This window comes from Zootoca vivipara, chromosome 8 (assembly GCF_963506605.1).
Source record: "Zootoca vivipara chromosome 8, rZooViv1.1, whole genome shotgun sequence".
Lineage (NCBI taxonomy): Eukaryota > Metazoa > Chordata > Lepidosauria > Squamata > Lacertidae > Zootoca > Zootoca vivipara.
Window position 1 is genome coordinate 18,819,403 of NC_083283.1, and position 141,848 is coordinate 18,961,250.

The 141,848-nt window shown below is 42.7% G+C and overlaps 4 protein-coding genes across 11 annotated transcripts in view; 1 reads left to right on the plus strand and 3 right to left on the minus strand.

Annotated features, from left to right (window-relative positions):
• Positions 1-2,245: 2,245 nt before the first annotated feature.
• On the minus strand, positions 2,246-20,659 carry EBAG9 (estrogen receptor binding site associated antigen 9). Of its 4 annotated transcripts, none has more exons than XM_035125303.2 (7): positions 20,431-20,659; positions 10,954-11,051; positions 8,473-8,551; positions 8,186-8,344; positions 6,999-7,106; positions 5,360-5,451; positions 2,246-2,757 (listed from the first exon to the last, which is right to left on the minus strand). In XM_035125303.2, the coding sequence occupies exons 2-7, from the start codon at positions 11,034-11,036 to the stop codon at positions 2,637-2,639; spliced, it is 642 nt and encodes a 213-aa protein (XP_034981194.1). In that variant the 5' UTR covers positions 11,037-11,051; positions 20,431-20,659; the 3' UTR covers positions 2,246-2,636. The 4 variants fall into 4 exon arrangements, with proteins under 4 accessions (XP_034981194.1, XP_034981196.1, XP_060133644.1 ...); XM_035125305.2 differs by lacking the exon at positions 20,431-20,659 and adding an exon at positions 20,139-20,160; XM_060277661.1 differs by lacking the exon at positions 20,431-20,659 and adding an exon at positions 16,275-16,304.
• Positions 20,660-22,227: 1,568 nt separating this feature from the next.
• ENY2 (ENY2 transcription and export complex 2 subunit) lies at positions 22,228-28,855 on the minus strand. Of its 5 annotated transcripts, none has more exons than XM_035125302.2 (6): positions 28,750-28,855; positions 27,395-27,465; positions 26,002-26,100; positions 25,041-25,111; positions 24,199-24,273; positions 22,228-23,072 (listed from the first exon to the last, which is right to left on the minus strand). In XM_035125302.2, exons 3-6 carry the CDS (start codon positions 26,067-26,069, stop codon positions 22,996-22,998), a joined length of 291 nt encoding a protein of 96 aa, XP_034981193.1. In that variant the 5' UTR covers positions 26,070-26,100; positions 27,395-27,465; positions 28,750-28,855; the 3' UTR covers positions 22,228-22,995. The 5 variants fall into 5 exon arrangements, with proteins under 5 accessions (XP_034981193.1, XP_060133647.1, XP_034981192.1 ...); XM_060277664.1 differs by having other exon boundaries at positions 28,727-28,853; XM_035125301.2 differs by having other exon boundaries at positions 22,233-23,072; positions 26,002-26,103.
• Positions 28,856-30,164: 1,309 nt separating this feature from the next.
• On the plus strand, positions 30,165-81,802 carry NUDCD1 (NudC domain containing 1). Its single transcript, XM_035125255.2, has 10 exons — positions 30,165-30,349; positions 37,864-38,018; positions 43,439-43,624; positions 47,502-47,685; positions 51,026-51,211; positions 51,970-52,180; positions 58,511-58,655; positions 68,191-68,316; positions 77,951-78,107; positions 80,753-81,802. Exons 1-10 carry the CDS (start codon positions 30,232-30,234, stop codon positions 81,043-81,045), a joined length of 1,761 nt encoding a protein of 586 aa, XP_034981146.2. The 5' UTR covers positions 30,165-30,231; the 3' UTR covers positions 81,046-81,802.
• Positions 81,803-130,865: 49,063 nt separating this feature from the next.
• Positions 130,866-141,848, minus strand: part of TRHR (thyrotropin releasing hormone receptor) — a 25,179-nt gene continuing 14,196 nt past the window's right edge. Inside the window, exon 2 of the mRNA XM_035125628.1 lies at positions 130,866-131,333. Coding sequence (XP_034981519.1) covers positions 130,866-131,333 — 468 coding nt within the window. The remainder of the gene's footprint in view (positions 131,334-141,848) is intronic.

A 141,848-nucleotide genomic window follows, 5' to 3' on the forward strand; every position in this document is an offset into this window, starting at 1 on the left:
CAATGACTGGGGCAGATAAAGCGGGTTTGTGTGGTTCTAGTCACTTTATAAAGCTGTCCTCATAAGAGGAAGTTTCTGGACAATTCTCAAAGCAAAAAACAAAACAAAAAACCCCACCCCACTGTAAAACAGTAATAGGTATGACTAACTAGGTGGGACTGTGAAAGGGAATAAATATCTCTTTCAGACCAATGCGCTGAAGATGTACTTTCTTATTAAAGGACAATGTCTGTCTCTCCACATCATCCCATAAAAGCCACTTTTATAACAGTTCAATTTTTTTTCCTAAGAGACTGTCTACTGAGTGGGTCAAGCAGAGAGTGTAGCCAAACAGCATTCTCTTAAAGCACATAAGAAACAAATTCCACTGGTTTCAATTATTTTATATTCAGCAAATATTCATACACATCCTTCATGTACAAAACCCAGAGTTTGATTACCCAAGTAATATAACCACTTGGACAACAAAAACCAATAATCATTATATTGGCCAAGATATTATTCAGGGACCCTAGTCTAGACTATTTACAACTGAAATCAATTCACTCCTTCGGGTAAAACTATGTATTGGGACTGTAAGATTTAATCTATTTAGTTGGTAGATAACTAAAGATTTGGGAACCAATTTCACTCTGAGGGCAAATTAATTGGGGGATAGACTGATTAAGGGCACATTTCTTAGGTGTTGCTGTAATAGAAATGAAAAAAAGGATTCTTTCTAAAAATTGCTGTGATCCAAATAAAATTAATTGCTACTAAATCACATTAAAGTAATTACTGACAAATGCTTACATATTTCCTGTAATGGGTGACTATCCTGCTTATAAAGGGAAAGGGAAAGAAACACTGGACGGTTAAGCCCAGTCAAAGGTAACTATGGGGTGCAGCACTCATCTCGCTTTTCAGGCTGAGCGAGCCGATGTTTGTCCAAAGACAGCTTTCCTGGTCATGTGGCCAGCATGACTAAACTGCTTCTGGAACAACGGAACACCGTGATGGCAGCCAGAGCACATGGAAATGCTGTTTACCTTTCCACTGCAGCAGTACCTATTTATCTACTTGCACTGGTATGCTTTCAAACTGCTAGATTGGCAGAAGCTGGGATAAAGCAACGGGAGCTCACCCAGTCATGCATTCGAACCACCAACCTTCTGATCAGCAAGCCCAAGAGGCTCAGTGGTTTAGGCCACAGAACCACCCATGTCTCTGCTTATACACTCCCAACATATTTGATATGGAAGCCAACCTGAAAAATAGGGCCAGTGATACACATTAAAATCTAATGTAGGAATCTTACCTCCGTTTATCTACACAACAAAGGTAAAATGTAGGCTGGCCCTCGGCACAAGCACCAATGCTCCTGTTTCAGAAGTGGCAAGTTAAACATGGAATGAGTTCCTAAGCAAGCAACCTGGGAAAACAGGAGTCCATATAAGTTTTTCCAGCTGCCTTCAGTTTTGACAAACAGCCCAAGGATTGGCTCAGCATGCTAAATTAAGCGATACATACTAGAGCAATTCATTCCTGTGCAATCAACTGCCCATTTTTTCCTTAGTGAGGCCAGCTTCAAGTTGATCTGACAACTCAATATTTCCATGTGACACACTCTTCAAAGTTTTGGATGTTTGGCATAGATGCAATAACCCTTCATTACCAGGAAAGGAAAGGCTTCTTTGCACTTGAGCTGGAAGAAACCTGATCGCATGCATTGGAGTACAGTCCATCTGGCTGCCGGGACTTATGCAATTGCCTCACTCCTGAGACTTCAGCATATCAATGGAGTTTTGTGCCCTTAAAACTTGGATTTCAAAGTTCAGAAGCAGCCAATGATATATTAATCTGCATAAGCAATGCCTAGATCATCACCCAAGCAGTTCTGGAATTTTTCATGAAAGCAGGCAGACACCTGTTGCCTATGTTTGGGAAGTAGAAGTTGCTATCTCAGCTTAACCTTCCAGCAGGGCTTTTGTCTTGGGAGTTTAAAGATGCAAGAAAGCAAACATCATCACAAGTACATCGAACAAAGCAAGATGATAGCAACATCTTCTTGGAACGCTTTTGCCTGAAGCCATTATGATGCATCACAGAGAAACAAAAAAGTTATCTACACCATGGCTGGCCTTAAGCAAATTATCCTTCTACGTATGACACCGTCAGCTTAACTGGCTTCCCTAAAATTTATAATGAGGCACTTAGTACTGCAGTAAAGGCAGGGTTTTGTGAAAACAAGCAGTGAAGCAACACGTTCTTTAAAATTATTTAATTACACACCTTTCTCGTAATAAGCATAATAGACAATAGAGTAGATTGCCATCATTCAATTATTTACACCCTTTTTCCCTTTAGCTTCAAAACAGGCAGTTGAAGAGTTTATGAAGTAGCAGCTCTTCTCGCAGTGGGAGTGCACGGGGATAGGGCTTCTGCAGGAAACACTGTCCCATCTTGATGGGATTAAATGGGATGATGCTGTCGTTGTTTGAACTGTCCAGTTGCTTTATGGAAGAACCAACCGTCTCTTCCAAGATGGCTTTGAAATAAGTAGTGAGCTGGAGTTCAAAAAATACTGAAATCAATACAAAATGATGAAGCTGAATTCTCTCCCCACTGCTGGCTCCGTGAGACCAAGGCAAATGATGTTAGGACAGCTTCACACCAATTTTATTTTGTTCTTTCTTCATTAACCGCTGTGCTTCTTTCTCCATTTTCTTCCTTTGTTGCTCAGCTGCCCTTTTTTCCCTTTCTGCTATTTTCTGCTGCCTGCAATTTGACAAAAAAAATAAATAGAATTGCATCAATGGATGCAAAAGATGGAAATGACTTTCCATCTAATGGATGCAAATGATTTCCGTATACAGAAGGTGCACAAATACAGTGACACAGAATTAATGGCTGCCTGGGATGGGACCAATAGAGGCCTACCCACAAAATATAATCTACTTTCCAATACAATTTAGAGCTAAGCAATGTAACATGTTAACCAACGTAAGCTTGGTAAAACAGAAGTGAGCATTGTCTGAAGTAAAATTCACCCCTTTGTGGCAGTTGGGTAAGATTTCGGACCATGTATTTTGACTATGGCATGAGAAACCACCCATGGCATTAACACTAATCCTCAAGAAACCAAAATATAAGGAACTACGATTGTTCTTTAATCAAGAATGGGAGAGGCTTAGATGTATACTGAGCCCTCTGGTGGCTAGGGAAGGTATTATTTTAAGGATTCAGTATTTCTGACAATTTAAACTACCGGTATTCTCTTTTGCCAAGATCTCATACGTATACAGTTGTACCTTGGTTCTCGAACGCCTTGTGACTCGAATGTTTTGGCTCCCGAACACCACAAACCCTGAAGTAAGAGTTCTGTGAACTTTTTTTGGAAGCTGAACATCTGACACCCTTCTGCGGCTTCCGACTGAGTACAGGAAGCTCTTGCAGCTAATCGGAAGCCACGCCTTGGTTTCTGAACGTTTTCGGAAGTCGAACAGACTTCCGGAACGGCTTCTGTTTGAGAACCAAGGTATCTTATAACGACCTTTCCTGCTCATCTTTACAGCCATACGTAAACAGCACTCATCAATGCTTCTCCACCAACCAGAATGGGATTTTGAATGAAACGCTGTAGCATTCTGTCCAGTACGCTTCAACATTATTATTTTTTTAAAAAATTATGCTTCAACATTTTTATCAGCAACTTAGATGAAGTGGAATCCTTAGCAAACGCTGCTGATTCCGCCTTTCTTCCATCATGAAAGATGGTGTACATGTGGCTCCTAGGCAGTTGGCCTCTTGTGCCTACAAACCACACTATTTGGGTTCTTGTGCTGACTAAGTATGCAATAGGAAGGTATGCAGAAGCTGTCATTCATAAACTCTTAGCTGAGTTGGACCCTGAATATGGGCTTTTCTCCACTTTATATTAATAGTATTTTTTAAAAAATCAAGTGAGCAAATAAAAGGGTCTCCATTCAATATATTTCCACTGGTATAATGAGACTTCTTCTCCGCCCTCTGCACACCCCAAAATATGCTCTAGAAGGGCTCTCAAACATCTGGGGATGGGCGGAGAGAAGAGGAAGCCCCACTGCATGCATGAAAGTTCATCATGCCAGCAGAACTGAAGCACTGCATAGGGTCCATAATGTTTATCCTGATTTTAAACCAAATCTGCAAAAGCGGATTGTAGAAGAAAATAGAACCAAACTATAAAATGTTCAAATTAAGTGCAGAAAACAGCCTTAAACAGAAGCAATCAAATGCCTGGGTGAATAGAAAATTCTTGGCCTGGTGCATAATGCTCTGGATATGTTACAAGTGAGCAGCACTGGGAACAGCATTCCAGTATTAAATTCACAAAAGTGTTGGGGCTTTTCAAATTGCAATGATTTTACTATTATGGATCTTCACAGTAATTGTATTGCCTCGTTATACTTGGGGTTTTTGTTTACAGTGGTACCTCTAGCTATGAACTTAATTCATTCCGGAGGTCCGTTCTTAACCTGAAACTGTTCTTAACTAGAGGCGTACTTTCGCTAATGGGGCCTCTTGCTGCTGCTGCTGCACCGCCAGCACACAATTTCCGTTCTCATCCTGGGGCAAAGTTCTCAAATCGAGGCAACTTTTCCAGGTTAGCGGAGTTTGTAAACTGAAGCGTTTGTAACCTGAGGCGTTTGTAACTCGAGGTACCACTGTATTTTTTAATTCTCTTATATGAATGCTGTGCTCAGTACAGTTAAGAGCTTAGGTGACCTTAAACTTGCACACTCCCCACTCCCTCTGGTGAGCGGCTTTCCTTTTCTACTCACCACAAGCCAATTTCAAACCCTGGCTTATGAAGCTTGCTGGTTTCTATAAGCCACAATTAAAATTTAACTACAGTTCAGGATTCATGTGTAATGAAACACCCGCTTGAACATGCTTCTGTTCAAAAACAAGCAACAGGTTGCATCCAGTGTTCTGTGCTAATCAGTCTACTGACGTAATTGTTGCATGCACTGAAGTTCACTGTGCCAGTGTAAATGGCCCAATAGCTTCCAATAGCTCATAACTGTATCAGAAAAGGAAAAGGGGTGGGGGAGGAGCATACAAGCATTCATATAACAATGAACTATAGCAGGCACCCCCAAACTTCGGCCCTCCATTTGGACTACATTTCCCATCTTCCCCAACAACTGGTCCTGTTAGCTAGGGGTCATGGGAGTTGTAGGACAAAACATCTGGAGAGCCGCAGTTTGGGGATGCCTGAACTATAGCTTAGTGTTACATGCAAACACGATTAAAAGTGCATCCTCCCTGAATCGATGCCTGCTAGTTAACAGCAAATACTTGCAGTACAGCCAATTATAAGATTGTGCAAATTTACCTAAGAACCTCTTCTGCTTGCCAGGAGGCATCTTCCTCTTCTTCCCAAGCATTTCTGTTTTCCTGCCATGTCTCCAAGTCTCCCAGTTCTGGCTGGAAAAGGACAAGAATTCAACACACATCTATAGAGAGAGAATCAACTTGCTAAATCTCAGAAAACTATTATTCCACATTTGTCATCCTATTTATAGGAATGGAATCCTAGTTAGGCAACAGCAACTCTACCACTCTCCACAGTGCTTAATGAAGACAGCCATGTGTTGAATGAACTTCCTAAAACACAGACGCATTTTCTGCTTTCTAGTGCTGGCCAAGACATTATTAATTCCTTAATTGTACATACATCACTCTTCCATGTTCCTGCCACACTAGATTGTAACATTCCCTTTGGAAACATCTGTCTAAAACTCCTGAAGTTTTTACTAGCAGACAAAACAAACTATCACAGATGTCTCTGTCACATCCTAGTTTTTACATACATGAAATCCTAAATTTATGTCAACCAAAGGCATGATATATAGGATTGGATCCAGAAATGTTCCCAAGAAAGGGGGTTAGCACAAGGTGAGTTTTCTTGCTCCTCCTCCCTCAGCATCTTCCAAGGATTAGGAGCACCCTGCTGAATGGGGTGGGCTTCAGAACAGGGGGAAAGGGAGAACTGCAGAAGTCCTCAGAGAAGGTGCTTCCACCTGATTTCCCCTCAGCTCCCCCACTGAGCACAACACACCCTATTCAGCAGAGCCCCCTTGACACCTATGGGAGCCTTTTGGCAGGCTTGGGGGGGTTGACAACCACTTCCTTTTATGGGCAATTGTCTATTGCATCGCATCCTTTTCATGAGGGGTAGTGGAGAATTACCACATTTATTGATAGAGGGAACAAATGGATGCACTGGTTTAGTTCTTAATATTGATAGAAATACTTGTTGCATGTAATAGGGCAGGCTTGTCCAAAGTCTGTTTCAGGGGCCTAATCCAGCCCACCGGTCAGTTTAATCTGGCCCCTGTGGCAGTTTATTTCCTTGGGTAAAATCCAATAACAACTTCAATCCTAAAAAAAAGGTAAACACCTTTGGTCGGTCCTTTGGTTGGCCCTCACACATGTTCCCTTAATCAAATCTGGCCCTCTTTGAAAAAAGTTTGGACATCCCTGTAATAGGGGCTAAGGGGGAAGTGAATGAATTGAATCAATCCTACAATTTGAAAGCTGGGGAAGCAGACTGGATCAGCCAATACAGCAGCTGGGCTAACATAATTATACCCAGTGCCATGGAGAACAATAAGCAGGAAAGAAAGTGTAGTGAGCAATGCCTGAAGCTACTCTACAACAAGCCACCAAAATAGCTGGTCAATGCTTGGAAGGATGAGGCTTTGGCAGTTCAACCATTTTTATTTTGCAGTTTAGCAGGTCTTTTGTATTATGGGAGGTAGGAGTACAGGTAGGAGTGATATAATCAACAGGTTTCAAGATACACTCTTTAAAACAAAGTGCTGCCTTTGGAAATCTGGCACTGGAAAGTACCCTTAAGAGACATTCCAACAATACAACCTGCCTCTGAAAAAGCAAAAATAGTTACAGATTCTTCTGAGAGAAAACATTATCTAAACACAGAAAGTGATGAGTACAGAGAAGATACTTACAGATTGATGAAGAAAAGGAGTGTCTTGAGTAGCTGCTAATCTGCTAGAAAATCCTGCATTGACATCCTGGTTCCCAAAACTTAAGGGTTCGCGTTTTTTAACTATAATCTGAAATATAACATTGGAGAAGAAAGAGAAAACACATAATAAATACCTCCATTATTAACAAAATGAATTGCAAGATTTTCAGCTAATTAAACTACTGTGGCCGCAATGAATCATGCCTCATGATAATATGATATCTGACTACTTGACAATAAGGTAGACTCACACCTGCACATCTGTGAATTGGAATGAAACTCGGGCACACAGGCATTCCCACACTTCCCAAACAATGAACTACTCTGCATGACCTTTAGACGTATGCTGCTCACTCTCCTTTCCCAACCTCTTGCAGCCAAATGATCAGAAGCATCTGCATCCATTTTTAAAATATGATTTACCATTATGTCCAAACTTTGGTAACGCTGGTTTAGAGTTTAGTAACTAGAGTTTAAACAAACTAGTGTTTAGCATGTTTGGGCAAAACAGAGCCCCATGGCCTGTTTTAAAACAGAAAAGGTGCTTATGATTTCCTCTTTGTGCATACCAAGGAGGAGAAAAGAGACAGAACCAAAGCTTATGAAGGCTCGTGAACCGAGTCAACGCTGCTCTGGAAAGCTTAATTGCACCAACTCCCTTGGTATCATACTGTTGCCAGTAAACATACAAGCCAGTCACCTGTTCTAAGCTACAGAAAGGAGTAAGCTTCCTCCGGAGACTCCAAAATTTGAAACAAGCAGCAATAATGTAACTATTCATGCTGCTGTACTTGTAGCAACCCAGACTAACCAGTTAAGAGATCAAGATGGAGTATTGTAACACTTTTAATTTTGCATGTTATCCCTCTGCCACATGCAACCATGTTGTTGCATTACAATACTAAAATGCACCAGAACAGCTGATTCACACAAAGAATTTTCCTCTGCACCAAATACTAATAAGGACTACTTTATAAGATGTTACATAATGTTTGGTTACAGGTAGGTAGCTGTGTTGGTCTGCCGTAGTAGAAACAAAATAAAAATAAAATAGAAAAATTCCTTCCAGTAGCACCTTAGAGACCAACTAAGTTTGTCATTGGTATGAGCTTTCATGTGCATGCACACTTCTTCAGATGTTTGGTGTTATGCATGCTTGAAACCTACTTTCTGTGTTTTCCTTATTGTTGGCGTCATGTCCTTAAAATAGTCAGGCTCCATTTCTTCCAAACCATTTTGCTGATTGGCCACATCGCCATTGCCACCTTCAATCTTCACGCTTGTAGGTGCATCTTCATCCCACGAAGTCCAGTCTTCTACTTCTGACTAAAGATGAAAACAGTGAGACTTCAGCTTTCTATTTGCAGCTTGACACTCATAAACAACAATCTACCGGTATATTTGACTGAGCCACTTGGAGTTATTGTTCAATCACGGACATTTAAAGGGATTACCTGCTTTGGAACCAACGAGTAATCCACAGTAGTTGGTAAAGTTATTTGATCTCCACTAAGTTTTCGCCCTCTTCCAGTCCTGAAAAAGAAAGGCAGGGATCTTCTTAGCTCTGAAAACACGAACACTAAGAGCTATTGGTAAGGCTAAATATGTTAAAGAAAATGATTGAACGTAGCTAAGTGAACATGGAGTGGATTGAAAAGGTTAGTAACTTTTGTGTGAACAAGCAAAGATTAATAGCTGCTTTTGAAGAAGTTCTGGTCTATATCTTTATCTTAATTTAAACCTCCCACTACTATCCTAGTTGTTGTAGATGTCTCTCAGCTGATCATGTGATTTCCTTCATAAGAATCAACATACCTGACTACTTCTCACCAAGGTACAGACTCCTGCTTACGTATCTGTGATTTGGAAGGGAACACATACAGTGTGATGCCATCTAGATAGTATGGACTACAATTCTCTTAGACTATTGCACATGCTGGCTGGGGCTGATGGAGTTAGTGTCCATACCATTAGGAAAGCATCTTATTGCCTTCCCCCGCTTTACAATATATAAAAAGAAGAGGGCACTTCCTTTTCCGATTGCTCTTCCTCCTGTGGAATCTGGCCATTAAAATCCTTGTGTTTGTACATTAACTGAAGCAGTAGCCTGTATAGCTTCTCTGTACCAAAACACAGGTACTGAAGTGTGTAAAGAACTTTGAACTTTGAAGAGAGAACCGTGCCTGGAAGACACAGCTTCGAGTCTTTAGTTTGATAAAGTCTTGCTAAATTTCTTGAATTATGCAGCCCAAATAGATGGAACAGTGTTTAACATTCTTTATTGCATGCATGCTTCTCACTATTTATATTCTGAGGGTGTGTGTGTGTGTGTGAGTGAGTATAAAGCCAGAGGCAGCAATAAGGGAGGCTTGCCAGGAATGGGAACTATTCTTTAACTACCAAAATCTTGACATGGACTGCACTTTTGTTTTCTAATTTTTAAGTGAAGTGTTAAATACAGGTGAAACTCAAAAAATTAGAATATCGTCGAAAAGTGCATTTATTTCAGTAATGCAACTTATAAGGTGAAACCAATATATGAGGTAGATGCATGACATGCAAAGCAAGATATGTCAAGCCTTTATTTGTTGCAATTGTAATTATTTGTCATTAGGAGGGTCAATTATAAATGGAATGTAATTAATGAAATGTAATAGCGATGTTTATTTTTGTTTATTTTTCTATTATTGTAACAATTTGTTTTATTACTGTGCAATTTCCAAAAGAAAGCATTTGTAAAAATTAAAAGAAAAATAAAAAAATAATAAGTTGCATTACTGGAATAAATGCACTTTTCAACGATATTCTAATTTTCCGAGTTTCACCTGTATTTTCAAGGTTCAATCTTGAACCAAATTAAAGTTCATAGAACCACTACTGAATGAACACTACAGAAGCAACAAACATACCTCTACATTTTATATGAGTAGTAGAGGGATAGCTCAGTCGGTAGCATGAGACTCCTAATCTCAGCGTCATGGGTTCAAACCCCACTTTGGGCGAAAGATTCCTGAATTCCAGAAAGTTGGACTAGATGATCCTTGTGGTCCCTTCCAATGCTATGATTCTATCTGCATGCCTCAATTTGTCCATTTTTTTTGGGGGGGGGGTAACAGATAAAGATGCACTGGCACCTTAGACCAGTGTAATTACTGCTGCACAGACTTTCTGAAATTGTTTCTATTTGATGTTTATTTATAGTGTTATCTAGCTATGCTTATGCAAATAACAAACAAACAAATATTGACGACAGAAAATCCAATCACATGAATACAAGATCTTGTTAGCTCTGGTAAGACCCACTCCTGAAAGGTATTGTGACACCTACTGCTCCCTGGAACTGCTTAACTTTGTCTCTAACAAAGAATGGAAGACTTTTTACCCTTCTCTCTGTACTTAGGAATTTATCTATTTAATTAATTCCTCCATAGGAGCCCAGGACGGTAATGCAGATATGTCAGCTAATTAAAATGACCTTATCATGCATTCAAAGGTGTGGACTCTGGCCCACAAACACTAATGCCACAATAAGTGGCTTTAAGGTGTCGCAGCATTCTCTGTGGCTTTTGCAGCATAGCATTTCGTTTTTTCCAAATAAATGTTTACATTGTTAGCTTCTATGTTGCTAAAAGTGTCATTTCAAACCAGAAGAAAAATTGTTCAACATTTCTACACCAGAAGTTTCAGAAAAAAGTTATATAGATGACATGAAAAAGAAGAAGTGAAAGTAGGTTCTTTAAAACAACTGTCATGGCTATTTCTTAGTAGACTAAAGAAACTCTTTTCGGTAAAATTCATTTAAACCTGTAACCATGCAAATCAAGGCAAAGCTTTACGCAGCCTGAAATTAAATAAGAAAACAAAGTTCTTCACAAATGAAAAGGGGAGAAAACCTTACAATTAAACCAAAATCACATGCAAGAGAAGCTATTTACCTGCATATTAAGCGCTTAAAAAAAGACAGTACTGCCGCCAGGCAGGTACAAATTTTAAAAAGACGGAACTGTGTAATGGCCATGGTGAAAGTCTTCACCTGCAAAAGAATTAATACAATTATGCTGACATGTATTACACAACTTTTTACTACCATATGGATGCAGGAACAAAGCCAGCACATTCCCACTGCCTAAAACACTCTTTGGCTGTAACATCCAAACTAGGCCTAGGCAGCCCTTCTATGTTTATGCTCACTGAATTCATGAGTTTACTCCCCCCCCCCCAGGTCACCTTCAAGTCTTGCTTTTTTACCAAGGAAAGCAGATATTAAGAAGCCAAACTATAAACAGCCTCTTGAATTGAATAGGTCCAGGGGAGAGGTGGGTTCTCTAAACTGCCTGATTCCACATCTTGCCTCAGAATCTGCTGCACCCAGTGGCAGAACTTAGGGTGGAAAGAGTGTTCTTTGAGGACTCAGGCATGGTGGAAGAGATAAGTTACTCTCCTAATTACCATCTAACCATTGCAATATATCACGATGTCTGAAATAGGGGAGGGTGGCTGGGCTGTGGAGGAAAAGAGGACTGAGGCAGCCCACTTGTTTGAGCAAAGGCACAGGCAGGCAGGCTTGCAGCTTCGGCACAACAGGAACCGCTCTTTTTTTAAAGCACTTCGGTCCTTCCCAGCAACATGCATGGCTTGATAGCAGGACTTTTCGCTGCACACGCCGTGAATCTGCTGTTTTCTAGAAAGTGTGGCATGTGCTGCAGCCAGATCACACTCGTCCCTCTCAGTGGCTGAGCTGCAGAGGGAGGGAGGGTGTGGGCAAGCATTGGGCAGCCTTGCGGGGCACAAGCATCGCCCGGGAATGAAATGCGCTGCGGTGGTGGCAGCTGGGGAGTGAACAGGGATTGGCCAGCTCAAAAATTTGGAAACCGTTACTGCAATCTGAACTTCAAACCGCTTTTCAACTGATGTTTTGATATACATTATCACCCACCCCTAGCTGGAGCTAGCCTCTCCCCCCCCCCCCCCGGTAAATCTGCCTGCCAAATGGCTGTTTCAGCAATGCCCAGAGCCCTGGAGGATGACAGCCAGGAGATGGACAGCCACCTGATGAAATGGGTTTTGGTTCCTGGACCCATTCACTAATGAGTCTGGCGGCATCCAGACTGGCCCTGACTAGATCATTCCTTCGACAAATTCAGGGAAAGAGCAAGACTCATCTCCCTGAGGGATACTGCCTCCATGATAACTGTTGCCTCGCTGCCCTATTCTAGGGGGGTGGGGGAAGTGATGAGCATAGCCCTCTCCCCAAATGAAGAGACACCCAGGTGGTTGGGGTTCCCAGGAACCAAGACGGTGCAAGGAGTTAGTGAAGCAACAGGGAGACAGAAGAATCAGCAGAATCAACAAACCGAATGGCTGATAGGAATTAATGAAAAAAGGACATGGAATTATATGGCCATACCTGCCCCTAAAGTAGGCAAGACAGGAGGAGATTGCTCTCATCTAGTGTGGGCACAGTGATTTGAAAAGTCAAGTCCTACACCTGGACTAAGTAGGAAGAGCAATCCTTATCTTCTTCTGTCATTGGGGGGGGGGGGCGCGCGAGGAGGAAGATTCAGAGTAAATAAAGCCAACAACAGTGCAACAACTTAAGGGGGGAGAATCATTATTAGGCTGTTAGGAGCTTTGAAATTTGTTTTCAGTTCTAGTAGCTAAGAGTAGATATACGTTCCTTTATTTTTTTAAATTTTTGAATGAATGTTGTGGCAGTTCATAGAACTCTTTTTTAAGCTTGATTCTTCAGGCCTACAATTGTGCTGAATAGAAGGAAATGTGAATAAAATAGGAAGCCTCTGAATTGTCATTATTATGTTAGCTATATAGAACAGATGTTACCTTTCATAGTGTTTTAAATTTAGACCATTTCAACTGAATGGTTCAATCTACTTTTTGTGTATTATTGAGTGCATACCAATAGCTATCATTTCAATGATTTGCACAATTCAGGAAGCTTTTGAATTTGAGCTGGCTTCTAGCAGTCACAATGAGGGACAAAGCAGGGAAACTATATCACTATTTGTTTTAACAGGTTATATAGTTAATTGGCACATAATCAGTGGCCTAGATATTTGATAAAACTTTTTGTACACCCCCACAACAAGGCTTACATATTATTTCTATTTTTTTTTACATGTGATAATTGACATTTCTAACATACATCTTTATTTGATTAAGCCTTTGCACTTCGCTCCCTAAGCCCCACAAAGATAATTTGGAATAGGACACTTAAATAAAAATGGAAAAACTATAATCCAAGTGTGTGGTTCTCTTCTTTATCAAGTTCCACAAATAGTTCAGTAACTGCAGCATCAGGGCATTCAACTTACTATTAATTTTAAAAGTCACAAAAAATTACTAACCTGCCTGCTTGCCCACACAAACCTATGCTAGTAACTTGTGACGCATTAACAGCCTGAAGTGAACAAAAGAACCACCTCTCTGCCCCGACAAAATATTCCCTGCATGGAAGCAATCCTTACTTGCCATAGTTTATCAACTGAGTGACTATTTCAACATAGTTTATCAACTGAGTGAGTTTCCACTGCACTTCAACAGGGATTCACAAGAAGCTAATCTGAATTTTTAAAAGAAGTTTATACTAATTAATGAAAAGTCAATCATACACTCTGTTTTACATTTGATTCCTTAATGCAATGAATAGTATTTTTGTTCTTTCTATGTCTGATTCACAGACAGACTTAAACTGGAAAATACAAATATGAACTTTCTCCTGTACTCCCACTCTGTAAACATACAGCTCATAACGCTTACCATTCTGGCTCTCATCAAGAGTTTATTACAGTTCAAAACAGCCACTGTTACTTCCACCATGAAGTCTGTTAACCCTACATTTTCTCACGATATGCAACACTAAGCCTGCAATCCTGTACATATTCACCTGGGAATAAAAGTAAGTAAACATGAGCAGGGATTGAGCTGCCAGCAACCATCAAGGAATTCTTTCAGACCTAGAAAAATAATTCTCAGATAATAACTATCACCATTTCAGCTTCAACAGTGCAATTTTGTGAAATAATCGAGAGTCCTGCAACCCAAAATCTATTCTATTATACAGAAACTACTGTATAGTCCTCCCAGGAGCTTTACAGCATATTTGGAATTTTGTTATCTAACAAGGTCTTGTCTGTATGTCACAATGCCTATATTTTTTTTTATTCTTGCAAACTTTATATAGGAATTGCATTTTATGACCACAAATAACTTTATTAAGACAGCATGAGGTTGAAGCATATCCTCATATCCCATAATATACCATAAGTGTGCATAATATATCATAAGTGTGCTGTAAATGGCAAGAAGAACAGAAGAGTAAATAACATGATGGAAGGCAATAGTGGCAGGCAGGCAATCCTGTCCTGTTACTCTCTTGCCATGAAGAAGAAGGGGTTACACATGGAACTCCAACTTCATCCACCAACCTTATCTACCTGTAGAAAGTTCTGTCAAAGGCACAGCAATGAAGTTTCTAAAGACATTTCAAAGTATTGTGAGATTGCCAACATTCCCCCTCCCTCCGGAAGGTCACCCCTCTTTTTTCAGCCAAGCACATAAAGCTGAATTCACACAAGTTAAATAGTTGTAACTCAACTGTACAAGGGTTTATAAAGGTCAGTAAGGAAAATGTATAAAGAAGCTGACCATGCACATATAAGGTGTAGCAGGACAAATAACCCCTCTAAAAAGATATCTGTAGATTCGAAGATCTAGGCTCTCCTGGACTGGAGTTACCGGTAATGTATAAAATAAATGGAAACCAACCCATGTCAAAAGCATTATTTCATTCACTTCAACTAAGTATGCTTGTATTATATTATATTTACTACAACGAAGCATGCCTAGGTTTGGAGGCCAAGAGAGAGGAGTTCTCCCTGAGAAAGAAAAAAAGTTTATCTTCACACTTTGGGTTGAATCCAGTGGCTTTTTTTTTCTTTAAAAAATGTTTAGGGGTACTCTCATTTTGACTCAAGAAAAACACCATTTTATAGTTAAAATCGGGGAAAATAAATACAGTAAATGGACAAAAGTACAAAGATTCACAAAATGTTTAGGGGTATGCGTACCCTTGCGTACCCCCAGGGAAAAAAAGCACTGGTTGAATCTAACAAAGTTATACTTAGTGTAGAGCTACTAAATTCAATGAACATGGCTAACCTAAAACTGTTTATTTCTACAGACCTACTTCAATAATGATTTAAGCTCAGGCATCCCCAAACTTCGGCCCTCCAGATGTTTTGGACTATAATTCCCATCTTCCCTGACCACTGGTCCTGTTAGCTAGGGATCATGGGATTTGTAGGCCAAAACATCTGGAGGGCCGCAGTTTGGGGATGCCCGATTTAGCTGGATACAACCCACAATTCTTCCCCCACCCAAAAAAGAAAGACAAAACAATTTGACACCAACTGAGAACCGGGGGGGGGGGGGGGGATATAACCCTATAGTAACACAGTTACCTCAATAAGCAAAGGGTTCACATACACCTAAGAGGATGGAAACAGAAGTGGTAATTTAGGTGATCCGTATCTTCTCAGGGATAAATTCAGTATCTATTAGTAACGGACGTTGAAGCAATACCCTGAAAATCACAAGGCTTCAAATGCATTCTGCAGAGTTAACAAGCATGCAACTGTTAAATGCCATGAAAATAATCTCTCTCAACCAAGAGCTCCAACCAGTTACAGCAACCAGATAAGAGTGGCATTATAAAATAAGAACATAAATTTAGAACAATCAGACATTCATGATGCTCCTCCCCCTTACCTGGCTACTAATGTACACTGCAATGAACTAGTAAATACTAGAAACAAACAAACAAAAATCCTTCCAGTAGCACCTTAGAGACCAACTAAGTTTGTCATTGGTATGAGCTTTTGTGTGCATGCATACTTCTTCAGATACCATAAATACTAGTACTAATTTAAGTTCTGGAGCTAGCATTTCTCAGAGTATGTAAAAAAAGGGCTGAAAATACAGCATCTGTCTCTGAATAAGTCCTTCTACCTTCTTCCACAATTTAAAGACTCACCACTGCAAGGAGGTTGTCCTACCATGTACCTTAAGCATACTGTATCTCAGATTAAGTGAGCCCCTGTCATTGAATCCTAGCTCCCAAGAGAACATCTGGCTGCTACTCAGAAAGTTAATGGTTTGAGCTCACCCAGAGACAGCTGTGGGCAGGACTCCTGCATTGCAGGGGGTTGAATTGTAAGCTGGGTCTCTTCCAACTTACAATTCTATGATTTTATGTCCACCAGTCTCATTATTATCTCCTCCTCCTCCTCCTCCTCCTCCTCCTCCTCCTCCTCCTCCTCCTCTTCTTCTTCTTCTTCTTCTTCTTCTTCTTCATTCTTACGCTACTTTCCTAGATTGTTCTGAAGTGAAATGGCCCCTAACTCTCTGCACAAGTCCTCACAAGTCATACCTCAGGTATGTAAGAAAAGTTCATCTTGGTTGCCAAAGCAACACACAATTAGTGCATTCTCTCCAGCCTACTCACTTTTGTCCCTTCAGTTAAAACTGAAGTCTTTGGCCTATAGTGTTTGCCACCCTTTTGGACTTCCCTTTGTCATCTCAGAAACCAGACAACCTCTTTAAGATTGTCTGTTGTAGGTTGTTTAGAGAGCTAGACTATATGGTGGCCACGTTTGTTGATGACACCAAATTACATGGGGTGATTAAATGAAAAGGGATAATAAAGAGCTCCAAATAAAGAGTTGAATGGGCACTAAAAGGGAAAATGGGGTTTAGTTAAGCATGAAGTGATGCACACTGGGGAAGGAAATCCTAGTTTCATATATACAATGACGGGGTCTGATCTGGTGGCTATTACTCAGGCAAGCAATCTTGAAGTCATGTCGAATTATGAAAAAGGCAAAATCCATGCTGGGGATGAATAGGAAAAGTATTAAAATAAAAAGACCAATATCATAATGGCCTTATACAAATCTATGATCAAACTTCATATGGAATACTGTGCACAGTTCCAGTCACTGCATCTTGCTGAGGTGGAAAAGGTGCACAGAAAGACAACCAAAATTAGCAGGGGCCTGAAGCAACTCCTCTAACAAGTGAAGGACGCAATGGTTGGAGCTTTTTCATGTAGAGCAAAGATAAATAAAGGAAATATATGATAAGAGGTTTGCAAGTTATGCCTTTGTCCCAGTAAAAAGAAAGGAGACTTTCAAAGTATAGGCATTGCCCCTACTTTCTGCCTGTCCTTGTTATCTGGTTTACCGCATTTAGCTATATAGAAATCCTTCTTTAGCACTATAGTACCATACTTAATTTGTTAAGAGCAAGGGACAACCCTTGTCAATTAAGAGAAAATATGGTTCATAACCCCTCATTCTCATAAGAGAGTAAAGGTAAAGGACCCCTGCATGGTTAAGTCCAGTCAAAATTGACTATGAGGTGCTATATGTGGACAACTGTATTATCCCCATTAGCCACTCTGCCAGATAGCTTGGAAATTAATCTAGGGGCCAAAAGGTGTTTTGCTTTTTCAAAGTGATAAAACATATAGATTGAATATAGCAAACACTTAATTTTTTCAATACAAGTAGTAATCATGACTACATACCCTAACGTATGCTAGGCATATGAACGTCTCTTGTGGATTTTCATGGGTGCAAAAAAAAAAAAAAAATGTCACAAATGTCAACTCATACTGCTCAAAAAATGGCTATTCCTCAAACAGCAACTCCCACCCATGTCCAGCATTCCTAATGTGTCACAACCAGAGTGAATCAAATGCATAAAGTAGAAGCTTTGCCTTTTAAATGTCAACGGTGTAATGTTCAAGTTGTTCAATTTAAACGGAATCTAAAATATATGACCCTGCATTTAAAACAAAAAATCTGGTAGCCACAATTACCAAGACCCATGAGTGATAGCTAGTTTCCCTTCCAAGCAACATCAAATTCCATTGAGCTCACTGGGACTTGCTTCCCAGTAAACATACACATGTTTGGGTTGCAAATATTTCTAGAAACAAAGAGTTAAGACTTGCAACAAAGTAACTGTTATGCTTATCCTAAAATTTTAACTGCCTATATGACATGCCCATGACTTAAGAGTCAATCTCATAACTCAAACTTATTTAGAATAGAATAATAAACTATACAGCTCGAGGTGCTATTATGAATCAAATCTAGGGGAACAGGCATGCAGTAAAGACATCTGGGCAGTTGAACATGGAGTTTTCCTCCTCAAATACTAGGTGAATACAACAGTTTACAGTGAGTGACCCCTTCTTTGACCAGCTTAACCATGCTGGACTTGACTGAAGTCTCATCCAGTATAACATGCATTAAATACAGCAAAGGAGCTTCTCTCTGCATCTCACATGATCAAGGTCATTTCTCCCTATCACTAGATCAGTGTTTTTCAACCACTGTTCCGCGGCACACCAGTGTGCCGCGAGATGTTGCCTGGTGTGCCGTGGGAGAATTACTTTATATATAGTGAATATAGGCACAGAGTTAATTTTTTTAACATTTTCTAATGGTGGTGTGCCTCGTGATTTGTTTCATGAAAGAAGTGTGCCTTTGCCCAAAAAAGGTTGAAAAACACTGCTCTAGATATAGTTCTCATAATTTGTGATACCAGAAACTCTATTTCTTTGAGGAAAAGGGCAATCTCACAAGTAATGCGTGTATGTAGACCTAGCAAAAGTTCAAAAGAACAAGAGGAACTATAACTTATCTAGTGATGAACATCCCTTAATGCTTGAAGTTTTATCTATGGTAGTTGCATATGTCAGAGGGCACCCCAAACTTTTTAAAAAGGTGGGTTTTGGTTCCAAGTGGCAAGCAATGTTTTACAAAGAACTACAAATATCACTGGTTTACAGCCGCTTCCAACTTTTACTCAACTCATTCCCACAAAAGGAAAACCAAGCTTATCAATTGAACTTCAAAACGAGATTATGGCCTTTGACTCAACTACAGATGCTAATTAACTAACCAGTGCCAGGATGTTTACCATAAACACCGCTAGATTGCTGCAACCCTGTTCTCCATATGTTTACACTTTACTGCCATTATCCCTGCCTCTATTCCTTCCAGTTTCATTTGCCCACTGACCTCAGGAACTAACATATTGAGAGTGTGTGTGTGTGCGCGCGCGTGCGCGCTCCCTGTTTACTTGCACTATCTATCAAGAGGCTTTTAACCAGAGGTTGGATGGACATGTGTTGGGGATTCTTCAGTCGCAATTCCTGCATGGCTTTGCCTAAATTTAAACCCCACTGGCCTTCTACCCTTAGCATCGCAAGATTGTCATGAGAGTGCTTGGACTAAAATTGTCCACCGAAAGCTTTACTTTTCTGGTTTATCACCACAACAGTTACTAACACTGGGCTTCAGCAAAGCAAATAATTTAATTAGACAGCGTCTATATGATATCGAGAGACAGAATAATTTGGCCACAATAAGGAAATTTTGTCCATGGTATGATTATTTTTTGCCTAATCATTTTGATACTTTGGCATCCTATTTGCAAAATTTAACAATTCCAAAATACAGACGCGCTTTCACTTTCGCAAGATTGAATATACTGCCTTTGGCTGGACTTGAGGGTCGATTTCAAAAAATTCCACCGGAAAAAAGGTTATGTCCATGTGGAGATGGCAGCATTGCATCAGTTACTCATGTGCTTCTGGCTTGCACTCTTTATAAAGATTTGAGGGCCGGGGTTATTACCCCTCTATTATTGTCCACGCTGGGTCACTCAACCACTGCTACTATGTCTTTCCTTTTAGCAGATCGAGATGATCAGGTGACAGCAAAAACTGCAAGGTTTTTAGCAGGCGCAATTATAATAAGATTTATTATTTGATTACTGATGTAAAACCCCAAAATGTATTTTCTATAGCTAAGTTTCTACCTCTATATTCAGTACATTTTATTTTATTGCTATGGCTAGCGGCTGATGCAAATAAAGATTATTCTTCTTCTCTTCTTTCTCCCCACCCCCCTCATAAAGCAAAAAGCACATGCCCGAATGAAGCTCCTTTTTTTTGAAAAAGGGGTGCCGCAGAACACCTCCCGCTGGCTTTCCACAACAACCCCGCGAGGCAGGCTGCGACTCTTACTTTACAAGGTGGGAAGGGGGAAAGAACACCTTTTGGGGCTTCCAAGTTGGAACTCCTCGCTCCGGCGGAAGAGCCGCCACTGGGAAGCGGGGGGGGGGGGGGGGAGAGAGAGAGAACCGCGGCTGGCCAACCAGCGGCCGCCCCATCAGGGCTCGCAGGCGGGCCGAGGGAGGGACGGGGCCCGCCTGCTTCCTCTCCGAGCCGGGGAAATAGCTGCCCAGTTCACACACACACACACCCCGGGACAAGCGGCTCCAGGGCGGGCAGTGGCGCCTCCCCGGCGCCCGCTCACCTTGTCCAGCGGGAGAAGAGGCAACACGACGGCTGCGGCGCGAGCCGAGGGGAAGCCGCTTCCCTCGGCGACCGCGGGCTCCCTTCATTCAAGGGCGGACGCGGCCTCCCGCTCAGACGTGGCCGTTGCCGCCGCTGCTGCTGCCGCCGTTGCCATTGCTTGCTTCCCTCATATGCCGTCGCCGCCAGCCCGGCCTTGCTGTCACCTGGGAGACCCGCTCGCGAGCTCGGCCCCGCCTCTTCCGGCCGCGCCCCACCGTTCTCGGCCAACCAGGCGCAGAATAGCGAGGAGGAAGACGGGAAGCGGAAAAGGCGTTTTGCGCAAGCGCCTCATTGTGCTGTCGCCGCCTTCCGAGGCGGCACCTCGCGCTCTGGCCTGAGGAAGGCGCGCGCGGGGGGGGGAGATGGGCGGGGCTTTAAAATTGACTGGCATACATAGCCGGAAGAAAATTAGCTGTCAGGGTGACAGAAAAATGCAGCATTAACATGTTTATTTTTAATACACTCCAGCAATTTAAAAACATCGGGCGGGGGGGGGGAGTCGGATGGCTTTAAAACTGACACAGATCATTACTTATTCTTCTTCTTTGGCGATCACTCGTAGCCGAGTAAGATAAGATTATCTTCCATAAACACGGTTTTTTTAACAATGAGTCCGTGGAGGCCAATTCTGGATCCACACATCCTTCCACACTGGGGACATTGGTTTCTGGACGGGAGTTGATTTGCCAAGCGTGCCTTCCTCTTAGCACATTTTGCAGCGCTTGCAGGCCAGTGTTTCCCAGTTGTCACTGTTTATACTACATTTTTTAAAGATTTGCCTTGAGACAGTCTTACACATAGGCACGTGCAAGTGTATAAACTGGCAATCGGTTTGGGAAGTGGCACATTATTCTTTTGATGTATTCTGTGTTCTCGTATTTTTATGTTGCAAACCGTTCTGTGATCTTGAAATGAAGGGCTGTATACAAACCAAGAAGTGAGAAGTTACATGTCATTTAAATGTTGTCCCAGCAACTGCTGTTGCAAATGGCCCATTCTGCTCTTAACTACTGGTGGTGTTTGAATTCCATGTACTGTATAGAAAAATAGTTTTGGCCACTCCTGCCAGGAAATACACCATAGAATTGGAAGGGACCACGATGATCCTCATCCGAAGAAGTGTGCATGCACACGAAAGCTCATACCTATGACAAACTTAGTTGGTTTCTAAGGTGCTACTGGAAGGATTTATTATTATTTTTTGATCCTCAGTGTAGTCAAACCCCCTGCCTCTTGGGTAATAAGGCTGTATCCAATACAGTCATACCTTGCTTTACGAATGCTGTGGGTTGCGTGTTTTTGGGTTGTGGACCACGCCAAACCCGGAAGTACCAGAACGGGTTACTTCCAGGTTTTGGCGCTCCCGCATGCGCAGATGCACAAAATGACATCACGCGCATGCACAGACACGGCGCTTCAGGCTGCAAACGCTGCGGGTTGCGAACGTGCCTCCCGCACGGATCACGTTCACAACCCGAGGTATGACTCTACTAATCCTCCTCAGAGTAAAACCACTGAGATTAATGAACACAATTTAGAGCCATTGATTTTAATGGGTCTAACACTAAGTAAAGCTTAGTTGGATATATCCCATAGTCTGGAATGATACATACCGACCTAAAGTATATTTGCTCCGGATTAATTCCACTGAATTAAATAGGAGTTTCTAGATAACATAAGATTGCAATTAAAGAATGCCATTGGGTAAAATGGATTAGGATTTCAAGGTTCTCTATCAGCAAGGGGAGGAGGGCAAGAAGCACATCTAGCGTCTAGATTTTTTCTCCTTAGCCTGTGCCATCAGGACCTTAAAAATATGAACATCAAGGGAAGATTTGATTTCTGAGATCACTTTCAAATCTCACGGTCTTACAGGCAGGCACACTACCTTATTTTGTTGTCAAAATTGCCTTAAAAATCTAGCTTCCATTGCCATGACAACATCATATTCCCCCCAAATCTTAATTTCTTCTTTTAAAAAGAGCATCTCTTTCAACTCAGCATCACAATTAAGTGCTATAGATAGTGTCTGCAATAGGCTAGGGCACCAAAATATATTGGTGCTCCCAGGTTGGGAAAGGGTAGGCTAAGAGAATACCCATCTACTCAAAATCCTACCCATCACTGCTCTATCCCATCCTGTATCATATGGGCATCCTTCTTTTTCTCTGCTGTTAACCAAATACTTTATCTAGCATGTGTTCTACTGTTATCATTTCTGCTACTGCAATTTTAAGAGACATTTGGAATAATTAATAGTGATGAAAAAGATGTCAATCATGTTAAGCAACACAATAACCTTTTAATGGCAAGAAATGTCATCTCTTTCCAACATACGCCCACAAGCAGTTCATTTCATTTTTTATTAAAATAGCAAGAATTAAGAAGTCGATGTAGCAAAGTACACTTCCAGTAACTAAACATTTTTTAAAAAGTGAACCTTCAACCCTAAAGCATGGAAAAATGTCTTCCAGTTTCTGGCATAATTCACTTAATACAACATGGTAAGACTCAATGGAAGAAATCAAAGGCTGGCGTGTTGAGCGAGGAATGTTCTTATTCTTTGTAGAAGCTCTTTCTTTACACTGTCGGGTACCAAGGCTGAAAAGTAAAAATAGGTAGCAAGAGATGAGAGTGGGGGAAAGATGTGAGAAATCAAGCTGAAGCCACATTACATGTGACAACAGTAGTTTACAAGTGCTGCAGTGCAAACACCACTACTTGATTTTTAGAGAATACATATGAAGTGAAGAGCCCAATTTTAAATCCCTCGAGATTCATCCTGTTTAGCTCAGATTAATAACAAACCCCATGAGATCAGAACTTCGGCTCTATCAAAGCCATGCATAGTTCCGGTCTACTGGGAAGTTGGTATCCCTGGGTTTGTCTGAGTTGTTGAGCATCTGGCAGGTCGCAATCTATAGCCCATGGGCTGTCTTTGGACTGATGGATCATATGAACTTTTGCACAGTGGCACGTGTCAATCTCTTCCAAGAGAAATCCCCCAGCCTTAGTCTTTGTAAAAAGTTTGTAAAAAATGCCTGGCAATCAGGCTAGGCTGAATTCAACTTTGATGTTACCTGAAATTATTGTCTGTTTTTGTGTTATAACTCTATTCTATGTCCTTTAATTATTGCCAGTGATTTAATTTGCTGTGATCCACTTGGACGAAACAGAAGAGGCCCTTCCAATCACCAAGAACTAATTAGGATCCAAGCCATTAATAAGCATCAGGAAATACTGAACTAGCTTGATGCATTTCCCAATAATATTGAGGATGCATGTCCAGATGTTACATAAGACAAGTTGCCCATGGCTAGAGCTATGCTGGTGCCAGTGTTTTTACTCAGTACAATTCTTTATTTCATTCTTAATTGCCTATGGCTGATCAAATTAAACACATTCAATTCATCTCTTAGCAAGTAAATGAGCACCATTAGGTACATGCCTCAAGATGACAGAGAATCTTGTTTATAGTAAACCAATTGCGGCATTCTCCTCGATCAAGGATGGAGAACCTGCATCTCTCCAGGTGTTGTTGCACTCTGACTCCCATCAGCACCAGCCAATATGACCAATGATTAGGAATGATGGAAGTTGCAGTCCATGAATGACTGCACAACCACAGTTTCACTATCCTTGTCCTAGATGCTGCAGTACATAAACCTCAGCCAGATACACACCAGTGTTCTATGCGCATGTATCAAAGCAATGTTACTTCTCTTACCTCTGCCTTTGGGAGTAATTTCTGCCACCAAATCATCAACCGTGACATGCTCTAGGCCTTTGTCTTTGATGACATCTAAGCAAGGTTACACACAATACATCAAATTAGAAAATGATAGGCCTAGCCAGTATGACAAAACTCAACACATGTATTGTGGCTCATTCCAAAGCACATTTATGCATTTAACTTTAAGCGATCACATGTGTCATGTCTGCATCCTATACAGAAATAGAATAGAATAGAATAATTTATTGGCCAAGTATCAACCATATTTGGAATTTTGCTTTGACTACATTGCAATGTAAAAAAAACGTACCTATACTTGAGCTAGTGACCATATAAAAGGAGGAACCTCAGTCAACCTAATTCTGAAATCATTATCAGATTTAGCTTGCTAGAAGCATAGCCTGGGTATAAATATAATATAGAAAAATTAAACTTTCTTTAAATAGAAATTTTAAGCAGCTCATGGTTATGCACCAGAAGATTGAATAAATCTTCTGAGAAATGAACATCAGATTTAGCTTGCTAGAAGCATAGCCTGGGTATAAATATAATAGAGAAAAATTAAACTTTTTAAAAATAGAAATTTTAAGCAGCTCATGGTTATGCACCAGAAGATGGAATAAATCTTCTGAAAAATGGACATTCTGGTTCTGGAAAGAACTGGGTCTAAAATGCAGTGCTTAAAACTGCTGGAATGGAGGTGGAAATAGACATGTTTTTAAAAAATCTGTCAGCATTTAAAATGCAGGTATATAGGCACTCACTTCCATATGCTTTGTACTTACGGCTTAGCTCTGTCAATACATTCACAATTACCAAGATCAACCAACAATTACCTTTGCAGTGTGCCTTCAGCTGGTCCTTCCAGCCACATTCAATTAATTTGGCTCTCAGTAACTCTTTAAGGCTGTAAAACAACATGCCGTTAGAGGACAGTAAAGTAAACCGCATTATCGAGCCACAAATATAAACTACCACACATAAGAGAGATTAGCACAAACAAATGCTTGGAATGTGGAATCTGCACTGATCCAAGGGTGACACACCTTTGGCTCTCCAGATGTTTCTGGACTGCAGCCACGCTAGCTGGGGCAGAGGAGTCCAACAACCTGAATTAGGAAGCTAAAATGGACCCCAAAAGCAAAATCCCAAACCAGCTAAATTTGTAGCTTTTTTTCTACTCCAAGTGATTAAGGGCAGCATACATGGTCCCTACCACCCACCAATTTATTGTCTGTACAACCGTACTTAGTTAGGCTGAGTGATACCGACTAGCTACAGGGGATGCTACAAATTGCTCCACTATTGACAAAAGGAAGCTTATTTCCAACAGTTCTCCTCTCCATCTGCAGTTCCTCCTGCATACCCCTCCCAAGACCCCCAGAACCAGATTTACAAGGTCTTCAGGGAACGGCTTTAAAAGAGCTTTAGACAAATTCTTGGAGGATAAGGCAATAGGTTGCTCCAACCCTTGATGGCTATGTTCTGCCTCTATGGTTGGAGGCAGTAATGCTACTGAATGTCAGCTGCTAGAAATCACAGAATGGGAGAGTGCTCTTGTGCTTGGGTCCTGCTTGTAAATTTCCCATAGGCATCTGGCTGGCCACTGTGAGAACAGGATGCTGGCCTAGATGGGTTACTGGCCTGATCCAGTAGGACTCTTCGTATATTAACACACTTTTTCTCTCTCTAGTAATGAACACAGAAGGCTCCAATCCTAACCATGTGGGGTGATGACTGCAGTCAGAGAGATGCAATATATTTCTACATGTGGAACAGGAAACAAAGCCCACCTACCGTTCTCGTTCTCCTGTTTCGATTAGCTTTTGGTTTATGCTTGCTCTCATTTGGGCATCTTTATTCATTTTTTGGGGAGTCTATATGTGAACAACCGATCTACTAAATAAATAAATAAATGCAGAGATTAACCTTACTGAGACACAACATCTACCATCCATCTAAAGTGGGTGTACACAAAGAAAGGTGAATAAAGCCCATGAGTTACATGTGGTTGCTTGCCAGAGACTTGATAACAGGAAAGTTGTCAAGTCTCAGAAGGTGACAATGGATGGCTGGATGGGCAGGGTTCGATCAGGGGCGAATCACAAAGTACACGGACCTGTTCTGAGATTTTCCAATGCTTTGTTCGTTCATTCCATTTTTATAGTCTGATACTAAATAAATCCATTCTTTCCATCTGACACAAGGACCTCAGTGGCAAGACAACAACTTCTGTTGTTGATTCAAGAACCAAGCACAATGATTTTCTTAGACCAGAACAGTGAGATCATATGCAACTGCAATGTTTTATTAATAGATTTTACCAATTCCAAACCACTCCCAATAAAAGTGGCTCTTTGTTCCCAGCATTTTGACCTGGTGCCAATCATTTACCGGAACAAAGTCCTATTAAATTCAATGCAACTAATCCCAAGTATTAATTGTATACAGCCACCTTTGCCCTCCAAATGTTCTGGAATACAACTCCTATCATCCCTGGCCATCACTAATGGGAGATGTAGTCCAAAACAACTTAGTTCAGTGCACTGCAGCATTAAAAAGGACCAGGGAGGAGCAAAACAGCTTAAAAGCTCCTCTCCGGGACCATGTACATTTTTGTGGGCTCCGTAAGTCATCGTTTGGCTTACCTTATTGTGCAAATGAGGTCATTGTTTTATGTAATATGACAGTCAATTTTTTTCTGGCAAAACTAAACATGGTTTTTTTTTTCTTCTTCAGTTAGGAACAGCTGGGGGCAGGGAAAATGTGTGTGGGCTTTTGGCAAGGTATCTTCCTGTCTGTGCCATCCCCCCCCCACTCATTTAAAATCAACCCTAAAGCAACCATTAGCCCCAAAGAGGAGAAAAGGAAGGTACACTACAGGAACCAGTCTTGTTTCCTCTTTGAGACCACTAACAGCTGGGGGCAATTTAAATTCAGGAAATACTGTAAAAGAGAAAGGGTTAAGACTCCCCCCCCCTTCAACATCAAACTAAATCTCTCCCACCGCCCTCCAATATTTGTTCTTAATTTTAAAAAATCATTTTAGAGTCCCAGTAACGGATACACCACATGTTCTGACCCTTCACTTCACAAAGCAAATGTAAATTTGTGAGGGGAAAAGAAAAAGACAGGAGCCAAAAAGTGCACATTTGAAAATTTTCGTCCAGAGGCATGACGAGAAACTTACGTTTTAAGAAAGGAACACACACTATGTCGTTCCCAAATGGATTTCAATCACCACGGATTTCAGCGCTCCCTCTGCAAGGAAGATACAATTGATAGTTTTAAAACTGATCAGAAATAATGCAGCCAAAGTCATTATGACGAGTCAAATTTAAAAGGAAACAACAACAACAACAACAAAGCATTTGTCCTTCAAAACCAAGCATAGGCAAACTCGGCCCTCCAGATGTTTTCGGATTACAACTCCCATCATCCCTAGCTAACAGGACAAGTGGTCAGGGATGATGGGAATTGTAGTCCCAAAACATCTGGAGGGACGAGCTTGCCTGTACCTGTTCAAAACAGTGATGCTTTTAATGCAATTGATGGTCACTATTTGTGGTCACCAATGATGTCTCTCCACCCCAGCCTTTCTGCATTTGCAGAGAACATAGGAAGGCATGTGGACAGAGCTCAGCACAAAGAAGAAATCAGAAGCTGGAAGCAGCAACGGGGCCTCGAATTGCACTTGGCTGCCTTAAGGATGCTACACCACCCACTCTGATAGCACACGTAGAAGAAATCAGGCAAAGGAATCATCTAGTCATAATTTTGCAGTGGGTTTTGGGAGAAGGAAATAAATATTGAAACCTCCTCTTCCCACCTCCTGGGATTTGGACACAGTCAGCTTTCATTTCTCCAGGCCACACCACCCCCTCATCTGCATTTGTGCGCCATCAAACTTAGGATAAATAAATGTTGGTCTCCTGTGTCCATTACTAAAGATCCCTTGACTGAGTTCTCACAGAAAAATAAAGCACTTGGAGGACAAACCCACCCTGCACCACTGAGGATTAGAAAGCTCCCTATTTGGAGCCCTGTACAACTGCTGCCAATAAATCATACCTACTGAAAACCAGACTGATCAATTGGCTTATTACACGGCAGCAAAACCAGAAGCGCATACGCTGGTGTACCATTCAGGTGTTATGTGTTCTAAGAGTGGGGGAAACTCCGGCGTGCACACGCCACAGTCACGTTTAACGTGAGAACGCACCCTGAATCACCATCCCATTTTAAATGCGCTCACGTTTCTAGTTGCCTGGCCACCAAATTTCCAAAACACGCAAATGCGACCTACTGAAGTAAGGCGAATTTACAGCCACCCAGATTTCACACTGGGGAACTTGGATCTGAAAGAAAGAGCCTTTCCCGACCCCCACGAGCACAGTATGTATCTGGAAATTGGAGGGCGGGGAGTAGCCAGTTCCAAGTGGGGAGATAGGGAGAGGATAAGGAGCCATTCTTCAGTCTAGGCGACCAAGACGCCGCCTCCTCCGCCATACATCCCCCCCACCTGCCGCCGACAAGTCAGATTACCTGCCCCGGAGGAGACCCGATCCCTTCTCGTCCGGCTCCCGAGACCAAGACTTAACAGAAATCTCAACGCCCTGCCTAATCTTCCCCGCCGCAGGGATGCATGGGAAATGTAGTCCTTGGTTGCGAACTCTGCGGGCCCTGGTTACGGCAGAAGAACTACAACTCCCAGAAGGCCCTCCAGCGGCTCGCCTGCTTTGCTCGAGCCCCCACCCCCCGTCTCGAGATGAAACTATGCCTCCCACAATCCCTTTCGGCAGCTTCGACTGCTGCAAACCGTTGGACTGGAGGGTGCTTTTCCACGCAGTCTTGCGCGGGTTCAATTCAGAATGGTGCAAGTATAGAAAGAAGTCGGAGGAGGAAGGCTGGTTTTCGTGGGGTCGAGGTTGCGAAACTTTACCCAGGAGTTTAGGTGTCACTCAATTCAGTAGGACTACTGTAATGGATTTGCTCCCATCGAGTGTGCAGCTTTCCGTAGATGCAAATCTTTGCTGATTTCTTTCTTTTTTTTAAAAAAAAATATTTATTTGGTTTTTCAAATTAAATTTTTACAGAGGTATAGCACAAATAAATAATAAAAACAAGATCCCAAGGAATCTCTTGAAGTTCCATCCTCCCCTTTGTGGGTCCTATTATTAATCCTTTCCTCCCGCATCTTTTATGATAATCCAAAACATTTACCACTTTTCCATTATGTCCAGAATTCAACCTTCAACTACAAGTGATATTCCGATCGTACTAACGATGTAAGTTATAAATTTTCCCCATTCCTTGTTAAAATATTGGTCTTCCTGATTTTACTTCTTTGCTTTTTTTCACTCCCAGGTAAATATGCCTAGCTAAAGCTAAACACTGTTAATTAATACGTAAGAAAAGCACGCAAGTGTATTTAGCAAACTTAATGGGCTCCTCATCAACTCTTGTCACTAGGAAGCAAAAAAAAAACCATTTGAAAGTGCAGTTTACTTCTGAGCAAAGTCCACAGGATTAGATTGCAATACGTGCTTTTACCCCGGCAACCATAGAGTTGGGCACCTGAGGGTCATCCAGTCGAACCCCACCCTCCTGCAATGCAAGAATCTTCTTTGCTCAACATAGGGCTCGAACCCATAACCCTGAGATCTCATAGTTTACCGACTGAGCTATTCTGCACACCTTTTAAACTGCACCCCCAAGCCAGACTACACCGACCTATCCCGCGCGCTCTGAAGTCCGCACAGTGGCGGCAGCAGCTCTCCAGCCCTAACTGGGGATGCCAAGGCTTGGATTTGGGAAACTCCTCCTTTACCGACGAGTAAAGCTGCAGTGTGAAGAGGCTTACTCCCCTTTTGTTGCATGCGCACGGGAGCTACATCTAAAAACTACATCTCCCGGCGTGCCTCAGTACCCAGGATGCTTTGCGGCCGCGAGAGGCGCTTCGTCGGCCGATCGCGACGCCTCGCCGTTTCAACAACAACTTTATTGGTCCGCCGGTTCCCGGGCGGCATGGAGGCGGCGGCGAATTGCTCCCTTCGCGTCAAGCGTCTGCTTTTGGACCCCAAGTTCGAGGGATACAAGTTGTCCCTGGAGCCGCTGGCCTGTTACCAAGTGGGCCTGGACTCGCGTGAGTACCATGGGGGAGAAAGCTGTGAGGGGCCTGGCCGCCTCAATACTTCCTGTCACCACCGGGGGGGGGAGGAGAAAGGAAAAGGAACCCCCTTTCGAAACTATAGCAGTGTTTATTGGGGATGATTTCCTACTTTTTATTATCTTTACTATGCCTGTAAGACAGGCGGGGTAAAAAGTCCTGGAAGTTTTCTCTCTCTTTTTTTTTAATATTAAAAAAGGTATGAGGATTCCTACATTGCAGTAGGGTGGGCTAGATGAAGCTCGTGGCCCCTTCTCTACAATTTTATGATACTGTGATATCAGATCTTCCAAGTATCCCTATTTTCCATGGGCGTCCCAGTTTTAGAGAAGCCGTCCCGGTTTCTGATTTGATCCCAGATTGTCCCAGTTTTCCTTAGGATGTCCTTATTTTCACTGAAGAAATGTTGGAGGGTATGGAATTAATCCGACTCCTAAGTCGTCTGAAGGCAATCCTGTATAGGGAAGGAGAAATGTTGGAGGGTATGTGATATAAACTCTTGTCTTGAGAATTAAGAGTTCATGTTACAAACCCTTCCTCTGTCAGGCCTGGAGCCTAAAACGTCTTGTTGTGGGGATTCATTATTATAATTATCACTGTAATTTAGTAGGGATAATAATGACTCCTCTTGCTTTCAAATAAGGGACCCAGGTGGCGCTGTGGTTAAACCACTGAGCCTAGGGCTTGCTGATCAGAAGGTCGGCGGTTCGAATCCCTGTGACGGGGTGAGCTCCCATTGCTTGATCCCAGCTCCTGCCAACCTAGCAGTTTGAAAGCACGTCAAAATGCAAGTAGATAAATAGGAACCGCTACAGGTAAACGGTGTTTCCATGTGCTGCTCTGGTTTGCCAGAAGCGGCTTTGTCATGCTGGCCACATGACCTGGAAGCTATACGCCGGCTCCCTCGGCCAATAATGCGAGATAAGTGCGCAAGCCCAGAGTCGGTCACAACTGGACGTAATGGTCAGGGGTCCCTTTACCTTTACATTTCAAATGAAGTTGAAGGTGGCTGCCAAATACAAATTTATTATCATTATTATTATTAGTCTCTGCTTGCTTTCAGAAGAAGCTGAAAGTGGCTGGCAAATCCATATATATATTGGTTAGGTTGGCATCTGTCTGTCGCAGGAGACTGGCGGTGTGTGCCCGTGGGGATGAAGTTAAAAACTGTTTAGTGACTGGCAAATCCACATATTTATTTATTGAATTTGTATGCTACCCTTCTTCCGAAGCTCACAGGGAAGTTTACAGAATAAAAATTGCAAACATGCATAACATAAAAGCAAACAAAACAATACTTGCCCCGCACACAGTTTAAAGGCCATTTTTGTTGTTGTTTAGTCATTTAGTTGTGTCCAACTCTTCGTGACCCCATGGGCCAGAGCACGCCAGGCACTCCTGTCTTCCACTGCCTTCCGCAGTTTCGTCAAATTCATGTTGGTAGTTTCAAGAACACTGTCCAATCACCTCGTCCTCTGTTGTCCCCTTCTCTTGTGCCCTCCATCTTTCCCAACATCAGAGTCTTTTCCAGGGAGTCTTCTCTTCTCATGTATTGGAGCCTCAGCTTCAGAATCTGTCCTTCCAGTGAGCACTCAGGGCTGATTTCCTTAAGAATGGATAGGATTGATTTTCTTGCAGTCCATGGGACTCTCAAGAGTCTCCTCCAGCACCAAAATCCAAAAGCATCAATTTTTCGGCGATCAGCCTTCTTTATAGTCCAACTCTCACTTCCATACATCACTACTGGGAAAACCGTAGCTTTGGTTTGTTCAATTAGCCAAAGGCCACAATATTGAAGTACTGCAATTTCTGTTTCTAGCGCTAATCTTTATATCAGAATATTGATGTAGAAAACTGAAACCATTAATAATATCCAAAACAGCCATCTAAACTAAAGCAGCATCAGAAATAAACTAGTGAGGTGGGGTTTGGTGGATGGTAAAGGGGTGTTTATGAAGATATTTTAACAAGGCATGTTTTTGCCATCCATCTGGGACAGTGGTGACAGGGCATTCCTGACATTTCTCACTGGATTTTACAGGGCGATCGCTGCTAGAAAGACTTCTAGTCATACTTCTGAGAGGCTCAAGGAATAGGAGGATCTTGATTATAGGGCCAGAAAGGGCCTTTACGATTAATGATAGTTAGTGTGGGTGTCTGCAGATCATATGTCTTCAACTTTTTCAAACACAGGCCTTGCTTTTAACCTCACCATGCAACACTTAAAAAAAACAATTTAGTGATCCTGCACATGATTAATCAGAAGCTAGTCCCACTGTGCTTGGCCTTATTTCCTACTAAGTCTGCTTACTATTTACATCCTTAGGCTGCAGTTTGTTTGCTGACTTGTTGTTGTTGTTGTTGTTTAGTCGTTTAGTCGTGTCCGACTCTTCGTGACCCCACGGACCATAGCACGCCAGGCACTCCTGTCTTGCACTGCCTCCCGCAGTTTGGTCAAACTCATGTTCGTAGCTTCGAGAACACTGTCCAACCATCTTGTCCTCTGTCGTCCCCTTCTCCTAGTGCCCTCAATCTTTCCCAACATCAGGGTCTTTTCCAAGGATTCTTCTCTTCTCATGAGGTGGCCAAAGTATTGGAGCCTCAGCTTCACGTTCTGTCCTTCCAGGGAGCACTCAGGGCTGATTTCCTTAAGAATGGATAGGTTTGATCTTCTAGCAGTCCATGGGACTCTCAAGAGTCTCCTCCAGCACCATAATTCAAAAGCATCAATTCTTCGGCGATCAGCCTTCTTTATGGTCCAGCTCTCACTTCCATACATCACTACTGGGAAAACCATAGCTTTAACTATACGAACCTTTGTCGGCAAGGTGATGTCTCTGCTTTTTAAGATGCTGTCTAGGTTTGTCATTGCTTTTCTCCCAAGAAGCAGGCGTCTTTTAATTTCGTGACTGCTGTCACCATCTGCAGTGATCAAGGAGCCCAAGAAAGTAAAATCTCTCACTGCCTCCATTTCTTCCCCTTCTATTTGCCAGGAGGTGATGGGACCAGTGGCCATGATCTTGGTTTTTTTGATGTTGAGCTTCAGACCATATTTTGCGCTCTCCTCTTTCACCCTCATTAAAAGGTTCTTTAATTCCTCCTCGCTTTCTGCCATCAAGGTTGTGTCATCTGCATATCTGAGGTTGTTGATATTTCTTCCGGCAATCTTAATTCCGGCTTGGGATTCATCTAGTCCAGCCTTTCGCATGATGAATTCTGCATATAAGTTAAATAAGCAGGGAGACAATATACAACCTTGCTGACTTATATGAGAGTAAATCTGATTGAGCTCAGTGCTTCTGAGAAAATATGTTTAGGATTGCACTGTAAGTTATTAAAAATATGAGCATTTTTAAAAGTTGAAAAGCTCCCCCAAGTGGGCAAACTTTATAATAAAAAAGTAGTTGGAATACAAATGATAAAAACAGCAAGAAAATCATAAGGACACGTCATGCAATGGTAAACAAACAGCACTGAATATATATATATATATGGTTACAAATCTAGAGTTAGTGAATGTTAGAAATTAGTAAAATGGTTGCATTTAGAAAATATTTGGAGTGTTGAAGGGAAGATTCCAAGCCAGTGGAAAAACACGGGCCAGGGCCTCCCTTGGGAGAGAGGCTGTTAACAGGACAAAAGGTGTTGATGGCCTATCACAGAGAAATCCTTGGCTCTGGTTGCCAAAGTTACAATGATGTAGGTTACAGGAAAATTGTCATCTTTTAAAACTAGGCTTGGAATAGGGGGCAAGTAGATGGATGCAGAGGGGTTGCTTGGACCACGTGTTTCCTGGGAACAAGAAATGAAGTTAGTAGGACTAGAGGCAGAGGCCTTGAGGGGCAGAACCATATTGCCCTGGGACAGGGGAATGGATATGTATTGGAATCTCATGCTGCACTGCTGTGGGGAACAAGCCCCTCTTGAGATGCAAATACTGTAAACTCTGTACTCCCTCCAGCTACACCCGGGTATAAATATGTGTAAAATAAACCATATTTTTAAAAGACGCAATGGTCTCTGCTGCGTCTTGACTCCCAACAGAAACATGACCCTGGGTAAGTGCCTGTATCCCCCGGGATCTTGCTACTGCTCAGCAGAGATTGGGGGTGGCACACAACCTTCATAACAATGTTTATAGTACAATGTTAAAATTGGCTTGAAGGCATTAGGAGCATAGGAAGCTGCCTAAGACTGAACATTACATTGTCTACTGCACAGACTGGCAGTATCTCTTCAGGGTTTTAGGCTGGAGTTGTTCTCAGTTCTACCTGGAGATGCTGGGGTTGAACCCAGGATCTTGAGAATGCAAAGCATGCACTCTGCCATTAAGTCCTTGCCTCATTCTCAAATGCCTGGGCATTTTTATTTTATTTTTTGCTTGGTGCTGACAAGCTTCTCTGGAATGGGCATTCTATATATGAAGTGTCATATTGGAGAAAGCCCTCTCTCTGGTCACCACATACTTGGCTTCAGATGGCAGGGGGTCCTGGACAAGGGTTTCTGACCCAGCTTTCGCAGCCCCTTCTCCCCAGCTTTTGCTCTTGCTATGCTACCAGGAGCTATGCCATAGTTTGGCTTATGTCTGAACCTGGATTCATGGTTTCTCTCTCCAAAGGAAATCATGGGCACTAAGTGCTAAGTCAAGAACAGGACTTCATTACAGCTCATGGTTTGTTTGGCAAGACACAAACCATGAGTCTTGAGTTGGGACATAACACAAGGAAAACCACAACTTTGCTGCTCCTCTGCTATTAAGAGTTAAGTGGCCACAATTTTCTTCCTATGCACCAGCACACAGTGAATGCTCATCTTTAAACCATAGTTAACTGTGCTTTAAAGCAGGGGTTCCCAAAGTAGTTCATGAACCATTAGTGGTCCATGAGTCTCATCCAGATGGTCCGTGGTAGCAACTTTGCAGAGCAGCATGTGTGTGAAGAACAGTGGGTGCAAAGGCTACTCCAGGGACCAGCAAACTTTTTCAGCAGGGGGCCGGTCCACTGTCCCTCAGACCTTGTGGGGGACTATATTTTGTAAAAAAAAATGAACGAATTCCTATGCCCCACAAATAACCCAGAGATACATTTTAAATAAAAGCACACATTCTACTCATGTAAAAACACCAGGTAGGCCCCACAAATAACCCAGAGATGCATTTTAAATAAAAGGACACATTCTACTCATGTAAAAACGTGCTGATTCCTGGACCATCCGCAGGCCAGATTTAGAAGGTGATTGGGCCGTATCCGGCCCCTGGGGCTTAGTTTGGGGACCCCTGCGCTACTCCATCCTTCTTAGAACACAGCAGACTATCCAGAAGGTGAGCAGGATGGGCTTGAAGTGATGGGGAGAGGAGGATCTGCCTTTTTCAGAAGAATAAACCCACAGCTGGCAACAAGATGATGGAAAGTCTCCAGTGCAGAAAAGAGTCTGACAAGCCACTTGAAAAGAGCAGAGAGTCGATACATATTTTGCATCTAGCTCAGCACATTACGATTGCTAAACAACAAAAATAAAAATCATTATTTTCAAGTGGTTATGGGGAGAAGAGTAAAGGTTGGGAACCACTGGTTTAAAATGTGCTTGTAAGTTGTGGCAAGTTTGATCCACAGGATGGCAGTACAATGCAGAGAGTTGCCTTGGCTATCTTTTCTAAAGCTTTCTGCTGAAAGATGGTGGTGAGAGAAGATATATATATTGAGAGAGAAAGTTTATATATTGGTATCTTGGTGCACAATGAATAGCCCAGAGGCTATAGAAGACCACCCAGGTGCTTACACCTGTTACTGGCAGGTCACCTGATTGATACTTTCTAAGGAGAGGAGTTGTGGCAGTTTATATAGATTGCAGATATAGCCCAAAGTTAGCCCTGTTCAGGAGACAGAGAGTGGTATGAAACTATTCACACACCAAGGCCAATGGCAGGTGAGAGTATGAAGTACAGCAGTCACTGCCCTAGTCCCATAAACCTAGTGACCTTTATGGGCTCACTGTTGAATCTGACTTGAAGAGTAAGCTTGGGATAACCAGAATAACTGAGGCTACTGTACTTGGGTAGAGGAAATATGCTCCAACAGAGCTGTGTGTATGAGTGGTGTAGAATTACTTTTTTAAATATAGTGTCTTCTCTCTTTAACTTTTTTCCTTCTCTAGTGTTAAGTGTATGAACCTTGGATTTGTGTGCTTTCCCACATGCAGCTTCAAGGAAGATGTTGGAAGCATCTGCTTCTGTTTTCAACTCATGGTTTGTTTTGTGCAGTCTAGGAACTGCATTTAGTAAACTGTAGTTTATTAAAACAAGTCGGAATCATTAACCATTATTTAAGTTGTCTAGTTTCAAAAATAATAGATAACACTAACCACACTTTGTCTAATGTTGGCAACAACCTGTGGTTAGTTGGACGCTGAAACAAAGGCTTCCATCTCCTTGTGGCCATGCTGGAGGACATGAGCCCATGGCTTATGAATGTAACACAAAGCCATGATTTACCGGTAGCATTCCTGAAAAGATGGCCATTCAGTTACTGATGGTGATGATCACACAATATGCAGTTTTCTTGTATTTCAGCTAGCAGTTCACCAAAAGTTATACATAAATTTGGTATTAGGAAACAGGAACTGACAGCCTAGAACACTAGCAGTGGAAGCTTCACTGTTCCTGTGTGTGTGTGTGTTTGTCCATAATGATTGCAAACCTCATGAAAATATTATGCGAAACGACATGGTCATAGCGCTTTGAAGGTCTGTCAGGCTCGATTATGGCTCTGTTGCCACTTTCCATGTTTATGGGACACCAAACAAGTGGAAGCTTTGATGATAATAGGGAAAAGAACCTAAACCCTTTTACAAAGTTGTCTCTTCCATATGTACAACTTACAGTAAGCTAGAGGCAGCAGGTGGCACTCTGGGGTTGTTGTTGTATCATATCTGCTTCACCGTAAAAACATCTGAATTCAGTAAGTCAGAGACTTAAAGGACAATTCTATTTTTCAATGAAGTTTTGTTGTTGTTTAGTCGTTTAGTCGTGTCCGACTCTTCGTGACCCCATGGACCATAGCACGCCAGGCACTCCTGTCTTCCACTGCCTCCCGCAGTTTGGTCAAACTCATGTTCGTAGCTTCGAGAACACTGTCCAACCATCTTGTCCTCTGTCGTCCCCTTCTCCTAGTGCCCTCAATCTTTCCCAACATCAGGGTCTTTTCCAAGGATTCTTCTCTTCTCATGAGGTGGCCAAAGTATTGGAGCCTGAGCTTCACGATCTGTCCTTCCAGGGAGCACTCAGGGCTGATTTCCTTAAGAATGGATAGGTTTGATCTTCTTGCAGTCCATGGGACTCTCAAGAGTCTCCTCCAGCACCATGAAGTTATCAATGAAGTTACCATTTTGAATTACAGGTCCCAAAGATGATTATCTATTAAATGTAACTTGAGATTTTTGTCTTAAATGGATGCGGGATCTTACATTTTCTGGGTTTGTGTTTTGTTTTTCAGCGGTAGCAGAAGTCAAACTTCGGGATGATCAGTATACCCTGGATCACATGCGTGCCTTTGGCATGTACAATTATCTACACCTGGATCCCTGGTACCAAGATGATGTTTATTATGTTGATCAACTTGGAAGAGTCATGAATTTAAGCATTACTCTGGTAAGGATGCCATGGGGGGGGGGGGGAGTTAAGTTAATCGTCTCAAACAGAAGTCCATTGATTTCACTGGTTCTTCTTTGAGTATGACTTAGTCAGATGCCACCAAGTAAATACTAGTATTCATAATATGAACATACTTTTAAACATATTTTTTTCAGAAACTTATGCTTGAATATCATTAAACATCTTTGTGTTTATGATTTGTACTTAAAAGAGATCAGACACTATAGAACTGAATCTATCTATATCTATCTATAGATATAGATATAGATATTAAATGCACTTTTGACTTTAAATATAGGCATTTCTCAATTCCATTAATTGTGTGATCCAGTAAAGATTACACATTCTCCAATAATATTGGTCTTTCACTATTCATTGCTGTTAATTAAGCTACCCAACACATTTGCACGATATTAACTGCACTGTATTTCATCTTGGGCAGTCAAGTATTGCACTCACAGGGTTATGCACTGTTTAATTATGTCTATTCAGTTAAATTTGTTGCACAAACCAATACTTTGCACGTTTCTTTTTTCAAATTTGAAGTTAGAACTGAAGCTGCAGGCTTACTAATTGCTTAGATGGGGTTGTGTGACACTCTTGCCATCTCTAATGTCTGTTCAAACAGTCTCGAAAGGCAAATGTACGACATGTGCTTCCATCTAATAATCACCTTCTGCTTAGGTTTCTGCATACTGAAATGATTACGCTTCCAGAAGCTTTATTTGTGATCCCTTCCAGAGCCGACACACACACTTATTGTGAAATATCCCGATTCTTCTCAAAGGCAGTGAATGGTTTAGGTTTCACAAAGAAAGGCAGGCCTCTGTAGCTATCCCTCGCCAAGCTTGGAAGGCAGTTGTCTGGAATGCAGAACACCTTTGCAGAAAGTGCTGCCATTGTTTATAAAGATCTGAGGACAACATACTATTAGGAAAGAGGCAGGATTATTGGGCAGACATGGTGGATGGGAACAGAGAAACTAAGGAGACATGGCCAAAAACAGAATACGTAGTAGGCTGTTAGGATGGATGGAGGAGGCAGAGGTTAGTGGAAAGCTGTGCGGAACAGCAGGGAAACTCGAGCAACGGGTTTGGGATAATGCAATTGACAGAAAATGGGCAAGCAAAGGTATTCTGTAGGTCAATGGGACAATGGGGAAGCAAGGTTAAAGAGGCAGTGGAATGAAGGTTGCTGAACTTCCTGCTTGAGCGAACCAGTCAGCAGAATATTTGACTACAGTCTGTTGAATAATATTGCAACAGTACTGTATAACTTTCAAAATAGTGTGGTTAAGAAGTAAGACAAAGATGGAAATAATTGTTTCCACCCTTAAGGATTGTGAGAGATGGATAATATGCTTCTGTGACTTGTTTGCTGAGAAATGTGCCCCTGCCTCAATAAATAATTGAGGAAACAAACAAGTCACACTTCTTACTCAGAATTTGTTATAGAAATGTACAGAGAAGTATAAAACATGATGTTTCTCTGAACCTTTTGGAAGTATTTTTTTTTTAAAAAAGGATTGCTGTAAAAACAGTTTTCACACACACAAAAATCTCTCTCCACTCTGAAAGCAAAGTTATTTATTTTCCTTCCCTTCCAAATAATTAGCTGGTCATGATGGGATGAGCTTTCCCTTCCTCATTTCTGCCATATACTTGGAAATTGCAGCTCTGGGTGAGGTGCTGCCCCAGAGTTATCTGCAAACTGTTTCCAGCAAGCAGGTCATGGTGTCATTCTGAGTGGGTATGTGCCAGAAACATTGTGTTCATACTAAATGCTAACTATTGAAGAGCTGTTACCTTGGAGACCATGATGTGGAAAGACTTTTTTGGTCCCTGAAAAATGGAATCTGACTTCAAGAGAGAACTTGATATTTAGGCGAGAGTGTAGGTTGTCTGGGAACAAATCGTCTTAGTCCCATCTGTAACAGAGAGGGCATCTTAAGCATCTAGTTTTATCATTCATGTCCAAGAACATTAGGAGCTAAGCCAGGCATCCCCAAACTGTGGCCCTCCAGATGTTTTGGCCTACAACTCCCATGATCCCTAGCTAAGAGGACCGGTGGTCAGGGATGATGGGAATTGTAGTCCAAAACATCTGGAGGGCCGAAGTTTGGGGATGCCTGAGCTCTAAGCCTATGCAGCCTATTTTTCCAGTCCATTTCCAGGTGCAGTACAAGGTGCTTTCTTGTTTAGTCGTGTCCGGCCCTCTGCCTGAGTTGTTGTTGTTTAGTCGTTTAGTCATGTCTGACTCTTCGTGACCCCATGGACCATAGCACGCCAGGCACTCCTGTCTGCCACTGCCTCCTGCAGCTTGGTCAGACTCACATTCGTAGCTTCGAGAACACTGTCCAGCCATCTCGTCCTCTGTCGTCCCCTTCTCCTTGTGCCCTCCATCTTTCCCAACTTCAGGGTCTTTTCCAGGGAGACTTCTCTTCTCATGAGGTGGCCAAAGTATTGGAGCCTCGGCTTCACGATCTGTCCTTCCAGTGAGCACTCAGGGCTGATTTCCTTCAGAATGAATAGCTCTCACTTCCATACATCACTCCTGGGAAAACCATAGCTTTAACTATACGGACCTTTGTTGGCAAGGTCATGTCTCTGCTTTTTAAGATGCTGTCTAGGTTTGTCATTGCTTCTCTCGCGTGTGTCATTTCCTTCTAAGGCAGGTAGTAGTGTGCAAGAGAGCTTTCGCTGGTTGCTCCAATATGTGGAAATCCCTGCCTCACTGGGTTACATTAGTTTACCCATCATTTTGTGTTGCACTGGCAATTCAAAACATTCATTTTTGAATGCAAGCCTTCGATTCCGTTGTGCTTATAATGTGTTGAGTCTGAGTGCTGTTCTGTATATTCCTGGGGTTGCTGCAGTTTTTTGTTTGATTTGCTCCATGCTTGCATTACTGTTCTGAGCCACTTTGAGCAATCCCTTTGTGTACGTGTGGGAAAGCAGGGTATGTATTTTTAAAATAATATTAACTCACAAAACTGAATACACACACACACACACACACACACTGCATTTTGCTTTGGTAAGAACCTAAGAGCCCTCCTGGATGGATTGAACCAACATCCATCCAGTCTAGCATCCAATTTCTTGCTGTGGTCAGCCAAATACTTCTAGGAAGCAGAGCATGAAGGCAACATCCCTTTTTCTCTTGATGGCTAAAACAGAACTGAAAATGCATATATTGATATTTTTACCATGTTGACATTACAATTTTTAACACTCACTTTTATAGCAAAGCCTGTTTGCTCAAAACTGCATAAAAGCACCTGTTTAAATCTTAGTCTAAACTATGTATCTGAAAAGTGTACTAGAATTGTTTTGGCTTTCTTTGTATACCGTTTAAATGTTGCCTTAGTGCAAACACAATATCATCTTCTATATATGTATACTTTTTTTAATGACTAAGGAAAAAGAGATGCATTCAAACAGTAGAAGTTGAGAGATGAGTAGCCTTGCTTTCCTGGCTTCCAAACATTGCAGATGCTTCTGATAACCAAGAGAGGCAAGGCAGCAGGCAGGTTGGAATGTGCAGTGGCACAACATTGGATTGACTCTGCCACTGCCCCCACACCGCACTGCATCCCCGCCGCTTTGCCTCTCTCCGTCTTGGTTACTGGCAGCAGTGTCCACTGGGAAGCCACACAAGTATTGCCACTCCCACACGGTGCTAACCCATACTGCATTCAAAGATTAGTAGTGTTGCTAACTGTAACAAAAGAAGTCAACCTCCTTCCAGTAAAAATGTTTTCTCTAAGCATGCTATCTTCAGATTCATCTTGTTTTGAGATATTTATAAACTGACTCTCATTTTAACAGTAAAAGCACACAAGGTTTTAGTTACAAGGCTTGCAAAAAGAAAAAGTAGAAGATAATACTAAACTCTTCCCTAACTCCCTAAACTGAATAGCTACGCACCAGATGTTACTCAGCGTATTTGTAGCTTTCAAGCTGGCATGACCTCTTAACCCTCTGCCAAAAGATATATATTGTGCAAAGGACAAACAGTTGCATTCAGAATGTGGTTCAGTGGTAAGAGTGCATGCAAATTCAATCTTGGCATCTCTGTGTAGGATTGGGACAGATCCCTGCCTGAAACCCTGGAGAACTGCTGCCAGTCAGTGCAGTCAATCCTGAGCGAAATGGAGCAGTGGAATGGCATGGTATAAAGCAGGCATCCCCAAACTGTGGCCCTCCAGATGTTTTGGCCTACAACTCCCATGATCCCTAGCTAGCAGAATCAGTGGTCGGGGAAGATGGGAATTGTAGTCCAAAACATCTGGAGGGCCGAAGTTTGGGGATGCCTGGTATAAAGCAACTTCCTTTGTTCCCAAAGGAATTGCCCCATAGACAGTAATTTGCAGGCTGGCTTTGTTCCATGGGCTGCCAGTTGCCAACCTGCTTCTAATCAAGGGAAGCTGAAGCCTTTTCACGATTTATCAGATAACTGCAGTCTGGATCTTTTTCATTCTTTTCTTCATGTATTTATTAAGTGTATAATTTATTAAGTGTATAATTTATGTAACTTGTTAAGTCATAAAAACAGTGATTCATAATAGCAGGAATGGTTTAATAACACTAGTAAATTAATAAAATTCTATGTAATGGCAATTGGTAAGCAACTGTCAATTTTCACACCATATATATATATATATATATATATATATATATATATATATATATATATAGGATACATATTATTAGAATAAAAAGGCAATTGTACCAACCAAGCAATATCCCATTCCCCCCCCCCAGCCATTGCAAAATTGTTGGAAATTGTGAAATTAGTATTACATGGCAATACTAATGCATGTAATTGCAAGTAAGTTACTTATCTCTAGAACTGTTGCTTCTATCATAACCTTTATGTAATCCAACAAAATCATATTTGGGGCCAGAAGAATATTATACATGGACATATTTGAGTATCATTTAACACCCCTTCCAGAAATGGCACTTTCATGTGTGTGCCATGAGAAAATGTGCATGAAATATGCCTTGTGTTACCTTTCCAACATTTCTCTGTCATATTTGGATATATCTATCTCTTTAAACCAACACAGAGTCAAATAACACTGAAACTTTTTTTATGTGATTAACTGGATCTTCAAAATTATTATTGTCATGTATCAGCTGTAGGTTCTTCTTAATATTCACTCTCCTGGTATGAATTTCTCTAGGGCTCAATTTATATGTCATCCTTCTAATAAGGGGATGGTGGCAGTTTGTTATCCTGAGATAAGGATGAGGTGTCTCTTCCCCTTGTATTCCAAACTATTTGCTGATAAAATATGTGAACTTGCATTCATGTTAGTCCAAAAGCAAACATTTCCCAGCAACATTTGTTCATCAAGGTGTGATTGTCGTTCGTCTAAGTTCAACTCTGTTCTTGTTTCCTACTTACAGGACACTGCCTTAAAAAAGCCCAGAGAAGTATTCAGGCTTCCTGCAGACTTGATAGCTTGTGATAATCGCCTTTGTGCATCTATACACTTCACATCTTCTACCTGGGTTACGCTTTCAGATGGAACAGGAAGGCTGTATCTGATTCGAACAGGAAAACGTGGTGATGGCTCATGTGAAAAGTGGGAAGTAAGTATTGTAAAGCTTAGCTTTTCTATTTCCAGATGGTTGAATATGCTTAAGCAAAGCTATAAGTTACTGCATCCTGCTCTTCCTGTGTAAACCAGCTCTTTCCCCTTTTATTGCATCTTGAAGGTCTTCTGATCTCCAGAACCTTAACTTGGGTCATCCTTCATTTGTGCAAAAACACTTGCCAATCAGGGTTATATGGTATCCAAGCCATGCTACCTTACTTAACATGTACAAGAGCAGTCTAGGAAACCCTACCAGCTGGAGATGAGAATGTATGGCAGAGAAGGTGAATTTTGACTGTAGAACAGGGAATGGCACAAAAGACACTGAGACAGTACAGTGGTACCTCTGGTTGCGAATGCCTCTGGTTGTGCATGCCTCTGGTTGCGCACGCTGCAAGTTCCCGAGCGAGCTCCGGTAACCCAGAAGTAGGTGCTCCCGGTTGCAAACTTTGCCCCGGGATGTGAGCAGAAATCGCACGCCAGACTCTGGCGTGCATAGCAGAAGGCACACTTTTGCTAATAGCGCTTCATGTTACAAGTGGTTTCCAGTTATGAACGGACCTCCAGAATGGATTCAGTTCATAACCAGAGGTACCACTGTATGAGAGAGTGAGAAACGTCTTGCAGGATTGGTTGAAAAGTTCAGTATTCGGTTTTAAATAGTTGCCACCCAGGGATCTCTGTGAAGCTTACAAGCAGGCATGAAGGCAGCAGGTACCCATTGGGGTGCCATCCTAGTTTCTGATACTTGGGTATACTTTCTCCAAATGTGGTAGTGTCATTTGGTCAGGCATCTTGGAGGAAGTTTTTTTTTTTAAAGGTTTTATTCCAAGCCTCAGAGAAAAGTGATCCCCCTGATCTTGTACTGAGCCTCAGTAAAGCTCAGAAAGCAGTGAGATGTAGGCAAGCAGGGACAAAACATTTTCACTCAGCATGTCCCAAGCTTGGAAGCACAGGGGAGGGTGGGGCTCACCTCTACAGTCTTGTTGGACTTTAGGTAAGCACTTCGAATACCTCTAGTTGGGGTTGTCATATTATAATCAGGACCCCGTAGGATAGATGGCCAGCACACCTTTTGACTGGCTACCAAAGCCAGCCAAATTTTCTGTACCCGTGCATTTTGTTGCCATGTTGTATGTGTAGCCTGGGTTCCAACTGCACGTCTGGATAGCACATCCAGAAAGCAATCGAAGTTACTCAGATGAATCTCTCCTGCTGATAGTTCTTAAGTGAATTTGAAAACAAATGTAGAAATGCCAAATGTTGAAGTTATGGTCTTCTAAATGTCTGAAGCTGCTTCATTCTGAGTCATTCTGTCAGGTCTGTTTACCGTGATTACCGTACCTGTTTAAGGCCTTTCTAGGCTCTGCAGCCTGAGCTTATGGGGCAGGCATCCCCAAACGTGGCCCTCCAGCTGTTTTGGGACTACAATTCCCATCATCCCTGACCACTGGTTCTGTTAGCTAGAGATGATGAGAGTTGCAGTCCCAAAACAGCTGGAGGGCCAAGTTTGGGGATGCCTGTTATGGGGACTCGGCTAGGCCCTGCCTATGACACACTAGTCCTGTGTTGTACTCTATGGCTTCTCCCATTACATTCAGTGTTATGGAGTCAAGGTAATTATAGTAAAAGTACATTTGAAGTGAAGTCAAGCAAATATAAGCACATTAAGTGAAAAGGCGTATGAGAAGTATGCATCTTTCTAAAGTGTCTCGTGGGGATGTTGCTGCCTTTCGAAGTGTGCCTTTCATAGTCTCTCTGTGATTTTGTTGATACTTGAAATGTGAAATTTGATTTTGTTTGCAAGTCATACAAAATCATCTGCAACCACAATTCATCAGGAGAGTTAAGTATTCATATAAACAGTGGAAGAAATTTGTGAATTCCATATTAACATTAATAGTGTTTAGATGGGCACTAATCCTAGCTTTATACAATAAGTGGTTTCATTGAGCATTGAAGAATCCACTTTGCTTGCCTTATTTCCCAGCATCCTAAATTGACTATCTGAACTGTTTTTGAGAGAGAATAATGCAGCATAGAGATTGTTTCTCCCCCTTGCTTCCTGGCAAAAGACACAATAGTAGCAGAACATGTGATCTGTGCCTTGCTATGAGGGTTAAAAACACTTTGCATATGTTGGTTCATTAACAACAACACTACTGTAGTCAAGTCATTATTGAACCCGTTTTGAAAATGGAGGGGTTGAAACGTAAATTAAATGGTGATGTACATAAACCCACCTACTTACACATACGTATCAGAAACATATCTTACTGAGCAGGTGAAATGCTTTGAAAGAATACCCAGCACTAAAGCTACCCAGTCATCAGTAATCTGATAACACAAGGAGCCAATAGTGACCCACCTGGTCATAAAGAGCAGCAACTTCCAACTGGCTTCACTGTCTGGGCAATCAGTATTTCAGACATGGAGTGAGCCTCTCTCAGATAATCCATCCCCATTTCCCTTCAGGTCACCCAACTCTGACAGCAGCTGGTAACCAATAATAAAACGTTATGCATATTAATTTCAGAATCATGTCTGGGGTAACTGCAGTAGGCAGAGGTTGTATGACTTTTGCCTTGTTCATTTTTAATAATAAAAAAACCAATTCCTGGTTCTAAGATAATCACACAGCTAGGGTATGATATCTGTACATCGTATAGAATGTATGTGACACAAAAACGTATATTCAGACTGCATGGTCTGAAATCTCTTTCAGTGCACAGGATATCTAAGTTATTAATGCTGCTTATAGCCGGGGACTGTTTAAAGAGAAAGTTGATGGAAGGCGACATGCTTGTAATGCTTTTTCAACTTAATGTCATATATCTTCACTGTAAAGCCTTACTTATCTAGATGTACTTTATGCTGTGGGGAAAAGCTTGCTAGTTTGCAAACCAAGCTCATGCTGATTTTTCAGATGAAAGAGTAATAATCTGTTTCCTGTGAACAGATGTTAAAAAAAAGCAAAGTTGTCCTAAGCAAGTGCATATCCAAATTTTCAAGCATTGGTATAACTTGAATTTTATTTCCGTGTCAGTTTACAACAAACAATAAAACGGGGGGGGGGGGTTAAATACAAAATCTACAGTAGGAAAATACAGATACTGAAACCTAGGTAACAATGGTTGAAAATGCTTATTTATTTACTGTATTTATTAAAACATTTATATGAGAAGTCAGCAACTTTCTTCTCTGCTTGCTCCCTGATGCTCAAAAACTGCTCACTGAATACACCGGTGCTTACTGGTAACAGAGCATGATTGCAGCCAATCTTTCTACTCATTATTATGTTTTTACTTTTGACTAAACTTGATGGCAACTCATAACCCTTCTTCAAAACCCATTTCCTTCTAATTATGGGGCTTAAAATGCAGAATCGTTATCAAGTCTGATTTTTTTCAGACTGTACATTGCCCACACATTTAGTGGAAATGATCTATTTTCCAGGGGTGGTGTGAATGTCAGATTCATAAGCACCAGAATCAAATTATTTATATGCATGAAACAAGTAAAAATGGGAAGAAAAATCTATGCTTGAAATGAAAATGATGCTATGCTTTCAGCTAGTTTTTAAACCTCTCAAGTAATAACACTCCCAGTGCCAACAAAGTTGGATGGATGTCTTGGAAAAATGAGTGTTGTGTGTGCCTCGTCAACATTTTCCAAAAGGTAATAACTCTTCTGAAACCAGGTACTATAGCAGAGATGCCACCAAAACCCAACATTCCTGCGTCATCTTCTCCCCCACCCCACTCTGCACTGTATTCTTGTCTCATCCTTGAGTTATCTGCTTGATCTGAAACATGCATTGTGCATTCAGAAGGCATGACACAGTAGCATTCACAAAGTCCATCTCTTCTCAGATACTATTCAACGAAGAATTCGGGAGTCCCTTTGTTATAGTCCACAGCATCTCCTTTCTGCAATCTGATGCTCATTCAGTGGGCGTACTACTCCTTCGCGTAGAAAAAGATGAATTGGATGTACAAGGCAGTGGCTTCCATGTTTCCTTGGAATGGGTCACAATTACAAAAACAACCAAGGAGAGTAAGTATTTTACATGCCGTTGCTTTCCTTGTGTCTGAAAAAGAGACTCGTACTCCTTATATGTTTAGGAAGTTGCCATTCCAATGGCTCGGGGTAGCTGGAAATAATTTTGTCATCTTTTTGATAGTTGAGTGAAGGATCTGAATCTGAAGTCATTTGGGGGACTGTTGGATCCCTGAGAGTAAAATAGTCACCAAGGAAGGCAACAAGCATATTATACTGTAAATCAAATTTAAATCAATGGGGCTGACTTCTAAGTCAATGGGTCTCTAGGTAATGTGGCTGCTGTGTGCACCCATTAGTATTTTCCATAATGAAAACCCAAGCTTGCAACCGGGGTGTGTACACATGGAGCTAGAACCAGACCTTAAGGGCAGGTGTAGGGATGCTGTCCAAACAGCACCTTTGCAACTTCTCCTCTTTCCCCTGGAATCATTATGAGATACTAATTGCAACTCAGTTGTCAGACCACCGATCCTTCTGTAGTCCAAACAGCAGCATCTGTACACAAGAGCTGGTATCAGCAGGCTGCGGAGGGGGAACTCACATTTTGCACAGAAGACAAACAAGTCTCTAAAAGGGAAAGCACTTTTATTTATTTTTAAGGTATTTTCAGACCACCTTTTAGGCCCAAACGCTTAGCTTCTAACATGCACTGGGAGGGGACCCCAAAAACAGCCTAGTGAGGACCGAGCCTTCTTAGAAGGCATTGAATGCAAGTTTACTAGAGCGAAAGTTAATGGAATAGAGGGTTTACGGAAGGAGAAGGAATGGCATGGAGCATCCTGAAGAGGAGAACTCCACATGGCATTTTGTAATACCAAATCTGTGATTTGATATTGTCACAGGACAACATTTGCCTTTTCACTTAGTTGGCTGTCCCTTTGCAGGACTTGGGATAGTTGTGGTATGATGATGTTTTACCAATACTATTGTTCCCACCATCAAAATACATTGTACCCTGCCTCTTTGTTAAGTATTCTGGAGGTGGCTAACAACATACAAAAAAAAAAAATTCCGATGCCCACAGTAAAACCATTGTGATATTGCTCTTTCCTGCTGGTACCGCTCTTCCTTCAAAAGTATTTTTCACTGCAGTGCCACTCTTTCATATAGACAAACGGCTCCTGTGCATCCCACATGTAGGCTAAGCAGTAAGAAGATCAAGGCAGTATTAAGTTCTCTTTCCCCTCCCCAGCCGATCAGTACAGAAACACCCCAGTGCCCTCAGGCACCAGTCATGGCTGGCTGGAACAGAAACTCCATGTTACCTTGGAGCCATCTTTTAGAATAGCTTACCTGCTGGTGCAGAGAACCTTGTGGTAAATATTAATATGGCCTTTTTTTGCATTCCTGTGTTCAACAGATCCTGCTGCCTTCTTTTTTTTATTAAAGATTTTCTTGATTTACAGAAATATATGCAACGTCTCTTGTAACATTTTTACAAATCAGTTTCATGTGCTGAGACATTGGGAAGAAAGAGGGGGATAGAAGTAGATAGGTGGGGTCAGGTGACGATGTTTCTGTTTTACTTAATATATGTGGGGGGGGGGGTTGTCAGCCTCGCTTGTGCAGGTTCTCTGTTGTTCCCTTGTGTTCCTTTGGTGGTGAGAGAGGTTGGGGTTGGCCTAGGATATGGTTGTTCATTTGTGGTTGGCTGTAGTGGTCTTTGTTTTCATGTGTGAGCGGAGTGGGTTGGTGTTTTGGATCAGGTTAGCCATATTGATTTGTATGCTGTTGGTGGATTTTTGTCATTGTCTTGTTGGGCTGCGTATGTGATAAAGGGGAGCCATGCCGGGGTGAAGTCGTCTTCCTCTATTTGTCCCCATGTCAGTTTCAGCTTATTGGTTAATTTTTCTAGTAGGGCTGTTTCCCATACTATTTGATACCATTGGTCCATGCTTACTCCTGACAGGTCTTTCCAGTGTCTGGTTTCTCTGCAACCAGAAGCACCTGCTTGTAGCGGTTATTGGTATCTAATGTTATGCATTTCCTAAGGTCTTTCCAACACAGTACTGGTGGTTACTTTAAAAACAAAAAGTCATTGGGGCTGGGTTTTAGTTACAAACCACAAAAGAGCAAATGTAGGAAAGAAAAGGCTAATGAAATATCTAGAAGACCAATAGAGAATTGTCTCTTTTAGAGCAGCAAAATGAATTTGTATTGTCATCAGCCTGGATATGTATTATGTAGCTGCTTCAGATGAATGAAACGGGTTGCTGAAAAGTGCTGTATTTATTTAAGTGTACATATGTATTTAAGGAAAAAACGATTCTTAGAATAATACTGTATCAGGGTTTTCACTGTTTTCTGAAATATGCTTATTTTTCAGGTAAGCCTCTGTGTGGGGCTACCCAATTTTACAAGCTATGTCTGACATAAATGGAAACAACTAGATGGGTGGGGTGGGTTTTCATACGTGCAGCCAGAATCCAAGGGAAGCCCAGTGTACCCTGGCATTTCTGTGCAACAACAGAGGAGTGAGATGCTAGTTATTAGAGGGGACATCTTATGAACAAAACAGGCTACTACATTAGGTTAAGACAAAGCGGAAACGGGGTCATTCTAGGGACATATTCTTCTGTAAGGCTATACAGAGGGGGCAAATCCTTAACAACTAGCAAAGCTCTCTATTTGCAATAAAAAGAATATTAGCAAGGATGCCTCAGAGGATGTGGGAAGTCGGTAGAAGAGGCTTAGGACATACTTCCATATAGGTTTCATTCCGAATATGGCAGGAGGAAGCTCAGCATATGGAAACAAAGAAATGGTCTCATCAAACTCTCCAAATTGGCTGCAGATTTAATTGTCTTTGGAGAGAGTCAAGTAATGAGAGCAGAGCCAAGTGTACCCAGGAAGCCTTAAAAGCAGCATGAATCCTCCAAGAATGGGGTCAGAAATGGTTTCTGGAGACCATTTGCCTACAAATAGTCTTCATTACAGTCATGCAGGTGAGAGTCAACAATACTATGCTAGAAGACTTGTCGAAGAGCATAAACTTTGGAGATGTTTGTGCTTGTTTGAGTTCTTTCTCACACTGTTACCCCATGACCCTGCAATCAGATAGAATTGACATTTTTCAAGTAGTGCTTTTTGGGTTACCTTGCAGTCTGTCATTCCAGGAATATTGAAAGCCTGCTAGATTGAAAAGCCTGCAGACACCTATCTCAGCATTGCTGCATTGACTTTTTGTATGTTCAAGATCTTCCAACTGAGGAATGTGTCAATTTTTTGTTAAAGTCAACCAACCATCACGTTGGATTTTTGTCCTTTAAAAACTGGGATATGCAGGATAGGGGGGTGTCAGCACATTCAAAGGAATTGTTTCTCTTTTGATCAGGTGATCATGCGTATGAAATCTCCAAGCGTCGAGTTCTTCAAGGAAAGTCAGTTCCACATTATGCAGCTATAGAGCCAAGTGGTGATGGCCTGATGGTTATTTCGTACAAGCCCTATGCTCTCACACAGAATGGTGAGGATAAGCATGACAAAAGTGAAAAGGAGAAAGCAGAGGAAAACAAAAAAGGTAACCTTGCATTCCTGACAATAGGTTAGACAACTAGCTCATTATTTATTACTGCTTTATAAATTTCTATCTCACCTTTCAGGGCACACTAGGAAACAAAGCATGGTCTTGGAGCTTATATTTGTGTTAGAAATGCAGTGCACTGTACATTCAGTGCAGTCTTAAGTGTTAGTAGTATGGTTTTAAAGCTATCTGTGCAGAAAGCAACCTGTCAGTTCTCCAAATGAGCAAGATGCAGCTTGTTTATTTGGAAGGGTGAATAGCTTGATGACCATTACCTGAGGATTCAGCAGACTTAACAAGTACATGCCTCAAGACAAAAGCTGGTCACCTGCAGGGATTAGGAAAATTATTGCTTCCCCTCTCCACATGCTCAGCATTTCACTTAATTGATTATATGATGCTGCGTTGAAGCAACAGGGAGCGCTTGGTATGTTGGATAGGCAGCATTACAGAGGGTAATCTTAGTGTGATGTTTCTGTTTTATGCAAGGGGTCTCCTCTTAACTTCTGCTTTGTTCTGGCACAGGTTTTCCGTGTTAAGGTAGAAAGATTTGCTCAAAAAACTTCAGAAAAAGAACAGGGATGGGGAGAGAGAGAAACATCCTTTTCTGAAAATTTCCAGGTTTTTTTCTCCCAGGCCTTCACATCTCTACCAGTTCGTAGTCCGACCTTCCAAACCACTATACCACCCTGCCTATCCTTATTGTTGCAGTTCGTCATCAAAGATCCGTTCCTTTTTGTGTTCTTTGTTCGTAGAACCTCTCTACTACTGGCAAGAGACTGAAGATGATTTGACAGTTACTTTTCAGCTACCGGAAGACTTTGCCAAAGAGGACGTTCGAGTCCGCTTTTCTCCAGGCCATCTCAGTGTCGCACTGAAAGATCCCCTCAGCCCTGTATTAGAAGGAACGCTTTTTTCTTCGATTGACCACGAAAGCTCCACGTGGATAGTTAAAGAAAATAATAGGTATTTCTTGCAGTACTGCGTAGTCTGGTGTATGGTGTCTGTATAGCTGAATGCCTAAGTAGCTCAATAGCCCTGGGCACTAAAGTGTGTAATACTGTAATCCTGAGCTGTCTTATTGGGTGTGCTTCCTTTCTTTGCAGGCTGCTTCCTTTTCTTTATGGAAACAGAAACTGGTCACAGTTAGTCATACGTAGATATTTTATAAAGAGAGGCAATGGAATTTGAACAAGGAGGAAGGGCCTTCCACTGTTTCCAGTACATTTGTTGCTTGATAGGAATTACTGATCAATCATATCTTCTCTTTAATGAATGCTTGTGATTTAATACTATTACCTTTTGTGCCTCTAAACAGGCTGCTGCAACAGCAAAGTTAGGGAGCTATATGCAGTTGTTGTTGTTGTTGTTGTTGTTAATTAAATTTGTATACCCGCAGGTCTCAGGGCGGTTCACAAGATAAAATAGCAATATAAAAACACAAAATATATAATAAAAACAAAAGCAACCCAGTAATCCCCCCCTCCCCAACATATTTTAAAAGCACATTGGATGTCAATCAGCCAAAGGCCTGGTTAAAGAGGAACATTTTTGCCTGGTGCCTAAAGGTGTATAATGAAAGCGCCAGGCAAACGTCCCTAGGAAGAGCACTCCCCAAACGGGGAGCCACTGCAGAATATTATTATTAATTATGACACTTTAGAATTCAGCATGTATGTATTCACCATTATAGCAAGATCTATATAGATTTACCTATCTAGAGATCTATATAAATCTAGTGTGTAGTGTTAAATAAAGGAAGAGAGTAACTCAGCACTGGACGCTAATTTAACTGGTTCAGTCCATTTAATGGGAACAAGCATTAAACAAATGTCTTTCATCAGGCCCGTTTCAGTATTGGATTTCTCTGAGAGGGGTTAATTTATTTTAATGAAAGCAGCACTATTTTCATGCCAGAGAGGAAAACTACCGGTATAGACTGAAAATTAAAATGCTTTAGCTCATCTCGGCATGGATAACTGTTGCTTCAGATTTAAGTTTTGAAAATCTATTGTTTCCCAAGAGATTTTTGTTGTTGTTTTAACAGCCTTAATCAATCATTTTATTTGTATGCCAAAGTTAAAACTGTGCTCAATGCCACTTAATGATGTATAAATAATTAAATAACTGCAAACATAACAGAAGTAGTCATAAACAAAACATCAGAAAGTGCACAACCAAACTGAACAATTTCCACATCGATCGTAAGATCCAAAATAAAAGATACACGTTAAACGTTTGATTAGCTATTTGCAGAGAAGGTTAGGAATTCAGTCCAATACCAATGCAAATAGCCCTCTAGTCATACATTTTGTAACTGCATGTGAAGTGAGTGGTGCTTTCTCTTGAACGTTTTGGGATTGGAAAAAGCCTTTTCTAATCATATCACACGTTGATCATGAAAGCGAAAGCTCTTCCCATCTAAATTAACTTGTTGAAAGCAATGGGATTATTTCAATGCTTCTCCTATCCCCATTATCTTTCCTCCAGCTGTCAGTGTTTCGGGTTGATTTGGCTGGCTTTGCTTTCCGCACAGCTAATTAAGACATTTGCGAGGATCATTTTTGACAACAAATGTGTTTCAAGTTTTTCCTCTGATTTAAGTGTTTGAAAACAAAGGCATGGTATGGGCTACATTTGACGCTCTATTTTTAGAAATGGAGATAAGTGCATGCTGATCCAATCTTCCAGATTCCTTTTCTTTTTTCCTCCCGTAAAGCTTCTTAAAATACTGCCTTTGCTTATCGCCCTTTGCTTTTCCACCCCTACCTTCTAATAAGCAAAAAAAGTTTAACAGATATTTCTGTATAGGAAAAGGAGAACTAGAAGGGCCATAGCTTGATTCTGTAGAGCACATGTGTTGTATGCAGCAGGTCCCAGATTCAACCCCTGACACCTCCAAGCCCATCATAGCTTTGAGAACAGCGCACTTAGCCAAGTGGCCTTGGCTGAACTAGAGATCAAAATGAAGTACATATTTGAAACATATCTGCTTCAGACCATGCTCACTGACAAAATCTTTTGCATGCACTTTGGGAAGTCTCTTTTAAAATCAATGGCTGTTTCCAGAGCTTCTTTTGCAGCCGGAACACTCCTCTCCTGAGAAGACCCTCTCTGTGTCATCCCGGTGTTTTTGGGTGAAGACAACAGCTTTGGTAGTCCATCCAAAATAGGTTGGAGTTCCTGCACCTCTCTTTCTAGAAAGAAAGCACTGGCTGCTTCCCAAATAAGCATGGTTGTGATCAGGATGCACACTCCGTTTAGAACAGGGGTCAGCAACCTTTTTCAGCCGTGGGCCGGTCCACTGTCCCTCAGACCATGTGGTGGGCCAGACTATTTTGGGGTGTGTGTGTGTGTGTGTGTGTGTGTGTGTGTGTGTGGAATGAACGAATTCCTATGCCCCACAAATAACCCAGAGATGCATTTTAAATAAAAGGACGCATTCTACTCATGTAAAAACACGCTGATTCCCAGACCATCTGCAGGCCACATTGAGAAGGCGATTGGGCCGCATCCGGCCCACGGGCCTTAGGTTGCCTACCCCTGGTTTAGAACTTGGAAGTACTGTATTGGAAGGATAAGCATGGTATTCATCATTACTCATATTGCAGTGGTTAAGAGTTCTGGCTTGGATGCTAGCATCTGTTCTGCACACAGAACAGAGCTCTCCCTCTGTTGCCCCCCAATAATTAATCCCTGAAGACTGGGGAAGTGCATGGGATGACGCAACACTCTTCTTGCTGCACATATAACTTGGCAGAGGAGCAGGAGTGATGGTCCCAGCAAAAATCAGACACTTCTGTGCACATATTTGCCTCCTACGTGAACAACAGCACCTTAGCACTGAAACAACTTTTTGGTGTGGTTTTTACAAATATATATAATTATAGTGTGGAATATACTTTGACATGGTAGGCATGTTAATTAGTATTATTCTCCATTTTCCAAAAGCTTCCTAGAGCAGGTAACACACCGTACTCAAATCTTTATTGTCCCCAGTTTGACAATGCCTTCTTTTAAAAATAGAAGATGCATACTATGTAAATGTTATCTTTAGACAGTACACTCTCATGGTAAAGAATGAGAGGACAGGAATTATGAACTTCTGGATACTATAGCAGTGGTTTCCCTGCTGTTCCACATGGTAGATGCTTTCCATCAAGGTGGGTTTGACACTTGAACCTGTACTTAGCACTCAGACCTGCAGATCATCTTAGCACAGGCATAGGCAAACTTGGCCCTCCAGATGTTTTGAGACTACAATTCCCATCATCCCTGACCACTGGTCCTGTTAGCTAGGGATGATGGGAGTTGTAGTCCCAAAACATCTGGAGGGTCAAGTTTGCCTATGCCTGTCTTAGCACCTGCTAAGTTACAAATCAGGAAAATGAGAAATGCTAACAGCAGTTATAGTCATACATCTTAAGACAGAGGATTCATAAAATGCTGCAATTAAATGATACCACTTCGGCTCTGCATGTGGAGACCACATGTTTGAAAATGCTTCTGCATTAAAAATCATGCAAACAAAGCAAGTTGGGCCATGCATACGGTATGTATGAATGTAAACTTAATTTGCATCATCTTCCCTTCAAAAAAGAAAAGAGAATGAAGCTGGGTTCGTTCGTTTGTACACACAACGCTTGCAGCACAAATTACCTTCTACATTATATATTTACTAATTTAAGTAAATTCACCTTTCACCACATGGTCACCGGATAGATTACAACTTACCGGAATATACGCATACAATGAGATACAGTGAAAGTACATCCATTTTAATTAAAAACTCGGTTTAAAAAATTGACCTTCCAGGTTCAGATTGTAAGCTGGCACATTTTGTCTCCTGACACAGAGCTGTCCATCTGTATGGCATCTGGAGGTCATTACTTGGCCAATTAAGTTAAAGTAGTATGTTGTTTGAGGCAGGATATTGATGAAGAGCACCCTCAGTGGTAGGCCAAATACTGGTGACCTCTGGCCGCGCTATGTTAATTGATCAGAGTGTCTATGCCTGGTGGTCCTCCTAGGAGTGTACGCTTCACTTTTCTGTGTCTCGATTAATCTTTATTAATGTTAGTGCTTATGGAAGACTTGGGTGTCTGGTGGTATGTACAACTGCATGCTTAAGTAACAGATGTTACACTGCCCTTCAAAACTAATAGCCTTCAGAATATGGCTTCCATTAGTAGCAGATATGTGTTGCTGTATGTTAATAACCAATATATGTTTAGAAACATGCATACAATTGAAATCATAATACAAGAACCTGTTTAAATATGCCTGATGCAATAAAATTAAGTAAGACACCAACCAAGAAACCAATAACCCAGCAACAGCAGCCTATACAAGAAAAGTTTTCAGTTATACGCCAAAGAGAAGAAATGGTTTAGTGACGCTAACTTGTTAGGATACCCTTGTTCAGTGGCATCATCTCTGAATACCAGTTAATGGACGCAAACAGCAAAGGAAGTCTATTGCTTTGGGGCCTGGTAGAATCATCAGGGTGGCCACTAATCGAAACAAGGTGCCTGATTTGATAGCTTGTCTTCATTTCTCATATTTAGTAATTCGTCTGGAACGCAGGTAAAACTAATAAGGGACTGGAAAGGGTTTTTAGTGGGGAGGATCTGAAGGTGTAAGGAATTCAACTTGGGGGCAGTTTGGCAGCTAACTCCGGCTGAGAGAGGTCAATTTGATTATCTGTTTTCATCTTTTTAGATATATCTGAGCATTAGACATTCATTTTTGTCTTGTTTTCATAATTGGTTTGGAATTGCTCCGGAATATCTCAGTAATAGTACTAGCCGTGCCACATCTGTGTCTTACCCATTTGAATTTTTTTCCCCTTCAGTGCAGCTTTCATTGGATAGTTAATGCAATATTTAGAAGAAGAATGACCTTTTAATAATGGGTATGGGGAAGGGAGGAATGAGTGGCTAATCTAAATTATGAATTTATAAAGCCAGAGTGGCTTAGTAATTATTAGCTTGTGATTAAGTGCCAAAGTGAAGTATTAATTCTTCAGCACTAAACAAGTTACTTCCCTGCGAGTTCCACAATATGAATTTATCATGTAAGATTTGGAGTACATTGAGAGAGGCAAACTCCCTAAATGGGAGATTTGTTATGTTTATATGGCTCCTCTTCTTTGCTGAATGCAATCTAGAGAGTATTTCCTCCCCCATTTTTATAAATTAAAAGGCCACTTGCTGCATTGAGCCCTGGATATCAGCAGCTTTGGCAAGGTCCAAGGGGCAGCCATATGGCATTCTGATAGAGGACGGTATAATATCAAGCTAACCTGTACTGTATGTACAATTCAGAAACAGATTGTCAGAGGTTGTTGCGGCTACTCTAGAGTAACGACTCTGCACCTGCTTGTCTTTAAACAATCTTTATTGGTGCGCTCTATGTACAGTGTAACGAGGTGTCAGGAAACATGTCTTCTCAGTCCGATGCAGAATCCGGGACTGCCCCCCTGCGCCCCCTTTTCCAACATAAAAGGCGCGGGACGGACAGTCTCTCCCTTTCCGTCTTTTCGTTAATTCCTGAACCGGGGGCAAAGGTCTGCACTCCATGTTTTCCCTTTCCCCCCTGCTCTCCTCCCTCCGTTCCTGGCTGTGGGGCTCATGCTCTCCCAGGCTTTCAGAGCCCCGGTCCCCTCTTCCTATTTCCTGCCTTGCCTCTGCCGAGTCTCTGCTCTCATGACTACTAGTCGATGAGCTGCTCCTGATGAGAGGGGGGGGGTTCCCTGTACTCCCTTCCTCTTACACAGATCTACAAGTATTGCTGGAAGTAGGAGATCAGGATAGAATGGAGAGAACTGCCATTAACTCTTTTCATTATTTGTGGTTCCAAGTGTCAATTTAAAAGCTTTCCTACAATTTTCTAGCTAGCTAGTACATGAACCTCTTGAAGGTTTCCTGTTAAAGTCAAACTGCTTTGGCATCTTAGGGACAAAAATCATTTTACTGCGGAAGTAATAAAGCCATCATGCATGAATTCCAAATTATCCCATGTAAATCAGGAACCTTGTGCAAGTGGTGCGATGTTGCTCTGCTTTATTTTAGGTGAATCTCCCTTTCACTGCAGCCCACAAAGTTCCCTATCTAGATTTTGATGAAGATTTTGGGGGCATAGGTGGGGGAAGTACATGTGTGTAGGTGGGGGGACGGACAGGGAAAGATAGTATGAGCTCCCTTTCCACTCCTTCCACGCTGGATACTACCTGATACTGATAGTTTTGTCCCACGCATCAAATTTACCAATATTCGTCTCTTTATCTCTTTGCAGCTTGGAGATTTTCCTGATTAAGAAGGAAGTGGGACCTTTATGGCCAGAACTGATCGTTGGTGACTCTCGGGGGGAATATGTCATGGGTCCAGCCAAGAGTGCCGCAATAGCTGAGCGTCTGACGCATCTAACCTCTGATGAAATGGTAAAGTGCAGATCAAAGAGAACTCTTTTGATTCTAAGAGGGAAATCAGTCTCATCAAATTGCAGCAAAATAAAAAAATTCCTTCCAGCAGCACCTTAAAGACCAACTAAGTTTTTTATTTTATTTTGGTATGAGCTTTCGTGTGCATGCACACTTCTTCAGATACACTGAAATAGAAGTCCCCAGACGCTTATATGTAGAGAAAGGGTGGGGAGGGGTATGGGTGATTGACTGACTGATAGCGTCTGGGGACTTCTATTTCAGTGTATCTGAAGAAGTGTGCATGCACACGAAAGTTCATAGCAAAATAAAAAACTTAGTTGGTCTTTAAGGTGCTGCTGGAAGGAGTTTTTTATTTTGTTTCGACTATGTCAGACCAACACGGCTACCAAATTGCAGCAGAATCTTTAAGTCAATCTCACTGAAGCGAGTCCCGTAAGTCAATGTAACTTACTACCTAGCACATATGCAGCTGTGCTAGGACTGCAGCTGCAACAGGGAGCAGGGGGGGAGACACAAGGAGGAGTCACCGCCCCTTTCTGCCTTCTCTCTGCTGTAAAGTGGGGGCCCGCAAGGGCCCTGTGGGAGATTTGGCTTGGGGCATTTCCTAATCTGGGGTAGGGCCCCTTCCTAGCTGGAATCTCTGCCCCTGGTTGCCCAGTGGGACCCTGGACATGCAACACTGGCTAGCACTCATGGTGGGCATTTGTTTAGCAGTTGTGTGGTTTCGTCCTGGAAGCTCTGAACAACTTTTTGGTGGGTTGGGAGGGGTGCCGCTCTCTCTCCTGGGTCTGTCCTTCAGTCCAGTAGGGAGAGATTGTGTGTTTGTGTGTGAGAGAGAGTGAATGTTTGTATGCATGTTCCGTATGTTCATGGGATGTGGCCCTTGAACACCCATCTACTGTTGCCCTTGACGCTTTGAGCAAACCAGGACAAGGTTGCTATGATGAACAGTTAAACTGCTAAAAAACACCAATGCTACATTGAGTTCCCACTCCTTTCCTTCGCGGAAGGTGGGTGGGTGTCATTGTTGTGCTTTTCACCCCGGTCTCCAGTGGCAGATGAACAATGTGGAGTGCTGGTGGGAACACTTGACAGCAGCCATTTGCATAAGTATATGTTACGGCCAAAGCTGGGGAAGCTTTCAGTTTTCAGCAGCACCAACACATTTCTTATCACATCTAGTTCAACCCACAAACGCTTGGTAAAGTGGGGCTCACTTCTGCCTGTGTCTGAATTGGTGATAGGGTGGTATAGTACAGCAATGGATTCTAAGACGTATTTAACTCTGAGAAGCCTGCACTGATTTCACTGTTGAAAGACTCGTGTATAGGCAGGTGGTTGGGCTGTGTGGTGGCTGACCATATTATGGCTCAATTGTTACCTTGATGGTGGTACTTTATTCAGTACAGTGGTACCTCGGTTTATGAACACAACTGGTTCCGGAAGTCTGTTCATAAACTGAAGCGTTCATAAACTGAAGCAAACTTTCCCATTGAAAGTACTGGAAAGTGGATTAATCTGTTCCAGACGGTCCACGGAGTACTTAAACTGAAGCGTTCATAAACTGAAGCAAACTTTCCCATTGAAAGTAATGGAAAGTGGATTAATCCGTTCCAGACGGGTCAGCGGAGTACTCAACCTGAAGCGTACTTAACCCGAAGCATGGGTGTAATTGGTTCCGGAAGTCTGTTCATAAACTGAAGCGTTCATAAACTGAACTTTCCCATGGAAAGTGAATTAATCCGTTCCAGATGGGTTCGCGGCGTTCGTAAACCGAAAATTCGTAAACCAAGGTGTTCATAAACCGAGGTTCCACTGTAGTTTATTTACTTCCTCAAGAGAGAGAGAGAGAGAGAGAGAGAGATGACAACAGTAATTTAAAGCATCCGTTTCCAAGGCTCTAGACTCTGCTATCTCGACGATTAGAATAGTGTCCCAGGGCACCTTTCAAAGGTTAACAAATGCCTTGTGTTGCTAAGCTTTTGTGGGCTGAAGCTCTTTTCAACAGCTTCAGAAGATACTGAGATAGCATGCCTTCCAATATTTCACAGCTGATAAAGGACATTTTTTGTCCAAGATCCTTATTTTCATGCACTACTTGTCCTTCCTCTGTCTGTTCCTCATCCAGGGAGGTACACATAGCTCATCTATGCAACTGAGTCTAGGAAGTACATCGGGAACAGAAATCTGTACATGGTGTTACTTGAACAAGAAAAGCCAACGCCCATGTTTTCAAATCTATTCCTTCTTCACCCACAGGCATGCATATAAAGGGTAGTTTTTTAATAATAATAATAATAAAATCTTTATTTATTTTGACTGAAAGTTTGATAACGTGCTACAAATTCATAGGAAGTGACATTGAGTATGCTTTTTTGTGTAAGATGTATCTTCATATTTGTTATAATGCTTCAACTTAATCTTCTAGGATTCAAAATATTATTGGAAAGAACTGAGATGCTGTAGTGCAGAGGTAGTCAACCTGGTCCCTACTGCCCCCCAGTGGGCATTTCAGGATTCCAGGTGGGCGGTAGGGAGTTCTACGGCACATATTACTGCAGCACTGGTGGGCGGTAAGGAAATTTTACCATCAAGAAAGATGCATTATGGTATATGAGGCCTCTTCGTCTCATAACAGGACTCTCATAAAGAGTTCTGCGGCAGTCCTGTATCTCAGCGACTCATATCTGCTCATATGAGTGCGCAAAGAGCAGAATTTTATTGCTGTACATCAAAGCAGAGCAAAGCGAATCATAATAAAGAAAATAACAACAGTGCGAGGAGCGGATCACATAAACATCCTGTCTGTCTGGGAGACAGAACAAAAAGCAGAAATACAAAAGCACAGAGAATGGAAATGATGTGTCTGAGTTTCCATTCTCACACTTCCAGAAGAATGTAAACACTGTGGATCATCTGAAGAAGTGTGCATGCACACGAAAGCTCATACCAAAATAAAAAACTTAGTTGGTCTTTAAGGTGCTGCTGGAAGGAATTTATTTTATTTTGTTTTGACTACGTCAGACCAACACGGCTACCTACCTGTAACTAGAACTGTGGATCATGAGATCCAACAGCATTCGGAGAATGAAAAATACTAACACATTAGTGGGCGGTAGGTATAAAAAGCTTGACTACCCCTGCTGTAGTGCGTTATTTATTTGTGTTACAATAATATGCAAACTTTTGAGCTAGACCTGATTCTTCTTGATAATAGCCAGTGTTTCATGAATGAGTGTTTATGTGGAAGCACTTGCAGTGGGCACACACTCCCCACTGATATGTGTTATCTATCTTAAGTTTCCGATGCACGCTAAAGACTTTTTAGCCAAACCTTCCTAGAGTAGCTGTTGGTCATGCATGTTATTCTATCTTGTGAGTCACTGGAAGATTTGAAGTAAAATAAAAAAATTCCTTCAGTAGCACCTTAAAGACCAACTATACAGTAGTTGGTCTTTAAGGTGCTACTGAAGGAATCTTTTTATTTTACTTCGATCCAGACCAACACGGCTACCTACCTGTAACTGGAAGATTTGAATAATTGTGGGATCTTTTGCCCCAACCCCAAGGCCTGCGGGTCTCGGGGTTCTTTAGGATGCCAAGATGTCGTTTGTCTCCAGAGACCACTGCACTCATGCTGAGTTTGGGGCTCCAGTTGTCACGTGATCCCCTCTGGGTGGTTATGCCACAGTAACCTAATTGGCAAATAATGCTTATGGCTCTGGTGGTGTAAGGACCATGCCGATACCCCTACACTCATTTCCCCTCATTTTGACTTGCCACTGGGGTTGTTCCCCACCCCACCCCAGAACTCCTTGTATCGCCCTTCTGTCCCACTACGTAGTAGTAGTAGTAATACCCCTCCCATCTGGGTTTCCCCAGTCACTCTGGGCGGCTTACAGCATATATAAAAAATTGTAAAACATCAGACATTAAAAAATTCCCAATAAAGGGCTGCCTTCAGAGGTCTTCTAAAAGTCAGATGGCTGTTTATTTCCTTGACATCTGATGGGAGGGCATTCCACAGGGCGGGCGCCACTACCGAGAAGGCCCTCTGCCTGGTTCCCTGTAACCTCACATCTTGCAGTGAGGGAACTGCCAGAAGGCCTTCGGCGCTGGACCTCATGGGGGTGGAGACGCTCCTTCAGGTATACTGAGGCAACACTTGCCTGTTTTCCCCTTCTGTGCTTCATTCTCTGTCTGTTTCTCTGCTGCCTTCACTGTTCTTCTGTATCCAATCTCCCTCACTTGCTTGTTTCTGTGTTTCACTGGGCGGCTCCACTTAACCTATTCTCCAAAATTTCCCTTCTTGGGACCTGTTATTGATGCTTCACTAGCTGCCCTTTGGTCCTCTGGCTGGTTGGGTGTTTCTTCCTTCACCACCACAGTGCCCAGCCACTTCTGATCCTCCTGGTTCTCCTTCTGGGCGGATCACGGAGCTGCTACCATGACAATGCCCTTCAAGGTTTTTTTAATGTTAGGCTGTCTACAGATATTTTTTTAATAATAATCATTTAAAAAAGCAAACTGTTGTACCTGCAAAAAAATTCTTGGTAAAGAAACTGTATTATATTTTTAAGCAGTGGAAAATTTGCCTAGTTCATTCACAAATCAAATGCATGGCAAGAAATGTACCTCATTAGGTTGCTCAAAGCAACTTTTTATACCCGTCAGCAAGGGAATAATTAGACAAGCCATTTGAATACTTTTTCTTAAAATACTCTTTCGCATAATTCTATCACATAAGTGGCAGGCATTATCATACTGGAGGAATCTGTACAGGCCTTGCTTTTGTAACAAACAGACTGATTAAGAATTATGTGTTTAAAACTGGGTCCAGTCAGCTGAAATTAGCCAGCCATTATAGTCTCCATCACCAGTGCCATCCCTACACATACTAAGTACCTACCAAGGAAACAGGGGTGGGAAGGAGAATTTCACACCGTTGTCTTTGGGCTTTGAAATCTCAGCCCCACCAAAAGAAAAATGAAATGAAGCAGGATGAAACCATCAATGGCATGGTGAAATGTTCTCTTGAGCATGATTTGTACCCTGGAAATTTCCTTTGGACTGTTACTCTTTAAGTAGCTTTAAAAAATTTACACTTTAAAGAACAGCTCCTAATCCAAGGAATATTTCTGTAAATTGCCTGCTAGAACACAATGTTAGTAGCAGTCAATACCACAGGAATTGGTGTGTGTGTGAGAGAGTGTGTTTTCGGGGGGAAAAGCATACTGTAATTAAAATTGTTTTGTTTGTGAGAATGGTTCAGAACTGCCATCAATTAAATATATTTTAACTTTTTCAATTAGAAAGAAATTAATAGTGAGTCATATTTTAAAATGCGGTGCACCATTTATTTCAGTTTGTGCTTCACATACTGTACCTAGAGAACAATTAAACAGTTCACAATAATAAGACCATTAAACAGCTAAAATGTGAAATGTCAGATCTATGTTTTTGTTCACTCTCTTCACTCATAATATGTATTTGTTTCAGTATCCCTCCACCAAAAAAAAAAAAAAAACCCAAGTCTAGATATGCACGGCTATAATAACTTTGCTACAATTCTATTCCAGATACAGGTAGGTAGCCGTGTTGGTCTGAGTCGAAGCAAAAAATAATAATCCTTCAGTAGCACCTTAAAGACCAACTAAGTTTTTATTTTGGTATGAGCTTTCGTGTGCATGCACACAGGTATCTGACGAAGTGTGCATGCACACGAAAGCTCATACCAAAATAAAAACTTAGTTGGTCTTTAAGGTGCTACTGAAGGAATTTTTTTATTCCAGATACGTTTGTGTTTCAGGAAGTCCCAATAACTTTGTATGACCTACTTAGGACCAAGCATGCTTTGACTTGGATTGGAGGACCCTCTGCACCTGAAGAATCATTTAAAAGTTACCAAGAGAAAATACAGAGGAGGAGTGACCAAGATGATGCTGTGACGCCGCTGTTGAGAAGGTGTCATTGCTTCATTGTGTCAGCTGCTCCTGAAGTCAGATGTTCATAGCTCACATTATAATCAATAGGATTAAATGCTGCTCACTGTGCTCAGGTCACTCAAATCCCCTTCATTTCCAGCCCTAATCTTCATAATAATTTCCCTAAGCACCCCACCTTGCTCTGCATTTTACAGACTGAACTTTACTCATCCCAGGTTTTGATTGTGTACTTTTGTTACAGCGGGAGGTAACATCATATCAAGGTTCCATGGTGCGTTATCTCAAGTTTCAGCACAGTGGTGGAACTACGATAAAATTCTGTTTCTTATCTTGGTTAGGAAAGAATCTCTCATCCCAGCTCTGAAGAACCCTGTGATAATTAAAAGCAAGAATCTTTAAATAGATCGATTAGCCCGGTGGAAAAACAAATGCACTTTTCAGAGTAATTATTCAGACATGGTGCAGGCATAATACTTAACAAGCCATGGTTAGTTTTAACCTTGTTTACCAACCCTATTTAAGATCCCAAGCATACTATGAAGATAAAGTTTAGCTCAGCCTTTGCCACCCTGGTGCCCTCCAGATGTTTGAAATGACAGGCTGGGGTTGATAGGAGTTGTCATTCAAAGCATCTGGATAGCAGTAGATTGGTAAAAGCTGATTAGCTTGTCAAGCTAAGTCAGCAGTGTCTCTGAAAATTTTTACACATCACTTGGGAAGACAGGAACTAATATCAGTGTACTGGAAGAAGCAAAAATCACTAGTGTTGAGGCAATGATTCTTCAACATCAACTTCATTGGACTGATCAGGTTGTGCAGATGCTTGATGATCGTCTTCCAAAGCAACTACTCTATTCCGAACTTAAAACTGGAAAGCCTAATGCTGGTGGTCAACAAAAGAGATTTAAAGACTGTCTCAAGCCAAATCTTTAAAAACGTAGTATAAACACTGACAACTGGGAAACACTGGCCTGCGAGCACTCCAGTTGGAGAACAGCCTTTACCAAAGGTGTCACGGGCTTTGAAGACACTTGAACTCAGGACGCAAGGGAGAAACGTGCTAAGAGGAAGGCACGCTTGGCAAATCCACACCATGATCAACTCCCACCCGGAAACCAATGTCCCCACTGTGGAAGGATGTGTGGGTCCAGAATTGGCCTCCACGGTCATTTATGGACTCATTGTTAAAACCGTGTTTATGGAAGACAATCTTACTCGGCTACGAATGATCGCCAAAGAAAGAAGACTGGAATTTGACCTCTAATCTAGTCGTGCTGCTTTATTGACAATGGAATCTGCTGCTTTCCTTTTCTGGTTTCTTTTTCTTTTCTTTTCTTTTAAAGGGTGTTTTCCCTAACAAACGAGTCATTTAAATTTCAAATATTTTAATATTAAAAACATTTCAACAGTAAGAACCTCAGATCCTTTTTTCTTTTTTTTTGCCTTTATAACTATCTAGGAAACTGTGGTTGAAATCTGTTACAGATCCTTCACATTGTTTCACTCTTTTGAGGTGGGGGGGGGGAGAGAGAAACCTAATGTTAAATTCAGCATACCTTTGAGCAAGGTTTAACTTCTGTGAACCACAAAAATTTAGACATGGAAAATGTTTGGTCTTGTAAATTAAAAGCAATGAATCTAGGGCAAATGGTTTCTGCACTGCTGAGCATTATTTCTCAGCAGAGGCCCTGCATCCCAGTAGCTAGTCTAGTGTATTAAAATAATAAAAGAAAATGGTATAGTGCTGCTTTTCCTGAGCACATATTCCAAATTCTGTTTGAACTGTCAGACACATCCTGATAAATTTTCTATTCCACCAGGCTTATGCCTGCAATTAAAAATACATCTTTCCATGGTAGTTGATGAACTCTGATTCTATACACACACACACACACACACACACACACAATAAATCGCTTTCATATTTTTAAATGATATATCCATATATGAATATTTTTATATATAAGTAAATTCTGCTCTCAGCTTTTGATTTGCTCTTTCTAGTCTCAGTGAAGTGTTTATCCCTTTTAAGAGAAATCAGTTTTCATTTGAGAGTAATTGAGATTGGCTCAGCAAGCCCTCTTCCAGTAAATACCAGTTCCCCAGTAAGTCAATATCCTCTTTTATCTCTTCATATTTCTTTAGAATACTTACATCCTGCTTTATAGGCCCAAGCAGCTCTCCAAAGCTATTTACCAAACAGAATCAAACTTGTGCTCAATTCGAGCGCAGGAACAAAGAATATATGGTGTCCATATGGAACCTGGATAGTTTTCCTTCGGACACTCCTGGCTTAAAGATGAAGATTCCTGGCTTGTTTACATGATCCTTGAATATTCAGTCAAGGGTAGCATGGCAACTGGCAAATTGCAAACAACTCCAGGGAACTAATTTTTATTCATCTTGCCTGTTCATGAACAAACTAAAATGTTGGCTTTTCTTGTTACCCATTTTTGTCAGCTTCCAAAGTGAACGCATTGCTGAAGCATATAAATGCCAACCCAACTTAAAATTCGCACGCCAGATTTGTTATATTCCTCATTCATTTTACAGTTGATTTTGACCTCTTTGCCTGTGGCAGTATTGCTCATTTACACAATGCAGTATTTGTTCCCTGTACACAAATTGCTTTATCATCTTATTTGTCCTTGCATCGGGCCTGTGAGTGTGGTTTTTCCATTGTACAGATGGTCAGCCCTAGAAGTCGTAGTGAGCAGTTGTGATTTCAAAGATTCACTTGGGAGCAATGGGTCGTTTGGGTTCAGTGTCTCCATAGTGAAAATAGTGTCCTTTAAACTTGTGCTAGAATCACAGAATTGTAGAGTTGGAAAGTACCCTGAGGATCATCTAGTCCAACCCCCTGCAATGTAAGAATATGCAGCTGTCCTTTATGGGGATTGAACCTGCAGCCTTGGCATTATCAGCACCGTGCTCTAACCAACTGAACTATTCAGGCAGCATAACTGTTACATTTTCTTGTGCTAAAGGCGCATTCAAATATGTTATGTGAAGAATTAATTGCTGTCCCAGCTGTGGTCTGAAATGGTACAGCCCAAGGAGGATTGCCATGTTGCATTTGTTCCTTGTAATCACTCCTATTCCAAAAGTTCAAGAAGACCTTGTTTGAACTACCTTTGAAATATTTGATACAGTACATATTGTATTGCATTAGTGGGTATTTGCGCTTCAAGACCCCCAAGCCACCCCAGGAGAATAAAGACACAAGGACACAGAATTTAGGTTAATGTTAATGGGCAAAATTTAGGCCACAACTTTATTGGTTACAGAATGTGAGCGGTATTGGCTTAGGCATGGGCATCAACAGACTATATCGGACTCCTGCCCCGCCGGTGCAGATTAACCTGAGCCCCCCTGGGTTCCCGCTGGGGTGGTGGCATGGCCCTAGCTTGTTTGAACTACCTTTGAAATATTTGATACAGTACATATTGTATTGCATTAGTGGGTAGAATTATCGTATTAGTTTTACTGTGTGGCTATTTTCCCCAATCGCCCATTTTTCAGTGGTGTAACCTTTATGTGCCCTTGGAATGCCTAAAAATCTAAATAATGTTAATTTTTGGTTTTAGAATCCAGACCCTAACAAAGAGAATCCTCCATGCAATGCCCAGGAGCTGGAAGAATGTGACATTTTTCTCGAAGACAGCACAAGTCTGTGCAGATTTGATGGTAACACCTTCAATGTCACCCATGTGGTAAGCATAAGATAATAATCTTGATAATAAGCATTTCTTAATTACCTGCCTATCAGCAGAGAACTAGATTGCATTGTGGTCTGATATTATTAGTCCTCCACCACCTGCCTGCCAGGGCTGGACTCCACTCATCAGGAAAGACAATCTTCAAACAGGCACAGCACGTAGTTTGGTCTGTGTTGTAGAATAACGTAATGTACATGCAAGTTGTGTAAGAGGTACTAAAAAGCAGATTGTCCTTGAATATAAAGACAATGCTTGTGGCATTGTCCTCTCTTAGCTGCTATGTTTTGTTCCGTTGTAAAGCATATTGGTGGGGGACCCAGGTGGTGCTGTGGGTTAAACCACAGAGTCTAGGACTTGCTGATCAGAAGGTCGGCAGGTTCGAATCCCTGCAATGGGGTGAGCTCCTGTTGCTTGGTCCCAGCTCCTGCCCACCCAGCAGTTCGAAAGCACATCAAAGTGCAAGTAGATAATTAGGGACCGCTCCGGCGGGAAGGTAAACGGTGTTTCCGTGTGCTGCTCTGGTTCGCCAGAAGCAGCTTTGTCATGCTGGCCACATGACCCAGAAGCTGTCTGCGGACAAACACCGGCTCCCTCGGCCTATAGAGCGAGATGAGCGGCGCAACCCCAGAGTCGGACACAACTGGACCTGATGGTCAGGGGCCCCTTTACCTTTACTAAAGCATATTGGTAAGGTTTTTTAAAAAAAATTCTGTGTACAAGATGTGAAAAACTTACCATTCTGAAAATTTATTTATTTGCATATTTTATATACTGCACATTCCATGTACGTTTATGGTCTCTGGGGCCTGAAAATTGTTGGTGCTGTTTGTGACAGGGAGGTGAATGGGAGAGAGAGAGAGGCCAAGCCTTCCAGCCTCTCCAGCAAAGGGGAGAGAAGGGCGAAAAAACTTGTTCCTAGCTTACCTGCTGCGCAAGTCGTATTGATGCATCTGGTAGCTTCTCTGCTACAATTGTTTTATCTGTTTATAATGGATGTGTGTGTGTATGTGTGTGTGGTGGTGGTGGTGATTATTGGAGGGGAGATGTGCCTGGGAGGTGAGGAGCTAGAGAGAGCAGGGGGGGGGGTCATTTGCAGTGGTTTCGGTTAGGGCAGGCTTCCTCAACCTTGCCCCTCCAGATGCATACAACTCCCATGATCCCTAGCTAGCAGGACCAGTGGTCAGGGATGCTGGAAACTGTAGTCTCAAAACATCTGGAGGGCCGAGGTTGAGGAAGCCTGGGGTAGGGACAGGTAGGGAAGGCCAGGTAAGGGACATATGGCACAGGCACTTAATGGCTGTGCCATGTGCCAATCCCACCACCTGGGGAATTGTGGTTGTCCTATCAGCCAGCCGTGGGGCCTGCAGCTGCTGTTGTTGAATGTCAGGTTAACTCTGAATAAGATCTCCCTCATCCATGATCCTGGTTGTGGATGAGAAAGCTGATCTGGTCTATATCACTGAGACCTGGGTGGGTGAGCAGGGTGAAAAATATATAGAGAAGTCAAAGCAGCTGTAGAATTGGGGGTTGGCATAACCTGTTTTATCTGTCCCTTCTCACTATAGGCCGCCCCATTCAGCAGGGTCTCCTGATTTGGTGGAGCATTTGGGGCAGCCTAATGGTTGGACAGTGTTCTTGAAGCTACGAACATGAGTCTGACCAAACTGCGGGAGGCAGTGCAAGACAGGAGTGCCTGGCGTGCTCTGGTCCATGGGGTCACGAAGAGTCGGACACGACTAAACGACTAAACAACAACAACAACAATGGAGAAGGAAGATAGGGGAATCAGCTTAACCTTTATGTTTATTTCATTGGTTGAATTTATGGCACAGGTTTCCACACTGGACTTCTTAAAACAGCTTTTGCATCTAGTCTTTGTAGGAAGCATTCAAAATGGCTATTGGCTGATCATCGAGTTTTAGCATTTGAAGTCGCCGATGACGAGATCCCATTTCCAGATGCTAGATATACAAATCATTTTTTTTTAAAAAAAGTTTATATCATATATATCATGTATCAGTGCTTCTGTTGTCATTTCAAACACTAACTTAAGGAGAGAGAAAGTCATATTTTTGAGCTCATTGGCAAACTTACTATCTCCTACATCATGCCAGGATTGGCATGCCAAGACTGAAATTTCTTGGAGCTAGTAAGGCAATTCTTTATTATTATGGGCTGTTACTTCTCTGGGATTTGCTACTTTATGCCTTGGCCAATGGAGCCATGCATCTTCCCTTTATTAGTATTATTTATCTGCCTACCACCAGCCTCAAGATATGAGCTCAACCAGTCAAGTTATCTGTCATTCATTCACTTGAAGAGGATTTTCTTTTTCTTCTCTTTCTTGACTCCTTTGGTCCAGGGCAAGTAGTGCACCTTTACACCCCAGTACTTTAGAGACGTACCACTTTCAGGAAATTAATCAGTCTTTTGTGCACTATTAGGTTCAAAGTTTTCTAAATAAAGTAGATTCGATGTCCAAAGGATCCACAGTTCTATGTATAGTAGTCCATTGTAATATCGTTCTTCTAATTTTGATTTTTCAGTGCACTTTCTCTCCTCCTCTATTAAATAGTTGTGTGTGAAAATAACAGCTCATCTTGTTTCCATCTAAGCCAAAAGGTTGCTGCCATTCATTATTTTTTTTAAAAAAAAACTTGTAGAAATCACTTAACTGTGACAGCAAAAAAGGAGTGCTAGCATAGATAACAAGCAGTGAATACATGTTCATGAGAAAGGCAAACTCCCCTTTATACAGTTGTATCAAATAATTACCAGTTGGAAACCAAGGAAGACAGTTCAACGCAAATGGTTTTGTTCTTAATGCCTGTTTGTCACATTTGCTCCTTTCGAGCAGGATGCATACAGTTGGTTACTTCTGAAACTAGGTGGGCAAGACACTGGTATGTAATTATGCCATTTGCTGTGGGGAGAGTGGGGAAAAAACTGCTAGCACATTTGCAAAGCCAAGCAGGGTCTGGTATGGTTTCAAAATGCACATTTTTCTTCCAGAAATAATCCCTAGAAATAAAAAAGCATGCACAACAGCATTAGCCTGAATAATTTTAATTCTTCAAGCTGATCTATCTTACACCCAAAGACATGGCAGAACTTCTTTCACTAGTATGAGATGATAAATGCATGTGAGAAATAAGCACAATGTTTGTCTTGCTAGATCAGACCAGAGATGATTTAATCCAGCACTCTGTTGGCCAACCAGACACTGATGAGCAACATACAATGAATATAACTTCCTGTTTGTCTGTATCATCTAGCAACTGGAAGTAATGCTCTGCTAATTGTTGTACAATGAAATTGTAGTCATTGTGGCCAATAGTGGCTAGAAATGTGCTTCTTGAATTTTTATAGCTCTTGTATGTTTTGGTGTCGTCGTCGTCGTTCCCCCCCCCCCCCACTCCCCAAGGTCAACCCCACGACATGGTCCTTTTACTTTTTCTTGTTTCTATGATTGGAGTGGTGTTTTTTCCCCTCTTTCAATTTCATTTGCTTTTGTTTCTGTGTGTCCATTGTCAATGTCTGACCTATTGCCACTCGGAGGACGTATATAGTACTGTATTTGGAACAACATCCCCATAGAGATTAGTTGTCTGAGATCAGGTGCCACTCAGCACCTTTTGCCACCCTGCAGAGCAGTGTTTCTCAACCTTGGGTCCCCAGCTGTTGTTGGACCTACATCTCCCATCACTCTTGACTACTGGTCTTGCTAGCTAGGGATGATGGGAATTGTAGTCCAGCAACAGCTGGGGACCCAAAGTTGAGAAACACTGCTCTAGAGCATTGCTTTAAAATAAGCTTTCACATGTTGCGACTTGCCAGTCATCTATGGCAGCCCAAGAAAGGGCCAATTAGACACCCTGTGTCTGCATCAGCAGCCAGGTCTTGTTGTGGGCCCCAGCTCTTCATCGCAGTCGCCCCTTGCCTCAATTTTCCTAGGTGTCTACGCAGGTCATTCTGCCCGATAAAAGTTGACGTTTGGAAGGAGCATTACAAATAGACAACTTTAGCAGATAGACGTGCTGCATGAAGATTTGCCATCCCAAGGCTTATCCAAGCTCGGATCGTCTGCATTAGCTGCCCATGCTCTGAATGCTGCTTGAATGCAAGAACAGTCCTGAATGTAGGGCATTATGCATAGCTGTTGCGCAGAGGCAGCCGCTGCTCAAAGCAGTCTGCATTTTACTTTGAAATAAACTTCTCTTGAGAGCATAAGTGAATTTGGAAACCTCTAATGCGAATCAGACACAGATTCTTGGTGCAGCGTTCCTGCACAGACAGAAAAGTGCTAATTGCACAGTCAGAAAAGTGCAGTTAGCTGCTGTCAGCTACTATTGATGTTAATTGACAATTAAATGTATTCTGTCTATATAAAAACAGAAATGCACATTATTTTTGCCTCTAGAATATAGACGTGGCTGAATCTAATCAACATGCTAAATAGCATTATCTTGTTTGGGTGTGTTTAATATTTGTATGCAAGGTAATGTAACCAGTGTCGTTTTGAGGCACAGGACTACTATAATGTGAATTTATCTTGTCTGGCCAAAAAAAAATCCACAACCGATACATCTCTTTTGTCAGAGATGAAGGGAAATAGCTGTCATTAGTGTCTCTTTATGTTCTTTTTTGCTTTTCATAGTAATCAATGGGTTGGTATCGACTGCTTCTATTTTCTTTTTGTGCCTCAAAAATAATTGCCATCTTGCAAACTGTAATTATTTTTTTGCACACTAGTTTAGAATATCAGTAAGCTTGTCCTTTCTGCCTTGCAGGGCTTTTCTGTACAGTATTTTAAAATTACTGGGTAACTATGTGCCTTCAGCTAATTTTTTGACTGATAAATTTCAAAGCAAGCAACTCTTCTCTCCTGTCTGTTGATGAGGGAGAGGGATCTCTTTTTCCATGCAGATTCTCTCCCCACCCCACAATATTTTGCGATCTCTTGCCCACCTGGGTCCAGGTTCGTGCATCCATAATGTACATTGAACACATGAACCAAGGCAGTCTTTGACAACACTCAGTTGTATGGTGTTGTTACTTGTGCAAAAAATTGCTTGGGCAGTCATGGTTATGGAGAAAAACCTGGCTTTCAATCTGGTAAGGAGAAGTGATCAAGAATGGTGTGTCTTATAGGCCACCAACATCTTGGAGGGTCACAGTTGTTCACTTACAGTACAGAACAAATTTCAGAGTCACTGTAATAATAATAATTACAACTAAAATTATTACAACTAATTACAAATAATAAATTATAATTATACAGTAATTTATTATTTATACCCCACCCATCTGGCTAGGCCTCCCCAGCCTCTGGGCGGCTCCCAACAGAATATTTAAAACATTATAAAACATCAGTCATTAAAAACTTCCCTAAACAGGGCTGCCTTCAGATATCTTCTAAAAGTCAGATAGTTGTTTATTTCCTTGACATCCGATGGGAGGGTGTTCCACAGGGTAGGCACCACTACCAAGAAGGCCTTCTGCCTGGTTCCTGGTAACCTCACTTCTTGCAGGGAGGGAACCGCCAGAAGGCCCTTGGAGCTGGACCTCAGTGTCCGGGCAGAACAATGGGGGTAGAGACACTCCTTCAGGTATGCTGGGCCGAGGCCATTTCAGGCTTCAAAGCACTTTGAATTCTGCTTGAATTGTGTGGGAACCAATGTAGGTATTTCATTGTAGAGTAGATACCCCTCCAAATGTTCAGGTCTCAGAAGTCAACAGCTGCAAGATTCTATGGTTGCCTAATTCCTGACTAAACTTCTTCCGTTTTTGAAACAAGAAATTATCCACCAGTAAGAAAATATTGCTAATCTCATACAGTTTCCTCTCCTTAAGCTTAAAACTGATACTGCAGGGAGTGAGTTGTGTGAAGGGGGCATCACACAATTGCCAGGAGTAGCACCATGTTGCCGGCCCTGACTTGGACATCCATGTAGACTGCTTGCCAGGAAGAAACCTTTGCACAAATAGCTGTTCACGCAGACTTCTTCACTGCAAACAGTTGGCGTTAACTTGTGCATGCCCAGTGCTGGTGGGTGGTTCCTCCACACAGTTTTAGCAGTCACAAAATGAGTCACAAAACAGAATGTTAAGACCCTCCCAGTGTCCATTTTGAATGACAAATAATAATCCTCGGGACTAACCGAGAAAGCTAGCTGGTCTCTAACCCTCTTGTGAGCACCAGGGTGAGTGGGTAGGTGCATGTTTCAGAGGCAGCCTCATTATGGAATTTTCTCAAAAGAAGCTTGGCAGGTTGCCTCTGGATTTACCTTTAAGTAGCAAAAAGCTTTCTGTTCCAGTAGGTGCCAGGGAGAGTAAGTGGAATTGATTTTGGAGGCTCTGTCATGTGCTGCTAGTATGCTGTTTTATGCTTTTATGATCAGGGGCTTTTCATCTCTCTTTCGATACTGTGTTGGGCTTTTTCTTCTTCTTTTTTCCTTGTGAGGTTCCCAGAAGGTTCAGAGGAGCCACATGGTAGGAAACAAATCTCAAAACAAATTGAATGCATGCACAAGAAACATGTTTATCCTGAAGGCTGCCTTGCAGAGAAGCATCTCTGTGTCCCGCCTCCCATCTATACTGGGTTAATTTAATGTTTATCAGTAAGTAGCATATTTTAGCCAACCACCTCTCTGGATGGCACTTCATCACCCCTTCATATGGGCTCCAGTTGGGTAGCTTAAGGTTCCCACGCACGCACAATAGAATCAGGCACAATAGAATCAGGGAAGCCAAGTTACAGGGAACCAGGCAGAGGGCCTTCTCGGTAGTGGCACCCGCCCTGTGGAAGACTCTCCTACCAGAAGTCAAAGAGAAAAACAACTAACAGACTTTTAGAAGACATCTGAAGGCAGCCCTGTTTAGAGCAGCTTTTAATGTTTGGTGGACTATTTTATTTTAATATTTTGTTGGGAGCTGCCCAGAGTGGCTGGGGAAACCCAGCCACATGTGCGGGGTATAAATATATGAACCATGAGAATCCCAGTAAGAGAGACGTCTTCTTGATCTTAATTAACTTGTGTGGGGATTGTGTACATTCAGAGACACTGGGTAGAAGGAGGAAAAGGGAGGGGGAAGAGGGAAATAATATTAATAACAGTAATCTGTTTTGAATTATCTTTATAGTCCATGGGGAAGCTTATGTTTCTCTACGGTCTTGCATTCTGATGTTCCTAACGCAGAGCTGGATTAGAAGTACAGTGGTACCTCGGTTTATGAACACAATTGGTTCCGGAAGTCTGTTCATAAACTGAAGCGTTCATAAACTGAAGCGAACTTTCCCATTGAAAGTAATGGAAAGTGGATTAATCCGTTCCAGACGATCCGCGGAGTAACCGTTCATAAACTGAAGCGAACTTTTCCATTGAAAGTAATGGAAAGTGGATTAATCTGTTCCAGACGGGTCCGCAAAGTACTTAAACTGAAGCGTTCATAAACTGAAACATGGGTGTAATTGGTTCCGGAAGTCTGTTCATAAACTGAAGCGTTCATAAACTGAAGCGAACTTTCCCATTAAAAGTAATGGAAAGTGAATTAATCCGTTCCAGATGGGTCCGCGGCGTTCATAAACCGAAAATTCATAAACCGAGGTGTTCATAAACCGAGGTTCCACTGTAATGTGGATTCAGGCATTATTTATTCAAGGGAGTCTGCATATGATATTAGAATCTGCCAGCAACATTATTACTGCGGACAGTGCATGATGTATAGTCAATGGGACTCTCATAATCATAGTAGAAATGCTGCTTCCCTGACCTAGTAAATCATTTCTCTGAAAATGTTACCTTTCTCACTCTCTGGTGCCGAGATTGGGAATACAAATGTAAAAGTGTAAAACGGGCAAGCCCTGATATCGGTGGCCTCACAGTTTTGCCTCTTTGCAAAAAATAACATCCAGAGAGCCTGCTTTAGAGGAGAAAACAGATGGGTCATAGTCGCGTGGCAGAGATGAAACCATGGAATGCTGCTGCCAGTCAGTGCATACAATACTAAACTGGATCCAACATGGTATAAGACACTTCTTCTGTTCTTAAACTAAGGAAATGTTTAAAAAGAGAAAAACAATGACCCTGAAGTGGATACTGAATTTAACAAACTAGCCCAAGAACAGATGGGTGCTTAAGCGCCCAGTTCTATGGACTTCAGATGTCGGCTCGCCCTGCCTTTGGTTACAAGTTGTCGTCTTGGCTGAAACAGGCAGACTGTTCTTTTTCTGAAAAAACAGCTGCTGGCGGTGTAGCCTTTGCATCTAGCAGATCTGCTTCGATCCTTCTCAGCGTGCAAAGCAGAGCGGTTTATTTTCATGCCATTAGACGCCTGAGAAGTAGGTGCTTAAATTGGCATAAACATTATCTTTACAAAATGGGGCTCTCATGGTCCTAGATCACTCAGAGACCTAGACAGCCGTCCTTGCTGCTTTCAGGCACAGGCTGTCCTTTCTTGGCAGGTCAGAGAAACCCTGCTTGTCATGGGGGAATAAATAAGCCCTCCTAACTCCCAGCACCCATTGTAATGTCCTCCTTCCAGAGGTAGCCTTTGCCTTCCTCTGGCTTCTCTCTTGCTCCCTGGCTCCTTCTGAGACTTATAAGCCATCACCCTCCACCCTTGCTTAGCTGCTGCCCATCCTGACTGGTTGCTGGTTGGACTACTTGTGAGCAAGCAGCCATTTCTTCCCCACAACCACTTTTGGAAGACGTGGCACTTGTGGGTTGGTGGTTTCGTTTACCGTTATAATTGTAGCTGTTGTTAAATGTATATAGGAAGCCCTGGCAATTCACCAGCGGGTTTTGAGAAAAATAAATGTCGCTGGTAGTCTATCTAAAGGAAGTTTTTAATTTCTGTTTCTTTAAAATCATTTTTATTGTTGAGTAACAAACACTACATAAATATTGTCATTAGGGGGAAGAAACAGGAAACAGAGAGGTGCAAGTCATTGCTTAGATACTTAAACAATAACGTCTAGCTATAGCCTTAATTTCTATATTGATACTTGTTTTACTTCCCCGTCCTGAATGTGCCCGGTAATTTCATAGCTTAAATAGGTTCAGTCCTATCTGAAACTTCAGAATCTGAACAAAAGTAAAGATTATATTCAGACTAAAATGATAAATGTATTCAACTGTGCTGTATGGTCTATTTGTTGCCTATTTATCATACCCTAAGAGTCCAAGGTAGCGTGCATTTTAACCTCATGATGACACAGGGAGGTAGATCATACAATACTGTGAAATAGCCATTAGCTCATAGTCAACCAGCAAGTTTCATGGCCGAATGGAAGTCTGAACTTCGGTGTCCCAGCTTCTAAGCCAACATGCCCCCCTGGCTGTTAGGAATAGAATTTAGGTTAATCTTTGAACCATGAGGAAGCGGTTTTGAATGGATCTAATGTTGCACTAAAACATTCCTTGGTGTAAGTAAGCCACCTTTCATATCTGTGTCGGCAAGGGGGGAACCAAAACTCACTATAGCTATGTTGGTCCTCAATTTTCTTTCTGTTTTGTTCTGTTTTCTCCCCAAACTGCTGTGAAGCTGCTAATGCTACATATAATCAAGCAGATTAGCTTTACATTTGTACTAAAAGGACCCCCCCTCTCTCTTTTTGGGTCTGCAGGTGAATCTTGGAAGCAACCAGTACCTCTTCTCAACGGTGGTGGATCCCAAGGAAATGCCATGCTTCTGCTTACGCCATGATGTCGATGCTCTTCTCTGGCAGCCACGCCCAGATCAGCAGGACAAATGGGAGCACATTTCAACCTTCAATGCCTTAGGTATGGGAGGAAGGCTTTTTTTAATAGCATTTCTCTTCCTTATAAAGCTATGGTCCATAACTCTTCCAACACTTCCATGCAGTATCTCTGATCTCATCCATAACAGAGCTCTCTGTCTTTCAAAACTTGGTTGATAAATCTCAGCACCTTGGTAAGTAGCTAAATGCTAAGCTGACTTCCGTAATGACTTAAAAGGGAATAAGCAACCAACTGGCAATGGGGGAAAAAAAATCAGTATAATCTTAATTACTGCCTCCTCATCATAGCCAACTAACTGAGAATGGAGATCTCTAAAATCTTAATTACTATCTCATCAGCAGGCCAAGTTTCTTCAGAATTAAATAGAAATTAGTTTTATGGATGAAGGGTTCTACAGTGCCATCTGGAGAACACAAATAGAATCTACGTCCACAGATAAAAAACATATTTCAGGGTTGTGTGCAGTTAAGTTGTAGGTAGACCCAATGAGTCTAAGTTAGCCATGGCCAGCCATTTCAGTGCGCCTGCTCTCAGGGGAACTTAGTTCGAGACAACTCCCAGATCAAATTTGAGGATCAATTCCAAGTTAATTGCTCCAGAGTGGTGGTGGAGGGGGGAGAGAATTCATAAGAAATTACCAGGCATGCACTGACGAGTGGATTTCACTGAGCACACTACTGGCAGAAGGAGTGCAGTAGTATTGCCCATCTTTTTAAAATATATTTATATATTTATTGATTTTTTTCGACAAACAACATAAAGAACAAGAAAAAACACAATACATACATACACAACATAACAAAGTATCCACATTACAACAAAAACAAAAAATATTTCCAATCAATCTTATATCACATATCTTCGTCGACTTCCTCCATTCCCTCCCAACTACGTTTCTATATATCACTTCCTTAATACTTTCCAAATCTTGATTCCAATCTTTTTAACAATTATTTAAACCTGTTAATACTCTTAATAGTATTGCCCATCTTATACCCTTTGGAAGATTCCAATTCAGGATTGTGTAGATGTAAAAAAAATACAACAACACTTTAGGGTTTTGGTTTGTTTTAGCTGGCAGTCTCATGTTTTTATTCTTCATTGTGGAAAACAACAGGGAATTCTAAAGCATTTTTGCTTTAATCATCCCATCATTTTAAATGAATAACACTTTGTGGTGAATTTCCACATCTTTGGGTCACTTCATATACTGATTTTTTTCAGAGGCCAGTATATTTCTCATTTCTACCAATATGACTGACTGCATTTAAAAGTGCTCCTTTAAGTGTTCCAAAAGAGATTGGCTGTAACTTTGGGATTTGTTAGCTTTGCCTTGAACAGCAATGTGCTGTGTTACATCACAGTCTGTGGGAGGGATTCACCTTAGGAGTCCCTTGCTCAGGGACAATGACATATTCTCATCCCCCATTGCCCCCCAGATTGGCTGAGGTGGGGTCAAAAGAACCCTCAAGTCAGCACATGGGAAAAGGCGGGGGGGGGGTAGTTCTATCTGGCAAGCTACAACATTGTGCAGACAGAGCATTTGTAATGGAGCAAGACTGAATTCCACCCTGCATTTTGAAAGTTTCAGCTACAGCATTTAGTATATAGAGGTTGGTGTTCCCAAAACAATCCCAGGCCTGTCTCACACACTCCATTGTCTCTTGAGGCAGACGGATGGCAACAGCAGCAGCAGCAGCACAAGCTCCCATCAACCCAACCGGCATGCCCAATGGTCAGGGATGAAGGGAGTCAGCCCTCCCGTATCAGGAAAACACATTTCATAGAATCCTAGAGTTGGAAGAGACAACAAGGGCCATCCAGTCCAACCCCCTGCCAAGCAGGAAACACCATAAAAGCATTCTTGACATATGCCTGTCAAGCCTCTGCTTAAAGACCTCCAAAGAAGGAGACTCCACCACACTCCTTGGCAGCAAATTCCACCGTCGAACAGCTCTTACTGTCAGGAAATTCTTCCTAATGTTTAGGTGGAATTTTCTTTCTTGTAGTTTGAATCCGTTGCTCCGTGTCCGCTTCTCTGGAGCAGCAGAAAACAACCTTTCTCCCTCCTCTATATGGCATCCTTTTATATATTTGAACATGGCTATCATATCACCCCTTAACCTTCTCTTCTCCAGGCTAAACATACCCAGCTCCCTAAGCCGCTCCTCATAAGGCATTGTTTCCAGGCCTTTGACCATTTTGGTTGCCCTCCTCTGGACACTTTCCAGCTTGTCAGTATCCTTCTCGAACTGTGGTGCCCAGAACTGGACACAGTACTCCAAGTGAGGTATGACCAGAGCAGAATACAGTGGTACTATTACTTCCCTTGATCTTGATGCTATACTCCTATTGATGCAGCCCAGAATTGCATTGGCTTTTTTAGCTGCTGCATCACATTTGCCCTAGCTGCAATTCTGAACAGTTTCAAAGGAGCCACACCCAAATGGAGAGCCATGCAGTAGTCTATCCCTGAGCATACGGGGCATAGAAGATGTTTGCTAAGCTTGCATCCAAAAGAAATACTTGCCAATCTTCTTTCTTTAAGAAAAAAATAAAACTCAGTGGTTGTTTCTTTAAAAAAATGGCGCAGACCTCTATTTGAGAGAGGATGTGGCATATCTAAAATAGCCCTATCTTCTTTTTATTGTCCCTGTGTGCTTCAGGTTATGTGCAAGCATCAAAGCAAGACAAGAAATTTATGGCCTGTGCCCCAAATCATTCCTATTCTGCCCTTTGCGAGTGCCTGCGACGCGTGTTCATCTATCGGCAGCCGACTCCTCTGTCTACTGTTCTCTACAACAGGAAGGAAGGAAGACAAGTGGGGCAAGTTGCAAAGCAGTTGGTAGCGACTCTTGAAACCCATGACCCTGTTTTGGGGTTCCAGGCAACAAACGAGAGATTGTTCGTTCTGACAACGAAAGTGCTCTTCATAATAAAAGTGAACACTGAGAATTAATGACCAAACGTATGGCATTATCGTTGCATTCAAAATTGGCTCAAATAGTGACTGCATAAAAAAATTAATAGGAAAGTACAGAGGTATGCTGTAAGTTCAAAAGCAACATTTATCGTGCCATGACCAAAATGTATCTTCGCATTTGCCTTGTATTTAATAGAGAGAAGTTTTCGGCTTTATTTTTTAATAAACAGTTCATTATTTGTGCAAGGTTGCAGTTCTGTTAAGGAAGTGCAAGGAATTTGTTTGTTTTTTTCTCTTTCCAGCAGGTGCATCCGTGAAATGGTTAATTTGCTGCTTTTCCAAATAGTTTCCAGTCACATATTTTTTAATAATAGCTGGTTGAAAATACATTATTCATTTTTCTTCATTTCTTTTATTACAGCAATTTCTTATCTGGTATGCTAAGTCAAATCACTCCATATATATGTGTGTGGAAATCTACCAAAATAATTAAAATGTAATTTGCAAGCTTAGTTAAAAAGGGGTGGGTGGGTATTTGTTTTCATTTTTGTTTTGTTTCCTTTTCCATCTCTATAAATGTCTCCATGCTTAGCACTTTGCATTGGCTCATTGGATAAACGATAGTAAGCACGAACATCTTACTTTCCTTTGCTATTTTTTTATTTAAATTGACTCTGAAACTTCTCATTATGTGCAAACTTTGATTGTGTTTGGGTTCCAGATGAAAATCTTCAACCGTTTTAGAAATGAAGTGGGTTTTTAAAGAGCAAGCAAATAAATAAATAATAAGTAAGTCCTGGTGTTGTTGTCTTCTTTTCCCCGACCTTGAGGTAGGAGCTCTGATTTGAGGGAGAATAATGAGGGGTTTGAGGGTACTCAGTTCTACAGCTGCTGTTACTGTCTGAAGGTAAGAGATAATGAATTTAAACAGTGCCATAGGTAAGCCTCTTATGAGAAGAGGAGGTTCAGCACAGAAACAGGAAGGTAGCTGCTTCTGCAACTGTTCAAAGGCACACATAAAATCCACATCACTATGATCATGACCCAGGTGAGATCTTTGAAAAATTTAACCAGTATGTGGACATGATGCAAGGAAGATGCACTTATCTATGGGCATTATTTTTACTTTCCTCAGCCAGCCCTGCTGCAAAACTAGATCTTACTGTTGGAGGGGAAAAAAATTCTTTATAAATGAAAAATTCATTAGTTATATAATAATTCCTCTCCTGCACACAACAGCACATTTATTTATATACTTCATAAAATTTATTGCTTGAATGTTAAAGAAAACCACACACAACCTCAAAGCTGTTTACAAAAAGTTAAAACAATGTGATCAAGAAGAATTTGCAATACTTTAAAACAAATGAAAAGTTAAATACTAAAACATTAAAATTCATGTCAGCGTTTATGAAGCTAAGAGTTGTGGGAAGCTTGTTTTCCTGTCGTGGCAGAGTAAGAAAAACAAACAGCTCCCTACTCATTTTTTTCACCTAGTCTTCATTATAGCAGACAAAAAAAAGGCAAGCACAGAAAATGTAGCTTAACTTCCAAAGGTTACCAACGGATCAAATCTAACCATTAAAAAGTTTCATTTCCCTCTTAATGATACTTCTATACACTTGTTGGAAATAGAATAGTACTTACAATGAATCATAGTTTTGCAGCGCACATCTAAATCTTGTTCATCCCAAGCATACAAAGATTGATCTCGTAGTGTATCCCCAGCAAAGATAGAGAAGTATCCTAATTCCAAATGCAGTTGGATCTCCCATTTCATACACTGTTCGACAACAGGAGGGAAGAAATGGAATGAGCCACTTCTGTTCCCACTGTTATAGGACACAGAGATTACTGAGGGTCTAATTTAAACAGATCCCTCCATAGCAGCAGGGCATAGCAATGGGTAAAATAACTTTGGCATCTATAGTTTTGCTTAAATGGATTGTGCCTGATTTACATTTGGGTAAGCAAAATATCCAGGTGGCGCTGTGGGACCCAGGTGGCGCTGTTGGTTAAACCACAGAGTCTAGGGCTTGCTGATCAGAAGGTTGGCGGTTCGAATCCCTGCAACGGGGTGAGCTCCCGTTGCTCGGTCCCAGCTCCTGCCCACCTAGCAGTTCGAAAGCACATCAAAGTGCAAGTAGATAAATAGGGACCGCTCCGGCGGGAAGGTAAACGGCGTTTCCGTGCGCTGCTCTGGTTTGCCAGAAGCAGCTTTGTCATGCTGGCCACATGACCTGGAAGCTGTCTGCGGACAAACGCCGGCTCCCTCGGCCTATAGAGCGAGATGAGCGCCGCAACCCCAGAGTCGGACACAACTGGACCTGATGGTCAGGGGCCCCTTTACCTTTACCTAAGCAAAATATCACAGTCAAAACCTCACAACCCAGAACGACCCACATTCCTCCCCAGAGGCGTTTTGGCTAGCTCAACACTTAGGCGAACTTCGTATGGCACATACTCCATTTGTCAATTTCAGCACTGAGTGTGACTGGGGCATCGGAGGCTAATACAGACATATAAAACTTCCATAGCCCCAGTGCCAACTGTACATATTTTAACTTTGTGAAGTAATGTGTTTGTCCTTTTTTAAAACTTCAAATAAATTGTATTACGGCCGAGCCGTATGAATTGTTGATGTCATTAAAACTTCCTTTCCAGAGACCGCCACTGACTAGGAGCAATAGCTCAAAACACGTAGGACGTTTTAATTTACAAGGAAATAATTTACAGCAGCAGCAGCTGCTTTGTACAGAGATGGAAAAAATGCAATCCATTTCCTGCCACTGAAATTTGGTTAGCTACGATGCATCAAATGAATATCCATTCAAGCCGTAGCTGCTTCCTGCCAAAGAGAGTTTCTGAAAGTTATTGGGAAAGTTCAAGACACATCTCTTGGTAAAGTTTTTCTGGAAATAGCATCTGGCAAGAAGCATGCTACAGAATGGGTTGGACACCTGTGTCCCTCCAGATCCCATACAGCTCCCATCAGTGAAGGCTGAGCCATTAGGATGAGTGAAGCATTGTCCCAGCAACCTCAATCTGCCCCCAGCCAACCCTCACTTGCCTGCCTTCTTTCTTATAGTGAGCTCTCTGCCTATCACTAGCTCTGACTCCCCCTACTGTTGGTCTCCTTACCGTCTACCCTACCAGTCCTCATGGGCACAAGCTCTGGAGGGTTAGGAGAACCCCAAAAACAGCACCAGAGGGGAGGGGAGATTGTTCTACCAAGCAGGTAGAAAGGATCGCGCTGGCAGAACAATCATATTGGTGCACCATTGAATTCCCTCCACTGAATCTATCTTGACTCCCTACTGCAGCGAAGGTTCATGGTTAATTGGGGGAGCAAAAGGGCACCATCCTATTGAAGAGTGATTTGATAGAAAAAAGAGTATTAAGAATTGGTGTCTTGAGTTTGCTTTTATTCCCTATTGTGTTCTTTTTGGATGGTAACCATACCCATCGATCCACAAAATAAAAAAATTCCTTCCAGTAGCACCTTAGAGACCAACTATGTTTGTCATTGGTATGAGCTTTCATGTGCATGCACACTTATTCATACCAATGACAAACTTAGTTGGTCTCTAAGGTGCTACTGGAAGGAAATTTTTTATTTTGTTTCGACTACGTCAGACCAACATGGCTACCTACCTGTAACTAGAACCATAGATCCACAGAAAACCATGGTCAGGGAATACTCATAGCCTTCCTTTGCTGGATGCCACCCTTAGATTGTAATCCTGTGGAAGGGATGGCTTGTTTTTATTGATTGCTGTGTGCACAACTCAGATTCTTTTTTTGGGGGGGGGACATTTCAAATAAATATACTAAGTGGAATCCCCATGGAATCATGCATGCTGATGACTTATGGAGTTATGTTTTGTAACACATTCAGGAAGTCACGGTTTGGGGACGAGGGCTAGGAATATTGTCATAAGCTATTTCCGCTGCAGCATTTATATGCATTCTGGCCATAGCTGGACTCAGCCCAATATTTATGAACCGTCCACCAAGACACCCTCCCCGTGTGTTTTCTACAGAATTTTTACCCTGAAGTTGGCTGGGCTATTATTCATTGTGAAAGGTGTCACACTGAGTTTTTTTCAAAGTCTGCTCATTTAACTTTGCTGATGGCAAGACATAGACTTCCTGCTCGAAAACCAAACGCTACACGACACAATCTCAGCGTCTGCATTTCTTTTCCCCCCTGCAGCACATTAAATGAATGGATAGTGGGACTCAGAAGATCAGCCACTTTGGCTAGCCCCTCTTTCCACCTGTACACAACCAGATTCCAATAAGCAATCTAGGCTTAATAATAGAGCAGGAATGGGGAATCTGTGAGCCTGCAGGTGCTGCTGGACTACAACTCCCATCATATAATATCAGGCCACTGGTCTCATCACCTCCTGGCAAATAGAAGGGGAAGAAATGGAGGCAGTGAGAGATTTTACTTTCTTGGGCTTCTTGATCACTGAAGATGGTGACAGCAGTCACGAAATTAAAAGACACCTGCTTCTTGGGAGAAAAGCAATGACAAACCTAGACAGCATCTTAAAAAGCAGAGACATCACCTTGCCGGCAAAGGTCCGTATAGTTAAAGCTATGGTTTTCCCAGGAGTGATGTATGGAAGTGAGAGCTGGACCATAAAGAAGGCTGATCGCCAAAGAATTGATGCTTTTGAATTATGGTGCTGGAGGAGACTCTTGAGAGTCCCATGGACTGCAAGAAGATCAAACCCATCCATTCTTAAGGAAATCAGCCCTGAGTGCTCCCTGGAAGGACAGATCGTGAAGCTGAGGCTCCAATACTTTGGCCACCTCATGAGAAGAGAAGACTTCCTGGAAAAGACCCTGATGTTGGGAAAGATGGAGGGCACAAGGAGAAGGGGATGACAGAGGATGAGATGGTTGGACAGTGTTCTCGAAGCTACCAACATGAGTTTGACCAACCTGCGGGAGGCAGTGGAAGACAGAAGTGCCTGGCATGCTCTGGTCCATGGGGTCACGAAGAGTCGGACATGACTAAACAACTAAACAACGACAACAATATCAGAGTATAATAACAGGTTCCCCATCTCTGCAGTAAAGGAACATGTTCCTGCATTTTTTTCATTCTCTCCTTCCTTTTATCAGTCATTGGACTTCTGGCAGCCTCTATTCTAATAGTGGGTGGTTGTCTAATAAACCCCATATTAAAAATAAAATGAACAATAAATCACAGGCAGCAGCAGTGGCCTAGAATGTGCTGCATTGGAATGAGCCATAAGGAACTGTGAGGAGTAGGGAATAGCACAGACACCACAAAGGCCTTTGACTTAGAAAACAAGATTCACTGTAGGCAAAATATCTGTGTGATTCACAAATTATTAAGTCCCTGCTATTCTGCATGGCTCCTGCATGGTAGAATGGCAAAAGGCAACAGAGAACATGGTTTAAAAAGAAAGGGGGGTTGTCTTAGTTGCTGCTGGCTAGAAAATGCAGCAATTGTTACTGGGGATAATTAGGAATGAAGTAATCAAGTTTCCCCATTAAGTCATCTTACTTAATTCCCCCTTTTAATAAATATATAATTTAGATTGTAAGCCTGCAGTTATGAACACCTGTATTCTTGTGCAATCTCCACAGGCTACAGAGAACTAATAATCATTTCGGCAGGCAAGTTTTCTTCTGAGAGAGCAGAGCCCACACGGATAACCACTCAGACTGATTTGTGGTAAAGGCTGTCTTCTCATTGACGGTGGCAGCTAGTGCCCATTGGGGATCGCTAGAGCAGAAGGCATGGAGACCCAGAATAAGTGGAACCAGAGACAAGGACAGGCAAAGTTCATCCTCCTCCCTGCAACTAAGGAGGAAGCAGGAAAGTGGGGGCAGGCTGAAAGCAGGCTGAGGTTGGTGTGGCACTGCCCCATTTTGCCCTAAGGGACCAGCCTCCACTGCTCATTTAGCAGGATGACAATGCAGGATGACAATACAGTTCTCCAGGACGTGATTGCTCACCCTGGAATATTTTAATCATGCCTCTGGTTCAGTGAAAACATCAAGGGGGGAAACGTGACCCACCAAGAACTCTTCCCCATTGGCACAAAGGCCAGTTCTCCATATAATGTATGTTTCTCCATGAAAACTCCCCAGGTACATTTTTAGACCAGCTTCCTGTTTCCTACAGTGGTCAACTATAGGCCTACAAGAAGCCCCCATGTGGGAAGCCCGCCGAGACCATATAGCACTGGTCCTAAAGGATCTACACTGGCTCCCAGTCAATTTCCAAGCACAATTCAATGACCTTGTCCCTGAAGGAGCATCTTCACCACCATTGTCCAGCCCAGACGATGAGGCCCAGCTCCGTGGCTCTTCTGGCAGTTCCCTCACTGCAAGATGTGAAGCTACAGAGAACCAGGCAGAGGACCTTCTTGGTAGTGGTGCCCGCCCTGTGGAACGTCCTCCCATCAGATGTCAAACAGATAAACAACTATTTTAGAAGACATTTGAAGGCAGCCCTTTTCAGGGAAGTTTTTAATGGTTGATGTTTTATTGTGTTTTCCATATTTTGTTGAAAGCCACCTAGAGTGGCTTGGGCAACCCAGTCAGGTGGGAATCATCATCATCATCAAGCACGATTCTCCTCTCCCATTGCTGTTGTAGCATGCAGATGCAGCCAGGTTCAACCCCTGGCATATCCAGAAAGGACTGGGAATTTCCCTGTCTGAAACCCTGGAGACATGCTGAGCTAGATGTGCCTATGGTCAGACTTGGTATAAGCCAACTTCCTGTGTTCCACTATAACTGCTGTTCAGAGACCTGCTGCCTCTGATCTTGGAAGGAGCATACGGTATGTAGCCACTGTGGCTTGCAGCCATTGACAGCTGTCTCCACCATGAGTCTAATCCCCTTTTAATGTCATCTGAGCTGCTGACCATTGCAACTCCTCACAACACTTCCTTTTTTGCGTCCTGAACTTTCCAGCATTCAGCTTCATTGGACGGCCCTGAGGTTCTTGCATTATTAGAAGGGCGGAAAACCATACATTCTCCACCTTCTGCAAAATTTTATGCACCTTCAACATCCATGCCCCACCTCACCTCTTTTCTAAACTCAACAGCCCCAGATGAGACATGGTTCAAGCCCCAGACCAAAACTCTTATCCTGGATATTTATTTATTACATTTGTCTCCCTGCTCCAGGAAACACACCTGAGATTATGCGTTGCAACAATTCTGTTGTGCCCCCAAGGGACTCTGCCTTCCGGTGTTTAATATTAAGAGCAGGTGTGCTGCGTTACGTACTGCTGACTGAGCCTGGAAATGAAGTTCACATTGGCAGAGGCTTAAGGACTCTCTAGACTGGCATTAATCTCCATTATGGTGTCTAACTCTTGTTTAACGCTAAGACAAGTTGATTGAGGATGAGTGACTGCAAAGCACATTGTTGTGAAATAGCAGCATCCAGCACTGGGTCTCAGTCTCTTGACAGCCTCCCAATAGAATACAAACAAACAATGACCAGAAATTGCCAGGTAAAGATTTTGCAACGAGGCACAATACATTTGGATGTATAATGGACTAGTTTTAAAAGAGTTTTTTTGTAACAGCAAAGACTCAGCGCCTGTGATTTGTAAAGAGTTCTGCTGCAATCCTAACTCCATTTACCTGGGAGTAAGCTCCTGGTGGATTCAATAGGACTTATTTCTGAGTAGACATGGTGAGGATTGTACTGTCAATGTTAGGGTTGTCACTGGAAGATAAATAGCAATAGTAGGAATTTGAAACCAGCTCAAATAAAAAGAATTGCCCTAGGAGTCCTAATCTGGGTTTTTTTTAATAAAAAAAATCATTAATTCATAACTGATGTTGAGAAGTTATTGCATATATTTTAAGAGTACAGTTGTACCTTGGTTTTCGAACAGCTTAGTTCACGAACAACTTGGAACTCGAACATTGCAAACCCGGAAGTAGGTGTTCCAGTTTGCAAACTTTGCCTTGGAAGCCGAATGTCCAGCACGGCTTCCGCAGCTTCCGATTGGCTGCAGGATGCTCCTGCAGCCGATCGGAAGACGCTCCTTGGTTTCCAAACATTTTGGAAGTCAAACAGACTTCCAGAACGCATTCTGTTTGAAAACCAAGGTACGACTGTATGAAGAAAAGCTTTGATTTTACTTTTAACATTACAAGCTTGAAAGTTCATTCTACTGGGTGTTTTTTCTTCAGACTTCCCCTTCTTATGTGTTCCCACGGTTTGGGATGGGGATGAGGCTTGTACTAATTTCTCTCTCTCTCTCTCTCTCTCTGTGTGTGTGTGTGTATGTATGTATGTATGTATGTATGAGCTTTCGTGTGCATGCACACTTCATCAGATGAAGTATCTGATGATGTATCTGATGAAGTGTGCATGCACACGAAAGCTCATACCAAAATAAAAACTTAGTTGGTCTTTAAGGTGCTACTGAAGGAATTTTTTTATTTTGTTTCGACTCAGACCAACACGGCTACCTACCTGTAACTATGTATGTGTGGTTTGTGTAGATATGACATGCCTCGAGATGTGTTTTTCAGCTTCTGAATTTGTCATGAGGTTTTTCTTGGTTTATACAAATTGCAGGAAGCCCTGGAGGATATAAATTATCTAAGTCTTTTCAATCTGGGTTTGGGTACTGAACCTGCCTTTGTTGACCAGACTGATGATCTCTATTAAGAGCAGGATGGGGGGGGGGGGTTGCAACTCTGTTTCTCCTTGTTATAAATATATTGTTAATATTATATATTTATATATATCTTGCCTTTTCCCCAGACAGGGACTCAAGGCGACTTAAAAATAAAAATATGTACAGCTAAAAACAATCTTTTTTTAAAAAGCTACCGTGTTTCCCCTTTTTAAATTCGTAGTCAAAAAGTAAGCCATGGCAGGGTTTTCCTATAAGTAATAGAAGTAAGACGTACCCCGAAAGTAAGCCGCCATTGCTCCTGCCCAGGGGCGTCCTTCCCATTGGGCTGAATGGCACGGTGCAGCCCGGCGCCCGCCCAGCAGGGGCGCATCGAGGAGGCATGCACACTGAGCCGCCCACGTGTCGGCGGAGCTGCCTCCGTCGAGCGGTGGCGCCCCCCCCCCACTTAGCCAGGCCAGCTGCCCGATGCCGTGCTCTCCTGGGGTGCAGATCGCTGTGCCTCTGGCAAAGCAGTCTTGAAGGCAGGGAGGGCCGCCGTGGGGATGTAGCCGGGATGGTGCCGCTGCCCGCTGGGTTCACAATGGGGCGGGACAGAGCAGAGAGGTGCCTTTCTCTCTGCACACTGTTGCGAATGAGACGCAGCCCAGGCGGGGAGAGAGAAGCCGCGCTTACTCTGACAGCCTCCACGAAGGGAGAGAGGGACGTTAACCGGTCGAAAGGGACATGGCGTGGCTTTCTCTTTCTGGGATGCCTTTCCCTTTCTTCCGTCCTGATGTAGGCAGGCCCCTTTTGCAGGCGCCGTTAGTGGATCGGTGCCTGGAGCTTGCGGAAGGAAACCTCCGCGCGAGAGTCCTGCAGAGGCAGCGATCCTCCAGGCACCGATCCTGGGGCGGGTGACTGCTCCTGGGGAAGTCGGTGCCTCAGGGCGTGAAGTAGGGAGACAAAGCAAACTTCGCCGCTGTGCCGGAGGTGGGGGAAGAGAGACACCTTTCTCCCGTCAGCGCGGCTCGCCTCGAGTGTGCGAAAGCTGCCGGCTCCGCTGCCGGCTCCGCTGCCACCGTCCCCAAAAGCCCCTGTTTGCCTTTGTAATTTGTCTCAAGCCTCGTGCACTGACGAGGCGTGGAAGCCCTGCGTGGGAGCAGGCAGGACCCTGCCCACCTCTCCCCTGCCCAACTCTCCAGATTTCTCCTTTTGTTCCTTTTCACTTTCCCCTCTTTGCCTCTCCTCCTCTTTACGGTTCACTTGTTTTCCTCATCCCCCTTTCCCCTTCGGACACATCTTTTTCAGCCTTCGTTAGTTTGTTCCCCACTTTCCCCGCCTACCAAATTCTATTTTCCTCTCCTCTCTTTTCCACATCCTTCCTTTCCTTCCTTCCTTCCTTCCCATCTTTCTTCCTCTCCCTCGTTCTTATTCTTTCTTTCCCTCTCCTTCCTTCCTTCTTTCTCCCTTTCTGTCTTCTCTCCCTCTTTCTTTTTCTTTCCTTCTTTATTCCCTTCCTTCTTTCCTACTCTTCTTTCTCTCCCCTCTTTCCTTCCTCTCTCCCTCCCACTCCCTCTTTCCTTCCTTCCTTCCCTCCCTCCCTCTCTCCTCAGAAACATAGGATGCTGCTTTATACTTCTGGTCCTTAAACCCTGGAACCAGGAGAGCAGCTCCAGTGAGTCAACCTCAGCCCAGTTCCAGATCTATGCATCTGTCATCCAGAGCGCAACACACAACCATCTCCTTGAAGTATCAGAAGTCCCTTTGGTGAAGGTTGGTGGCTCACTGGCAGAACATCTGTCCTGCATGCAAAAGGATCCCACATCTTCAGGTAGCTCTGCGAAGGTCCTGCATGAAACCCTAGTGAGCCTCCATCACCAAGTGCAGTCAATCCTCAGCAAGATGGATCAGAGTTATTATCTGGTATGAGGCCACGTTCTTGAGTCCTTCTTACAGCGCCACCCTCTCTCCTGCTCAGTTGCCTTCCACAGTGCTGGGTAGACTTAAGACGGCCCTGTTCCTGTCACCTCCTCAGCCCCTCCTGCGTGCTCAGGGAGCCAGCAAACCGGCAACAGACGCAGGGAAAAAACGCGCCTCTCAGCTGACTTCTCCACCGCCTGTTCAGCGCGCAAATTGCTGTACCGTACCATACTGACGCAATAAAAATAAGACATCCCACTGAAAATAAGCCACCCTGTGTTTTTTTAAGGAAAAAAAGTTATAAGACGGTGTCTTAAAAAAGGGGAAACACGGTAATAGAATTAAAACCATTTATATTATTGGAATCCATCTATCTCAAGAGAAAATTGAGTACTCCTCCAGGGGTGAAGTCAAACCACTGCATTAACAGCACCGAAGTGCAAGCCTGGCAGTATGTAGGGAGGGCCTGGGCTGCCCAGATGATAAGACCCCTCTCCTGGCCTCATTGATGTGGCACAAAGGAAAGCAGAGCATCAGTTGCTGGAAGGAAGCGTAGAAGGTGCCATCCAACCATTTTAGGATTTGTGCAGGGTTTGCTACTCACGAAGATATCTCATAATGCAGTGGAGGTTTAGAATCAGAGTTTTCCTTCTCCTAGATGAGCTACCTTCCCAGATTGACATGCCCCACGTGCCCTTCACTTCCCTCTATAGCACATGCAGAAACCACCTTCTTGACCATTGGGCCCACTGTTGGTCTCATCCACTCAATCTGCCCAAGCCTGTACCACCAAGCTCCCAGAGCTTCTTTTGTAAGGATTAATTGCCTAGACATAAATGATCAAGGGGACCCAGGTGGCGCTGTGGGTTAAACCACTGAGCCTAGGGCTTGCTGATCAGAAGGTCGGCAGTTCGAATCCCTGTGACAGGGTGAGCTCCCGTTGCTCGGTCCCAGCTCCTGCCAACCTAGCAGTTTGAAAGCATGTCAAAATGCAAGTAGATAAATAGGAACCGCTACAGCGGGAAGGTAAACGGTGTTTCCGTGTGCTGCTCTGGTTCGCCAGAAGCGGCTTTGTCATGTTGACCACATGAGCTGGAAGCTGTACGCCGGCTCCCTCAGCCAATAATGCGAGATGAGCGCCGCAACCCCAGAGTCGGTCACGACTGGACCTAATGGTCAGGGGTTCTTTTACCCTTTACCTTTAAATGATCTTAAGTTTTATTGCTAACAGGAATTTCCCTCCATTTCATGCAATGGTAACTGACTGGATATGCAACTGATGTGCACTATTTTAATGCATGTTGTTTTCTCTGTGTTAGGTTGAGCTTGCAAACCCAGATAGAGAAATATAAAATAAAGAAGTGTGCATGCACACGAAAGCTCATACCAATGACAAACTTAGTTGGTCTCTAAGGTGCAACTGGAAGGATTTTTTTTAAATTTTGTTTCGACTTGTTGTTGTTGTTGTTGTTTAGTCGTTTAGTCGTGTCCGACTCTTCGTGACCCCATGGACCATAGCACGCCAGGCACTCCTGTCTTGCACTGCCTCCCGCAGTTTGGTCAAACTCATGTTCGTAGCTTCGAGAACACTGTCCAACCATCTTTTCCTCTGACGTCCCCTTCTCCTAGTGCCCTCAATCTTTCCCAACATCAGGGTCTTTTCCAAGGATTCTTCTCTTCTCATGAGGTGGCCAAAGTATTGGAGCCTCAGCTTCACGATCTGTCCTTCCAGGGAGCACTCAGGGCTGATTTCCTTAAGAATGGATAGGTTTGATCTTCTTGCAGTCCATGGGACTCTCAAGAGTCTCCTCCAGCACCATAATTCAAAAGCATCAATTCTTCGGCGATCAGCCTTCTTTATGGTCCAGCTCTCACTTCCATACATCACTACTGGGAAAACCATAGCTTTAACTATACGGACCTTTGTCGGCAAGGTGATGTCTCTGCTTTTTAAGATGCTGTCTAGGTTTGTCATTGCTTTTCTCCCAAGAAGCAGGCGTCTTTTAATTTCGTGACTGCTGTCACCATCTGCAGTGATCAAGGAGCCCAAGAAGGTAAAATCTCTCACTGCCTCCATTTCTTCCCCTTCTATTTGCCAGGAGGTGATGGGACCAGTGGCCATGATCTTGGTTTTTTTTATGTTGAGCTTCAGACCATATTTTGCGCTCTCCTCTTTCACCCTCATTAAAAGGTTCTTTAATTCCTCCTCGCTTTCTGCCATCAAGGTTGTGTCATCTGCATATCTGAGGTTGTTGATATTTCTTCCGGCAATCTTAATTCCGGCTTGGGATTCATCTAGTCCAGCCTTTCGCATGATGAATTCTGCATATAAGTTAAATAAGCAGGGAGACAATATACAACCTTGTCGTACTCCTTTCCCAATTTTGAACCAATCAGTTGTTCCATATCCAGTTCTAACTGTAGCTTCTTGTCCCACATAGAGATTTCTCAGGAGACAGATGAGGTGATCAGGCACTCCCATTTCTTTAAGAACTTGCCATAGTTTGCTGTGGTCGACACAGTCAAAGGCTTTTGCATAGTCAATGAAGCAGAAGTAGACGTTTTTCTGGAACTCTCTAGCTTTCTCCATAATCCAGCGCATGTTTGCTATTTGGTCTCTGGTTCCTCTGCCCTTTCGAAATCCAGCTTGCACTTCTGGGAGTTCTCGGTCCACATACTGCCTAAGCCTGCCTTGTAGAATTTTAAGCATAACCTTGCTAGCGTGTGAAATGAGCGCAATTGTGCGGTAGTTGGAGCATTCTTTGGCACTGCCCTTCTTTGGAATTGGGATGTAGACTGATCTTCTCCAATCCACTGGCCATTGCTGAGTTTTCCAAACTTGCTGGCATATTGGGTGTAGAACCTTAACAGCATCATCTTTTAAAATTTTAAATAGTTCAGCTGGAATATCATCACTTCCACTGGCCTTGTTATTAGCAGTGCTTTCTACGGCCCATTTGACTTCACTCTCCAAGATGTCTGGCTCAAGGTCAGCAACCACACTACCTGGGGTGTACGAAACCTCCATATCTTTCTGGTATAATTCCTCTGTGTATTCTTGCCACCTCTTCTTGATGTCTTCTGCTTCTGTTAGGTCCTTACCACTTTTGTCCTTGATTATGGTAATCTTTGTACGAAATGTTCCTTTCATATCTCCAATTTTCTTGAACAGATCTCTGGTTTTCCCCATTCTATTGTTTTCCTCTATTTCTTTGCATTGCTCATTTAAGAAGACCCTCTTGTCTCTCCTTGCTGTTTTTTGGAAATCTGCATTCAGTTTCCTGTATCTTTCCCTATCTCCCTTGCATTTTGCTTGCCTCCTCTCCTCCGCTATTTGTAAGGCCTCGTTGGACAGCCATTTTGCTTTCTTGCATTTCCTTTTCCTTGGGATGGTTTTCGTTGCTGCCTCCTGTATAATGTTACGAGCCTCCATCCATAGTTCTTCAGGCACTCTGTCCACCAAATCTAAATCCTTAAACCTGTTCCTCACTTCCACTGTGTATTCATAAGGGATTTGATTCAGATTGTATCTTACTGGCCCAGTGGTTTTTCCTACTTTCTTCAGTTTAAGCTGGAATTTTGCTATAAGAAGCTGATGATCTGAGTTACAGTCAGCTCCAGGTCTTGTTTTTGCTGACTGTATAGAGCTTCTCCATCTTTGGCTGCAGAGAATATAATCAATCTGATTTCGATGCTGCCCATTTGGTGATATCCATGTGTAGAGTCGTCTCTTGTGTTGTTGGAAGAGAGTGTTTGTGATGGCCAGCTTGTTCTCTTGACAGAACTCTATTAGCCTTTGCCCTGCTTCATTTTGAACTCCAAGGCCAAACTTGCCAGTTGTTCCTTTTATCTCTTGATTCCCTACTTTAGCATTCCAATCCCCTGTAATGAGAAGAACATCCTTCTTTGGTGTCATTTCTAGAAGGTGTTGTAGGTCTTCATAGAATTGGTCAATTTCACTTTCTTCAGCTCCGGTAGTTGGTGCATAAACTTGGATTACTGTGATGTTAAAAGGTCTGCCTTGGATTCGTATCGAGATCATTCTGTCATTTTTGAGATTGCATCCCATTACAGCTTTTGCCACTCTTTTGTTGACTATGAGGGCCACTCCATTTCTACTACAGGATTCTTGCCCACAGTAGTAGATATGATAGTCACCCGAACTGAATTCGCCCATTCCCTTCCATTTTAGTTCACTGATGCCCAGGATGTCGATTTTTATTCTTGTCATCTCATTTTTGACCACATCCAGCTTACCTCCATTCATGGTTCTTACATTCCAGGTTCCTATGCAATATTTTTCTTTACAGCATCGGACTTTCCTTTCGCTTCCAGGCATATCCGCAACTGAGCGTCCTTTCGGCTTTGGCCCAGCCGCTTCATCAGCTCTGAATCTACTTGTACTTGTCCTCCGCTCTTCCTCAGTAGCATGTTGGACGCCTTCCGACCTGAGGGGCTCATCTTCCAGCGTCATAACTTTTATATGCCTGTTGTCTTTGTCCATGGAGTTTTCTTGGCAGGGATACTGGAGTGGCTTGCCAGTTCCTTCTCCAGGTGGATCACGTTTAGTCAAAACTCTCCACTATGACCTGTCCATCTTGGGTGGCCCTGCATGGCATAGCTCATAGCTTCTCCGAGTTATTCAAGCCCCTTCGCCACGACAAGGCATTGATCCATGAATTTGTTTCGACTACACAAGACCAACACAGCTACCTACCTGTAAATAAAATAAAGTGTAATTGGTTGCAGGACTTTTGAGAAATGTCCGTAGCAAGACAATTAATTAAAGCTACCAAGTGTATGTTTTACTTGGAAGCAAGAAAACCATGAGGTCCCTACCAGTAAAGGGAGGATGGTGAGTGGAACACATGCTAATGAAGAGTGGAGATGGTTGGAATATGTTAGTCATAAGTTGCTCTTGTGGTCTTTTGCCTCAGGCTACCTGTTGGGCCAAGATAGCACTGCATAAAAGAAAAGCCACATTTGTTGTCCAGTGAAACCAAAGAGAGAAACCCCCAGCTGTAATCCTGAGGGAGACTCTGAAGGCAAACATTCAAAAGGGTCCACATTGTGTTGGGCAGCAGCCCCCCCCCCCGCTGTAACTTATTTCTGTATTTTGATAATCTCTTCTTTCCCTTTTGGCAATACCCATCCTCTACAATCTCTCCCTTCTCCAATGAATTAAATTTCTATTTATTAACGGCAGTGTGTTTTGTGAAAACAGATCCCCTTGATGCTCTGTGTTTTTATTTTTTTCATATATTTGGGGTTTAGCTCTTTGACTGCATCACTTTCAAACTGAGTGGGTAAGAATGAGGGAGCCCAGACGAACGCGTTGTTTTCTTCCAGCTCAATAGGGTCCACTTTATTTATTTATTTTCTTTTTGCTTTTCTTTATATCCTGCCTAAATCATGAGGAGAATTCTAGACACTTCATTTTCTCAAAGCAAACACAGTACAGGCTAGAGGCTAGAGAAAACTTCATAATCAAAAGTTAAAAGGGTATTTTATTCTGCAAAGAGCAGTCAGCAGAGGAAATAGTAGTAGCCCTTAACAGAAAGTTCTCCTCTCTCTCTCTCTCTCTTTGTGTGCGTGTGTGCGCACACACTCTCTCTCACATACATACATCCTGATGCAACCTATGGAATCTTTAACCCGCTTTATTGCAGTATGAAGAGTTGTGTGCCCAGGCATCCTCCCGCCCAATGGACCATCTTAACTTTAAATAATGAGACACGGCAGTTGTATTTTGGGTCAAATCAGGCCACAACTTTATTGACTACATATGTAAGAGGTTTGGCATAGGGATTGGTTTGAAACACTCCCTCCAGTCTGGCTGCTGGAAGTACTTTATTTGGGGGTCAATCGGAAGAGAGGAAATTCTTGATGAACATCAAAGAGTAGCTCCTCCTCTGGATTGTACCTGGGCATCCAGACAGAATCATCTCCCTTGGATCCCTTTAATAGGCTACCCCATTTTCCAGAGGGGCAGGCAGAGGCTACAACCTCCCCTCTGTCCAAGACTACATCTACCCAATGCCTAAACTACCCAAGTTGTGACAATTGCTATGAAGATGGTGAAAACCACGTGGCAGGAGCCAATTTGCCGAATGTGTATGGGGGGAATGTGTCTTTCTCTCTCTCTCTGTGTATATATATATATATATATATATATATATATATATATATATATATCTGTAGTATCTTGGCATAGCTCACGACTATCATTAAGATTTCACAAATAAAGCACATGTATGAACTACTGTGGCACTGCTTTCCCATTCTGTCAGTTGCAACAGCACTGTCAGGCTTCAGGGAATTCGATCCCTCCCCCGGTGGCAGCAAAGAAGCAGAAAAACAAAAGGAGTCCTTGCCAATTAATTCACAGAGAGAGACGAAGGAATGCAGTCTATTAAATAATGGCATTGCTCCAAGTAAAGTCCAAACCCCTCTGTCTCTCCTATTCTACACCATCCCTGCACAGCTGATCGGAGCTTTCTGCCTCTGAACTTTCTGTTCTCCTACTCTCAATGCCCACCTGGTCCTGAGAGAGCGCGCGGGGGGTGGGGGAAGATCAGGAATTCTTTCCAAATACACTGAATCTGTCAGCTGTCTTTCCACTGGTGTTTCTTCTTCCTGCTGTTCTCTCCCAATATTTCCCATCTTTCCCCCTCTGCAGCCTCTGAACTATGCCCCTTCTGCAAACTACTGTTCTAAATCTATACTATCCTCTTGTTCTCAGGAAGGTTCAGGAGGAGTAATGTCACCATTATTCCACACACACTCACACACACACACACACACACACACACACACAGAGGGGGGAGCAGGGTTAGGAGCAGGGTTAGGATGAGAGGAGCATTAATATCTAGACTCCACATGAAATGTGCACTATTGTATAGCCAAGATTGCGGCATCAGTTCCAACCATATTGCTGAGCATTTTCTGATTGAAAAGCTCAAATGAGCATCACACTTGCTATGGTATTATCTTTGCTATCAGAAATGAACTGAAAGGACAACCAGCTGCTCTAGTTAATGGTCTCTCAAATAAGTAACATTAGCTGCTGGTTCAATGGGCTACCTGAAGACTCGCTGTTTGCCACCTATTAAGACTCAGGGTTCCCTGTATTTATCAGTAAGTGTGAATGAACAATCTCTGTGTTGACAGAAGCCTAGGCAACACACAAACTCTTGGATGATTTTGGCTCGCCTCTCAGTGACAGCAACAATTGCCATTCTTGGTATGAATGGGGAAAGGAGAGGCACAGCAAAGCATGAAAAACGAAGAAAGAGGGGAATTGCAGGTGTAGGAAAACAACTTGCTGAATTTGTGCTGTTGTTTCAAAAGCCAATGTGCACTTTCAGACAATGCTCTTCTTCAGGGCAATGTTAAGAACAACAGAAATTGGTCATTCAACCTCCAACAAAATCCCAAGGATATATAATCAGCACACATTCATTCTCACCCTCTATCCAATTAAAATGCTAGAAGCATTTGAAAATGCACCATTTTTGATTACCACAACATTTTGGTCTCTGCTGGTGACTTTAGACAGCTTGCTCCACCAGGAAAATATTTAGATATAAGTTATAGGAGATTCAGCTACATGCTGTACTGGACACTCTCTATGTTCAGGCCCCTGAGTGCAGTTGCCAGTTAGAAGATGCTGTCAGAGCGCCAGATACAGGACAAGGGGCAGAAAAAGGGCAGCCTAATTTTGGGAAAGCCTAATTTTGGGACCCTGATGTTGGGAAAGATTGAGGGCACTAGGAGAAGGGGACGACAGAGGACAAGATGGTTGGACAGTGTTCTCGAAGCTACGAACATGAGTTTGACCAAACTGCGGGAGGCAGTGCAAGACAGGAGTGCCTGGCGTGCTATGGTCCATGGGGTCACGAAGAGTCGGACACGACTAAACGACTAAACAACAACAACAATTTTGGGCAGGGGTGATAGGCTAGCTAATGCAGTAGACACAGGCAGCAAGGAAAGGAATCAGGAGCCAAATTTGACAGTGGTGGTGGATATTTGGGGGTGCAGAACAGATCCATCAAGGACACGTGCAGCCCACATATGCATTGGGAGAAAATGCGGGTAAGGAACTGGGGTTTTTAAAGCAATACTTTTAGGTGCCCTATGTTAACATAATAGCCGCATTTAATTGATAATTCTATTCTGTGAGCCCAACCCTTTACGCTTTCAACAGAGCTGCAAAGTTAAGATCTGTCAATTTGTTCCCCGACCTACTTACTCATGTAATGTCTATGGAAGAGGAAGAAAACTAATTGGCTGCCTAATGCTCCGAAGGAGAGTTCTATCAGAGGCTGCATACTGTACCAGAATGTGCTTTCCAGATGCTTTCAGCATCCAGCCTCTCTCCAAGGTGCTGAAACCCCAAATGTCTGTTGTTTTCAGCAGCAAGGAAGAGAGCTTTCAGGCATGCTCTGCAATACCAATGGTCTCAATGGGACTTAGGAAGGCTCCAGTTAAATTCATCAACCAGCTACAGCCTTTGCCTCCCTGCCCCTTTCTTTGCTTTGTCAAAAGGAAAGTTGGGTCAAGGTGCAACTCAAATCCTATGGAAGTCTTCACCCTCCTTGCCATTGCTTCCTTTCCATCTCTACTCATTCAAGATGTCAGTTTATGTTATGAACTGTTCTTATTTTGGGGCCTTGGGCTTCCAGAGAAGCAGCTGTTTTCCAAAGCATGTCAATATATCCATTGAATATTGCCTGCAAACATTATGCATGTGTGAACTGCAACCCTTCAACTTTCTGCAGAGTCCAAACCACTGACGTGATTTAAATATAGAATCAATAATTTTTATTTCATAAAATTTATATACCACTTTGTTGTAAAAAAAACCCAACTCCAAGTGTTTTACAAAAATATAAGACAATAAAATCAAGAAAAAATTACAGCCCTACTTTAAAACATACAAAAGTTAAAATACTAAAATAGATAAAAATTATCTTTGCTTTCTAAGCACCTCGGTGTTGTTGTTGTTTAGTCGTTTAGTCATGTCTGACTCTTCGTGACCCCATGGACCAGAGCACGCTAGGCACTCCTGTCTTCCACTGCCTCCTGCAATTTGGTCAAACTCATGTTGGTAGCTTCGAGAACACTGTCCAACCATCTCGTCCTCTGTTTTCCCCTTCTCCTAGTGCCCTCCATCTTTCCCAGCATCAGGTTCTTTTCCAGGGAGTCTTCTCTTCTCATGAGGTGGTCAAAGTATTGGAGTATTGGAGCCTCAGTTTCAGGATCTGTCCTTCCAGTGAGCACTCAGGGATGATTTCCTTCAAAATGGATAGGTTTGATCTTCTTGCAGTCCATGGGACTCTCAAGAGTCTCCTCCAGCATCAATCCTTTGGCGACCAGCCTTCTTTATGGTCCAGCTCTCACTTCCATACATCACTGCTGGGGAAACCATAGCTTTAACTATACAGACCTTTGTCGGCAAGGTGATGTCTCTGCTTTCTAAGATGCTGCCTAGGTTTGTCATCGCTTTTCTCCCAGGAAGCAGGCGTCTTTTAATTTTGTGACTGCTGTCACCATCTGCAGTGATCATGGAACCCAAGAAAGTAAAATCTCTCACTGCCTCCATTTCTTCCCCTTCTATTTGCCAGGAGGTGACAGGACCAGTGGCCATGATCTTGGTTTTTTTTTTATGTTGAGCTTCAGACTATATTTTGTGCTGGGTAGACTTAACTAAGCAAGAATGTTTTTTATCAAGTGATCAATATTTAGTCACCTGTAACAATGAAGAAAGAAAACCTCTCACCAACCCCTTGATTGCCTTTTTTCATTCCTATTTTATGCACCCTCTCAGTATGCAGCTCACTTCTCCTCCTGGCTTTCCCCTGCATGGGCAAGTCTCACTTGGCTGGTTATTGACATGCCTGATGCTATTTGATGCGCTGAGCAAAAGGTACATCTGTTTATTTGCTACGTGAACAGCTGTAGAGCTGATAGAAGCTGCCGTGAAGTGTAACCAGGGTTGTTGTTTTTTAAATACAGGGCACAAAGCTGCATTCTAGACACAGTGAATCAGATAGGGCAATTGTGCATGAACAGAATGTTAGAACAGTACAGAATATGAAACAAGGGTCCACACAATCATGTGGATTTTAAATGGGAAGTCGTTTTGCCAATAATTTGATATCCTTTAAAATAAAATAAAAAAACACATTAGACCAGGGGGGTCGTGCCAGTGGGCAAACTACAAAGATTATAAGCACCAGAAAAAGGGGACAGGGAAAATAACAGCCATTTAGGACCCCAGGGAATACTATTGCCTGGTGTCCAGACAATTCATTTATCGATCACAGTATTGACTTCACTCTCATAGGCGGGAGAAGCCAGGCTGGCTCATATCACAGAAAATTGTTTAGAGGTGTATCTGCACACTTTTTGCTTCATAACTTTCTTTCTGGGGAGTTGTTGTTGTTCAGTCATTTAGTCGTGTCCGACTCTTTGTGACCCCATGGACTAGAGCACGCCAGGCACTCCTGTCTTCTGGGGAGTTAGAGACTTACTTTTTAAGAGAAAGCGAGAAACCCAAGCCTGTCCCCCTCCCCCACCTGGGGGTGCCAAGGAAGGCCTTCACAGGCCCCTCACTGGTGACCCCTAGATTAGACTAGAAGAATTTGTGCAAGCAGAATTATTCAACTACAATAGGAACATTTTTTAATGTGTAATGTAGCTGTGAGGATATTGGGCTTACCTTTTTATCACAAATGAAAGTTTGCTCTCTCCTATCTCTCATCCACTACCAGTAGTCTTGGATCTGAAGGAGTTAGGTCACAAATGGAAACTGACTTGGTCTCTCTGAGTTTAAGTCCCAGTCTTGATAGATGTCATTTAATTGTTTAGTTATTGAATCTGATAGGGACTTAGCAAGCTCAGACCTATCGTCATCTTGATGTACCTCCAAACCATCACCAACTTCAAATTCTTTGCTTGGAGGTCCCACCTGCAAGGCTACAGTCAGAATTCCTCTCTCCACTAACCCAATCAGTGTACCAATTATGGCATTCAGACTGGAAAATTCCTTTCCCAATGTGTCCCTTCCATTAAAGATTCCCTCTGCTATTTGTTTTGTTAAGAGACATTGGTTGTGTAGAAGTTCCCACAGTGAGAGAGTTTCAGTCTCTAGTAGACCAAAATGGTTATTATGCATTGTTGAGGTTTCCATATATGGAGGAAGCTGAGATTGTCTGTATCAGCTCCTAAGAAGTCTGAATCAATCGACGAGTTAGCTAAGCTTTCATTAGAAGAATATGTAGCAAAATCTTTTACTTGGCATAAGGCACCTCCAGACCATTATTTTCCTAGTGATCTCTCCCACAATCATTGGCTCAAGCTAACCTAGCCTGAAAACTGACAAGATCACAGCTTGTGTCAATACCCCCATGCCTCTTCCCAATGAAAGATAATAGATGCTGCTATGTCTGAATAGGAGTGAGCTGGTTATCTTTGCTGCTAAAACTTCACCTCTGTCCCTCCTGTTGCCTCCCCTTGTAACTCCTTTGAAAGGCTGAATTGTTTCCACTGAAAAGCAACCCCAAGGAAACGATCTGTGAAACCAACTCTGCCTTCCAGCTCAGAGGCCTGGACTGAGGCAGTTTGACTCCAATGTAGTCAACTACATTCATGCAGTCGACATATAAGGAAGCTTCAGAATATTGATTCTACAAAGCCCAGATCTTGCAGAGGGAATTCACCAGGTGAAATCACTCTTGCTGACAAGAGTGAGCACCGCACCACTTTGTCTCACCCAGACATAGAAATGTGGGCCTTTGTATGGAATAGCTATGTAATTTCCTTAAAAAGGAAACAGGGAGAAGAAATTGCTGACTTACACTTATTACATTTATTTATTTATTTATTTATTATTATTATTTATTTGCTACTTTATGTACTGCCTTTTCTTCCCAGGAGCTTGTGGTGGGCTACATGGTTCTCCTCCTCCTTGTTTAATTCCCACAACAACCTCGTGAGACGGCAGTGACTGGCCCAAGGCCACCCTGTGAGCTTTGTGGCTGAGTGGGGATTTGAAACCCAGTCTCCCAGCTGCAAGTCCAACGCTAACTACTATTCCCCACTTGTGCCTAGAAAAAAAGGTGTCGGTACTCACCACGAAGTTGTTAGAGTAAGTGCCACACTTTTAACCAGTGCTTTTCTTCTAGAAAAAAAAGGTGCCTTTACTCTGTACCCTTGAATACCCCCAGAAAAACAAAATCACTAGCTGGGGGGCAATCTATGTTCCTCCAGATGTTGGCAAGCTCTAACTCCCATCAGTACCAGAAGAAAAGATCAGGGATAGTGGAGAGCTGCCGTCCAACAACATCTGGAGGGCCACAGGTTACCCGCTTCTGCTATAAGAGGAGGGCATTCCACAGACAAGGGACTATCACAGAGAAGACTCTCTCTACACCTGCTCCTTATAGGCAGGCTCTATGTAAAGGAGCAAATAGCTGCTTTATGGGAGAGGCAAATTCCCAGCCAGAACATGGCACAGAGGGAAAGGGAGAACTTCCCCTGCCCTGAGCCATGGCCCAGATGCAGACTGTGATTGTTTTTGGTTCGGAAACAGCATGCCCATTGCCGAGCATGCTGGAACCAATACTTCTGCCAAATAGTGTGTCTGCTAGCCCTTAGGTCACATTAAACTATTTCAATTATGCTTGATTAGTGATGGGTCTCCAGATTTCAGAGCTCTGGCTCTCCCCATAGCTGCCAAGTTATCCCTTATTTTAAGGGATTTTCCCTTATGCTGAATAGGCTTTCTCGCGAGAAAAGGGAAAACTTGGCAGCTATGGAGGCTCTCCCGTAAAGCAAATTGTTTGGAATTAAATGTATGCATAAGATTTAGTTAGGTCGTGCTTGCAGTCAGTCTTATGACTGTCTTTGGTCAAAGTAAAGGATTTATACAAATTTTCAGATCCTTCCCCATTGCACAGAGAGGTCAGCTTACTTACACAATCTCCTTCTTCATTCTGAAGCTTTGCAAACAGGAGAAACGTAAACATCTCTTTCCTCCCCCTGTGCAGCCGAGTTATTAAATCTGAAGCCTTTGGCTGCTTGAAATCACACACACACACACACCCTCTGCGTTTCTTTCAGCTTTTGTTACCACCGTCAAGCATGAAAGTACACTGGGCAATTTTTCAGAATTTCTCCTGCCCACAGAGCTGTTTGCCAAAAACACAGTCACCCGAGAATAGGTCTGTGAAACTGCAGGCCGCATTTTTGCTACAGCTTTAGTGGACAATCCTATGTCAAGACCCAGAGGGGTGAGCTGTTTAGGATGCAGTGGATCTCTGGCTCACCTGGCTGATTCCAGGCACAGCAAGGCTCAGTCAGTGTTAAGCCAAAGATTTGCCAGTGTAACTTGGCTACCCTTGCTCTGCCAGCTGAGCTGAAGCTGGCTGAATTAAGGCCACTGTACATGCTCCAAAATAGGGGATGACACGGGCCAGACCAGAGACGGGGGATTTAGGTTGGATCCTGTTAGCTATTTTTCTGAGTCATGCAGAGGGATACAGTGGTTTCACCCTCGAAGCCCTAGTGATATGAAGTAAACTCCACATACAAGACTTTGAAGATGACTCTTTACTTGCAGGGTGGCAACTATTACAAGCAGTATTATTTATGCATAAAGGTAAAGGGACCCCTGACCATTAGCTCCAGGCATGACCGACTCTGGGGTTGCAGCAATCATCTTGCATTATTGGCTGAGGGAGCCAGCATACAGCTTCCAGGTCATGTGGCCAGCATGACTAAGCCGCTTCTGGCGAACCAGAGCAGCACACGGAAACGCCATTTACCTTCCCGCTGTAGTGGTACCTATTTATCTACTTGCACTTTGACATGCTTTAGAACTGCTAGGTTGGCAGGAACTGGGACCAAGCAACGGGAGCTCACCCCGTTGCAGGGATTTGAACCGCCGACCTTCTGATCGGCAAGCCCTAGGCTCAGGGGTTTAACCCACAGCGCCACCCGCGTATGCATAGCAAGTCCAATACAATGTGTTTCTCTCCCTTGAGCCCAAGAGAGGGTCTTTTTGCTTCTTGCTTCTGAAACTCCTTTGAAGCAGTCCATAAATTATAGCTTTGTCTGTCCTCACCAACTCCTCCCCTCTGTTTTCCCTCTGCCAGGCTTAGACAGAGCAGCACACCCACACCCACACCCCATTGAACAGGGTTTGGATCTGGTGTAACTTTACCCCGGCTTAACTTACACAGGTGTGCTTTATGCCAGCTTTTTGTGCCCCCTCAATCTATGCACATTCCATTTCTGTGTATCAAGGGACCTTGCCATTATTGCTTGCAAACAAATCTTAGTTCGACAATGAATGTGCACATGAGAAAGAGCTGACAACACCAGGTCCAGTCTCTGGGTGAGTGTTTCAAATGTGTGTTTTCTCATTCACATATTGCTGTTCTGAGTGCACATCTTAGATGTGTGTGACGTTCAAGTCAGTCCTAATAGCCTCTTTCTATAGTGGAGTCACCTCTCAATTCTTCTTCTTCTTCTTCTTCTTCTTCTTCTTCTTCTTCTTCTTCTTCTTCTTCTTCTTCTTCTTCTTCTTCTTCTTCTTCTTCTTCTTCTTCTTCTTCTCCTTCTCCTCCTTCTCCTTCTCCTTCTCCTTCTCCTTCTCCTCCTTCTCCTTCTCCTCCTTCTCCTTCTCCTTCTCCTTCTCCTTCTCCTTCTTCTTCTTCTTCTTCTTCTTCTTCTTCTTCTTCTTCTTCTTCTTCTTCTTCTTCTTCTTCTTCTTCTTCTTCTTCTTCTTCTTCTTCTTCTTCTTCCAGGTCTGCTACCTTTCATGCTGTTTGTACAGTCATACTTTGGTTGTCGAATGGAATCCGTAACAATCGACAACCAAGGCGTAGTTTCCAATTGGCTGCAGGAGCTTCCTGCACTCAAGCGGAAGCCGCGGAAGCCGTGTCGGACGTTTGGCTTCCAAAGAACATTCACAAACCGGAACACTCACTTCCGGGTTTGTGGCGTTCGGGAGCCAAAACGTTCGACTCACAAGGAGTTTGGGATCCAGGTTATGACTGTATTCTCCCAGATGTCTAAACCTGAGACTCTTTTATTCAGACCCTTCATTTACTCAACCTACTTCTTCACTGATCCACAATCAATCTTTCTTCAGTCTACCTCCATCCTTTATCAAGGTAACAATGCTGGGTTTTTTTAACGTATATTCCTTACATTTTGGAAGAAAAGCAAAATCTTAGCATCTGTGAATCAAAGGCTTCTTTCACTCACTAAATTTCTGAATAGGACTAAGCAACTAACTTGCAGGGCTCTTGTGGCCAAAACACAATATACAAATCAATTGTTTCCATGTCTCCAAGGCAGCAGCAACACTCTTTGTTTTTAACAAAAGGAAAATCAGACATCACAAAAGTGTGTCAAGTAGTTGCTTGTGTCTCTGTGGAGCATCTGCTTCTAGATGATGAAAAACTAGGTTTTACAAACCTTTTTATTAGTACTGTGTCAAAACAGTACTAATAAACAGGGCTGCCATACGTCTGGATTTTCCTGGACATTACCAGGATTTCAATGGCGGAATTGGATCTTAGGCAAGTCAATTGAAAAATCATGTTGGGTTTGTGTGTGTGTGTGTTTTGTAAGAAAAAGCTCAACAACTTTTGGGATGTCCTGGTTTTTACTTATTGAAATATGGGAACTCTAAAACAAGGGAAGAAGGCATGTTTTATTTTTGCAAACCTTTTGAATGTATTGTTTGCTGGAGTTTCTTTTCTAATTTTTGTAACAATGCAAGTAACAAACATGAACAGAAAAGGAAAAAGGAAAAAGAAGAAGCATGTCAGTTCATAATACCATGAAGAAGATCAGACATATTTAATCAAAGCCAAGGATAAAAAAGGAGTAAAGAAAGAAGAAAATGATGTAAAAATTAGAAGAGGGGTTGGGAAGGAAAGGCAGAGGGAAGAAGATGGAGAAGCCTGACTGGCTGGGATCACACAAATTCAATTTTAAGTACTAAAACATGGTTCTGAAGCAGAAGTAGGTTGGGAAAACAGTTACCACAACCAAGTACAAAATGAGTGCTGAATAATTTTTCTACATCCATCTTTCCACCCATACACTCTTCCGGCAACTTTAGTGTCAGAAATTGAACTTCACAAAATATCTGAACTTCACAGAGATTTGGCACAGCACTGCTTTTCAATATTGTCTATGACCTCGGGCCTAGATTGATTTCCCCCCCTGCGTATTTTACTCACACTGTATTATTGACTATTCGACATCATATTCAGCAACAAGAAAAAAATGTACTTAGCTGGATAATATATATTGTACCATCCAAGAAGATTTGTTTACTAAATTAATTTCGGCTTTCTCTTCCATCCTATGCATGTTTACTTATTCACGGCATGTTCCTTGCTAATCAGGGATCATATAGGGCAAATGATGATGTCACCGCACCTCGTAATCAATTTGGGCAGTTTCATTGATTTCAGGTGCTCATTTCAAAGGGAACAAACTTAAAAGGGTGTCGAAACAAAATAAAAAAATTCCTTCCAGTAGCACCTTAAAGGTAAAGGTAAAGGGACCCCTGACCATTAGGTCCAGTCGTGACCGACTCTGGGGTTGCGGCGCTCATCTTGTGTTACTGGCCGAGGGAGCTGGCGTACAGGTTCCAGGTCATGTGGCCAGCATGACAAAGCTGCTTCTGGTGAACCGGAAACACCATTTACCTTCCCGCTGTAGCGGTCCCTATTTATCTACTTGCACTTTGACGTGCTTTCGAACTGCTAGGTTGGCAGGAGCTGGGACCGAGCAACAGTATCTCACCCCGTCGCGGGGATTAGAACGACCAACCTTCTGATCAGCAAGCCCTAGGCTCTGTGGTTTAACCCACAGCGCCACCCATGCACAGCGCACCTTAGAGAACAACTAAGTTTGTCACTGGTATGAAAGTTCATACCAATGACAAACTTAGTTGGTCTCTAAGGTGCTACTGGAAGGATTTTTTTTATTTTGTTTTGACTACATCAGATCAACACGGCTACCTACCTGTAATTAAAAGGGTATGTAAAATTTATCTGTGCAGTCCATATTGTTCATTGCTGCTAATCTAATCTAGCAATTCTGAACCTTAGGGATGATTGCTTGTTTTCCTTGTTGCTTTTGGCAATCACTAGACATTCTTACATATGGTTCTATTGTAAGAGGCCAATCCGAAAAGATGGCGGGAGGGAGCAGTGAAGGCAGAGAAACTGCTAAATCCGAAACCATCCTGGACTCACCTTAGTAGAATGGAAGGTGTGATTCATAGTTTCTTTCTCTATCTCTCTTGACTTTTTATATTTTCGCAAGCTTTTCTTTCAGAAGCTTTTTGCTCTCATTGATCTCAATGGGACAGAAAATATGTGTGCTGTCCGGCATATTCCACCCCCACAGTATTCTGGGGGCAGGTCAGGGAATATATAGATTTTAAATCCAGTGGATTCCCCAAAATGCCTCCTTTCTTTGTGCCACTGGAGGTTTCCATGACCATGGTCAACCTCCTGTGCCCCCTATTGATCTTTACTCTCGACCCATGGAGTGGGAGACCTATATTACTCTATGGTCCTGCTGTACCCTCCAAGGAAAAACAACAACAATTTCTATCCAGTCCTTGCTCTAAATGGATTGACAGGCAGCATTTGATCACAGCCTCCTTTTTTCTTTTCTTCTTAAAGAAAGCAACCCATTGAGTGACTGGAAACTGAATGCATTGATAGATAGGAGATAGACATTTATTTCAATCTATTTTACTTGTTAACAGTATTTATATGTCATCTAGAGATCGAGTCCTCTAGGTGGTTTAGCTATAAAAATAGAACATGATAAAGCAGAGAATAAAATCAGTATTTAAAAAATAATAAATCTCTGTGCATGTTCTGCTTTATTGAGGTGTGATTTTTTTCTCCAAGACACTTATTTTTTGCTTAAGAACACAGGAAGCTGCCTTAGACTGATTCAGATCATTGGTGCACCTAGCTCAGTATTGTCTACATTGGCTGGCAGCAGCTCTCCAGGGTTTCATACCTGGTGATGCTGGGGATTGAACCTGCGCCCTTCTGCATGCAAGACTACAGCTCTTCCCTGAAGGTGGGTGGACTATATTTGTTGAATGCATGAATATACACATGCTCCACACACAGACAACAATTAACATGTCGGGGATAAGGCAAAGCCAAACCTTTCCCCTTAATTTGCTTTGGGTTTTTTCTTTGCTTATTTTTGTGGGCAAGGAGGTGAATATGCAGTCCCTTGCTTATCTGCAATCTGAAGTAAGACTGCCAGGAAAAGCTCTACAGTGCGATTAGGGTGGCCATATAAGCTGGGCAGCCCACAGTCTCCAGGCAGAAGGGAAGGGGGTTCTCATTGCTACATGTTCAGTGCACATGGCATATTATTATTATTATTATTATTATTATTATTATTATTATTATTATTATTATTATTTAAAAAACACAACCACACACAGAGAAATAAATTAACCAGAATGAATACAGCACACAATTTACTATGTCAAAAAGAAAGAAGGAAGGAAGGAAGGAAGGAAGGAAGGAAGGAAGGAAGGAAGGAAGGAAGGAAGAAAGAAACGTTAAAATCACACCAGAACCTGGCATTCAAAGAGCAGGTGGAATTGTGGGAGTGTTGAATCCAACCAGTGGTGGCTGCTGCCCATTAGGACTGGCTGGGAGGTCTGCAGTAGGTGGCACTACAGCCACTAACAGGTAGAGCCAGAACCAATGAGAAGCGAAGACTGATAACTCCAGTGCGGCTGCCATCTTCATCTTCTGCAGCATTCCAGCAGCTCTAGTGTTTGTTTGTTTGTTTGTTTGTTTGTTTGTTTGTTTGTTTAGCAGCGACGTTGCCTTTTGCACTTGTCAGGCAGGCACAGCAACAACTCACAAGTATGTATGTCTCTCTGTGTGCATGCATCCCCCCCCCACACTGTAAGTATACAGAGACGGCGAATGGAACTTGGCAAATGCTGTCAGAGAGAAATCATTTTGAAGATTTTATTACGACACGGTGATAATGCCCATCAGATCCAAACGATGTGAGGCCAATTAATTGAGCCAATTAGTTGATACTTGACAAGTGCACTGCAGGGGGGGAAATGCCCCCTTGTGTGCATTTAATGATCCAAGCTGCTTTTGTCAACCCCCCCCCCCCAAAAAATCCTTCCGTTACTCCACAATGTATTACAATACAAGCAGGTGCAGCTGATCTCCGGGATTTGTTTTTAATCTTGCCTGGCTCAAGCAGATGGGCTCTCGGTGGAACACAGCGAGCGTTGAAGAGACACCCCTCGCTTCTCTCCAACTTTGATTAATTTAAAAGGTTAAACTTCAGTGTCAGGGAAACATTTCCCCCCACCCCTCTCTCTGAAGCTTTGGTACTTTGGGGCTCTTTCGTTTTGCGTCCTTATTTCCTTGACAAGAGCCTCCAAACCTCTCCAGTGCTTAAATGTTTAGTAAATTAGGGCCCGAGTTGCTCATGATTCATGGGAAAGAAAGATTCAATTCTAATTATTATGCCCAACATGAAAGCGTGCTCAGACCGTTGGCCACATTGATTAGCTGCCAAAGCATTAAGGGTCCCTCCGTATCGACTACTCACCCATGGAGGCATGAAGAGGTCCAGTTTTAATGAAAATACAGTGTTTTCCTGTAAGTAAGGAGGACACAATTTTTAATATGGGGGCAGTTTGGTCCAGCGATGTGGCTCTCCTAAGGTGAGGAAAAGATGATGAGCACTCAATTGCCGTTGCATGAAACATATGAAAAGGTTCCAAGAACTCGGGCCAGGAAGGAGATTAATTATGAATTCTTCAAACTGTTTTCTGCTTAAGGTAATGAGACAAATTCCAGTTGAAATGATTTTCAAATCCAGGACAAGGCCCTGTTTCGTTTATTCTTCATCAGCTATAGTTTCATGGTCAAAGTGTACCAGCTGTATTTGCCTCTCCAATTTCTACAGAAGTTGCCTGAAACATGGCACTTTGTTCAGCTGTTGAGCGAAATTAACAATCCTAGGTACATATTAGGAAAGGGATGAGGAGTCGGTTGCCTTCTGATGCTGCTGAACTGCAAGACCCACCACCCCTGACCTTGCTGGCTGGGGCTAATGGGTGTTGTAGTCCAACAACAGCCAGAGGCCCACAGGTCCCTCAACCCTGAATTATGGCACACTCATGGCACGAACGGTGGTGCTCATCTTTTGGTTGGGTGGGTAGGACTTGCCCTTATTAATATGCTCTTGAATGAGCATTCTACCTGTACGTCTTTTGTATTGCTCGTTGTGAATTTTACTGGATTTAAATTGCTTTCATTTGTTGTTGTTTATCTTGCTAAAGCACTTGGGGACTTTTTCTTTGTTATAAAGTGACAAATGTGATAAGTTTATAGTAATAATAATAATAATAGAATTTGAGACATTCAGAATTCATTGGGGTGGTTGTGCCTATGCCTTCATCACTGTTGTCAACTTTTCCTAGCTGCTTTCCCCCCTCGTGAGGCTTCCTACCCAGCATAGCTGCCAAGTCTCCCGTTTTCCCTGGGAAATCCCCGTTTTTCCAGCTGTTCCTAGCTGAAAAAACAGATATTTTTTGTTTCCCCCCGGTTTATTCTGGCGCTGCTGCCATTTTGGAACTGGGCGGAGCATGCTCAGAAGCGACTTTTGATGCTGCTCTGCCCAGTTCCAAAATGGCTGCAGTGCGACTTCTGGCACGGCGGCCATTTTAGAACTGGGCAAAGCAGCATCAAAAGTCACTTCTGAGCATGCTCCACCCAGTTCCAAAATGGCAGCAGCGCTACTTCCGGACTGCTATTTCCGGCCCGGTCCCTTATTTTTCTCACAGCAACTTGGCAGGTATGCTACCCAAGCAACTCCTCATTTACATGGGGTTTACGTCTTGAGGCACCAAACGGGTGAGCAGGACGCATGTAAGCCCGCCCCGTTCTGCCCCTGCCCTAAAAACGGTTCATGCGTCAGTGGTCATGCGCATGCTGTTTATGCACAAATGGGGAGTTGCTTGTTGGTTATTTATTTGCGGAATTTGTATGCCACCCCATAGCATAAAGGTCCCCTGGGCAGCTTACAATAGATATGCAAAAACAAAACAAAAAACCCAACAGCAAAACCATTAAAATTATCAAGATTACAGACTACTCATCGAGAGATGCATCTATCCTTGCTGTTTATTCCTGCAATAATTTTCCCCGCATAACATTTAAACTGGTCCTCCTTGGTTAGCCAAGCAAAGACTTTTGCTCAATCTCCAAGACAAAGATTTGCAGGATATATATTATGAGGATGGTGAAAGTCATAGGTTAGGTTCTCACAGTCCCCAGCTACTAGCACAGTGAATGATTCATGTGGCATGTTCTCTTCTTATTATCATCCTTGTTATCAAAATCAGGTTTTGAATCCCTTTAGTCATTCTTCCAAAGAGACAGTCTTCAGTGCGCCTCGGTGACATTCTCAACCTTTTACAAATCAATTAAATGCATGTCTTTGTGCTTCTGCCCCTCCTGCATGCCAGCTGAGCTGGCAAGATGGGAAGGCTGCCTTTATGAACCTATAGATCTTTTGCTGCTTATGTGTTTGCCGATATTAGTTACTTAAGCTTCAGAAGGTTACGTTTTGGCTGCCAGTCTCTCAGTCAGCATTGCCTCTTCAAACCCTGCTGGCTGAAATGAATATTCACATTATATTCTCAGCCCTAGATTCTAGATATGCCAACTATGTATTCAAGCACATGAATTCGCTTTCAAAAAGAGCAAATGTGGTTGGCGTATACCAGGCACGTCCAACAGGTAGATCGTGATCTACTGGTAGACCACTGGATGTCTGTGGTAGATTACTGGCTTCCCTAAAAAAAGCTCACCCCAAAATTCCCTCCTCCCTAAAAAAAAAAAAAGCTGAACAACTAAGACCTGAAGCCCTTAAAGAAATGGGCCTTCCTCCGTCCTAAAAGAAGCTCAACAAGTTTGACACGAATCCCAAAAAAACAGGGCTTCCCTTCCTTAAAAAAAAGCTCAACAGCTTTGACCTGAACCCCCCCCCCCACAAAAGGTGGTAGATCACTGCCAGTTTTTAACTCTGTGAGTAGATCACAGTCTCTTGGGAGTTGGCCACCCCTGGCATATACAGATTAGGGTGGCTCCAGTTTGTCGGTATATTGTGGGAGGGATTTAAATGCACCCACCCAAAAAGTAGATTAAAGTGCTCTGCCACCCTAGCACAACAAATCCACTTAAAGAGGAAGTGTGTGTGTGGGGGGGGGTAACCTGACCTTTTGCAGTTAGAAAAGTGATGAGAAAATGTGAATGAAATGGTGAATGTGAAGATGGATAAGCACCTTGCAAACAAACCAGGATGAGCACAGGATGCATGGAATGCAGGAACAAATAAGAAGGAAGGCTCAATAAAGACCAGATACATTCTAATTTCTGTGTAAACTCTGTGCAAGAAAATCGGGATGAATGCATGGATTACAGCCCAAGGATCTCTCTGGTTTGTTTGTTTTGAAATAGGTTTCTAGTCCATATGGTTGTGAAAATAAATTTGACGTAATGGGATGTGGTGAAATCATAGCAACTGGAGATGTTGCAAGGAGAGGTCACAGGAGTGGGAAGATGTTGATGCTTAGCAAAACACTTCCAGTTCTTCCTATGACTAGCAGGTATGGGAAAAGGTGCTATTTTGTACGGTGCCTATTAGCCTGATTGGTGAACCAGAAGGCCTGTAATTCAGATCTTGTCTCTACCGTGAGCTCACATGCAGTCTGGGACATATAGTGGAGAATGAACTACTAAAAGGGAATGTAGCAAAAATGGGAAGTTTGATGATATTGCAGGGGAAATAGGTAAGGTAAAGGGTAAAGGACCACTGGACGGCTAAGTCCAGTCAAATGCGACTATGGAGTTGTGGCGCTCATCTCGCTTTCAGGCCGAGGGAGCCAGCATTTGTCCACAGACAGCTTTCCAGGTCATGTGGCCAGCATGACTAAACCACTTCTGGCACAATGGAACATGGTGACGGAAGCCAGAGTGCATGGAAACTATGTTTACCTTCAGGGCCGTCTCAAGCCGATCGGGCGCCCTGGCACCATGGCGCGGAGATCGTTCCGGTGCCCCCACCCTGGTGGGTGGGCGCAGCGCGCAGCACCCTCCTGCCGGCCCCGCGCCCTGGCGCCCCGCGCCACCGAGACTACCCCTAGAGTTGGGCCTGTTTACCTTCCGCCACAGAGGTACCTATTTATCTACTTGCACTGACGTGCTTTTGAACTGCTTGGTTGGCAGAAGCCGGGATAGAGCAACAGGAGCTCACCCCATTGTGCGGATTCGAACAGTCAAACTTCTGACCGGCGAGCCCAAGAGGCTCATTGGTTTAGACCACAGTGCCAACCGCATCCCAGCCTGCAGGGAAAATAAAAAATTGCAGACACATCTTATACAAGAGAGAGGTGAGTAGGATCCATCATCCCACCTTTCTGCTTTATGATACAGGCATCATGCATGTTTACCTGTTTCCACAGGGAGATGTTCCTTGCAGGATTTGGGTGGTGGTTGTCAATTTGTCTACAACATCTCTAAGAATATAATTCAGCTTTCCTTCACAACACAATGATCAGAACAGCTAACAATGCTGATATATAATTTATCAGTCATGGACATCAGAGTTATCTTCTGCTGGGATTAATGACCCCAGTCACATACCCTGGAGCTGTTGTTATCTAAGATCTCATCAAGTTCCCATAGATGCAGCTAATAACATTTTTATTAGGCTTCATGCACCTATTTTGAGCTAGAAATCAGTGCTCCAGGCACAGATATGCAGAATATCTTCAGAGATGATGTCAAGATGCATAGTTGTGTGTTGGGATGTTCTCTTTTTCCAAATGTTATATTATTTTTCCAAATGTTATATTCATTTTGTTTTTTTAATAGAAACTTATACCCCAACAAGTGAAGTCAGAATGGCTTACAGAATACAGCCTCATCATCAGCATATAAATAAATGATCAGGTTTCAAACATAAAACCTAACCCTACACTAGTGGCCAAAATTGTGGAAACCTTTTGGAGAAAGTGTATTTCTGAGGTTTGATGGCTCTTATCACCACATTTTCTTGAATTAATACCATAAAATTATAGCTCAATGGAAAGATAATTTAATGGTGAATGTAATGCAACAAAGTTTGTTCAATTATCTGTATTCTATCAAACGTTATAGCCAAATAACTAGAAATAGGAGTGTTTAGAGAGCCAATCAGATGCCATCTTGTTTTGGCAATGATGGCTCATGGCACCACTTTTTTTTTAGTAACACCATAAAATTATATATCAATGGAAAGATAATTTAATGAAGAATGTAATGCAATAACTTTTATGAAGGATTATTTATTACAACATAATAAGGAAGACATTTGTCAGTGTGTTATGTAATTGCTATCAAATTGGTTGGATTTTTTTTTGTTCTTTTAGTGATTTTGTAAAACGTAATAAAATTAAAGAAATGGCACAAAGAGTTGACTGGCCACCCAGAAAGTGATGTAAAATAGGTATTAAGTGAACAAGGCTAAAGTTATGAAGAAATTAGAAGAAAAAATGATGGAAACTTAAACAAAGGTGGCATTTCAAAATTTTTGAAGAGGTATAAGGAGACTCAGTCACTAGAAAACCAGACCGGTAAAGGTAGGAAAAGGTGCACAACAGCAAGTGATGATGGAAGATTTGAGAGACTGTGCCTACATGACAAAGGAAAATCCTATGGGTGTATACAAGATGACATGACGCAATGTAATGTGAAGTTGAGTGCAAGGACTGTTCGGTGCAGACTGCAGGAATGTGGTCCAAGGGAAAAGCCACTGTTGTCTCTCAAACAAAGGTTGAAAAGATTAAACTGGGCTAAATCTGCCCCTCAGCTGTGACCTCCGGACAATGTCATTATTCAAAAGGCTGGGTTCTATAGCCTCTCCCTGTAAAGTTTGAAATAAAAAAAGACTGTAAGAAACTTTTCCTTCTCTTTATAATTTCCTGAACAACCAGCCAGGAGCCGCTGACAGCACCCTGACAATGAGGCAGGCTATCCTACACAACCACCATTGATTTAAGGTAGCCCCAGATCCTAAAACCTTTTCAGAAACCTGCCATGAAAAATCCACTTTCCACAGGTTATCAGCTTTAGCCGCAGTTTCGGAGAACAACCTCAAACTTTTACGTTCTTTTGAACTGGAAATAATGGATGACAACTGGCTTTCGGGAATGACAGCTTGTTATCAGCTTCAGAGCAACCAATAAACTCTTGTGGATTTTTCCTCCAACACTAGCTGTCAGTCTTTCGATCTTCATTTGAAGACACTTTAGGCAAAGCACAGTATGAGTGATGACCTATTTTGTCCTTTAAAAATATGCAGCCTAACTAAATGACCTTGCTTTCATCTTCATTATATCCATTGCTTTCAGCTTCATATTGGCCACATTACGCCAGATCTAATGATATGATAGAATTGTATTTATTGCCAGCATCAGAAATAGACTGCCAGCTGAGTAGTTATAAGCCTGAAAATGATCTCGGCTGGGAGGCAACTGCATCTCTTTGAGATGGAAAGATGTCAGATTTGTCTGGAATTTTTTCTGCATTTCCTGAGTACTTGAATGTCACTGCCACAGGCTTTCGGTAGACATTGACTTAATGAAGGAAATTTGTTGCCTTTAAAATATTAGGATGATTCTTCTTGGCCTGTCTAGTCATGGAGCAGATCAAAGGAACATAAGAACCTGCCTTATTTGAACTTTCAAATAACCTTCAGATCATTGGTCCATTTAGCTCAGTATTCTCTTCACTGATTGGCAGTGGCTCCCCAGGATATCAGATGAGGAGTCTTTTCTCAGCCTACCTAGAAATGTCGGGCATTGAACCTGGGACTTTCTGCCTGAAAAAGCATCTGCAGAAGCTGGGTTTAATTTATGCTCTGATACAGTATATTTTTTCTAGGGTAGATGTGATCTTTCCCAATTAGCCTTCTTGCAACTGCAGTGGCATTCAGAAAAGCTAGGCATAAAAGACCCCGAGAGATAAGAACGGAAGACAAACCTGCTGGATCAGGTCAATGGCTCACCTAGTCCAACATTCAGTTGTCACAGAGGTCAAGAAGATGCCTTGGAGGAGCCTTCAAGCTGGACATGAGTTTAACAGAATTCTGCTCAGCAACTGATACTCAGAGGCATGATGCAACTAATAGAACGACCATGAAAACATGGAACAAACTGGCATCATTGGGCCTACATCATGTATCTTGCAAATTGAGGGTGTTTCCCAACTCTGTGCATGGAGGATGGGATTTCATAGAATCATAGAATCGTAGAGTTGGAAGGAATCCCGAGTGTCATCTAGTTTTCCCCCTGCTATGCAGGAATCTCAACTGAAGCATCCATGACAAATGGCCATCGCGGTGGTGGCAAAGGGGGGGGGAGACTTCCTGGATGCCAAGATCCAAGTTTGGGGCAAGTGCTCTTTGGTGAGGGAACTACAGCAGAGATCTAAAACCACAAAATAGGCAGAAAAGCAAAGCCTGGAAACATTTATTTCATTAAAATGTATATACCACCACCTGTGGATCTCAGGGCACTTCACAACATAAAAACACAAGAACACAAAGATTACCGATTTTCATCAGAGAAATGTTGGAGGGTATGGAGTTATGTGACCCCTGAGCCAAGGAGATTAGTAACTATTCAACCTTTAGAAGACACCTGTATAGGATAGTTTTTTAATGTTTAAAGTTTTGTTATGTTTTTATATGTTGGAAGCTGCCCAGCAACCCATCTGGATACGCAGGATATTATTATTATTATTATTATTATTATTATTATTAATATTATTAATATTATTATTATTATTATTATTTAGGGCACCCCTATTTTCAGGAACTTTGGAGGGTATGTTCTCTGTAGATAATCATGTCTGAAATTTACAGTGCAATCCTATGCATGCTCCTTCAGCAACAAGTCCCATGGTGCTCAATGGGAATGACTCATTTTAAGCGTGGAGCAAAAGGTTGTTCATGATGTGCTAGCATACTAATAATGATTAGGTGTATACACATGTAGTTGAAGTTATTCTCCAGGCATTTAGATCAATGCTTGCATAGGTAATCTTTATGGTTGCTTGCCTCTCGTTACAACCGACAAGCAGCACTGCTTATTCAAACAAAGAGTAATAGATTTTTGACACACTGGGAAAGATTTCTCAGGAACTTTCTATTCTCCCCCAAAAGAAGTGCAATTATTCAGGTTCATGATTAGACTGATAAGCCAAACCTTTCATCTCCTTTCAGCAATTTATCGATGCATTCTTCATCTTACCATTGCGTCTCAGGACAATAGCTTCTGCAAGTACGGTATATGTCTGTGTAGGAAAATACATTTAACACAAAGCGGATATTAATAACCTCACATTTTTTATCTGGGGGGTTGTGCACATCCACAAGGTTATAATGTTATAAGTTAGTGTGGTTTGGGCACCTCTCCTGCGTTCATGCGGGCACGCCCAGAACCTCAATAAAGTTCACAGCTCTGCAATAATCTGCAGGAAATAAGTGGGTTTGTTTGTTTTTTCCATGCCTTTTGACCATTTTTCTTGACCTAATTCCTGGCAGGATATATTGTTCAGCCAAGACAAGCTGACAAAAGGAATGGAAAACTCAACTTATCATTTGCAATTCCGGCTTATTACATCGCCACAAAATTTATCACGGGAATGCAATCAAATCTCAAACAAATCAAATGTAGTGGGGAAATATGAAACAGGAGTTTTACGAAAATATCGTCAGTGAGATTCAGAAGCAGGAACTTAAAGCTGCTATCAGGCCTGTGGAACAATGGTAGTTTTCTTGACCTGACCCTTGGCACCGTCCCATGTCACTGTCCCTCCTCAGACACCCTCCTCTTTACTGGGACCCCCCAGAGTACCCAGAGTGTGTCTCAGCTAATGGCAGACTCTTCATACACATATACCGTGTCCCAGCTTGCATCTAGGCAAGCAACAGGCATTTAGAGTTCAACGACACATTCAAGGCAGGCAAAAACACTCCAGGATGGGGTGAGGCAGAGCTGGTGAGCTATACGTGGAGGCTTCCTGATTTCATTATATTGCTATGCTTGCTCCTTTCCTGTGAGATTCCTCCAGGCCAGTTGTAATACACAGCAAAATATGTCAATGAACGATAGATGATTAGCTGCCCTCTCTTGAAAGCGATGCTATCATTATCACTCCTTTAAGTCAAAAATAATTGGTTCTGAAAACGGCAAAGATTTAAAATGCTCTACAATTTTTAAATGATTGAAGTACGAATTTAAATTCAGTATTAGCCTCCTGTAGAAATATCCCAGTGCTGTCAAGCTGAATTAATGGTTGTTCATCTCCTGTGATTTGTGTGAAGACAGATAGTAGCACAGACTCTGGTATCTAAGTTTGTATTAGCATTTCAGCCTATATTTTAAACAACGAGCACAATTCAAAGTGTTGGTGCTGACCTTTAAAGCCCTAAACGGCCTCGGTCCAGTACACCTGAAGGAGCATCTCCACCCCCATCATCCTACCCGGACACTGAGGTCCAGCTCTGAGGGCCTTCTGGAGGTTCCCTCACTGCAAGAAGCCAAGTTACAGGGAACCAGGCAGAGGGCCTTCTCGGTAGTGGCACCCACCCTGTGGAATGCCTTCCCACCAGATGTCAAAGATGTCAACTACCAGATGTCAACTACCAGACTTTTAGAAGACACCTGAAGGCAGCCCTGTTTAATGTTTGATGTTTTATAGTGTTTTTAATATCCTGTTGGGAGCCGCCCAGAATGGCTGGGGGAACCCAGCCAGATGGGTGGAGTATAAATAATGTTGCTGTTGTTGTTTAGTCATTTAGTCGTGTCCAACTCTTTGTGACCCTATGGACCAGAGCATGCCAGGCACTCCTGTCTTCCACTGCCTGCTGCAGCTTGGTCAAACTCATGTTGGTAGCTTCGAGAACAGTGTCCAACTATCTCGTCCCCTTCTCCTAGTGCCCTCAATCTTTCCCAACATCAGGGTCTTTTCCAGGGAGTCTTCTCTTCTCATGAGGTGGCCAAAGTATTGGAGCCTCAGCTTCAGGATCTGTCCTTCCAGTGAGCACTCAGGGCCGATTTCCTTCAGAATGGATAGGTTTGATCTTCTTGCAGTCCATGGGACTATCAAGAGTCTCCTCCAGCACCATAATTCAAAAGCATCAATTCTTCGGCGATCAGCCTTCTTTATGGTCCAGCTCTCACTTCCATACATCACTACTGGGAAAACCATAGCTTTAACTGTATGGACCTTTGTCGGCAAGGTGATGTCTCTGCTTTTTAAGATGCTGTCTAGGTTTGTCATTGCTTTTCTCCCAAGAAGCAGGCGTCTTTTAATTTTGTGACTGCTGTCACCATCTGCCATTATTATTATTATTATTATTATTAGCCGGCATGGTTGTGATAGCATAAACTATTAGTATGCTAGTTGATAGGAGATCCTTATTTCCCTCACAGAGCTACAGATTCCAGAGTTTTCTGGGGAAAGAGATTGATGGCTAAACCTCTCTTGGAACTGTAGCTCTGTGGGGGAAAATAGGGTCCCCGACAGCTCTTAGCACCCTTAACAAACTACAGTTCCCAGGACTTGGGGGGAGAAGCATGGCTTTTTAAAGTGGTATTATACTGCTTTCAATATATAGTGCAGTTGTAGCTTTAATACAAGTAAAAGCTGGATTTAATTGATTCAGGAATTTACCCATTATATAAATGTCTCATGCATCAGTCATTACTTTTATCCAGATAATACAATCCAAGATCATTAAAAACAGGGGGATGGATGACTCCCAAGGACTCTTGCTTGAAACAAATAGCACCTCAAAGCAGATCATGCTGACAGGAAAATAGGACATTCTTCTCACATTAAATTAATTGTTTTTAATGCAAATTTGTGCCCTTGAAGGCTGAAGCTTTCAGTTAAGTTTATTATGAAACATATGTGCCCCTGAGGCCCATTAATAATTTGGAATAATTATTTAGAATAATAATTTAGAAACTGGAATATGAGAGGCATTGATGTTTTGAAGAATTGCTAATAAAAACAGAAACAGAATTCACAAGGAACATTTTATTGGGCTAAGACGGCTGAATGGCAGCATCAAAACACAGAAATTCTTCTTCAAACATATTCTCTCAATGCTGTTGAGATATCACAGCCTTTATCATTATCTCTTTATCATTGCCACCTGTTGGCAAACTAGGATTTATTTATTTTTTAAACATGGCCGAGTCTTTATTATCAAACACATGGGGAGCAAGTGACCAGCAAGATGATAGTTTGCCTTCATATAGGCAGTGTGATGCAGTGCTTAGAGTACTGGGCTGGGACCTGAGAAACCAGGGTTCAAATCCCCGCTCTGTCATGAAACTCACTGGGAGACTTTGGGCCAGTCCGCGACTGTCTCTCAACCTAACCTACCTTTTGGGGAGAACCATGTTACACCACCTTGAACTCCTGAGCGGAATGGTAAGCATAAATGCATTAACAAATAATTTATTTAAAAAAACAATAATAAAATACAGCCAGATATCAGCGTTATATACATCTAATATCCACCAGAAAGCAAGAAGATCGTTATAGGAGACTGAGTGCAATCTATGAAGCACTTACATGCAAGCACCTTCTCCTCCTTACAATGGAAACAGCAGTCTGTGTGGAGATTTTTTTAAAAATGTAAAAAGTAGATAACTAAACATTATCATAATTCCCCTCCTCCTCCACAGTCTCCTCAGCAACCCAATAAGGATTAATGTCTTTATAATGTTCATTCCTCTTTTAAGTTTCTGCACAGAATTTTCCTAAGCATCCATCCATGTGGGAAAATTTACCAAGCCTGTGGACCGTGGGTGGGGAAACTCAGGCCTTCTCTTCCAGCCTTCTTTATCCAGCCCTCAAGACAATGGGTAAGCAAACTAAGGCCCAGGGGCCAGATGCGGCCCAATCGCCTTCTCAATGTGTCCTTTTATTTAAAATGCATCTCTGGGTTATTTGTGGGGCATAGGAATTCGTTCATTTTTTTCTTCAAAATATAGTCCAGCCCCCCACAAGGTCTGAGGGACAGTGGACCAGCCCCCTGCTGAAAAGGTTTGCTGACCCCTTGAAGACCTTCTTCAAGCTCTGTGCTCCTTCCTAGACCACCCCAGATTTCTCCGTAAGCCATCCCTGTAGTTGGCTCTAACTCTGTAGTGCTTTGACCAGGCTTCAGTATGTTTTGGAGCAATTGGGAGCTCAGTTTTAAGCTCCTGGTTGTTCCTTTATAGCATGCATCCCCCAAACTTCGGCCCTCCAGATGTTTTGGGCTACAATTCCCATCTTCCCCGACCACTGGTCCTGTTAGCTAGGGATCATGGGAGTTGTAGGCCAAAACATCTGGGGGGCCGCAGTATGGGGATGCCTGCTTTATAGCCACATTGGAAACTGCCCCATACTTGACATCAAATATGACATCGGGTGTGGGGCAGGTGGATTTGGATTGTGAGAAATGGCCTCCTGGGCCAAACAGGGATCACGGCTGGATAAATTTGGCCCTTGGCCCCACTGTCTAACTTTGCCTTGGTTCTCATCACAGTTCTGCAGTTTTCATTCTGGAGCTAAAGTGGCAGAGGGAGATAGAGAGAGATTTATTTGATTGCTTCTTAATTAGAGCCATGACAAAGCTTCTTGTCACAAAGAATAAAATCCTGGCATCCATCAAAGAACGTTCTGTGTGTGTTTTCTCACTGGAGTAAGAATGTCAATGAACAGCCTGTTTCTTGTTCAAGATGCACTGCAGGAATTTAGGATTGTATTTTTTTCACCCAACCAGCTGTGCTATGCACCACATGCAGGAACAGTGTGAGATATGGACAAACAGAGGCAGGATACTCCATTACAGTCCTTTCACCTTATTCCCCTCCCCCTTATTAACAGTCAGTTTCTATTCTGTTAATGATCAGCTAACAGTTAGGTCGCGGTTCGAATCCCTGTGACGGGGTGAGCTCCCGTTGCTTGGTCCCAGCTCCTGGCAACCTAGCAGTTCGAAAGCACGTCAAAATGCAAGTAGATAAATAGGAACCGCTACAGCGGGAAGGTAAACGGCGTTTCCATGTGCTGCTCTGGTTTGCCAGAAGCGGCTTTGTCATGCTGGCCACATGACCTGGAAGCTATACGCCGGCTCCCTCAGCCAATAATGCGAGATGAGCGTGCAACCCCAGAGTCGGTCACGACTGGACCTAATGGTCAGGGGTCCCTTTACCTTTACCTTTATGCATTAGGACGAAACTGAAACTACTGGCTGCATTTTGGGAGAATGTTGAAAAGCGACTTACCTTTCCATGATTTTTCACAATTCACCAGTTCCTTCCTAGCTCTCTTGCACTCATTGCATTTCTTTTGCCATCTGTGATGTAAACATGCAGCCAAATCAAACTGATTATGTAGTGCTATGCTGTCATTCCACTACATGATTCCATGTGGATGATCCAGAAAGAGCACTCTCTTGCAGTTTCTTTCGATTTGCTTGTTTACTGTGTGAATGACTTCATCATGTGGCTAAGTCAGATGTTGGGGTGTGACATCATCCTTTCATAATGTGATTCCTAACTGGCTAGAATTATCAGTGAGACTGATCCTGGAACTCTCCCTTTCTTAATTGATATGTTTGCTATGACTGCCATCACCATGTAACCCTATTAGCTTGGCTATATAATATGACATAATCCTTTCATTATATGGATTCCTAATTGGCTAGAATCAGCCATGTGACTGATTTGGAAACTACCGTAATTCTCTCTTCCCTCCCCCCCCCCACTCCGGCAAGGATTGTTTGCTATCAGTGATAGGATCATGTAGAACATCAGACAGGCTATGTTGAATTGTGGCATCTCTCTCTACCCGAAGGAGTCTCAAAGTGGCTAACATTCTCCTTTCCCTTCCTCCCCCACAACAAACACTCTGTGAGGTGAGTGGGGCTGAGAGACTTCAAAGAAGTGTGACTAGCCCAAGGTCACCCAGCAGCTGCATGTGAAGGAGCGGAGACATGAACCCAGTTCCCCAGATTACCAGTCTACCGCTCTTAACCACTACACCACACTAGCAATTAACAGGTTTGGAAATGGAGAAAATATTCTTAACATTAAAATGGCCCTCCTTCCCCAGAGAAGAGGATAATCTTCTGTGTAGTGTAGCTACGTATTCAGTAGGGGCCTGTGCAGTGGCTGTTCTTCCTGGAATCCAAGCAGGTTTTTAGTTTTTTACCTGGATATAAGCACCATTGAAATCAATAGGATTTCCTTCTGAATACAACATTCCTAGTAATGCACTGTGAATGTCCATTTCTAGAGTATTCCAAAAGTTAAATGGTAACTGACAGTAGGGAAATAAGAAGGCATTGATTCCTGTTCCAGTGGACATTTGTGTCATGCGCTGCTGTTTCTGTTCCAATGTAGTTCGCCTTCCAACTTAAAAAAACCCTACAATATTCATCTTGCTGTCCACTATGGCACATTTTTTCATAATTATCCATGATATTGTTTACTTTGTCATCACATTATTCCACAATGTTTATTCTAATGCAAAAGCCATTCATTTAAGTGCAAAGCAAACTTAATGCAAATAGGTGTGGGGGACCCATCAGTTATATAAAGTTTGCAGATCGTATTTGCTGGATTGATTTCCATTCGAGACACGAGATGAATAAGCAAACGTCATCGATTTCCGATCCCATTTACGTTTCCGTCGTAATTCTCTGACATCCCAAATTGACAGTGATAAAGTACTTCAGCCATCAGCAGAATCGTTCGAGAATTGGGCTGTCTTGTCTTTTACATCGCTGATCAGAGAAACACCGGGTGGTTTTCCACATGAGAAAGTTTATTTAAATTTTTGTATTCATGGTGCCATGAAAAGTAAATTGGCACCATGCAGCTCCCATTACTGAGCATACTGGCAACAGGTATCACCATACTGTTCTTTCTTAAATTGATTTCATCCTCTCTAGCTCAGAGAGCCTCAGCCAGATGTTTGGCGTTGTATCCCAGCAACATCTGGTGGTCACTAAGTTGGCTAGCCTGGTCTAGATCAATAAGTACAAAGTCACCACACAAAAATACTTTCCTTAGCATTAGGTCTCATAACGGTAACTGAGCAGACGATTCCTTCTAGAAACAATACAATATACAATATTATAAATAAAAAGCGGGCAGTAAAATGCACTTCTTCAGACCTTATAAAATTCTGTACACACTAAAACACACAATTCCAGCAACAGAAACACAAATACTGTACAAGAATAAAAATATTTAGTTCGAGCTCAGAGATGTTTTCCAACAGACATTATCACAATGCTTGAACTATGAAAATGAGATTCATGAATTTGAAATGCATGTTCTATTTAATCACATCAAGCTGGGAAAATTCAAAGGGCAATATATTCTTCCGTTCTTCGGAATGAGCTTTGCACACGTAGCGATAAATCATGATATTATGGTAATACTTCATATGCAAAGTTGTCTGCAGTTTTGCATACCTAATTAATTCTGTCTCCACTTATATGCAAGCCACATTCAAACAAAAAACGTTCACCATGTAATATTTATATGGCAAAGACACCGCATAGAAAATACGATTCAGCGTTTTCAAAACAATGTACTATATGGATGATGCATGTATTTCTGGTAACTACTTATATATCCTGGTTTCCAGACATATGTTCTCAAAATGGCGAGCTTGTTGAACCTTGCAGGCCTCTTGGAAAGCACTGAGCAATACACCACTTTGAAAGAGGCTTAGCATGACCTGGCATTCGTGAGATGCCCCTTTCAAAGTGCTGCCTTGCTCAGCGCTTTGCAAGAGGCTTCTCAAGCGGGTCTTGTGGAACACTTTGCAAAGCACTCTGCAAAAGGGGGGGGGAAATCACAAGGGTTTGTGAGGTGTGTGGACCCAGCCACCTGTTAAACTTGGTCCATGACCCTGTGGGGTAGATGTTTCCAGATCCAGTTCCCCACATTTACTTTAGAAAGATTTAGGACTGTCCGTTCTCTTCGGAACATTTCACGTGAGCGATTTTTGATGACTGAGAATGGGCCAGCACTCTGCCCCCAAGCTCATTTGAGTCCCACTTCGTACAATTATTTCTTGACGCAACACACACAGTTAACAGCACACATAAGTATTTACGCTAATGTGCTTGTAGCTAGCTAATTTTGGCTGAGTTGAGAGGAAGTCAAGTGCGGCTTCTGCCATTTAATTTTCATTTTAAAAGCTGCTCAAGGGCCTGCAGCCCCCCCAAAAACATCTCAGAACCTTTTGTTGGAAAAGTGCCTTTCTTGTCTCGTATTATCTATTTCACTGGAACTAAAATTATATTCTGTGTCACAAAGGGCTTGGAGTGCAATGTAATAATATTAAAAATAATAATGTGAATAATGCTACTTTGAGGCTGTGCAAACTGGTCTCTGATTCAAGTTACTCTTTGATTCTCGTTCTCTCAATTTCTCCACTATCAATAGCTTTCCCCCCTTTTTAAGAGCATGTGACAAAGAGAGAATGAGACTGTGGGGGCGGGGGATTCTGCCTGTAATTTGATGGCAAAAGACAGCTGCTAAAAATGGCTTACTGCTATCACGGCAAACCCTCCCACTAAACATTGGTGAACTAGCTGCATGCTGTGGAATATTCACAAATATCCAAAATTATGAAGGTGAAGGATAATTCACAAAATGTTGACTGACCACGGTGACAAATACAGTTGAGCGGTGCAGAAAGAGACAAGGCCTGCTTTTTCAGGGACCAAATAGTGGTCAGACTGTAGCTCAGAGGTAGAGAACATGCTTTGCATGCAAAGGGGCCCAGGTTCAATCCTTCACTTCACCAGATAGGACTCGTAACCCTAGCTGTCAGTCAGTGTGGACAATACTGAGCTAGATGAAGCAATGGCTTGAACCAGTGGAAAATTGTGGTACCAGAATGATGGAATGTTAAGAGCTTGCTGGATCAGACCAATAGCCCAACTACTTCAGCATTCTTCTCTCATTGTGGCCACCAACATGGATGGGTTTAAGAGAGGATTAAACAAATATATGTAGGATAAGGCTATATTTGGCTGCATTCTGCCTCCATGGAGTATGTTTCTGAATGCCAATGGCTGGAAACAATTCATGAGTACTGTTGCTTGCAGGGTTCGCACAGGCATCCAGTTGGCCACTGTGAGAACAGGATGCTGGACTAGAAGAGCCCTTGGCCCAATCCAGCAGGCTTTTCTTGCGTTAGATGGCCTCCAGTGCAACTTCCAATGATACGATTCTCCCTCGTGGTGGGGCTGGGGCAGAGTAGGCTGCATGCTGACAATGATCATGGGTGAGTCAGATAGTTCAGCAGGGAAGAAAGAGAGGAGTTAGGATGCTGCAGAAATAAGACCAAGAGAAAGGAGTGTCGAGTGGATCTATCAAAATACTTGGACAAGGGACTGTATGCAGAGAAGCTACGGGAGAAGGGAATCACAAAACAGAATGCCAAGATGACAAGGAGGCCCCAGAAGAATGGGAGCTGAATTTCACAGAGTGAATTCTTGAATTGGGTTAGTGTGAGAATGCTAAGAGAGTAACAGGTCCTTTAACCCTCTTCATAGAGGAAGCATACATATATAACACAGCCGTACCTTGGAAGTCAAACGGAATCAGTTCCGGAAGTCTGTTCGACTTCCAAAACGTTCAGAAACCAAAGTGCGGCTTCAAGTTGGCTGCAGGAGGCTCCTGCAGCCAATCGGAAGCCACAGTAGCCCCATCGGATGTTCAGCTTCCAAAAATATTTCGAAAACCGGAACACTCGCTTCTGAGTTTTGATCATTCGGGGGCCGATTTGTTCGGGAGCCAAGGCGTTTGAGATCCAAGGTACAGCTGAATATAACATTGTTCAGAAATTTTAATTTTACTATTTGCTATGGAATGAAAAACTATTCCCCTCACTTTGCTCTTGAGATCTCTCTGTAATTACAATTCAATCATTTTAAACTACGGTTGCATATGAGGCAAGCAATAGTAGCAGTCGGCCAGACTGGTATATTAAAACCCAAGAGATCACTGCTGCTATGTACATTTTAAGCCTGGAAAAGAAGTGTAAATGTTTGCTTCTCTGTCAAACACATTCCTTTCCTCCGGTTCTGCAGAGCTGTTTGCCCTGAGTTACTTACTCTGAAGGAACATCCATATCATCTCCCAAGTGTGTTGACGTGTATGCTTATCTATATGGAGCCTGTGTGGAGCTGGCTCCATACCCATAATGCAGAGCTTCCTTCCGCCAACAGAAAACGCATCTGTGCGGAGAAGGGGGCAGAAAAGTGCTGTGCCTTGTGAGCCATCATGGAGGATAGAGGGTGGGCATCTGCACCAGGAAGTGGAACAAATGCCATTTTTGGCATTGTATCTCTGGGCGGAGAATGGGGGTATCCTAATAACTCTCAGCATCTGGGAGTCATTGTCCAAAAATACCTAGGGATGCAAGTTTGGGGAGTTCTGCCCTGGATAATTGATTGGGCAGTTTTTGCTTCATAGCACATGGTTTAGAAAGGAATGTGTAACAATGACTTCTGCCATTGGCCTCTTAGTTTCCAATATAGCAAGCATAGTTTAATGAAACGAAGCAGCTTCCCTGTGGTGTGAACAGTGTGAGCATTTGTAATATCAAGCTCGATCACATCAAATATAACTAGAAAACAACCAGACTGGTTCAGAACTGGGTGGCTCTGCAAGATCAAATAAACTAAGAGAGAGAGAGCAGATGCAGGCTCCAACGTCACAGCACCTGAAAGGAGAAATTGAAAGAATGAGTCGCCTGAAATGTCAGAGGTGTGTGCAGCAAGGAGGGGAAACAAATCATGCAAATGCGACCCATCGTGTCCTACCTCGACAGACCAACTTTCATAGTTTGTTTGTTTTTAAGGAGAAGAAGAAAATACACAGGAATGCTGAATTGATGCATGAAGTAGCTCTTTTCTATTGCCACTTGACAACCAGGCTTTTGTAATCGCTCTGGAGTGGATTAATATAGACCATTACTTCAAAACGCTCCAATGAAATAATAGATGATGAGTGGGATCCAGAGAGCATTTTGCACAAGCGGAAGTCACTTTCACAGACTGTGGTCTCCGATTTGCGCCTATCAACTTTCTGAGGTCACTGAATGTGTGAGCAAGTCATGCCAAAGGCCTATCTAGTCCACCACTCTAATTTCCTTCAATGCCCAACCCGGTGCCTAAAAAAACACCCACAAGCAGCACACTAGGGTGGCATCCTTCTCTGTTGTTCCCTGGTGAATGGTACCCAGAGACCCGTAGCCTCTGATCCTGGAGGTGGCAGGTAGCCACCAAGTCATCCATAGCTTTCTCCATGCTTTATCTAATTTCCTTTTAAAGCCGATTTGTTGAAATGAAGTCTAGCCAGCATCTGAACAGAAAACTGCTCTGAGCTCCATCGTGAAGAAATGTAAGTTACGAAGGTGATCTGTGGGTCAAAATGTTGTTGAATATGTTAGCAGTACCCTGGATAGCTCAGTTGGTTAGAGTGTGGTGCTGATGATCATGCCAAGGTTGCAGGTTCGATCCCTTTATGGGACAACTGCACATTCCTGCATTGCAGGGGGTTAGACTAGATCAGAGGTTGGCAACCTCCGGCCCAAGATCCGGCCCACAAGCCACCCGCTCACTGAGCTGCCCGCTCGGCAAGTCCCCTGCGCACTGTGCTAAACTGGCATAGCGTTGCATGGAAACTCGCCGAGTGGTGCCGGAAACGGCATCTGTGCACGCGTAAAAGTGATTTCCGGCACCCCGGACATGAACAGCGCGGTGCTGGAAATCACTTCTGCACATGTCCAGCCGATGTCCAGCCCACGGCTGGAAAACGTTGCTGACGCCTGGACTAGATGATCCACAGGGCCCTTTCCAACTTTACAATTCTATTGTTCTATGTGGATTTGGTTAAGCAGGGATGGGGAATCTATGGCCATGCAATTATTGTTGGATTCCAATGCCCTTTGGCCCCTGCCAGCATAAACAATGGATCAGGGGTAATGGGAGATGTAGTCCGATAATACCTGGAGGGTCACACTATCCCCATCCCTTTATTAAAGCAACAATAGGCCTGGATTTTGGCTTCTAGTCATCAATTCTACCTCTCTCAAAAAACCTTCTGCAGTTGCATCTTTTTCATGGACCTTAAGATGAAGGACACATTTAAAGCTTTGTAGTGCTTCTTTACCTCAGACGACACACAGGTATCATCGAAAGACACTTTGGTGGATGACAGGTAAGCATCTGTGATGGTGATGTCTTCTAGCTCAGTGTGGAAATGGTCTGTCTCCTTGATGACGCTGTAGTTCAGGGCCACGCTGTAGTTGTTGGGCTTCTCCGACTGCTTCTGCTGGCATTTGCAGAGTTTCTTGAAGGCTGCCCTGAATTTTTGGGACATGAGGTTGTAAATCACAGGGTTGATAGCACTGTTTAGGTAAATGCAGATCCTGCAGAACAGCAGGAACCAATTTTCTTGGAAAGGGCGAGACAGGAAAGAGTTGATAACCACCAGGGTCCTGTAGGGCATCCACAAAAATGCAAAAAGGATTACAACCACAGCCAGCATCTTGGTGACCTATGAGGAACAGGAAACAATACCATGTGAAATATACTCGGAGTCGAGAGTGAATTTCATGCTCTTTATTCAGCTCATAGTCATCAAGGAGAAGAAGAGAAGAATGGCTCTTTTCCCAAAACCATCTGCTTATATACCTTATTTACACAATGGGCCTTGCGTGATTGGCTACTTCAGGGCTACACCTTTGGGCCAATCAGGTTGTGGATTGACTTCTGCCTGCAGCCTGATTGGCTGCTCCTGCAGGCCAATCAGGTTGCGGATTCACTTCCACCTGGAGTTGGATTGGGTAGCTCCTGCGGACCAATCAGACTGCTGATTCTGAATCCTATTGTTCTAGGATTCAGCTCAGTACATAACACCATGTGAGCAACAGCAAGGGAGGGGAAAGGAGGGAAGGAACACAGCAAACACTTCAGGGTTTATTTCAACCTTCCACAACTCCTAGCAGCTCCAGCTCAGCGGCATAGCTAGCCGCTCGGGTGCCTGGTGCAGGGGAGTGTCCTACAGCCGGGGGCGGAGCGATCCACCCATGGGGGCGGGACAAGCCTCTCTGACGCTTGGAGTCTCTCCACCACCTCCCCCTCAGCTTTAGGGTGGCTGAGGGAGAGGCAGTAGGCAGACAGAATTCCCACGCTGCTGTTTCAGGCAGCACAGAACCTGCAGGCGCCTAAGCCACCACATCACTCCTAAAAAGTTTTGTGAGCCCATTTTTTTTATTTTTAAAAAAACACCTCATTTTGCCACACACACACCCTCACTGATGACACCTGCATCTCCTTCCTCTGCCACTGCTCCAGCTGCCATAGTTGTGTCAGGGTTGAAGTTAAAAGCATCGTAAAATCTTAGAATCTTAAGATTCTAAGTAGAATCCAGTCCAACCCCTTGCAAAGCAGGATTATTATTTTTTTGCCCAACATAGGGCTTGAACCCATGGGCCTGAGTCTCATAGTCTATACCAACTGAACTCTCCCTTGGATGAAGAAAACAAGCTGGAGAATGTGAACACCAGATTGGGAAAGGGTAATCTAGTGGAATGCCATATTGCTACCAGGGTGGCAGCATGAGAACAGGCCTTTTCTGTGGTGGCACCCTCCTTGTGGAATTCTCTCTCCAAGGAGGATCACCTGACACCACCCTTATATATCTTTAGGCACCAGGCAAAATCTTTCCTCTAAAACCAGGCCTTTGGCCTTTAACCATCTGTGGCATTTTAGAAGTGGGAGGGGTGTTTTTAATGTAGTTTCCTCCTCCTTGGTTTTAATTGTATCTATGTGAGGGGTTTGGGGTTGGTTGGTAAGATGGTCTTGGGCAAGATAAAGAGACTAACAAATTTAATAAACAACAATAATAACAATAATAGCAGGATTTGATTGCTGAATTATATTTTTCCCATCCCTCCACATGTTTGTGGAGCTCTGAATAAGTTTCCCATACTTCGGCGAACCTATAAAATTAATATCCATCTCTATAGCATGCCATCAAATTCTGGAAAAATAAAATGGAAAGTGTTCTGCTGCTTCTGAATAATCAGAATTGTTTTCTTATCATTGAAACCAAGCCCCAACTCTCTCATTAATGTGCTGCAGTGACTCAGTCCTTCAAAGAAAGATCAATGGGTAACTTGCTACACGATATTCCCCCCCATGGTAGAAGCTCTTTGTCTGAGACTTCAGGGGTTATGCGATACTAACCAATCATAAGCAATTTAAGCATCTTAGTTATTTCAGCACAACCTCTGCCCAAGAATTGTCCAGAGAATAAGAGAAATTATTTTAATCTGATGCAGTTACAAGCTCAAACTCGGTGTTCTCCCACCGCACTAAATTAAGAGTGCTCCATTTTATCAGGAGCGAAGAGCCAGCCATTAATGTAATAGTGAATGGAATTGTGGGACAGAACTATTACAGAAATGGGGCAGGGGGGGGGGAGAGAGAGAGAGAGAGAGAGAGAGAGAGAGAGAGAGAGAGAGAGAGAGAGAGAGAGAGAGAGAAGAACTGAACACAGAACAAGGCATCATCTATTGAGGTCAGGCTGAAGGCCTTCTCTCCCCCCCCCCCAAGCACTTACTGTAGAGGAAGCCAACTGAAGTTAATGATAATGCCTTGAAGCTAATGGTTGGAGAAGTGCAATTTTCTATTGATTCCCAAAGGGGATACATTTTTTGAAAGGCATTGAAATCAGGTACATACTTTACAACGTGAGCTGAGAATCTCAGAGTCTAAGGCTGGTAAACTACTGTGGATTGTATGCTGCAGGCTGGGCACAAACGGGGCCGGCCCTATCATTAGGCATGCAGATAGGGCTGGCAGTATTATTAGGCAGAGCAAGGCAGTGAGGTGTTGGGAGTGAGAGAAAAGGGGGAGAGGATCGTGGCGATTACTGCATAGCTGCCAAGTTATCCCTTTTTTACAGGGATTTTCCCTTATGCTGAATAGGCTTCCTCACGAGAAAAGCGAAAACTTGGCAGCTATGGATTACTGACACTGTCTTTTTCCAGGAAAAAAAGCACCAGATAAGATGATTTTGTAGATAAACTGGTGCCAAGTTGTTAAGGGCTTCACATGCTAATAGTACCACCTTGAACTTGGCCCAGAAGCAAATCAGCAACCAGCGCAGATCTCACTCCTGTCAGCAATCGTGCTGCAGCGTTCTGCTCTGGCTGCAGAATCAGAGAAGCCCCACATAGAGCGCATATGGCGGTGACCCAGTCCTGAAGTAACCAGCGCATGAACTACTTTGGCAAGGCTAGGAAGGCTGGCTGTGTATTCGGCTCATGTATTGTTTTGGAAAGTGTGCATTAATTAGGTTATTCTAACATGTGCACTTAATCAGATTTCTCCCCCAAAGTACCAGGAGTACACTGGGACAAAATGCATATTTAAATATTATTGTGTAAGAAAATGCATATTGAAGCACAGCAGGTTGATGCAGAAACAGGACAGAATGGACTTATAAATGAACACATGGAGACTTGACAAGGACAAAGAATAGTCTGATTCATCCATCATTAAGACATCGATCATCGCCAAGACATTTGGCCTTGATGTGGGTTTTAACATAGCCACAGTACTTGGAAAGGAGATTAAAAATATACAATTGAAGTGTTTTGACCCGATCCATTATTACAACCATTCATTAATGTCCTCTCGGGAACGGCGAGAAGCTTCCCTCTGAACAAGTTTCTGTCTTCCTTAAACAGCACTTGAAAATTCAATCGTCGGGGGATCTTTTTGTATGGAAAACATATTGAATAGGCCTTCTTGAGAAGCCTATTAAGATTTCAATTTAGGGATGGGAGAAACCTTTCTTTCCCTGCCCTCCCCCCGTGACCCTCTTCATGGTAAAAGTGTTGTACTTTTAAAACGTGAAAACACTCCAAAGTGTACAATATTCTCATTAGGATATTGCTCCCTTTGAATTTCGTACTTTTTATAGCAGCTAAGGAAAAAGGCTGAGCTCTCCTAAACTAGTAAAGCAACTCTGCAGCAGACAAACACTCTGCCATATTACCGATAAGAATGCTGGTCTCGTTTGGAATTGCACTTCTGGATTTCCCCTCACCCCAAATTAATCACAAAACATAGGATCTACCAAACTATTTGGGGAATGTGCATGCTAGCCCTCAGAAGCGATTGCCAGTACAAGGCCCATTATCTGAAAGTGTATTTCTAATTAGCTGTCTGTGGGAATTGGGGAGTGCTTATGGCTCCTGTTCAATACAACATGGATCTTGAGAACTTGCCTTTGAGCCTTCTCTGGGAATAGGGAGCCCGAGGCACCCCAGATGTCGCTGAACTTCAGCTCTCACCAGCCCCAACCAAACATGGAGAAACCCAAAGGCTCCCATTGGTAAATGAGCAAGCTGAGTTCATCTGCTGATGCGACCAAGAATGTATAGCCTGTGTGTGTTTACATTCCTATATCTCATGCAACCACCCTTCTGTTTTGTTGCATGAGGAAAGGGTCATTAACAGGGCTTTGTGGGAAAGGATATTTCTATAAAATTGCAAGTTCTGCAGGGTAGGGACCTGACTTCATCGCTTATGCTACTTTGTGAAGCACCAAGTTCATTAATTATACCATGCAATTACTCTCTCTTGCTGTGAATTCTGGTGTGAATGGAAATGTAGCCACTAAGAAGCAAAAGGGCTGTTGCAGCATGCTGTGGGGAACCCCAACGTTTACAGAAGTACAAAAATGGGAGGATCAAAGGGGGCAGTCCCATAACCCCAAAACCAGCCAAATGAGAATAGAGCAGGCATCCCCAAACTCCGGCCCTCCAGATGTTTTGGCCTACAACTCCCATGATCCCTTGCTATCAGGACCAGTGGTCGGGGAAGATGGGAATTGTAGTCCAAAACATCTGGAGGGCCGAAGTTTGGGGATGCTTGGAATAGAGCAACACTGACTGGCCTATTGCAGGGGATGGGTGTCTGGAGGAAGGGGAATGGAATGGAGTATTCTTGGGTGGGGAGTCAGACCCAGCTGCTTGCAAAACATAGCGTTCCACATTTATTCCAGTCTGCATCTGTATTGGAACTATTTTGAACTGTGTCTATATTTTATTATTTTTAAATGTTTGCATTGATTTCATATATGGAAATGTTTTTAATTGTTGAATGCATGGAACTGTTTTGATTGTTGTAAACCCACCCTGGGACATTAGGGTAAAGGATGGGGAAGAAACAGAATAAAGTAAAGAATCCTTTTTATTTATTAAGGTTCCACTTGTTTATTGATGTACCTGTTGGAGAGAAAGAGAGGGAGAGAGGGAGAGGGAGAGAGAATAATACCTTCCTTGCCTCTGATGCTAAAGAGTTCTTTTCTGCTTCAATTTTGTAGAGAAACATTATTGCAGCAGGTTCAGGTGAACTTAAGGACAGCTGTGCTCTTTCCAAACTGTGCAGTTGACATGAGGCAAATTGCACGTATATATGATACGTGATTTGCAGCCAACTCAGGTACTGATGTTGGGATATAGGGTCCTAGCAGTCGCCTTCTGTGGTCTTAAATGACCTTTGAGGTCCACAATGCTTTCCCCACACTGAACAGAATTACCAACCCTCAATTGGCCTCACCAAATGCCTGATTTGATTCATTCATTTGTTGAGGTTCAGCAGCTGCTTGTATTTCAGTATTTGCTACCCCTTAAGCAGAAAATGAAGACAGATTAAATAACTGAGAGGGGCTTGGCAAAGGTACTGGCCAAGCCCCCCCCCCCAAATGCAAGTTAATATTTCTGAATGTATTAATTATTTAGTTTTTTTTGTTTCTGAATAGCAGCATGTCACAAGTCACACAGACAAGATAGCAAGCTGTTTTTTTTAACTGAGGGAGGGCTAATTGATGTCGCTCCCCACCACGGCTGCACATTTAAAAGTAGCATCTGATGCTGTTCTAAATATGAAAAACGTTCCACTCCATTCATGCAACGCTTTTGTGTGTAAATGAGAGGGCTTGTCATATCACAGCTGCTATATATGTTTGGCTTTCAACCCAATGTTTTAATAAAAGGTTACACTTTTTAAAAAGAGGGGGGAGGAAATCTCCACATCAGTGAAAACAGGATCCTTACACTTTTTTGCAATCCCAAAGCCTATCAAACCACAATTGGTTGCATCCAATCATTTCCTTCAATTTGTGAGAAACTGTTTGATCTCCTGGAGGATTCTGCAGAGGTGATGTTTGCATATTCCCTTTCTCCTGCAGCCCCCTCCCCATTTTCCAAACTGTTTTAGACACTCCTCCAACCCTATGAAAGGGATGTGGGTGGCGCTGTGGGTTAAACCACAGAGCCTAGGGCTTGCCGATCAGAAGGTCGGTGGTTCGAATCCCCATGATGGGGTGAGCTCCCGTTGCTCGGTCCCAGCTCCTGCCAACCTAGCAGTTCGAAAGCATGTCAAAGTGTAAGTAAATAGGTACCGCTCCGGCGGGAAGGTAAACGGCGTTTCCGTGTGCTGCTCTGGTTCGCCAGAAGCGGCTTAGTCATGCTGCCCACATGACCCGGAAGCTGTACGCCGGCTCCCTCAGCCAGTAAAGCGAGATGGACCTAGTGGTCAGGGGCCCCTTTACCTTTACCTTTTACCAACCCTATGGAGCAGATTTTCAGAAGCTGCAGAAGGAGTGGAGGAGAAGTTCTGTTCAGCATGCATTCAAAGCAAAACCTATCAAATCCACACATTCTAAAGCAACATGTGAAGTGAAACACAACTGTCCTGCAAAATTCACACTTAACCGAATTTTGTAACGCAGGTCTCCACCTAACGTACACAAAAATGCATATATTAGGGGAAATTGCTTTCAAAAATGTGTATATTAATCAAAACTGTAAATCAAAATGTGTTCAGCCGGAGAAGTCCACATTAAATGCTGGTGAATTCTCATGAGGAGTTAAAATAAAATAAAGTTGCCAATTGCTCACAAAATGTGGAGAACTGAAATTAGGATTGGAAAAATCAGCAACCAAGAGGACTAAAATTGACAGCTCCATAGCTGCAGAGCATTTCAGGGGAAATTGGCAAAAGAAATCCCATTAGTAGAAGCCTCTGCTAGATCAAAGACCCCTCCTCAAACGGAAGGGCACATGTTATTTAACAAAGGATGCAATTTGACCTTAACTCCCACTGTCCATATTGAACTTTCGTTGGATGACCATCTGTCAGGGATCCTTTAGCTGTAATTTCTGCATTGCAGGGGGTTGGACTAGATGGCCTTTGGGGTCTCTTCCAACTCTACACTACTAGGACCTTATGATTAAACACAGTGGGGTTTGCATTTGGATAAACCAGCATAAGATTGTGCAATCCCAAACATACTTCTCTAGGAGTTAGCCCTTTTGAATTTACCATACTTTTCCGTGTATAAGACACCCCCATATATAAGATGACCCCTATTTTGGGGGACTAAATTTAAAGAAAAAAATGAGGGGAGATGGCCCAATGTTGTTGAGCTTTTTTAAGGGGAATTGCATGCACGCCATCACCCCAGCAGGGCCCGGTGCTGGGGGTTGGCAGAGTAGGCAGCCGCTCCCCCCCCCAATGCCACTAGCATGGGCCGCCAACCAACTGGCTGGCAGTTCACAGCTTCCTAGAGTGCGCGCCTCCTGCAGCGGCATTGGGGGGGAGTTTTGTACTCACCAACCAGCTGGCTGGCACGCACAGCTTCCCCTCCACGCCACTGCGTGAAATGCTCCCTAGAGCACACGCCTCCTGTAGCAGCATGGGGGGGGTGTTGCGCGCCAGCAAACCATCTGGCTGGCGCATGCAGCTTCCCCTCCACGCCCCTGTGGAAAAGGCTCCCTAGAGTGCGCAGCTCCCACAGCTGCACGGGGGGGGGGGATTGCTCACCTGCTAACCAATTCACAGCTCCCCACCACCACGCTACTATCCATGTATAGGACGACCACAGTTTTTAAACATTATTTTTGAGTCAAAAAACCTTGCCTACTACATGGAAAAATACGGTAATCCTATATACATTTGAGTAAATATTAGGAGGATTGTGTTAGAAATGTTTGCTAATAGCAGAAGATGCAAAACAGGCAAAATCAGACACTTCTCCAAAAAAAACCAACGCGACTTAAAAGTGGATTGTGCCCAGCATGTACCAAATATTGACCATTATCCATTTCAGAACACAAAGGAATAAATGTGTTATGCGGATCCGGTCAGAATGATACTTGGGACTCCTGCACATCTCTTCCTTCGCAAATTGCATACCTTTCTGCAAAAGACTGCAGATGCTGAATGGCTCATCATGTTGAGATAATAAACACTCCCACTGACTCCCATTCCATCACAGTGCCATTATAGATGTGCTTGTGGTCCTGAATGCATAATTTCTTCTATAAAGCTACTGTATATTGATCACGCAGATATGATAGTCGTTTTGAAAGTTCCAGAAAGATTTAGAAATATTGCAGGTGGTTCTCCATTAGGACATCTCATTATATAATTATCATGTCTCATCGCTTCAAGCAGTATGATGTGCAAGCATAGCCTTTCCTAAAAATAATTTTCTTGTTAGAGTAGCAGCTGAGAACTGCTCTTTTAGGCTGCAGATTCGGAACTTGTTAAATATAATTGTTTAATTGCACAATGGAAAATGCCTGTATGTGTATTGCTAAGGGTTTAACATTGGAAAATTCCATTGGGGTATACTAAAGCAAAGCAGAGCTCTCTAAGATGGGTTAATAATTAACTGTTGATGTGCTTTGCTCTTTCACATGGTGTTTAACCTTAGATCACATGAATAAGGTAAGGTAAAGGTAAAGGGACCCCTTGACCATTAGGTCCAGTCGTGACCGACTCTGGGGTTGCGCGCTCATCTCGCATTATTGGCTGAGGGAGCCGGCGTATAGCTTCCAGGTCATGTGGCCAGCATGACAAAGCCACTTCTGGCAAACCAGAGCAGCACATGGAAACGCCGTTTACCTTCCCGCAGAGCAGCACATGGAAACGCCGTTTACCTTCCCGCTGTAGCGGTTCCTATTTATCTACTTGCATTTTGACGTGCTTTCGAACTGCTAGGTTGGCAGGAGCTGGGACCAAGCAACGGGAGCTCACCCCGTCACAGGGATTCGAACCGCCGACCTTCTGATCAGCAAGCCCTAGGCTCTGTGGTTTAACCACAGCGCCACCTGGTAGCTGCAAATCACCATTTTGAAGGGAATTGTATTTTGTTCCCTGCCACATGAGAGAAAGATGTGCTAATGAGGTCTCTCTAGGAGAGATAGCATTTCCTGCCAAATAGAGAAAGACCTTTGATTTCAGGTCTATTTGGAGTAATCTAATTATGAAGATGAACCTATGCTTTGACAAGTATATGTCTTATGGAATTATCTGGATGTATCATTATTTGTCTTTGTACCTGTTATGAAGAAGGTTCTGGTTAGTAAAGCTTTTGAATCATATTTATGGGTCTGGACAATTTTTATTCCAAAAGAAGTCAGTTTTTATACATCCTATTGCTTCAAGTCGTGCAATATTAATATCTGCAACAGAACTGGCTCACCCTCCACAGGACATTTTTCACAAATTTCAAGCTGGGAGCAAGCAAAGGCTTACCTCTGATCTTAGCATTGTAGTCCTACAGCACTAAGCTTGGGGATAAGCCTCTGTTCTTTAAAAAGGTAGCAGGCAGACATTCATCTGTCATCTTACTGCTGTGGGACCACAGTGCTAAGACTGGGAATATGGTAAATCCTGCCAGTTTGCTATTAAAGAGCAGGCAGAGGATAATCTGCAACCTGAGTGCTATAGGAATACAATGCTAAGATCAGAGGTCTAGTTGTGGTGATATGTGACCTGGCCTGCAAGGGATCAGGACAGACCACTGTTCCTTGAGCTGGGTGGGTGTGTCCTGAGACATATGGTGCTCAGGGTGACTTTTACCTTATCTGGAGATGCTAGGGGCTGAATTTGGGACCTTTTGCATACAAAGCATGTGATCTGCCATTCAGCTATAGTCCCCCTGGCTTCCAGGAAGAGTGACCACTAAATCTTTAGGTATCAATCTATACAGAAGTATAGCGAGAAAGTTATTTCTTCATCTCGCAGAGAGAAATGACAATATGCAATATGGCTGTAACAATATACAGTACAAGAGAACCTTTAGAAGCAAACCAACGGAATTTTTATTTCTAAAAATGTTGCCACTATCACATTTAATTTCTTGCACAACCTTTCCCTGAATGATCACACCATCGTGAAATATGCTCCAACGTGGAATTTGCATTGAACTTGGCCTCTCGAGTTCTGAATGAGGGAAATGAGACTTTGATCTTCCAAGCTTCAAACAGCCAGCTTACCCACGGTGCTGTATTATAGTCTCATTGATCTTGACCCTATTTCAGTCCGTTACAAATGTTAAATGCTATGCTACTGAATAGGCCTAATCTGAGAAAATAAAAACAGTTTGTTGCCTGCTAATGTCAGAAGCATAAAAGTGGGGAAGAGGGGTGTTTTCCATTCATTGGTAGACTCATGACCTATAAGTGCTTAGCAGAAACACACAAGGAGGCTCACCTTTGTCTTTCTCACTCACAACACTATTCACTCTCTACCTGTCAGTGCAGTCAACTCAGCAAAAGACATAAGAGAAGAGGAGCCCTGCTGGATCTGACCAGAGGCCCATCCAGTCCAGCATCCGTTTCTCACAATGGCCAACTAGGTGCTTGTGGGAAGTCCACCATAAAGTCATAGGACATCACAGCCTTCTCCCAATTCGTGTTCCTCAGCAACTGACATTCAGAGGCATAAAAGGTAAAGGTAAATGGACCCCCTGACCATTAGGTCCAGTTGTGACCGACTCTGGGGTTGCGGCGCTCATCTCGCGTTATTGGCCGAGGGAGCCGGCGTATAGCTTCCAGGTCATGTGGCCAGCATGACAAAGCCACTTCTGGCGAACCAGAGCAGCACACGGAAATGCCGTTTACCTTCCCGCCAGAGCGGTACCTATTTATCTACTTGCACTTTGGCGTGCTTTTGAACTGCTAGGTGGACAGGAGCTGGG

What these genes read in the sequence shown, in the direction of transcription:
- EBAG9 (XM_060277660.1), bottom strand. Translation starts at nt 13,855, where the DNA reads ATGGTGGAAGTAACAGTGGCTGTTTTGAACTGTAATAAACTCTTGATG. An exon ending in ACTCGTTGGTTCCAAAGCAG is followed by an intron (nt 8,345 to 8,472) that starts GTAATCCCTTTA and finishes TTTCATCTTTAG; the next exon opens with TCAGAAGTAGAAGACTGGAC. An exon ending in CAATAAGGAAAACACAGAAA is followed by an intron (nt 7,107 to 8,185) that starts GTAGGTTTCAAG and finishes GTTATATTTCAG; the next exon opens with ATTATAGTTAAAAAACGCGA.
- ENY2 (XM_035125302.2), bottom strand. Translation starts at nt 26,069, where the DNA reads ATGAATAAAGATGCCCAAATGAGAGCAAGCATAAACCAAAAGCTAATC. An exon ending in GAAACAGGAGAACGAGAACG is followed by an intron (nt 25,112 to 26,001) that starts GTAGGTGGGCTT and finishes GTTGTTTTACAG; the next exon opens with CCTTAAAGAGTTACTGAGAG. An exon ending in AATTACTCCCAAAGGCAGAG is followed by an intron (nt 23,073 to 24,198) that starts GTAAGAGAAGTA and finishes TTTACTTTTCAG; the next exon opens with CCTTGGTACCCGACAGTGTA.
- NUDCD1 (XM_035125255.2), top strand. Translation starts at nt 30,232, where the DNA reads ATGGAGGCGGCGGCGAATTGCTCCCTTCGCGTCAAGCGTCTGCTTTTG. An exon ending in AGCAGAGGAAAACAAAAAAG is followed by an intron (nt 51,212 to 51,969) that starts GTAACCTTGCAT and finishes CTTTGTTCGTAG; the next exon opens with AACCTCTCTACTACTGGCAA. An exon ending in TTCAACCTTCAATGCCTTAG is followed by an intron (nt 78,108 to 80,752) that starts GTATGGGAGGAA and finishes TGTGTGCTTCAG; the next exon opens with GTTATGTGCAAGCATCAAAG.